The sequence below is a fragment of the Asterias rubens genome, chromosome 7 (genome assembly GCF_902459465.1).
Source record: "Asterias rubens chromosome 7, eAstRub1.3, whole genome shotgun sequence".
In the NCBI taxonomy this organism is placed as follows: domain Eukaryota; kingdom Metazoa; phylum Echinodermata; class Asteroidea; order Forcipulatida; family Asteriidae; genus Asterias; species Asterias rubens.
In genome coordinates, this window is record NC_047068.1 from 12,346,856 (window position 1) to 12,460,569 (window position 113,714).

Sequence of the window (113,714 nt, forward strand, 5' to 3'; positions counted from 1 at the left end):
CAATGTAGGAACAATTGGGAGGGAAATTTGTATCCATATTGACATCTATAACTGGATCGCCAGCTGGCTCAAGTCCAGAACCATACGATTCCAAAGGAGGTCATCAGGTCGTCATGGTATTAAGTAACAGTCACAATTGGATTCCCATGGGATGAAAATTTTGGGAATATTAAATTAGTTGATGAAGCCTGATGGATTTTTTTGGGGGTAAATTCACAGAACAGCTGAACAATTTCCCTCACAAAATTAATACAAATTTATGTGTACTTTTCCCTCAAGTGGCATTTTGTATGCTAACATTGTTATGTGTCCATTTTATAAACGGCAGTTTGAAAACAACTGATCAAGCAGTTGTCTCAACTTTATCAATCAACAACCGCTGTGTCAATAATGAATAAAAAGTGCTTGAGTTTGTCAAATACAAGATTTGCAAAGAGTTACTTGATATTATCTGTTGCTCATTATTTTGGTGTCTTAGTAACCAAAAATGCACCTATGATTGTGGCTGTGCACATGTACAAGTAACCCATTCCGACACTACCCGGGGTGGATTTCACAAAGAGTTAAGACTAGTCTTATCTTAAGTTTCTTAAGTTAGGACGAGTCACTCGTCCTAACTTAGGACTAGCCTTAAGTTTTGAGTATCTCCTAGGACTAGTCCTAAGTTAAGACTAGTCATAACCCTTTGTGAAAACCCACCCCGATCAATAACACTAACACCGTCTACTCAATAAGACCTACAGGTTTTAAATACCGTAGGGTATAATTTTTCAAAGTAATAGTCAAAGACCAGTATCCTCACTTGATGTATCCCTGGGAAAATTTTGACTCAAAACTTTTTTTTTCGAAGATGCAAGAAAATATTGAATGAAAAAAAAAAAAAAAAAACAATTAAATAGAATTGATGCTTTCAGATACCTTTCAAACGCTTTATGCCTGAAGGGCTTAGACATGATTTGTTATCTTGGGTGTATTCAGACATTTATTTGTGAATTTTTTCTCAATGTCATTCAAGAAGGTGGGGGGGGGGGGAGCAAGGATTCAGAGAGGGGGGTGGGTTATTGCAGTTTTGTCTCAACTGACACGACTGAAGGTTTTTCCCTCCACAATCGCAGTTAGATAATTTTTTACTGTAGAAATACATTGTAATCTCCATGGTTCATGCCTGTTGCATTTGAATGTAACTCAACAATAGGCGTTACATGTAGTTTTTATTTGAATATTTTGTTTGGTGAGGGTCAACTTTACAATTTATCATTGACCATGAAAATAGAAAGTATCCAATTACATCTTTTTCTACGGTGAATGCTTTTTGAGTAAATAATGGATCAACCTAGATTATTTTTCTGAATAACATTGAGCGTTCACAATCAATTTAACAAAACCACTACACGAGTGCTGTGGTAGTCCCTGTGTAAATAACCTGAACTGCGTGTTGAGTACTATACACATATGCCCGTACACTGTTATTGCGAATAACTACTGTGTGAATGAGTGCTTACCTGGATGACAGCGTAGTCGGTGTCATATCAATTCTAAAAAGCATTGATCATAGTGTTCACATGTACACACTGGGGTTTATAACTGATTTAGCGACTAGCATGCAGGACAAGGGCAAAATTTCATAGCGCTGCTTAACGGCCGATTTTGTGCTTACTGCACGATTTCCATTTCACAGCACTGCTTACCATAAAAACACGGAGGCATGCTAATGATTTAGCAATACAAAAAAACCTACATGGTGAATGCGCAAGATGGCCGCCTAATTTTCCTGCTAACCTGTGAAAGCTGTTTACACCTTAGCAAGTTATTCTGCTACAGTAAGCAAAAAATTTGCTTACCGTTAAGCAGCACTATGAAGTTGGGCCCAGTTATCTTGTTGTTTGAAAATGTTCACCAAAGAAATTTTAACAGTTTGTTTCAATGGTGTGTTTTCTCAAACGTGTAGTAATAAACCTATTTTAAAAAAACCACAGTGGTATCCTGTCCCAAAACACTTTACCCAGACACCACTAAAAGATGAGGTTTTTGATTTGAGAGAGCAAGGGAAGGAGGAAATAAATTCGGAAAAGGCAAAAGGCGATGTGGTTATAAAAAGAGGATGTGAACTATTACGCACTTCAGTAAATAGACAGAGTTCCCCCCCCCCCCTAGTTTCTCAAATGCGTCTGACCAGGCCCCTTTATAATAGAAAATAGATTGCATAAACAGAATCATGGGTGCATGAACGACCAATCGCTACAGTAGCTTGATTCGAGCACATCTGTGAGTCGAAAACAAGTAAGTTTGCATGGCTTTAAAAGGTTAAAGAAACCAGACAAGAAAGTGTGTAACGTAAAAATTAGCTACAAAACAACAACACCAGCAGCAGAAACAACAACAGCAGCAGCAATACCAGTAGCAGTAGCAGCAATAACAACAACAAATTAAACAACAACAACAGCAGAAGCAGAAACAACAACAGCAGCAGCAGCAGAAACAACAAATTAAACAACAGCAACAACAACAACAGCAGCAGCATCAGCAGTAGCAGAAACAACAACAGCAGCAGCAGCAGCAACAACAACAACAACAGCAGCAGCAGAAACAAAAAATTAAACAGCAGCAGCAGCAGCAGCAGCAGCAGCAGCAGAAACAACATCAGCAGCAGCAGCAGCAGAAACAACAACAGCAGCAGCAGCAGAAACAACAAATTAAACAGCAGCAGCAGCAGCAGCAGCAACAGCAGCAACAACAGCAACAGCAACAACAACAGCAACAGCAACAGCAACAACAACAACAACAGCAACAGCAACAGCAGCAACAACAACAACAACAACAAGCAATTACAACAAATCAAAGGTAACAAAAGGAGGACAATTATACATGTATGTTTCATTATTTCAAAACAATGGAGAGGTCAAAACTATTTGTTTTACTAATTTCTAAAAGTATTTTTAGAATTTCAGTACATGTAATTCACATCAGGTTTTGCCACCATGATCTGCTTTATACCCTGTAATTAATTTGAAAATCTGTGACAATTTATTTTGTTAACCTTACCAATATTGTGCACACCCTTTACAATGCTTTTTGGCTAACTTTAATCAAACGTGACTTTATCTTGCAAAAAAAGGGTGGAGCAGTATTATGAATTCTATACAGAATATTACAGAGTCTTGTTTAGTTTCCATGGGGCTGTAGCCTGTAGGCGTTGTTTGTTCTGTACTGCCCAGAAGTGTATCTGTACAAGCCTGACTACATTGCGATTTTAGAAGAAGATAAAAAACTGAGTAAAGATTTTTACGATAACTACTGACAATCCCTGCAGTAGCAAATCCAGTGCGTTGAGTTGACTACTACATCCAAATGAATCAATGTGCGTTAAATCACTCAGTCGTGAGATCATGGCCACGACGGAGGAAATAATTGGCTCGTAAGAGGAGGGGATGTAGACAAGAATGTTGGCCGGGAGGGGAATAGGATACGTACATTGATTGGGAGAGGAAGACTGAAGGCGGTGAAGGAGTCAAACCGATGAGATGATCATTAAAGGCACTGGACACTAGTTTGGTAATTACTCAAAATAATTGTTAGCAAAAAAAACATACTTAGCAATGGAGAGCTGCTGATAGTATAAAAGATTGTGGGAAACAGCTCCCTTTGAAGTACAATGTAACATAGTTTTTGAGAACGAGGTAATCTCTCACTTAATAATAATATACTTCAGGCCAGAAGCCTTTTTTTTCGCGTATAAATGCACACAAATTTGTGCAACAAGGGTGTTTTGTCTTTCCTTTTTCTCTTGCAACTTCGATTAACCAATTGAGTTCAAGTTTTCACAGGTTCGCTATTGTATGCATATGTTGAGATACACCAAGTGAGAATATACTGGTCTTTGACAATTTCCAAAGGTGTCTAGTGCCTTTAAAGCGATGATGTTGATGATGAAGATAAAAGAGGAGGAGGAGGAGGCAAGAGGAGGAGCAGAGGAGGAGATTGTTGCGGTTGAGCAAAGACAAATAAAACCAGGCAATCACTTGGCCAGAGACTGCAGGTTGTGAAGGGATTAATTTGATAAGTATCTATAAGATGATGATGATGATGATGATGATGAGCGGAGGATGGGGTGGGGAGGAGATTGATAATGGTCTTGTTGTGGCTGAAAGATTAAAAGGCACAATCACTAGGCCAGTGACAGAAGGTTTTGGAGGATCCAAGCAAATACAACTTTCTTAAAGAGAGTTAAAAACAAGAGATAGATGATGAAAGTGATAATGATGAGACGACAGAAGGGAAGATGGTGGGTGGAGGAAGGGGGGTAGTTGCCTCGTTGTGGCTGAGAGATTTAAGACTCAATCACTAGGCGAGAGACTAAAGGTTGTGAAGGATCCAAGCAAATCAACTATCATAAAGAGAGATTAAAACCATAGATATGTAGATAAAAGATGATGAAAGTGATAATGATGAGGAGACAGAGGGGAAGATGGGTGGGTAGAGGAATGGGGATAGTTGCCTTGTTCAGGTTGAAAGATTTAAGACTCAATCACTAGGCCAGAGACAGAAGATTGTGAAGGATCCAAGCAAATCAACGTTCATAAAGAGAGATTAAAACCATAGATATGTAGATAAAAGATGATGAAAGTGATAATGATGAGGAGACAGAGGGGAAGATGCAGCAGGAAGGAAATTGCCTCGTTGTGGTTGAGAGAAGAAAAGAAACAGCAAGGTTCATGTAATAGTCAGGCTAGAGACACAAGGTTGTGAAAGAGTCGTGTAAATTACATATATTTCTTTAAAGTGATGATATGGAAATTTATACATTGTTATCCTATTTATTGTTTGTTAATTGTAAAGTATTGTAACAGTTGAGGATGAAATCAATATTAACTGTTCCAAATCTCTTATCCACATTTTCTTAATACTTAACATATTTCTCACAATGTTCCCAACTTTCAAAAACAAAAATCAAATGAACTTTCTTTTAATTATCCAGAAATCTTGTCAAAAAAAATCCAACAATATTATTTTTCCGTTTCTTAAAGTGAACTTCCACTTCCTTAAAAAATTACAGAAAGAAATACATTTGATTTGACTGTCCCTGACTGTACATGGCTCTTTATTCTTTATCTTAGAGACACTTGTCCATAAACGGAGGTCAATCACATGCAACTGAAGCCGAGAGAGAGAGTACACTGGCCTGGCGACAGCAACACGATCAATAATGGAGGAGTAAAAATAGTCCTCATTTAAATGATACACGTACATGCAGCACAAACACTTAAAGGGACACGATGATCTCTGTATAAGCCTTTTTGAGATATTGCGGACACAATGTTACAACACTGTAAAATTGTGGTAAATTTGGGCGTATTGACCATAAAATAGAACGTATGTTATTCAGTGAAGTGCGCATTTTAGGCGACGCTGCGTTTACACGTAAACCTAATGACCACCAACATGGTGAGCGTGGCATCAGTCGCGGCGTGTGACGCGCGCGTATCACGTCCACCATACCTCAAAAAGGCTTATGGAGAAGCCTGTATTGAGGGCAAGAGGCCATCTTGTTTTTTTGGTATGTTCAAAATTATAATAAATGTAAGTTTTGTATTTTGTATTTTGTACTTTGTATTCTTCTTTACAGAATTCTGGAAAGGACCGAGTATTCAGTGCTTTTAAAAACACATCGGTGTTCAGAAAACAAACAAAACCCCAAACAAATAATATTCGTTATCCATAATGACAAACCAACATCTAATAAACTGTTGCATATTGCAGTACTCGCTGCTAAGATATAGGATAAGAACTGCCTCTAGCTACCTGGCAATCTTGGTGCTCTAGTGGTGAGGCATCTGTTCTAGCAATTCAAAGGTTGTGGGTTTGAATCCCACCCCTGTGATTTACCTGTGGATTTTTTTAAGCAACTCAATAGAAGATGTGACCTTTGTTTACATTCAAATCGCCCTCTGTTGACAAAACACTGTATACGTCATGTTTCGCCGAATCATGTTATGGTTTTCGTGTGACGTCAGAGGTCACATCGTCTATAAGGTATTTAGTATACAGTGCTTAATGCACATCAGTGCAAAAACCAAGTGTATGAACTCATCAACGGGAGGGCATCCCTTCACCCAAAATACATGTAGTATTCTGAATCCCTGATTCTGAATAAACATCTATTAAATCGTTGCAAAACCCGCTGCCAAAATATGGGATTCGAACTGCCTCTAGATAGCCAATGGGCAAATCACAGTGGTCTGGTTGGTAAGACAGCTGCTCTAACATGGCAAAGGTCCTGGGTTCTAATCACATCGGAGTGCAGTAGTGCCTAATACACATCAGTTCAAGTGCAAAAAAAACCCAAATGTATTTGCCACATCAGTGTAAGTGCAAAAAATGAATTCAGGTAAACGGGCACTTACGTTGTAGGTTCTTTGCTTTTCCATATAATACTGTTGGAACATACATGTATATGGGTTAATTTGACACATACATGGGTACTGAATCTTTCACTAATGGGAAACACTTGGAGTCATTAGAGAGCATCCTATACTTGTCCATTGTTTTTTTGTTGCTGAGAATAATGTAATAAGGACATGTAAATGGGGCGATGCCTGTTATTGTGTCAAAAGTCATTAATTAGGGCTCCAAATACAGTATTTGACCTTAAAGGCAGTGGACACTTTCTTGGGGACGAGTAATGGGGAGAGGTTGATGGTATAAAACATTGTGAGAAACGGCTCCCTCTGAAGTGCCATAGTTTTCAAGAAAGAAGTAATTTTCGAGACCTCAGATTTAGAACTTGAGGTCTCGAAATCAACCATCTTAACGCACACAACTTCGTGTGACTAGGGTGTTTTTTCTTTCATTATTATCTCGCAAGTTCGATGACCGATTGAGCTCATATTTTCACAGGTTTGTTATTTTATGCATATGTTGAGATACATCAACTGCGAGGGCTAGTCTTTGACAATTACCGACAGTGTCCACTGCTTTTAACCTAAATAAATTCTCGGTTTTAAAATGTGATGTTTAAACGTAATTTTGAGATGTGAACAAAGAAAAATTGACTAGAGCGGGACTTGAAATTTTGCACTCAACTATTTCTCAAGTTAATATTTAAAGAAAACATAGCTCCATGGATGTGTTTCTTATTTGTGCCTCATTATCTTTTGAGACATTCTAGGCCAAATACAGACAGGCACAATTCTACATTTTGGTCAATTAAGTAATTTTACTTTCTGTATGATCACAGTTACCACATGAATGAATACAGCAATTACAGACTTGATAAGACAAACCATGTACATTGAAAGAGCCGAACAAGTTTCTTCGCATCAAAAGTTGATCAAAAATCGTACTGTGTTATTTTCTTTAACTGAGCGGTGTAAAACATTTCCTACAAAAAGTGCTGGCTGTTTGACTCAGATTTTGTCGACACGTGATGACACAGGTCTGGTCTGTAATGGTGTGTAATAAAATAGACCAAATACATGTACCTCTCTGGGCTTAATTGATTGTGCACCACCTAAATTATTGCGGCATCCCCAATAAACGTGTACGTAACGTTCGTTCGTACGTACGTTAATGTCATCGGCAGAAGTTAAGTGCAGATTATTGATTTGTTTTTCTTTCTGTCTGTGGTGTGACACATGTCCAACGTAAAAATTTTCTCTGCTAATTTGACCCGACAGTACCAAAATATTTGTACAGTAGTCGTGTGTTAGTTTGTTTTTGCGCCGTAGTGTGAAACTGACTGGCAGCGAATTAAGTGCTTGAATGACAATCATCGCTCCGCAAGATTGTCTTGTGAAAAAAAGAAAATACAAAAACATTTAAGAACTGGTGTCAACACATGTCTATGAGCTGTCTCACAGAATGCTCAACTATGACAAACAAAATAACAAATTTTGTTTTGGAGCAAGTCCAATAATCAAATTCTACTTCTACATGTACGAGATTAATACACTGTAGATGAGGAGGGTTAGTGTTATTGCACTTTACTATTGCCCCTCCACCCCCTGTAAAAGTGTATGAAAACAATATTTGTTTTTTCCCCCACACAATTCAACAAGCCCTGTACATGAATATTACAAGCAAGGATTTAAGAAATATATCAAGAGCAGACACGTGTTAAACAGATTTAATGCCGTAATTTCCATCATTGAAGATGTAGCTTTCGAAAGGTAAAAATAATATAAAAAAAAACACTGCACAGCATATCTATCAGTGCAAAAAGCAATATGAAGCTCGACTTTTATAGTAAAAAAAAAAATCAGAAATGAAAGCATACTGCAGGCATTAACATAAAAATGTGACTAGCGACAGGTGAAACCTACGATGAAAATTATGGAGAAATTATAGTTTCCCATGCATAATTTTAGCAAGGTCTGAAGGTTGCAAAATTTTACAAAATACACCTCATGTGAAAGGATGACAACCTTGTGTACTGACCAAGGCCCCTTGGTAAATCCTGCTTTTGTTTAAATTGTTTAAGTGGTTCGAACTGAGGACAAAATCTTTCGCTAGCGAAAATTTCGACCAGGGTCATTTCCAAAATCATCATGGGAAGGGAACCTTCAAGGGGGGAGGAAAACCCCAAATACATGTAGGGGAAAAACCCAAGCAATCCATCCATATTACAAAGCTCCATCTTAGGTTGGATTCGAACCATAGTCTACAAAAGGTGAATTCGGCATGGCAAGGTACTCACTAAGGTAACATGATCAATGCAACACAATTTGTTTTTATTTTATGATTTCCGATTCAACAAGTATGAAAGGAACTTTAATATGACTATCATGGTGTTTTTAATTACAGATTAATTCTCCACTTCCCTGCTCATGTTTTGCACACCAGACTGTGTGTAACCACCACATCCCACTGCTTTCCACAGTTAAGAAACCACCGATTTCCTGACATTAGGCAAAGTGATTACGTGTTTTATTTTTTTGGGTGTAATAATGGTACATCAGAGATGAGTTTAACAGATTGGTTAACTTTTGGTATAATCTGATAACAAGCCAATGGGATATGAGTGTTCAATAAAAATTAATAATAGTGCAGTTGGTGTTAAAAGTTTGATCACAACACTATAAAACCAGTGTTGTTGACTTAAGTCACTATAAACTGGGCAAGCATCAGGAGACTCAAGTCGCATATTATTTAGTTGACTTGCCACTTGATTTTGACTTGGGAAAATGACTTGTGACTTAACTTGACTTGCGCAAAATTGATAATACGAGAGTTTAGAATTGATAAATTTGATTTGAAATATTTCCACATCTGTAATATTTCGACCGAAACTCTGGTCTTCATCAGCAGGTTTACCAAAGTACGCTAATACTAAAGGCTTCTTATAAAGCACTCAAATCTGTCACCCAGTGACGCTCATGGCTCTGTAACATTACTCTGGGCTCGATTTCACAAAGCACTCAGATTCATCTTTAAAAGGATGAGTTGTCAGTATTGCCATGGTAGTTTGCATTGCCACATCACTCTTTGCTTAGCAATTAAGATTGATACACAGTTGAGATCAATCTTGGCTCTTTGAGAAATTGGCCTGGGTCACTTGGCCATTTATTTAATTCCTTTAACCATCTCAGCTCCCTTGAGAGACGTTGTGTACAGCCTGTGCTGCCATGGTGGGCACCAAGCTAAATCAATCACAAAACCTGTCTCTACCCTCACAGGAACCCATTTACCCCCCCCCCCCCCCCCCCCCCCCCCCGAGTGAAGAGAAACAATTATAGTTATTAAATGTCTTGCTTAAGGACACAAGTGTCATGACCAGGATTTGAACCCTCCCTGATGACTTAAACACACAAAAGAACTAGAGTCTGATGCTGGGCCAAGACACGCCACAACTATTACAATGTACTAATAGGAATGGGCGAGTTATAACCAGAATTTTGTACATTCAATTTGACACCCAAATATAAAAGCGAGCAAACAGCAGCCCTCGGTGACCTTGCTCTATGTTTGCAAGGGGTCATACCTTTCCCCTAAGCTTCTTGGTTTTTTTTGTAATGTTTTTTTATTTATTTAACAAACCGCAAAACTCTCCCACCGACCCACTTTCCAGAAAACTGTACTCTTAATACAAACATTGCGCTTCCTTTGAAGGACACTGGAGTCAAGATCTGTCCAAAACATTTGTTGCTTAAGTTTCCTGTTGTAGATTCATGTCTCCTCAAGCCACCCGCTCCCCCACACATAAACACATGCACGCAAATATTCTCAAAAAATGCATATAAACAAGCTTGCATGCTAAGATTCTCAAAAATCTTCAAAAGGATTCTTTTGTTCCTACACTGAAAAGTTCCCCACATACTTTATACACAAATTTCCTTGTACTGTTTTTGTAGAGCACCTCAGTCATTAGAATCAGTCCTTTTCTTTTCACCCCCCCCCCCCCCCCAGTCTCCATTATGTACTGAAAATTAGCACAGGTATGTATACATGTACTTCAACATTGTGAATAACACTTTGTGGACGTGTGTATTAAAGTCCACAAAGTGTGTCAAGTCTCTGCATTATGTGCACTTCTTTTGTTCTTAGGTCCACACTTTGAATGTTTAAAACACGTGTGTAAACAATTACGGACCCTCTTTTGTTCAACTCTTTGTGATAGCAACTGTGGACCACAATGCTTTCCTTTGTGATGGCAACAATGGAACTATTGTCCCTTGTGTTACAGGTACATGGTTTTAATCTGGATACCTACCCCACACACACCCATCCTCCACCCACTTATCCTTGCTGATAAAAACCACAGACTAAAAAAAAAACACCTCGAAAACTAAAAATAGAAATCAGGAGGGTGGTTCTTTCCTTTCTACATGCTTGTAACAATGGATTTCAAGCATTTATAATAAATAACAAGATAATTAACTGCCTTTATTGTGATGTCTACTATCGGTAAACCTGATTGGAAACACCTTTTAGGTCTACAAAGACAGTTTAACCATTATAAATAACTCTTTCCTTTTATTTAGTTCTTGACGTGACGTCTTTGTACAGAGAGAAGACATCGAAACATTCTAACACTGGACTTAAGTTCAAGTGTTTTTCAGTATCTGGGTTCGAATCCAAAACCTGGCTTGTCACACCTTGGTGTCTACATGGACAAGACCAGGCGTAGAATTTTATTTTTGAGAGGGTAAGGCCATGTTCATTCGGCAAAGAGCCCTTCCTTTGGACAACTTGAAGTCAATGGGAAACTTTTGCAGGGGCACCAAGGACAAGACCAGGGGCAAGAGAGACCATGGCCTTCATAGCCTCTGTGCAATACCAGACCTGCAAACTTCTAGAAGTTGCAAATATTTTGTTTAATTTTCAACAGTTTTCAACATCCTGATATCAACTTCACCCCCAAAAATGTGTGTGTTTTAGTTAAAGGCAGTGGACACTGTTGGTAATTACTCAAAAATAATTATTAGCATAAAACCTAAACTTGGTAACGAGTAGTGGGTAGAGGTTAATAGTATAAAACATACTCTGAGAAACAGCTCCCTCTGAAGTAACGTAGTTTTTGAGAAAGAAGTATATTTCCACGAATATGATTATGGGACCTCAGATTTAGAATTTGAAGTCTCAAAATCAAGCATCTGAAAGCACATAACTTCGTGTGACAAGGGTGTTTTTTCTTTCATTATTATCTCGCAACTTTGACAACCAATTGAGCTCAAATTTTTACAGGTTTGTTATTTTATGCATATGTTGAGATACACCAAGTGAGAAGACTGGTCTTTGACAATTAGTCTCCAGTCTCTTTAAGGGACTCATAATTGTGACCTGCTCTGGCCCCTTCAAATGTGAATTTTAGATGGGGCAACAGAGGCCTCTGTGTTATGAACTATGTTTTGTCAAAAAAACAGTAGGTTCTAGGCATTCTCTTCTATGAGGAGAAACTAAAACACACCCAAAAACAAAGGTCAGAAAAACAGGGCACTTGTTGTGGAAAGAGGGTGATTTTTAATGGGTGTCTCAGCAGGGTTTGGCAGCCAAGAGCACCACCCATTGTCTTCTGACCCCAGTCAACAAGTTGCTTATTATAATGAATGGGAAGTCCCACTTACAACAGAATACCAACCATTCTAATAAGTCTCAACTGTGTTGAAAAATAAAACACATACAAAAATCCTTTTTAAAAGTTCGGAACGAATCTGACAAATAGGCTTGGATAATTGTTACTTTCTCTTGTTATTGTATGTGTTTTAATCATGTTCTTGACGTGTTTTTGTCTAAATAAATTAAAACCAAATCAAATCAAATCTATCCCGGTGAGCGCTAAATAGCTCCTTGTGTATACTATTTGGTTTTACCCAAACACATTTCAAAATTCACATGCAATTTTTGAACTTGGGTAAGCCAAGTATGTGACCAACCAACAGAAATAGGGCAATTGTATTAAACTATTGGGTCCTAAACTTATTTGTCACTTTTATGAAACCTACCTGCAGTCTACTGTGTCCCAAAAAATTCACATGCTGTACACGTCCCAGGATTTGCAAATTTGTACAACGTGAATCATGTACAACGTGAATGTGTGTACATTAAAGTAGGTCTTTGATACACTTTATTTCTTCCATTGATTTTGAGGAAATCTTGCTGGGAAAGGAAGTGGAAACTATTGTTGTTCCTGGAGGTTAATACCACACTGTAGTCAGAGATAGTGTAAGTATAGGGATAACTGTTTTAAGGAATATCAGATAACTGTGTTGGAAACAGTTTTAGCTTTTTTTGTTTCAAATATGTACAAACTTAAAGATTAATTCTGGTGGTTAGTTTAAGGGAAGAGTAAAACAATATTTCTTTGAAACATGTGTAAAATATATTATCTGGTACAAGGGCTTACCTACATGTACACATCGTGTTGACTTTAATACACTTTTCAGGCTATTTGATAACTGTTTCACAATTTTCGGGGTTTTTTTTCAAGGGCACAAAATCAGAAATCAGACGAATATTATGCCTGATCTGGTCATTTTAGTCCTGCAAGAGGCATCAACAACACAAATAAGAGAAGGGTTTGGCACTAGTTAAATCATCTGTTTCTTAAAAACAATTTAAAAATAAATCTTTTCAAAAAGGTATTTGAGTAAATGGTTTTTGTTTTGTTTTTTAAACCGCGATGTTTTCTAAGACATTGCACTTGTACTGTATTTCTATGCCACATCTTCTAGATTTCTTCTCGGCTTAGGCTTACATTTTATTTTTGGTTATTGTAGATATTTATGTTAATGTTTGTATTTAGCACTTTGTTGGATTTGTGCGCTTTGTAAGTTTTTATTATTATTTATTGTTTCTGACAGTGTTGCGAAACAAACTACCCACTACAAAACTAACATCTATTCAAACAGCCTTACTGAATTTATTAATTGGGCAAATGAATTGGACATCAGGGGCCAATTTCATGGAGCTGCTTAAGCAAAACATTTGCTTAAGCACGAAAATAGCTCGCTTATTTTTCACATGTTACTGGCCAAAATTTCATGGCATATACATTGCTTGTGACTGGTATTTAGCTGTTGTTTACTTAGCATAACAACTGATTTTATTTAGCCAGGATGTTTTTGCTTAAGCAAACCTTTGTGCTTAAGCAGCTCTATGAAATTGGGCCCAGATTGGAAAAGGCAAAGTGTATCATGGGCATGTATTCATCTGTAAAAATGTGTCTTAAGAAATTGCACAGTAGTCAGAATGTCTCCGACGTCAAGTTTCTTGACCATTTCTGGAACTATGGTATTTCAAACATTCCCCATCCCAGCCTAACGAGTAATTATTCCAGGGCATATCTCTGCAAATATGTCAACCATTCAGAAAAGATATTCAAAAATATTTGGGGGAAAAAAAACTATTGGAGGGGCTAAAAAAAAAAGGAAAACAAACCTAATATATGCCTGCACGTCTCATGTGAACATTGACGCATGTGAACATTGATGCACATGGTCATGTACATTTTTTGTTGTTGCCTTTTTGAAATCAGGGCTTTGGCTTTCAGGCTTTGTCAGTTCTTTTGAGAACATGTATGTTTTGGTACAGAGCTTCAAACCAGCTAGGAGAGCCTATGCCTGAGCCCAAGCTCAAGCCATAGTTTTGAAAAGGCCTACATCGGTACAAATTTATGTGAAAAAGTGTATTGTTTAAATTATTTGAACTAATTCTTTACAGAGCAATGTACATTCAGGCTGGTACTCTAACAATTTCATTTTATTGTAAATATTTTTCATTTTATTTTTAATTTATTATTATATTTGTTTTCAATTCCAAGAACCCCAAAAGATGTATCAATTTATTTGATAAATAATTGGTCTTTTATCTCTTTAGTTTATGAACATATTGTCCTGTGAAAACAAATGTTCCATTCAACGCTAGCTGTAGCGTTCAAGCAAATATTTTACCCTCAAGAATTGTCACATTTTTTAGAGGAGCTGACTGCCACAAACAGAAAACTTTAAACATCTAGTTGAGCAAGATAAGAACCACCCGTTAAATTACAGAAAAAAACACAGACCAGAAGGCGGCTCTGTAAACTGGAATAATTTTGAAAAAAAAAAAAAAAAACTTCCTTCTCTCAATTGGGTTCTTGGCTGGTTTAGTAATTAAGTTTGCTCAGTTCTGAGAGTCCTTGGCTTTACGACCAGAAACAAAAATGAAATGAAATGACACCCTAAAAAAGCATGTCAGACTATTTAGCTCTCACAGTCTCACTATGGTAACACTGATTCCAATCAGAAAAAAACAAAATGATTTTTGGGGTTGAACAAAAAAATTACCAGAGTGGGATTCGAATCAACAGCCTCCGAATTAATATGCCGGCGCTCTACCAACTGTGCTATCTAGCCTCTATGTTGGCGGTCTCCCTATTTCGTCAATATCTTTTTTCGAGGGTGCCAGTCAGAAGCCATACAAATGTTAACTGCTGTGTAGCCAGGGATCAAACCCAAATTACAATACAACCTGGGAAGCGGCAGCCAGGGGATCACCTTAAGGGGATGCGACTTACAATTTAAAAAACAAAATGGCTACAGCATCTCCTAAATATCTACCTTTTACTCTCATCCTCCAGTAAGTTTTCCTCCGAATCTTGAAGTGCATCATTCTCTCCCCTTACTGACCTCTCCTCCTCCTCCTCCTCCTCCTCCTCCCCCACCTCCTCACTAATCTTCCTCACGCCGTTATTCCCATTGCCGAAGATTTCTAATTCAACGTCCTGGAATGAAACTCGGTTCACTTTCTTTTGCTCCATGACCTTGGCCGAAATTGACATGATTTTGGAAGTGGGTGGTGTTTATTTTACACTCCTGTGTCAGTTACCCTCTCAACTGAACATCCTGTTTCTCTATATAAAAAAACTTGAGAATCTGTCCGAACCACTCTGGCTTAACTTACTCACTTAGTAGATGAGTAACCGCTCAAAGGGAGTTGTTGACACCCATGGGTTCAAGAATTTGAGACCTACAGAATACCTAAATCGGGAGAAGTGGGCCCTAAACAGGGTAAACATTTAGAAATATATATCCCGATGTATACCACAACCTGGCATCCACTTTGTGAGTACTTCATTTAGAATGGGTTTGTTTTCTTCCAGCGAGTGACGCTTCAAATTGTTTGGCTGAGAAAAGAGTTATATTTCCACCATAATGGGTTGCATTCTTCCACTGAAATGACACTTGGATAATTTTGTACTCTGTAATTGTCCGAGGCGATATGACAGCACAAGTTGTTTCTTTTCATCAACTCCCAGCGAGATGACAGCCAGAGTTCTTCCTTCTTTTCGTAAGTGACCTTTTCGCTAGGTCTTGTTTAAGTACTCCCCGCCGAATGCACTATCATGAACTATAAATGATTGGCGAGTAACATTGTTGTGTGTTCACACCCAGCGCTAGAAGTGTAACTTGTGTACAAAACAATCAATGTGTCATAATAGTACAATGTGATGACAGCTCCAATATAATCCAAAACAACTCTCCGGGAGAACATGTGAGTTTCATTTACAGTTTACAACTGTACATTGTACCTTAATATTGGTACCACCAACATACATGACAATCCACACACTAGGTTGACTGATGCGCCCAATGTGGTCCCCAACTCAGCAGGAACAACCATGATTCATGCGAATGTTTTTTTTATATTCCAAAATGATCACCTCCAATTGTTTCCAATCTTCTGGGAACGAGAGTCGGCTTTTTGTCATTCTTGCAGGGGAAGGACAGACAAAGTTGCACAGCTCCACAGTAGTGACATTTGTAACACCATTGTCACCTTGTGCCTGTGTTGAAAACATACATGAACTTCCACACCCCTGTACTATCCGGTTCAATGCTACACACAAAGTCTCCACTTCCACTGTCCGGTGACAAAACAATATGCCCCTAATAATCCACAGTCTCCGTCATTTCCACCTTCCACCTTGGCTTGACAGCATAAGTTGTCTGTCTCACAAAGAACATGTGTCCTTTATTCTAACGCCAATCACATCTTGTCCCAATAATAAACTCCAAGAAAGTCGTCTTGGACAAGGACTGGGTAGGCAGCAACACCAACGTGGCTCCACTCAAAACACAACTTTTATTTGGCAACTGGTCGTTTGTAGTGTGCAATAGAATGCATCAATTCTAATCATCCGGTGTATGTAATGACAACCTGAGTTGTTCTACTGGGGGGGGGGGGGGAACATGTGACCTTTTGGAGAGTACCACCACCAGTCAGTAGCTGTTCCTGGTGCCCTTGCAAACCATCTGCTGGGGTCATATACCACACTCCGCTCTCTCTAGCTCTCGATCTCCACTACTCCTGTCACATGAGAAGATCGAGCACCCTCTGACGAAATCAAAACAACTGCTGGGTCTCGCCCAGGGACAAATTGGTGTGAGTGAACATAACTGGCTTGTCGTAAAGCTCTAATTGTTTTTGCATGGGTATATATTTTTGTTTGTTAATGGATGTAACTGCTTCGGCCTCTGGGGAAAATTAATCACGGGGATGAAACAATTTATTTTATCTGAAGATGAAAGACATCCACATATCTTTTTTATTTTTTACCCCATCTTGGATAAAGTGAATATACAGACATCCTGATTTAATCTCCCCCCTAGAAATGAAATTGTAAAACATTGGAGTAAGTCCTTGCTCTATGAGTAAACCGAGCAATGCAGGCAATTTGTGCAACAAGGGCGTTTTTTCTTTCATTAATCTGTTGCAACTTTGATGACCAATTGAGTCTAAATTTTCACAGATTTGTTTTTGTATGTATGTTGGGATACACCAAGTGAGAAAACTGGTCTTTGGGTGTCCAGCGCCTTTAAATCATTTTTTTTTCAATGGCACTTGACGAATAGCACAATCCCAGACTTTTTGTGTGTAACGATTGTCAATGGACACATTTGGGGAAAATGTTTTAGCTACAGTTAGCTGTTTCCATGGATATGATCAAAAAGTTGTCACACTTCTCAAAATCCTGGTGAAACTTGTAAAACTGAAAGTAGTTTTTGATTTTCAAACCTAAAGGTCTCAATTTGGTACAGCCATTTTGTTTTACCTTCAATGAAATCAAAGCAGCCAAACCGAAGCTGGAACAGCATGCCTGGAATTTTAAAATTTGAGAGGGCAAGGCCAATGAAAAGGGCACTTCCATTGGAAAATCTTAAAGTCTGTAAGAAACTTTTGAAGGGGCAACAAGGCCAAAACCAGGACAATTGAGGCCAGGCCTGGAACAGTATATTGAACAGTTTTGCACATGGGACAAGAATACTTATACAAAAGTTGATGCAGCACTGGTGCTCAGGGATTACACATGAACAGTAAGTTTTCAGATTTAAAAGTTTGTGATTATTACCTAGTATGCATCTTTAATTTGAGCCATTTGGGCTGACACCCCAAGGTGATGAGTTTACAAAGCGTACCAGCTGACATAAGCACAGATGAACAATGACACAGTCAAGCTGTCAGACATAAGTTAGGAACTTAACAATTACAACAGACCTGGCATGCCTGGATGGTCAATTTCATATAAAGCTTACTAGAAGAACATGGTGCTTAGCAATGTTTTCTGCTCGGTAAAAATTTGCAGGGGAACCAGTTGCAAACAATATGTTTTATATTATATTTTGGCGAGGCCTTTGAAAAAATTACAAAAGGTGTCCAGTGCCTTTAAAGCAATTGGACACTTTCGGTACAGATTTTTTTTTTTAAGTTCACAGATTTACAAATAACTTGCAGGGTTTACATAAGGTAATGGTGAAAGACTTCTCTTGAAGTATTAATCCACGAAATGCTTTACTTTTTGAGAAAACATTAAAACAATATAAATTCTCGATATCGAGAATTACTGATTTATTTTGAACACATGTCATGACACGGCGAAACGTGCGGAAACAATGGTGGGTTTTCCCGTTATTTTCTCTCAACTCCGATGACAGATTGAAGTTTTTCATATTTTACATATAAGTTGTGATACACGAAGTGTGGGCCTTGGACAATAGTGTTTACCGAAAGTGTCCAATGGCTTTAATGCACGATACACTGTGTCATTAAGTTTTCGTTATTGTGATGCTGGTCTTGTAAAATCAATTCTGGGGTCGATTTCACAAAGAGTTAGGACTTAAAAATGTATCGCTAGTCCTAAGTTAGGACGAGTAACTTGTCCTAACTCGAGATAAGACTAGTTTTAACTCTTTGTGAAACCCACCCCTGGTCCAGTACACAATTTGACCTGAAGAGCTCTGTGTCTTTTCTCCCTACATCCTGACGTACATGCAATAATCCCCAATCACAGGCCACCATCCCTGATGTCCAACAACGGCATGTACCCTATACCGGCATGTACCCTACACCGGCATGTACCCTACACCGAAAACTCTCAGCCAATGATTCCTCAAGATTCCTCTAACCTCAGTGAGGGCGCTATTTGATTTTGTGGCATTATATGAGAGGGGTCTCTCCTTCGCAATTCCTGAACCCACTGTTGTTTGATAAAACTAAAAGATTTTATCCACCACGCCCGGTTTTGTCAACAAAACAACCCGACCATCCTGTTGACCATTACGACTTCCTTTGAAATTGGACAAGCTGCCAAAAGGGGGAGGGGGGGGGGGGGTGTTACCCCTTCCTTTTCCCTAGTTTGCAAAAAAATACAGGCGTCACAAATGTTATGTCTTGTACCCATACTACTCATATCCCGACAACCTCATCAAAACAGGTGCCCCTGGTACCTTTGACCAATAGGGACTTTTGGGAGTAAACAAGAAATGTGTCACATCTACTTACACTGGACATCTATCATCGCTGGACATCTATCATCGGTCCTTATTTATTTATTTTGGTCAGAGCAAATATTGAAAAAGAGGTTCTGAGAAAGGTTTACTTGAAATCACTCCGAGCCAAAGCTCTGTATAGAACTTTACAAGATAGGATGGACACTTCCAAGTGTGCAAGAGAAATGAAATGTGAATGAGAAAATAGTAAAATCCACTATCTAACCAGATAAAAAGAATGAATTTATACTTAATAATATTTATTGGTAATGACAGAAGCTATAATTTTTTAATTTTAGTCTGAAAGCTCACTGACTGTGATGTTCATACTCAAGCCATTTTATCTGTGAAAAGCTTCCCTCTGGATGAATCGACGTCTTATTAAAAGAAATTGTATCTGAAAACCTACAAAAAGCAGTTTTAATCTTATATTTTAGCAGTGCGTACCTACATGTACATCTATCTAGCTATCGGGCAATCTAGGTGGTCTAGTTTGTAAGACACCGCTTTAGAATTGCAAAGGTCATGGGTGTGAACCCCACCCAAGCAAACAAAATGCCAAGGTAAATTTTTCTCACAGAGCTCGGGAAAGTACCGAGTATACATTACAGTGCTGACACATATCGTTGTAAGGGTAAATAAATGAATACTCTTGATTCCCGATGCAAATTCAACATCTATTATTAAAACCAGGGGGTAAAGAACAAGTGAGCATAACCAAATTCAAGACTTCTGTGGAGCATTTCAGGATGCGAGTCAAAAAGGACTTAGAATTGACTTGACCTGTGCGATGTTTTGCATTGTATCAGAGTAAATTCAAACTGATCATTTATGAGCATTAGAGCAGGATGCAGAAGCTTCATCATGTGGCTGGTTTCCAAAATAACAGAAATCTTGTCTGCGGAAACGTTACAAAAACAAAGATTTATCTTCTTACAATATCCGAATAAAGTCACAACAAGATCTTTATCTGAGCTCTGGAAGTCAAATGTCATTAAAACAACTCTTTTCTATGGGAGTTTTTTTACAGAGCTGCTACCAATTGCATCTTGCAATCGGGGAGATTTTGTGCAACAATCAGGGAGAAATAAAACAGGAAAGTCTTTTCTAAAACAAACTAAACTTTCATTAAGCGAAGTAAACTTTCATTAAGCGAAGAACTCAAATCTAATCATAGGTGAGTGTGGCAATGATGGCAAAAAGGTCTGAAACTAGGATACATTTTTCTGGAGGAATGTTGAAAAGATTGCACTTCCACCTTTTGATTGCCCCTGGAGTTTTCAATTACAAGGAACTTCTGGGAACAGTACCCTCATCTATGATCTAGAGAAGCAGATCAAATAGCAGGATTTCTTATTTTCTAAAGAAAATATAACAGCTACATGTATTTCTTCCAGCAGGCAGACTATTAAAACATCTGAAATTTCTCAACCTGCATTCTTTGCAAGAATAGGGCCTACTACCTTTTCCCCACCGTGACAAACCAATAATAAAATCAAGGATAAGACAAGGCATTGACAAAAACAATTGTTGATCTCTGCCGCTCAGCTAAAAGTTTGGAATCCTTGGCAAACTGCTAGAAACAGATGAGAAGTTTATCAAAGAGGAGATTTCACTTTATCTGAAGAAAACAACAAATAATTTCTTCCAGTAGCAAGCATCTGATAGTTCTCAACCTGCATTCTATGCAAATGAAAAATAACTACCTTTTCCCACTGTGACAAGAACCGAAACCAAGGCTAAAACAAAACTTTCTAGACAAAAGGAATTGTTGATCTCCGCTTCGACTCAGCTGAAAAGTTTTGAAATCCTTGGCACGCTGCTGGAATCAGCCCTAGGAGATGAATGACCAGCAGCTGCAAATATGCAAATTATGCCCAGCTACAGAATGCCTTGGTTAAATATTTTCACATGATAAGAAAGAAAAAAATTGTTTTCCAGCCAAGATATCAGTACCATATGGGTTTTGGCCGAGGAGGAGGAAAGATGGTGGATGTCTGGCCATGGAGTTGTAGCTTTATGGTCTGGCTTAGGATGGGAAGTTCTAGAGAGACTTCGGGACAGGGGAAAGGGGTGGCCGTGAAGAGTGTGTCTGTAAAGAGTTTCTCCATGCCTCCGTGAATTAAATAACTAACAAGGGCTGATACTTCTGGTTGTCCTACAAAAACTCCTTGACTGGCTTTGGTAATGTTCAATGTTGATAGCGTTTGCAGGGATTCCGGTTTTGAAGGTAAGGATACAACAGCTGTGTTGCAGTATGATTTGAGTTAAAGGCATTGGACACTATTGGTAATTACTCAAAATAATTATTAGAATAAAACCTTTCTTGAGAAATGGCTCCCTCTGAAGTAATGTAATTTTGAGAAAGAAGTAATTTTCCACAAAAGTCAAATTTGATTTCGAGACCTCAGGTTAAGAACTTGAGGTCTCGAAATCAACCTAAATCAATCTAAACGCACACAAGTTTGTGTGACAAGGGTGTTTTTTTCTTTCATTATTATCTCGTAAGTTCGATGACCAATTGAGCTCAAATTTTCACAGGTTTCTTATTTTATGCATGTTGAGATACACGAACTGTGAATGCTAGACTTTGACAATTACCAATAAGGTCCACTGCCTTTAAAGCCATTGGACCCTTTCGGTTCAGAAAAAAAAGAAAAAAGTTCACAGATTTACAAAGAACTTACAGGGTTTACAGAAGGCAATGGTGAAAGACTTCTCTTGAAATATTATTCCATGAAGTGCTTTACTTTTTGAGAAAACAGCAAAACAATATAAATTCTCGTTAACGAGAATTACGGTTTTATTTTAAACACATGTCATGACACGGCTAAACGCGCGGAAACAAGGGTGGGTTTTTCCGTTGTTTTCTCCCGACTCCGATGACCGATTTAGCCTAAATTTTCACAGGTTTGTTATTTGATATAGAAGTTGTGGTACACGAAAGTGTGGGCCTTGGACAACACTGTTTACCGAAAGGGTCCAATGGCTTTAACAAACTAAAAAAAAATAAAAAATTAAATCAAGAATTGGAGTTGGAGGGTAAAAACAAAAATTTATACTTTAAAATTGCCCTTTCAGAAAGCAGCTTGTAAAAAACAAATTGCCAGGATTTTGTTTTTAACATTTCAAACTCATTCCTATTTTTAAAAGTCTGTACATATTTAACTGTTCAACTTCTGGAAATGGCAAAAAAGATTCAAGCTGGTTAAATGGGACGGCGTACCAATATGGTGCTGTTTTATGCTCTTTCAGGAAGTAAGCAAGTCTAGTCTAAAAATAAATTCACAACCGATGACTAGGACAAGTTCTAAGACCTGTTCAGACAAACTGGCTACAAGGGGCATTCATAAAGATGAATCTATTTTTAGACAAATCCATGTCTAAGTCATGTCGGCAGATTCTATTTTTTAGGAGAACTATCACATCTGTTAATTGGTTGGTAAATTTCTACTAATAGCATTTGTAATAGATGAATTAACCCTAGCCCTAACCTCAACCCCCCTGTAACCACTAGCCATAATTTGAGCAAGAAATTTGATACAAATGTTTCACAATTTGTAAAAATCGCAAACAGAATGTCCAATCTGTTTACTAGGGCTGTGTCCAAATTGGCAGCTACAGGTGGTGGCAAGTGTGTACCATTCTGTTCATTTTGTGCGCCCTTGAAAATCTGACCCTGGTTCTACTAGATCCTTTTTGTCAGTGATGACTATCACCCCCGGTGTCAATCATCTTTTACCATTAATTATAATTGTTTTAAAGGCAGTGGTCACTATTGGTAATTTCTCAAAATAATTATTAGCATAAAATTGGGGAGTTATTGACAGTAAAAAAACATTGTGAGAAACGCATCCCTCTGAAGTAACGTAGTTTTTGAGAAAGAAGTAATTTTCCACAAATATGATTTCGAGACCTCAGATTTAGAATTTGAGGTCTCGTTTGTTATTTTATGCATATGTTGAGATACATTGAGTGAGAAGACTGGTCTTAGACAATTACCAATCATGTCCACTGTCTTTAAAGAAATCATGTGCTTTGGTGTGGAGATAAAAATGAATTGAATCAGATTCAATGGCATTCTGAATTTAATGCTAGAAAAGAAGCTCAGTACATAGATCTCAGACGGTGTGTCAAAGTTTAGTACAGGCCTTGAGTTTCAATCTTGAAGGAGCAGTGGAGCACAAGGTGTTTTTCTATGAGGAAAATTCAAATTTGTATTGGAACTTTGCAAAGGGCAACAAAGCAATTAGCACAGGGCACCAAGGCAATTGCTTTGGGTGCCATGGGTTGTTTTGAGGCCTGTCAGTAACACCCGCACGCCCATACATGTCCAACCTTTTTGTTTACTCGCATGACGTGTCTGTACTACTGCAGTCCAGTGTGCCGATGCGTTGAACGCGTGTCCTGTCTTTACTCGCATGTCCTGTATGTACTACTGCAGTCCAGTGTGCCGATGCGTTGAACGCGTGTCCTGTCTTTACTCGCATGTCCTGTCTGTACTACTGCAGTCCAGCATGCCGATGCGTTGATCGCGTGAGCGGTGGAATGTATATGTCTGACAGCCGAGTATTTTGAGCGAAAGTGACGCCATCAGTGCTGAGTGCTATTGAACTTTGCAAAATATGCTCTAATTTATTCGTTCAATGAAGACCACGGGATACAGCAGGATATTACTAGTGGCAAGAATTAATTCAAGGGTGGAAGGTGAATTTGACAACCGTCATTCTCAACACACTGAGACCTTTCCATGACCTTATATCAAGTTTCAAATAAAAAAACTTCACTATTTAGGGGGCCTATATCATTCCGAGCAAGAATCACTGCTAGCGTTACAAATGTAGTGAGCCTGAAAGTTTCTAAAAATAAAGATAAGTTGCGACTGAGTATGCACGCTAAACACTTCGTGCCTGCGTGTCCGAGCATGTAAAAAGAGAATTACATCGGAGACAACAAACCACCAAATTCGTCTGCATCGATAATCCCCATGACATTATGGCAAAATAGAGCTGCTGGCATTTTAAAGGAACAGTACGTTCAGGTACATTATTGGTTTTGCAGGCCCGATACTTCACAGAGGCAACAAAGGCGATTGCTGCCATGCCCCCCTGGTCATTGACTTGGTGCCCTTCAAATGATCCAGTAGAATTATACAATTTCCTCAAAGGGTGCCCTTCATCAAGGAGAAAATGCCTTGGTGCCCTTGCCCTATCAAAAACGAAGCATACTGTGTGTAGGCCCTACATCATTGGTTTTGGTTAGAGGAAACATTTTGATAGTTTGAGAAGGGGACTTCTATTTTTCTTCTTCTCAATTTTACAGTACACATGAATTTCTCTGACGGATTGGCAATGGTGTAAATTTTACCCATGCTCGGAATTCAGATTGAAAGGAATAAACTTTGTTATGGTTACAAATCCTATACTTTGTCATTCGCGGAAGAAGAGTATAAAGCAAAGGGCGTAATGTGAAACACAATTTAGCGTATTAATGCATATTTATGCATATTTTTGCTTGTTTGCTTACATTTTTTTTTCCTTTACCTCTCCTACTGGGCACAAAACAACTTTAACTTTAAAGTTAAATATAAAAGGCCTCATAGTTTGGCATGATTTTATGTACTATAACAGTATTTACTACTCATTGATAACGTGTTCTATTAGCAGAAGTGTTGCCAATGAACAGATGCTGTACTGTACTGAATTCCACTTGCAAAGATCAGTTACATGTAAACTGTACGTTAGAGTTAAATTAAAGGCAGGGTATACTTTTGGCAATTGTAAAAGACCATCCTACCTTGGACATGTTGCTGTATCCCAACCTTATGCACAAAATAACAAACCTGTGGAAAGTTGGGCACAATTGGTCATCAAAGTTGAAAAAATACCACTTTCTTAAAAACTACGTTACTTTAAGGGGGCTGTTTCTAATACCAACAACAGCTCTCCGCTGCTCTTTATCAAGTAATTTTTGGTGTAATTACCGAAGGTAAACACTACCTTTAAAGGCAGTGGACACTATTGGTAATTACTCAAAATAATTGTTAGCATAAAAACTTACTTGCTAACGATCAATGGAGAACTGTTGATAGTATAAAACATTGTGAGAAATGGCTCCATCTGAAGTAAGGTAGTTTTCGCGAACGAAGTAATTTTCCAATAAAACATTTGAATTTGATTTTGAGACCTCAGAATAAGATTTTGAGGTCTTGAAATCAATCACCTGAAAGCACACAACTTTGTGTGAACAGGGTGTTCTTTCTTCCATTATTATCTCGCAACTTCGACGACCAATTGAGTTCAAATTTTCACAAGTTTGTTATTTTTTGCATATGTTGAGATACACCAAGTGAGAAGACAGGTCTTTGACAATTACCAATAGTGTCCAGTGTCTTTAAGACACCTGGAATACATACATTGTAGGCCAGCATGTAGCTAAAAGTCTCAACAACAACAATAAAAAATAAAAATAAAAAACAACAAATTGTCAAAATAACATTACCAGCAACCAAGCAAGATTATAACAGTTGGATGTTTAAAATTTGAATAACTTTGTATTAATAAGTTTGAATAAGGATTTGAATTCAGAAGTCTGACACACTTTTTCCTTTAAAGGGCTTATGTTCGGCACAGAAAAAAAAGTGCACCTACATGTATGGGTTGGCTGCTTGTGAGCGTTTGGGCGTGTCATGACATCAATTCCTTCGGATCATTCTAGTCACAGAAGGCTAGCCAAGAGCAAAAAGGGTTGACATTAATGTGGTTGTTTATAAGAACTTGGCCCCATGCTTTGCGGTCAGTCTTATGCACACTTGGTAAATTTTTATAAGCATAAATTCTTGTTTGGTACAAATTATTCGACCTGGCACAGAAAATTCTTGCTTAGCAGAAACAGGTTTTCAGCCCCAAAATACCATGTAACGTGTCTGGTTCCCTGCTAATACTTGTTCAGCAGAAATAATTGGCTAAGCACCATTTCCTGTAAACTCTATGAAAATGGGCTCTGGGACTGTTTTTTGAGAAGAATAGAGTCTGATGTGTAATATCTGATAGGAAAGGGCCATCTTGAGTTCTTTCTCTGATGCCGTTCATTTTTGGAGCAGTGTGTATTTTGCACGCTGAGGTTCACAGCGTGTATTTTGCACGCTGAGGTCCGAGCGTGTATTTTGCACGCTGAGGTTTGCAGCGTGTATTTTGCACGCTGAGGTTCGAACATCAGCAGACGGAGCCGGTAGCCGGAGCCCACATGGGGGTTTGAGAAAGACCCCTCGTCTAAAAACAGAAACCAAGGCATGCACGCCATTTTTACTTAAAAAGGAATTTCAAATTAATAACAAAACCTCATTCATGGCAGACGTATTAAATTGAGCACAAAGAAAGCAAATTGATCATTGAATTACGTAAAAATTATGTGATTGTAAAATGTGTAGACTTTTCAAATGATTGGATTGGATTGGTCAACGCAAAATGGCAGAAATGAATTCAGGTACAAACAAAGTATTTGTTCAGCTGCAAAAATCTTTTGCAAGAGTATAGTTAAAAATATCTTGGGACGGACAAAACATTATTAGATAACGATCCACCAATCCAGACAGCTGTGAACATCGAGAGCCAGTCATGCAAAAATCACACGATTTAGGAAAGAAGAAAAAAATCAGCCCGCATTTCGGCTCGGAATTCAAGGTAAATGGGCAGTGCATCGGGAGATTGTATAGCACTTAAATGTCATATGGGCTGGAACTGAATTAACGCCTTGTGTTCGTTCGTCTCCTGGCAAGCACTGTAAGTTAACCTGCGGGGACCATTATGCACATACCTGGAATTGTTGTATAGCGGACACTTGGTGTGTAATGCTAGCAGTGTCTGTGTGCTCTTCGTACCATTATAGAACAATTGTTGGGGGGGGGGGGGTAGCTAACAGGTTGGCAGTGCTATCAGATACTCCCCGTATAACATTAGTATATCAATACAAATATTTCTTACGCATAATGGGGCCAGACTACTATATTATAGTACATACTTTCCCTTCCGAATCTGTGCACATAATTTATAAAAAAAAATAAAAAAAAAAAAATCTTCATATGTGCATTAAAGGGGCATATTTGATTGGGCACTTTGGGCTATAAAAGCGTTGGAAAGGTATTTTAAAAGTAGAATATAATGATTCACATTTAATAACCCTCAAAACTGTCTTGGTTTTGCTTAATTACAGGACATATGGTCTTCTATTTGGTAGGACCATAGAGCAAGGGTTCTACTGGTTGAATTGCAAGCGGCAAATTTTGTATTTTTGTATCACTAACTTGCCAAGTACGTGTACAATACACTTTACATGTAGGTGTTTTAGTGCTAAAAGAACTCTTTAAAATGATATGGAGCAATTCTAAACATTTCAAAGCATAGTGCCCCTTTAAGTAAATGCAGTGTGCTGCATTTATTGACAAAATTACCATTAGAGTTCAGCCACAGCATAAATAAACATTCGTAGGTATATAAAAAGGCCCTACAGTAATAAGGCTCTACAGTACTAGCAACAATAACCGTAGTATGGCCATACAAATGAACATGTATAATGTAGGGTCCTACTAAATAGCAATTTGAGCTTGGAGGCAAATGATGGCCAAAAGATCACCATGCCCAAATTAGAATTGTGTGGAATGTTAAATATACATGATGGACAGTACAATACAACAAAGTATGAAGCCAAATGAGAATGTGTACTTGTAAACAGGCAACTGAAAGGCTGGTTTACAGGCAAAATGATTACCGAGCCCAATTGAGAATACACCACACATTTTTATAAGGATGTAGCGTACACTGCATGTCTATCAGTAGTGATGTCTATGCGCGCAAACATTATCAAGGCCATTAAGAAAAATTAGCAGGAAACTATTTTTGCACCCATCATCACAATGCATCATTGTCCCCTGTGTTTACATAATTACATCAAATGTTTTGAGCAACCTGTTTGTAAATAAAATATGACTCAAAATTATTCTATATAAAAACAAACATCTTGATGCTTGGGACCCATGCACCTCACATGGCTGTGCATCATGTATACAGTACGAGGGTCTAATTGAAGGCTAATTGACCCAAGCAAGGTCAAATCATTCCCACCACAACACTTCAGCTAAAATATAAAGCAACATTTATGCACATTATCATATTAATGGCTCTTTCAATGTCCAATCTTAAAGGAAGTACTATTTTGTATTCTCCAGTTTCAATATGGGAGATTCGCATTACATTGCGCCCTCAAGCGGTTTGCGTGCAGCTGAGACGCCAAATTTTTGCAGTGCACCTTGGGAAAAGGTAGACAAGTTTTAAGTTGTCTCGCAGCACCCACCACATGGTCCAAATCATATGTGCTTACTTCAATTTGGCAATAGAAATAAGAACCCAGTATGGAAGACAGAAACATGTCTCAGGTGCAGTCGGCAATACATACAAATTAATCAGCAATAAAACAATTTAAGATGAAGAGATTGCATGGTAAAACACCAGCCTTTTGCCTAGTACATGAACAACCACCATGACCAGTGACAACCTGTAATGTACAGTTGAACCAATAAACTTCTCCAGATCTTTCATAAAAGAATGTGGGGCGATTATTGCAACATTTCAAAGTCCCTTCTGAAACAATTAAACCCCAAAGAATTAAATATTTAAGCTGATCTCCCCAGCTGCACATTCCCATGATTGAAATAAGATTGTGTCTGTTGCAACATAACGTGCAGTGTATTAAAGGCAGTGGACACTATTGGTATTACTCAAAATAATTATTAGCATAAAACCTAATGGGGATAGATTGATGGTATAACACATTGTGAGAAACGGCTCCCTCTGAAGTGTCATAGTTTTTGAGAAAGAAGAAATTTTCAAGAATTTGATTTTGAGACCTCAGATTTAGAACTTGAGGTCTCGAAATCAACCATCTAAACGCACACAACTTTGTGTGACAAGGGTGTTTTCTTCTTTCATTATTATCTCGCAACTTTGATGACCGATTGAGCTCAAATTTTCACAGGTTAGTTATTTTATGCATATGTTGAGATACACCAACTGTGAAGGCTAGTCTTTGACAATTACCGCTGGTCCCCTTCAAATTTTCCCTTAGTAAAAAGATTTGCTTAGCACCCTGAAAATGGGCCCATTTTCACAGATAGTTTACGTTTTTAAGCTGACTTACTTAGCAAAATTAGCAGGCAACCAGTCATGCGTAGTGTAGATTGTACAAGGTTTTAGCTGGTAACCTATTTAGTTTAAAAGATGAAATATGTAAGACTTACTTCCTCCATGTGCCAGCTTGTATAATAGCCGACTGCGCTGGTGACAGTGCCCCGTCCACTTCCATGCCGTCATCTGTCTCCGGGTCCGTCATCTGGGAGTAGCGAGCCCAGTCCGGTGACCCAGACATGACCCTTGACCCTCTGTGTCACCCGTCAAAAAAGAATATTGCACGGCAAGTATCTCCCTGGTATCGGTGAGGTCTAGGGTTGCATATGACATGCAGAACAATCCCTTTTGCTTCCGCTAAGGACCAAAGCAAAATCTGTAGAGAGAGATATGAACAAAAACAAACACATGGTTATTCATATAGTATTAAGTTTTATACTGTTGGAAGGCCAATGATATGTAATAATAATAATAATGGACACTTAATAAAGCGTCGGCATCCGCCGCAAGTGGCGCGCATGGCGCTACTCTACAAAAGAACTTCTATTATAAAGCAATGAAAGTAGCAAAAACAAAATAAGAAAATAAACTTAACAAAAAGATTCTCTATGAAAATGAGTTTTTAAACTGTTCTTGAATATGTTGAGTGATTTGGAGAGTTTCACAGTGTCCGGGAGGGCGTTCCAAAGCTTTGGTGCTCTGAAAACTTCTCTCCCCCCATAGTTGTTTTTTCCTGGAGTAGTTTGTGTTTTGTAGATCATAAGCCACGATGTCCTGGGGTGTATATCTGCACAAGTACATTTACATTTTTTAAACTGTTAAACAAATAACTTGGCTGGTTCTTCTACTACCCTAAGACAATTCGTCTAATATAGGATTATGTTACGTATTGAAAGCTTGGGAAACTTGACAGTGATGCTTTTCAGTGGCGTTTCAAAATAATCGTTCCAGCCAGTTAATCCCAACCAAACAAAGTTTTCTCACGGTGGACAAAGTTCAAGTTGTTGTCTACATGTAGGGGTTTTGAGAATTTTCAGAATGTGAGGTTTGATGAGTTTCCTGTTGTGTTTAATTTGAACAAAAAATTCAAATTACAAGGATCAATAGGTATGTGTGTGTTATTCAAAAAAAAAAAAAAAAAAAATGGAATGCATTTCATTTTTGCACTGTAGCAGAATAGGTTTACTCGGTGCAATCCGGCTTTTCCATTTCATTCTGCCGGGCATCCTGAAATGGAACAGTCCAGATATCACCCCGTGATTAAATTCTGCAACAGTGAATTCACATGCATCAAATTATTAATTTGTTTAACATGAGCCTTCCTTCCTAATTATTATAATTCTTCAAAAAACAGCTCTAAGTAAAAAAAAACAATTTCTTTTTAACATTCTCCTCAGAATCAGGAAGAACTTTTCTACTATCAAGTACTATGAATCTTTTTGAGGTTCAACAAGGGAACATACCTTTGGTTTTTGGAACTGTTCGACTGTTTTAATCCTATACTAATGTATACAATAAAACTAACCTGTGAAAAATATCAAAAAAATAGTTAACTGTCTGACGTTTTGATCCTAGCAGTAGTGGTTACCAAATGTATACGTTCCCTTTAAATCTTTTCAAACCAAAACAACAATCCTTTACTCAAAGTTAGTTGTCTAGTAAAAACCCCACATACTCAAAGTTAGTTAACTAGTAAAAACCCCACATTATTTGTTTACTCCCACCTTTCAATCAGCAAACAGGAAGCTTAATTTAATTTCAAAAAGTGGTAGCATTTTTGAGATATCGCCGAAGATCCAGAGTGGTTTAGTCCATGCGGGATGAATAATTTGTAATTGGAATACTTGAGAATCTGAGAAACAACTCTGAAAGGATAATTTTTTCTCTTTTTCTTCAAAGTGAAATTATTCTCAAAATGCTTAATACTATCCAAATCTACTGTACTTCTAACCAAACGTTGGAATAGTAATTTTTCTAAAGAGTGATTACCAAACGTATACCTTCCCTTTAATTCTTTCCAAAACCACACCGACAACTCCCTTCCTCATAATATATTTGTCAAGTAATTAACCACTATAATGATTTGTTTACTTCCATCTTCCAAACGGTAAACAGGAAATAACAGCCAATAAATACAAAGGCGTGTCTGGGTACCGATTCAACCTGCGTACACACTGAACTAAGATGTGCGTTTACGCACGGTGCCTTCCACAGGTCATTACTTCAAGATGTTCATGCGTAATGCGTAACCTTGAGGAGATAATTTTGTCCGACCCCATGGGGGATGCCGAGGGTTGGACTGTGAAGTCATAAGAAGAAATCCATTTCGAAAAATGATCACGGTTAAAGTGGCAGTACATTAAGTCAAATGTGTGTGGTTAGGCTTACATGTGATATAAGAAACTATAGTTTTCTGTTGGTTGGCCAACGTCAAAAAGTCAAATTGCGCCTCATCAAATTTTAGGAATGAACTGAAAATTCTTAGTGAAAAAATGTATACCATTGAAATGTGATAATATCAAATTTTTGAATTTTGAAAACAAAAAAATGCGCTTGAAGGGTATTTTAAAAACACGGTGGCATTTTCATCAATTTTGACATGACTTTGAGAATTGTAATTTTTGTACTCCATTTTTATAAGGACTCTTCTATTGTAAAATAAGTGGATCACAAAACTCACATTTGGCCTTGGAGACAGTTTCTCTTTAATTACATACATGTACCATGGACATGTATTGTACAGTGCATCTCAGATGAACACATGTGTCCCTCTTACTGTGTCCAAGCACTCTTCAATCCAAACATGGAGGATTTTCCAATGCAGGGAGGATCTAAACCATTCAAGTGGGTCTTACAAAACAGGGCTTCAATTTGAGTGAAATACCACAAAACAGCAGGGCTTTGTTTTGGCATTTTGAGCGAACCTGAATTCTTTCTACAGGTTCCGAATCAAAATAAGATTCTAATTCGGCCTTTATTTGAGTATAAGCACTAATAGAAGGTCGGTCTCATTTGTCATATGGGTAGGTAGGATTCAATACAGAAGAGATATATTTAATCAGACTAAAAGTCAACATTTGACAAAAGTCAACTTTTTGTCTAATATTTTTATAAACATCTATTAAATCTTTTTTAATAAAAAGTTATTTTGTTGTGAGGAATAATTGTTCAATTGTAAAAGTGAACAAAATTGTCCAATCAAGCCTGACTCAAGTCCAAGTCAGTTACTGCAAGTAGCTGACTATACAAAACACACTGATGCTACATGTAGGCCTACTAGTCTTCTCAAAACTGAGCAATATTCAAATTAACAAACAATCCCCAACTGAACTCTGCTAGCAGTGCTAGACATGAAAGTGACTCAAGGGGAGTGTATTTTTAGCCCCCACCCCCTCAAATAAACAAATAAAAACAGTCACAAAAGTTACACGCATTAAAACTTGTCTCATTAGCAATGAGTCATGTAACACATAAACAGTACATAATACAAAAAGACAAAACAACTGTATTAATGTAACTTTTAATGTAGTGCTGAACTCCAGATTACTGCCAAGGTAGTGCTTTTTCCCTTCCGTGTAGTTCAGAACAAAAAAACAGAACAAAAAAACAAAACCCCTAAGGGTCGAGAAAAAGTGACGCAGTTTATGTGTGTGCTATGAGACATTTCCTTCTGATACTCTCCCTATTTATAAATAGCATGTTAAACTAGTTTTAGACTCGAGGTTGGGAGGGGGGTGGGAATGAGTAACAAACAGATTGCTAGGAGAGGCATCTTTTGTCCTGTTGAAGATTTCCCTGTAGGTGCTGAATACCGCATCGATTGGAAAATCCACGATGAGTGTAGGTTTTGAGTTTCTCAGTTGAGGAAAGTGATTCCATTTATACTTGGTTTCATACAATCTAATGTTCAATCCTAGGTTTGTCACTTAAAAGAGGAACTGCCCCAAATCGTGAAGTGAAGATATCGCCGAAAATCCGGAGCGATTATATCCATGTTGAATATTCCCTAATAATAATACACGATCTGAGAAACATTACGCAGTATCTAAATGGCAGATGCACATTTTGCAGTGTGATCTGCATAGCCCCTGCAAGTGGTCAATACTAAGCTTGGGCGATATCACGATATTATCGAATATCGCGATACCAATTTGGAAACAATTTCGATATTGGATCGATTTGGTTTTAATCGAAATATCGATATATCGCGATATATCGCGATATAGCGTGATATTAATTAAATATCGCAATATCGCGATGTATTTCCTAGCTGAGACATCTTGCACCCCATAGGTTTGGAGTGAAACCAAAAGAATAGGTCATAAGAACACCCCTCTTGTGCTATGACTGTCTCTTCTACAACTTTCACTGGGAGTTTGAAGACTGATGATGTCAAATTTAATTAATCGCGATTATATCGAATATCGTGATATATTGTCGGCAATATATCGTGAATAAAATAAATCGATATCGCCCAAGCTTAGTCAATACATTTAGTACATCTTATGAGCCCTGGCAAATATTTACATCACACAAAATATTAGAATTTGAAACCTATGGGAGACTTTTGAGATGCTTGCCACAGTCAGCAGACATACTGGTCTTTTTTGGCGGCTCTGAGCGTGCGCGCACATGCTCAGTGGTGCGCACGTATGGTCTGAGCACGCGCACTACTGGTGAGAACTGTGAAAAAGGACCGTCCTACAGTCTCCAATTGGACCAAAGTCCCCTAGAAAAATAGCAGTGCACACAAACAAACTGTGCCCCCCTCCCCCTTAAATGATAACTTAGTTTTGGCAATGCATGATCCATGCAGTTTTAATTGAATTGATTATTACTATTTATGCGACAAAGAAAGCAATGTATAGGCAGTGAACAATGAGCGTTGTAACTTGAAACGAAGAAAGTCGTACCTGAGGGAAATAGGTCAAAGGGTACACAAATATGTTATAATGGAAAGTTTTTTGCTTTTTCTAAAACAAACAACACAGAGTTTCGTGACTGACTGAATGTGATGTGTTTCACAGTTTCTGTTTCATATTAAAACAGCAGGGCAAAACTAAGCGGGATATGAGTAACATTTTGTATGTAAAATGGTACTTGATCAAGTAACTTACTATACTGGTGGTAAGCGTCATCTTGTAGTTATTTTTTGTAGCAACATTTTATGCTTTAAAAGCAGACTCCTTTGTTAAAATCCGTGGCATCAATACCTCCTTCCCGAAGGTGATCTTTTCTGCTTGACTTCCCATTAAAACTTGGTTTGTATACATGTCACAGGCGGAAACGCACAAAGTGCAAACAATAAAAATGTAACAGACAATCAAATTACTCATTATAAGATTGATACTTTTTACAACTTCAAACTTACAACTGCCTACTTATTAATCAAAAGTTTACTCACATATTAATAAGCAGAAGAGCTTCATAAAATTGTCAAAATGCACAACCTCAGACGTCACTTTGTATCAAGTACACAGTAAAACTTACCCGTACTTGGTCAACGACGTACAATCTTCACGATTTTACTAACAAACTATGTACTCATTGTCTGTCAGACTTTGCCCACTAAATATTTGCCACTGCCTGGCACACGTATCAGACGTAGACTGTAATGCCGGGTTGTCAGGAGTAGTGTATCCTAAACTAAGGTCATAGGGCCTAGTATCATTACCGGGACCTATATAGATCCAGGAGATTCCTTCAACTTGCAGGTTTGTAACGTCCTGTGCTTTACGCAGGATGATGACGACACGGAACAATTGATAATAAGTTACAGGGCAGTTTCCCCCCTTGTTGGCCTAGTGCCCTTACATTACAAGTACGGATGAAGCAAACAATAATTGTGATTCACTGAACGTGGCTTGCACACACCCTTGCCAATGCCAGTCAGTACCTGTAAGGTTAAGTTAACTGTCTGGTCTGCAAGACCGATGAGTGTGCGTAGAGTTTGACTTGAAAAAACAACAACAACAAAAACCGCCGTACACGATGATAATCAGTACTTTTAGATTGGAGAAATTGAATACACTAAATATCAATTGCCCAGAATTTGTTTTCGAATGATAAAATGATGTCGTGTTCTAGACCTTATTTTAACCTTCCTACTAAGCTTGGGCAATACCAAGATATTATCGAATATCGCGATACTAATTTGGAAACGATTTCGATATCGGATTGATTTGGTTTTAATCGAAATATTGATATATCGCGATATATCGCAATATGTCGATTAAGTATTGCAATATCGCGATGTATTTCCTAGCTGAGACATCTTGCACCCCATAGGTTTGGAGTAAAACCAGAAGAATAGGTCATTAGAACACCTCTCTTATGCCATTGCCTGTCTCTTCTACAACATTCACTAGGAGTTTGAAGACTGATGATGTCAAATTTAATTAATCGCGATTATATCGAATATCGCGATATATTGTCGCCGATATATCGTGAATAAAATAAATCGATATCGCCCAAGCTTACTTCCTACTGCAGGCCTTGAACTTCGCTCTTGAAAGGAAACAGCAATTTTCCTCATGTAAGAAGCACTTCTATGAGGAAAGTTTAAAAAGCACCATAGCAAAAGAGCTTTGGGTGTTTTGGGTTATTTCGAAGCCTGCTAACTGTATGATCATTTTGATAAATATCCTGTGGTTTTGAAATGACATTAGTGTACTGTGTAGTTTTAAACTGAGTCAGCCTGCCCTGCAATATGATATCATGTGGTGGTGAATGCATACTGACAAATTGCACAGTCAACCCTCCTACTGCCTGAGTCACAATTAAATACTGTGGTTTTGAATGATAGATTAAGCTATGCAGAATGATCTACACAGTACACAGTCAACCCTCTTACTATGTGACCATTAAGTAAGTTCTCATGCCGAGTTGGCACAATCCATATCTTGAAACTAGGTTTAAAAGAATGAATCAAGAGATGGTAATTCTATGACTAATGTCACCACATTGAAGTTTGCGTCAGTGTGTCTCACTCAAAATTTGACGTCACAATTTAAAACGCGGTGAGCCAAACTAGAGTTTTCCAGTCACATAGTATTTTTGATTTCAAACATCACTTCATGCCAAGATTCAACCAGCCCCTCTTTTCTAGGTCAAATGAAATCTCCGTCCGCTCTTAGGTACTTGAACTCTGCACCCTGATTTTAAAAATCCTTGAGCATTTACACATGAGATTGAAGTGTCGTCTATGATACACATCTAGTTATGTCTGGTACTTCTTTCAACCTTGACTTGCCAAGAGCTTTCCGAAGCTCAAAAGCACTACAACTGAACTCATTGTCTGTGTTACGTAGATTGGAACGATAGATACATTGTACACTATGCTTCTGATGACACAGAACACGTTAAAAGTTTCAGTTCTCATGCCAAGTTGGCACAGTCCACATCTTGGAACTAGATTCAAAAGAATGAACCAAGAGATAGTGGTTCTATGTGTATGACTAATGTAACAACATTGAAGTCTGGTCAGTGGGTCTCAATCAAAGGTTTGACGTCACAAGTTAAAACGCGGCGAGCCAAACTTTTAATATATCGAACATCACTTCATAAAAAGATTGAACAAGCCCCCTTTTTTTCTAGGTCGAATGAAATCTCCGTTAATTCAAAGGAACTTGAACTATGCACCTTGAACTAACAAAATCCTTGAGCATTTAAACATGAGACTGAAGTGTCATCAATGATACACACCTTAGCTACGATGTCTCGTACTTCCTACAACCTTGACTTGCCAAGAGCTTACCGAAGCTCAAAAGCACTACAACTGAACTCATTGTAATACTCATCCAAACCCTGAGGAAGTCTTGAATTAACGTTGCTTTTGACTTTCGCTGAAAACAAAACAACTGTTTCTTTGCAATTCGATTTGTGATAACAGCCATACAGTTTGTCACAAATTATACAAACAAGATGTTGTCAATGGAAGCAAAGGAAAGATTTATGAATGAAGCTGGATAAAAACAATTGAAATTTCACGGTTCAGTTTTACTACAATGTGATTCAAATTTGGATAACAGTCAAACATTGACGGCTATTCTAATTATGAATTGACTTTTAAAGGGAAGGTACATGTTTGGTAATTACTGAAAACAAATATTAACTTAAAAACTGACTTGGTAATGAGCATTGAAGAGCTGTTGATAGTATAAAACATTGTGAGAAACGGCTCCCTCTGAAGTAGCATAGACTTTGAGAAAGAGGTAATTTTTCACTAAAATAATAAAAGACTAGCCAGAGTCTTTTATTCCTATCTGAAAGCACACAAATTCGTCCAACAAGGGTGTTTTTTCTCTCATCATTTTCTCGCAACTTCGATGACCAATTTAGCTCAAATTTGTCACAGACTTGTTATTTTATGCTTTTGTTGGGATACACCAAGTGAGAAGACTGGTCTTTGACAACTACTAAACGTGTACCTTCCCTTTAAACTGAAATTATGACATCGACTATATAATTACTTCACTAAACAAATGACAAGCAAACATCCATTGAACTCTCCTACATGGATGTAGTTTCTCATCAAGCGTAACCTCAAGCCATTTAATACCTAACATATTTTTATTTTAAGGTTCCTGTTTGATATAATGTACCTCTCTGGAATTACTGCCCTCATCGCATTGCAACCATTGGGAAAATATGCTTTGTAAATTCTATTATTAGGTATTAATAAAAAGTAACCCTCACAAGAAATATTTTATTTAGCAAAAATTAAAACACGTTCTTGGTAGGGGACCACTTTTGATGTCAAGGGATCTTAGTGAATCAGACCGTAATGGAATCGGCAGCTACAGCTATGGCTCTGACTGTAGCTAAAAAGGGTGTTGCTAAGGACATCCTATAGGGCCTACTTCAATGCATGATGATACACAGCAATCCAGTTGTTGTAGCCAAAACCATAGCCACCAATTAAATAGGGGGTTAAATTGTGAAACTTTGAAAACACTGAGCATGTACAAAGTATTTCAGTGCACCTGTACGTAATTCGTTTTTCAAGACTTTGAATTGAACCAAAATTCATGTTTCTACAGACCAATGTTGAACTATATTCTTTCAAAGGGTTGAACAGAATTAAACTGAAAGTGGCTTTTACTGACTGCATTTAAAGTGACAAATAAGCCAAACCAAGCCTCTTTTTATTCCCGATATCCTGTTTTTAAAGGAAATTATGTGAATTTCTACACCATGGAAGTCTACTTCAACCAGCAGCTGAGCGGCTGAGTTGATCCATGATGATCGAGAATACACAGTTAATAACAAAGTGCATCCTATGTTGAGGGGGGGGGGGGGGGGGGGGGGCAGGCCAGCATGCTTCATTTTTGAAAGGGCAAGGGCATCAAGGCATTTTCTCCTTTGAAAAGGGCACCCTAGAGCATTTCAAGAGCATCTAGAACATTTCAAGGGCAACAAGGCCATGACCAAAGGGTATGGAGGCAATATCTTCTGTTGCCTCCTTTAAGTATCCTGGTGGGAGGGGGTTGTCTGAAATTCAATAGCAATATGATTGATGTGGATAGAACCTATGGCCGCAAAAGTATAGAACACATCCTAATTCATAGTAAATGTTGTTGTTATTTTCAATTTTGTATGATTTTAGAAAACATTTTAGGAGTGATGGAGGGTTCTGTTTAAAAGCTTTCTTTTTTTTTTTTTTGGGGGGGGGGGGGTTTGGAAGGGGCGGGGGGTCAAGTTTTCTACAGATTCTTATTAAGGTAAAGCTCTGAGAATGTTACACACTCATTAAGGTGATAGCTGAAAAAGGTAGAAAGAATACAGTCCGCTGTGTGGGTTTAATACCACTGCATCTACCCAACAAAAAGCACACATTGTACCTAAACAAAATGTGAGAATAAACAGCGATATATAAGAACATTCCAGTGATCAGAAAAGAAAATGTAATCGACAACAATCTATGATCGTACATGCACGAACGCAGACGTCTTAGTTTAACACACAAAAAAGTACAGCAATGCTCTAGGTACTAGGTCTAGTTATCCAATTACTTGAGACGAAACATTTATTATTTATTTACACTGTTATTTTGTTTATTCATTAACCGTTACAATTGTTGTGGTCAGGGGTGGTCATTACTCCTAGATAGAACTATGAGAAACATTGACCGTCCAAAATTTGGTCGAAATTAAAGAATCTATTAAAAAAAATAACAACAAACAAACAACTAACCAACCAAAGAACCAAACAAAAGACAACAAAAAACAAGATCAACAAATAAGAAGGATAAAACACTATTAAAATGAAGTGCTTTATTATAGTGTAGTGCAACAATCGACATTCTCCTACTACTACTTCTACTACTAGTACTACTCCTAGAACTATGAGGTTCGTTCAGCTATCGTCTCCTGTTGAACTATGAGGTTTGTGCGACTATCGTCTCCCGTAGTTACGGGAGACGATAGCTGAACGAACCTCATAGTTCTAGGAGTACACTAGGTCTAGAACTAGTAATGAATGGACGTTCGTTCCACTATCGCCACTACATGGAGACGTTATCGGAACGTACTTCTAGAAACTATAATAAGGCTCCCCCCATGAGCTCACGGGGGAGCATTATAGTTTCTAGAAGTAATTGGAACGAACCTCATACAGTTCCAAAGTGCCAATTTGTCTTCTATTCCATATTAAATTATTGGGAAAAGTTTCCGTATGGCGCCACCACTTTTTCATCCGATATGAAATAGTATAGTATCTTATTTACCTCAATGATAAATCCCTTTTTGTAAAAATGAGTGAAAAAGTGGTGTCGCCATACGGAAAGTTATCCAATTATTGTTACAAATCATTAAAAAATAAGGAAAAGTTTCTGTATGGCGCCACCACTTTTTCATTCGAAATGAAATAATTATAGTATCTAATTTACCTGATTGATATATCCCTTTTTGTAAAAATGAGTGTAAAAGTGGTGGCGCCATACGGAAAGTTATCCAAAAATAACCTTTAAATTACAACTTGCCCAACTTCTGTGCTGTGTGGCAAGCTGAATCCCTCAGCATGTTTTGTCAAACATATTGGGGGGGGGGGGGACAATATGATGGGGAACTACTCTGCTGCCCTAGCCTTATGTTTGTGATGAGCAAGGGGAGATTTGAGTTACCTCAATGGGGCTACACACAAATCGTGCACAACAAATTTCCTCTCCTTCAGTCAAAATTTAGCGGCCGTTTTGTTACCAACCACTGAGAATCATCAAAATGTCATCAATTCTGAAATCCAATTCAAATTTTCCTCAACTCAAACTGTCACAGCAATAAATTCATCAACTCACCGATTTTTATAGCATCTTCACATTACAATCCCTGCTCAAAATGTGCGCTAACCAGCAGCCAAGCTTGTCCGGACTTGCAACCGCAGCAGCAGCTAGGTCGGCGAACGACATGAACGAGGGGACGGACGAAGTAATTTTAGTGCTCAATCAATCTTTCGTGAAAAAAAAAATAAAGTGTCAAAAAGCATGTATGATAACGCCCTCAACGACAGTCAACAAGAATTTTTATTTTTTTCCGAAGCTGGTACCCAGGAACACGTGTGGTTTTGTTGTTTGGTATGTTTACCAATGAATTTGGCATCTGTTTTGGTGTTGTCCCGGAAGTAATGGGTTGATGTGTGGTTGAAAGCGTCGTCTGCTTCGGTTTTATTTTAGAAGGCGGAACATAGCGAAAAGGCTGCAGAAAGATCGTGTAAGATTGCAAAACAGAACTGGGTCTTGTTCTCCTGTTCGTGGTACCGTATTGAAAAAGCAGCAGTACTGTAAAATCTGCACTTACTTTGTCAAATTTTGTTAACTTCTTGAGTGAAACAATTCTCAGTAATGTATAATTTAATTAATGTAAGTTAAAGTTGTAAACTCATTGTAAGTAACAAATAATGACTGATTTATAATTCTAGATGATGTATTGTCTTAGTTCCTACTGTTTAAATGTTTGTCAGTGTTGTGTTTTGTTTATTGAAGTGTCTTCTGTCCGTAGGTACGGGAACAAAAGTAAAGTTGCTTCACCCGGGCCATGTTCTGTTTTTGTGATTATTTGTCCCGCCTTTGTGTACATTTCTCATAACCTAAATAAATACGTTATCTATCGATCTATCATTGGCAAAGTATCCATCAGGAAACATCATGTCAACTTTGTTGGTTAGTTGTGCGCGTTGAAAAAGTTTGTTTTTGTTGAGCTGCAGAATTGAAGGCCTGATCGACTCTGGTGGTGTTAATTGCACTTGCAGGGGATTTGGGTTTTGTTTTGATTGTAGAAAATGACTGTTTTTTCTTATTTTCTTTTCTACCAAATACTTGTATACCTCTGCATACTATTACTATTAGCAACAAACAAGTGTGGGTAGAAGCCGGAATTTCCTTGGGCCACCAAGTCCTTGAATGGTCGCTAAGCTCATTGACCAATGATTTTTTAAATTATCTCACACACAACATGTTTTAGGAAGACTGCCAAAAAAAGTCCCCCTCCAGTAAATTTGTTTTTGTCAACCCTAAATGTACGCTTACAGTTTTCTTTCATTTCATCTAAAGGGGACAAATCTGCCGGAACTGGGACTTTTAATTTTGTGCAATTGGATGATGGCCCCTCCTCCTAAAAGTCGCAAAAGAAAATCCGCTGACAATATCGGAGACAAAGCAGCAAGCACAAGCAGCAATGTGGTCAAGAGCCCATACTTCTCAACTACAAAAGCTGATTCTAGTACCACGGAAACTGGTGAGACACTGGATGAAATCGTACTTGTTACTTGACTCAAAGAACGAACAAACAAACAAGCAACCAAACAAACAAACTGAAACAATAGTGACGAGCCTAGGGTAAATAGAACACTGGTGCTAAGGTTCTATGGAACACTGGTGGTAATTAGGGCCTAACACCATGCAGGGCCTGAGACAAACAGAGCACTGGTTTATAGGACCATGGAACACCGGGACCTAAAAGCCTGCAGAACACTGGTATGTAGGGCCTATGGAACACAGATGCTTATAGGGCCTTATAATAATAATAAACTAAACTTATCCTGTGGAACACTGGCACCTAGGGTCTATGGAACACTAGGTTCTAAGGCCTAAGGAACACTGGAGTATAAGGCCTACCTTGGCAATTTTTCAACAGTGTATCCTGAGCAATGAACTGTTTTTTTCAAATACAAAATCAATAGCTAGGCAGAGGATTATATTTTAGACTCCTTTTGATGCATTGTAATAAATCAAATAAAAAACCTTAAGATTAAAATTGTAGTGTTTTTCTCACAACTACAATTTATGTAATTGTTTCTTATTCAGGGGGTAGCAAGAGACTATCGGCATCATTCTTTGACCAGCCGTGTGAAGCCTTGGCTAAGGCACTCTTGGGTCAGAGGTTAATACGCAAGGTTAACGATGATGAGCATATCGCTGGTGACATCGTCGAGACAGAAGCGTATCTAGGGAAGGAGGATTCAGCTTGCCACAGTTATGAAGGGCGGAGAACCAACCGTAACAAAGCCATGTACATGAAGCCAGGTGTATGTTACGTCTACCTCATCTATGGAATGTACGACTGTTTGAATATTTCGAGCAGGGGTGAGTCATAAGGGATTTCCAGTGATTAAAAATCTCATCTCAGGCGTGATAATTGGTCCTTGGCAAAAAAAGTAGGAACATTAATTTTATAAAGTACAAGGGCTGCCCTACATGTACACATGGTATGTGCTTTAACAGACTTTTCAATCTATTTAATCACAGTTTTTCTGAATTTTGCAAGGGCAAAAACATCGGAAATCAAACTAACCCTAATTTATTTGAAACAATCAACTATATGGGTTACGTTTGGTGGCACAACAGTGTACTGTGTTAAGCGAATTCACCATCTGATATCATATGGCATACAGTGGATGATAAGTTGTCAGTCAGTAGAAGGGTTGACTGTGTACTGTTTATCATTCAAACCCACAGTAGATAATCTTAAATGGTCAGATAGTAGCAGGGTTTAACTACAAGTGATGTACAATATATACCTAAGTTTTTACACTATTTTGTCGCTAAGGTGATGGGCAAGCAGTTCTCATCCGAGCCTTGGAGCCCAAGGAAGGCATCCCAACGATGCAAAGACACCGAAGCAGACGGCGCAAGACACCCGCCAAGGAACTCAAGATGAAAGATCTCTGTAACGGTCCGGGGAAACTCACTGAAGCCCTGTGCATCAAAACCTCTGAGATGAACCAGGCAAACCTGGCGGCAGATTCCTCCATTTGGATGGAGAGGGGGGATCTTGAGGTTAAGGAGGCGGACATCGTGGGGTGTCCTAGGGTCGGGATTGACTACGCGACTAAAGAATGGGTCAAGAAACCCTTGAGGTTTTACATCAGAGGAAACGGATGTGTTAGTAAGAGAGATAAGGAAGCTGAACAATCTTGAAGACTATCATATATGTATTCAAAATGAATCAATGTATATTTGGTTCAGTTAAACAGTTCAAAGTTTAAAAACATTTGTATATCTACCAGCTGCACAAAAACAACTCTGTAATGTTTTCAAAAATCTGTGTTCCTTGAGTTTACTTATGAGAATTTTAATAGCCGCGCGTATTCAAATATTTTTTACAACCTTTGTTGCCACTTAAATTTTATATTGTGAAGAAACTAAATCATACACTTCAACAAACAAAAATGTAATAAAAATGACCGAAAAGTAATCATAATTCAAATTCATTCATAGTCAAATAGATTGATATTTTTATTTACAGAAAATATACAATATAATATAAGCAATAATTATTAGAAAATATAAGATGAACATAAACCACTTGGGCAAATTGATTCCATCAGTGCACACTTCCTGCAAATGCCAATGTAAAACGAATTTTGACGTCACAGGTGTTTTTTTTTTGCAGTGAATGTTTTGGAGGAGTTGAGCACAAGTCAACTGAAGCAAACTATATGTTGTGAATTTGCTACGTCAAAATTTGTAAAGCATTCGCAGGAAGTATGACCTGGGCTTTACTGTACTACCTTACAAGAATATGTTCGTGTACATGTATAATACTTGATGGCCTGTGTGTGCAGTTTTAATTAAACCATGAAATCTTTGTCTGTGATTTGGTTGTTCAAATTAACATCACTTAGTTTTTTTATTGCCAAACCATTGAGTCGAAGCCCCTTACACACAAGTTTATTTTTGACAGTCGGCCTTGAACTAACTTCCATTGAAGTGACAAAATTTGAGCTTCACCACCTGCCCTGCTTGCTGTGACATCTTCTGTTTGAAAACCAGTTTGTGTCAGCTAAAACAAGCTGTAAAAATTAAGCAATGATGAAGCAAAATGAGCAACAAACCTTTATTGAAAAATCTCTGGGAAGCATTTGGAGGGGCACCAAGGCTAAGACAAGGGAAACAGAGGCCATGGCCTCCGTGTAATAGACCGATCCAGTAGGCTCCGCCTACGACGCACGTGTGAGCAAGAACACATGGGGCTCTCCATGCCTTTCTGCACGACTCTGCCGCGCGCGCCAAGATACGCGCACGCATGTCGGACCTTAGTGTCGGACCTTAGTGTCGGACCTTTGTTGCATTGTGATTGGCCAATATGTAATGGGGCGGAGCTTAATGGATCGGTCTATTCCAGGCCTGAAGGTATCCCAGGTAAAGTTCTCATAGCACTTAGCAGACGAGTTGTGAATAATATTGTCAGTTTGTATTGTAGCATTGAAATGTTCAGAATTTTGCTTTTGAAAATTAATATCAATGCATTGGTAACTCATGCTTGGTCATGCAGTCTGGCAGGGTGGTCTTGCAGCAGCAGTGCTTGATGGAACCCCACTTGGACACCATCGTGCAGTTGGAAGACCAAAACCCCGCTGGATCGATGGACTCACCAGATGGTGTGGCCTCAGCGTAGCTGAACTAACTGCGGCTGCCCTACAGCGACACAAAATCACCACTGCTCCAGCCACACAACCAGGAGAAGTGGACGGTTGTTGCGTCAACGAGCAGCAGCCTACGATGATTGATGATGGTAACTCATCTCTAGATAAACCATAGCATTTTATGAAATCCAGCCCAATCTGTTCTTCTTTCCATGGTATGTCAACTAGAACTTCCATTGTCACTCTTGCATACAGGGTACCTGACATAGAATTGACCCATAGGTCTTGTCATCTCACTGTTGTCATAAGAACTGTTTATACGCAACTGTAGCAGCATCTTGATGTGTACAAATGACCAACACTTGCTTGAACTTCTCAAGGAGCATGTAGACCTGAGAACGATTGACATTCTCATAGTACATGATTTCCTCAAGATGATGTCGACCGCGGAAATACTGGCAAAGTCTGCAAGAAAAAATATCAAAGTAATTAAGAAATTCCAAGCATAAAGTTATGGAGTGCACAGATTTGTCAACTAAAGGCCCGGTCCCACTGCAGCGATAACTAAAACGATAACGATCACGACGCAAAGAAAACACGATCTATTGGTCGAATTGCTCCACGCAGAATATGCACACGCTCATTCAACCAATGGAATGCGTTCTCTTTGCGTCGTTATCGTTATCGTTATCGCTGCAGTGGGACCGGGCCTTAAGGCTCAATTACATAGAGCTGCTTCAGCAATGTAGGTATGCACACGCTTACTAGAATAGGGTTACCAGCCAAATTTTTATTGCAATTGCCAACATATGCATAAAGTAATAAATCAAGGAAAATTTGGGCTTACATGGTCATCGAAGTTGCAAACAAAACAATGAAGAAAAAAATACCCTTGTTGCATAGAATTGTGTGCTTTCAGATACCAGAGAAAGGCTTCATGCCTGAAGCCTATTAACATGTAGCCCTAGATGGGGATGATCATTAAGCCTGGGCGACTAGTGAGATTTACTACTCAACTAGTCGCGCCTCAAATAGTCTGACTTCGACACTATAGTCACAACTATATACATGCGTATATTAAAATTTATGCTGAACAGATTGAAGGATTGTATCACTGATTGTGTTTCGTAAGTTAATTATGCTGTTGTGAATAGTTGTGAGTGACACAATTGGTTCACCAAGCAGGAAGTTGCAACCATTAATTTTTTGTAATAGTTGTGGCAGCTTGATTAACTGAGTAGTTGAGAGACGGTAGTGGCGACTCAACTAAGCAATCAAATTAATTAACGATCATCATGCTCGGTACCTCACCTTGCAAACAGTTTAAGATCCTCTGGGTTCCTAGCAGCAGGCACATTCATGACGCAGTGTCGCTCCGTCTCATTCAGATTCTCCTTCAGCATGTCCATGACTTTCTGTCTGCTGTGACTGTGTCCCTCGTTGTCAAGAGACAGGGTAGAGTAGGAATCTAGACTGGTGCTCAGCTCGTCGGAGTCCACTAGAGTAAATAGTAGATGAAAAGAAATTACTTATTATCGTATATCAAAAAATTTGGTAAAGCAAAGAAGTTTGCTAAGCAGTATTTTTCTGCTTGACAGCCTTATGATATTGGACTAAACGACATAAAGCTTCTTAAGCAGAAAATTTTGCTGAACTATTTTCGAAAATTTGCTGGATACCAGTTACATTATGGAACAAAAGACATCACATTTTGGCAGGTAACCTTATTCTTATAAAAAATTATTATCATTTTGTTTGTTAGTAATTACCGTTTATGAGCAATATAGAGGATGCCCTATTCCACTGACATCATGGTTTATTGTTACATTGGCCAGGGCCCAATTTCATTGATCTGCTTAAAGCACAAAAATAGCTAAGCAAAACAAAATTATGCTTAACAGAATATGGTTTCCAGCCACATTACTACATGTAATTCAATATATAAAATCTGTGACTGCTATCCTGCCTTATTTTGACTAAAAAAACAATTTCAAACAGCGCCTCTATAAATTTGGGGCCAGACCACTGCACAAGGTAGGGAAACTTACTGGACATATTTAACACCCCTGTGGCACTGAGCTTATCCAGTGAGGCTGCAGACATTGGTGACGAACCTGACGCCTTGTTTGGCTGATCGAGAAGCTTGACTGGTTGGTCAGTCGGAATCATGAGGAAGACATACGTGTGGAGCTGAAATCAAGACGGTAAGTGCGTGGAAGGAGGACATAACAAATTACAAGAGAGGCATAAGCAATTGAATTAGTATATAAGAATGGGTTTTGAGATAACTGAGTGTGAAAGAAAAGATGACGCTGTCCTCCTTCTAAGGTTCAAAGGAAGAAAGTCCTAATATCAACGCATGTGAGGTGCACTTTGATTAGCTGCATTTTCATTGTGGGGTGCAGACCGTATTGAACATACCATGTATCAGGCGCACAATGTACACAGTAATGGAGACCTTCAGCTTGTTTTATGCTAATCTGAACTTACTTTTTCTTTTTTCCCCGAGTACCATTATTTAAAGGAAACGTTGCCTTGGATCGGTCGAGTTGGTCTTTGAAAGGCGTTTGTAACCGTTTGTTATCAAATGCATATGGGTAGAAAGATGTTGTAAAAGTAGAATACAATGATCTACACAAATTTTTGACTCCCATAAATGGCCGACCGTGTTAGTTCGCAAAGTAAAAGGAAAACCACGCAATTTCAAGTCAAATTCGTGTGGATCATTATATCCTACTTTTAAATTATCTATCTAACCATTTGCATTTTATAACAACCTGATTTCAAACCCTTTTCAACGACCAACTCGTCCGATCCAAGGCAACGTGTTCCTTTAAAAGGATTTTACAAAGGGTTTTAGGTACAGAAGTTTTTTTGTTGGTAACAGAGCTTTGGGATCACATCGATCAGATATCAGACCTAGCATCTTGAACACAGAAACAATAATTTCAAGATGGCTGACCTGTATTAAGAGCCTCTTCTGTAGCAGCCACATTAGAATCTTCACCTTCTCTGCCTCGTTCTATCAAAGTGAAAAGAATCAATCATCAAACGAAAAACATCTTCAAGGAGCACTATGCTTTTCGATAGGGCGCTTTGAGCTATAAAAACCTTTTGTTATAATAGTAATATACAACATTTATATAGCATATCATACATAGTGTTTCTAAGCGCTTAACAATAAAACAATTGGAATAAACAGAATAAAGAGCAATTCCCTGAAGCAAAATTTTGAGAGGTAATTACAAAAAGTCCTTTTTACAAGACCACACCAATTCCAAGGAAATAAAGTTGCTCTCCAACGACCCATCCCCAACCCTAACTGGAACCCAGAGCCACTCAGTCACCTGTTTTTCTCCGATGTTGACAACGTCGCTGAAAAGATTCGGCTGGGAAAATGCAGAGAGTGCCTCCGTTAAATTCCCACCGCCAGTCAACTCGTGGAACTCCTCGTGGTAGGGTGAAGTTCTGTTAAAGGGAAGGTAAAAATTTGGTAATCAATGACATTAAGGGCAACAAAAACTTACTTTGTCAGAAGTACAGCAGATTTTAGTTGTATAAAGCATTTTGAGAATCATTTCACTTCGAAGTAAGGTGGTTGTGGAAAAAAGATATCAGTCCAATTTTTTTTGGTTCAATGGTACAAAATTTCCAAATTTTCTTTCAGTGGAGATGAATTTAATAGATGATTGACTTTAGATATGAAATAAGAACAAATCTAGTATTGGCGATTGGGTAAATCAAATTTGTAATCTGTTTATTTTGTTGTTGATACCCTCGGGCAAAATGAGTTTCAAACAGTTAAGACCTCTTAACTGTTTGAAACTCATTTTGCCGTTTGTTTGTCTTTTTATGTTTGTTTATGCATATTGAACAAAAACAATAGTCAATAGAAACAACAAATTAACTCTTACACTGATGTGGGAGCTCTTGGTGATAGAATGTACACATTGCTGCCGCAGATGGGGTAAAATATGGTGGCTTTACCCCAGTAAACCAGATGACCTACGATCTGAAACACCTTGGGGAAATAAGAAAAACAAATTTGTAAAATGTAATTCTAAAGTCCAGCTAAACAAGGAATGATATTTGCTTCATTGTAAATAGAAGGAACATTTGATACATCCTGCCTCAATATAAATCAGAGCCAAACATTTATTGTTATCGCTGGTTAGATTTGTTTAAACAAAAAAAAGGCTGAAAATAGCTTCCTTTTTTGTTCAAAATCTGCAAATGAATTCTTCCATCAAATGTAACAACACATTCCAAAATGGTAAAACCAAAATTAATATCATGCCTGTTTTATTCTGCACCTTTTCTCACCTAATTTATTCCAATACTGGCAAATATAAACAAATGTAACATAACATGTGACAAATTTAACATACTTAAACTGTTAACAAAAAGTAACTATTAATAAATAGTAAACTTGCGGGTACAACCGTGTATGTATCTCTTTTGAGGGAGTGTTGGCTCAGAAAAGAGCCAGTGTGGTCTCGATGTTTCAAACAGCATTTATACTCTTATAGATACTTCTTATTCTTCACACCATGCTAAGCTCCAAACACCATTTAGACTGTTAACATTATTACTAATATGCTGGGGGAACAAAAATGAAGCATAGTGTTTTTTGACCTATCGGACAAAATAAAAAAAGAAATAAAATAAAAATGTTTTTAAATTCTTTGTACCTGAGAGAGAGCAAGATCTGTGTCTTGGCTGAGTTGCTGAAGGCTCTTGAGGGGGGAAGACATCGTTATGGCACGGCGAATCGATGGGGAGCAGTCCCTAGGCAAGGAGGCGAGGAGTTCTTTGTCATCTTCAAGGAGGAGGATGGCGTGGTAGGGTCGGATCGCAAGGAGGCTCTGCTCAATGATCTTTGGCTGCTCAAGAATGAACGACAATTCAATTCATAGATGTTTGGCATTTTGGATAATTCCACTCCAATTTAAAGGGATTGCATAACAGCATCCTTATTTCTTGTTTAGGTGGGTTCAAGTCCCCGTCTTGACACTTGGGTCCTTAACCAAGGCATATAATCATTATGCTTCGTCCTTCAGATGGGATGTTAAGCTGGAGGTCCCTCGTAATGTGTAATGCAAATAAAAGAACACAGTGCACTTATCATAAAGAGAGGGGGTTCACTTAGAATTTGCTGGTAGGGGCTGCTAAATGCACTGCTGCACCTTAGTGCACCGTAGGGCTACATAAATGAGTCTCATAATTCACGAACTTTAAAACCTGTCTTAAAAAGAGTCTATCTTTGTTCAAGCGCCGTAAGCACCTGTATAAAGCCTAGTTTATACTTCCTGCGGTTGCAAATTTTGAGGTCACATATTCGCTTGACTCAGTGCTTGACTTCTGCGAATCATTGCAGCGAAAACAGAGCTGTGACGTCAAAACTCGCTTCTCATTCGCAGAAAGTATGAACCAGGCTTTAGACTCCAATAGTGTTTTTATTATCATTCTTACCTCAATGGTAAACATTTGATCCACATTGTGTACTTTGTGCGGGAGACAAAAACTGACTTCAATCCAGTGGTTGATAAAGACATGACATACTCCTTTTTCGCATAACCTTCCGATGAAAAAATAAACTTGTAACATTTATAGAACGGTCAAGGTTCGTCCTGTACATGGGGGAAGTTTTTCAAATCTTTTCATTTCTGTGCAGTTGGGGTTGTTGTATTGGTTTCTTGCCTCACCTTCTACCTCTAGGACCCCGGTTCAAATCCCGCCAAGCCACTATGTGGATTGGGTTTTCAGTCACTAACAGACTGCGATGAAAGTGGTTTCTTTCCCCATTTTCTACCTCTAGGCGACCCAGCCAAATCCCGCTGAGGATTGGGTTTTTTGAGAACCCTACTTGACTACGTAGGGTTCTCCTGGAATAACTCTCTGGGGTTTTCCTACTCCAACATGCTCAAACTAAAACTTCCTTCCTTTTCTTCTCTCTGCTTATTCTTTCCAGCAGCACCCTCAGTGTGAGACAAATTATTTTTACAAACTTGCTGTACAGTGTTTTTGCACTGTTGCAACATTATTCCACTTACCCCATGAAAACTTCTCTGAGATCTGTACAAAGCTTGCTCTTCATCAGCATAATGTAGAATGGAGATTCTTCAGCATCTTGGGACAACATGAAAAAAACAACATGTTGTCATGTTCCCTGACTATAAAAGCACACATGTGTACACTTATGCTAGTTATCCCAAGGAATTTTGATCAAGTTCCATGCTTTTCCTCATTGAACCCAAGTCTCAACACTCCTGGGGTGACAGGTCTTTTTTCTTCAGCTGTGTGCGACGAATCTGGAACTCTCTACCACAGATCTTGTCTTTGTACCACAAAATTCAAATCGCTTCTCACAATGAATCTTATGTCCCAGGTTTTCAAGGACTAATTTAGTTGTGTCTGTTTTCTTTCGTTTTGTTTTGGTTTTACTGCTCCTTGAACACCCAGCAGGGTGGATATGTGCACATTACAAGTCTTTAATATTATTATAAAGAAGAAATAAGAAGAGATCAAGAGGAAGTAACTAAACAACAATCCAACCTTCGGGCATAGCAGCCACCTCATCATGAGCGGACATCATTATAACTGCTTGATGGCTGAGATATCCGCATCGTCTCTCTTCGTGCTTCAGGGCCACGACCAGACGTTTGCTGAGATCATGATAGCAGCCAACGACGGAGGGATCGGCGCTTGCCTGCAATCAAATTATCAGTATTAATGATCACTTTTTACTTTTACAAATCTTTTGTCAGAATCATTTCAAACCATTCAACTGCACAGTCAAGTAGTATGTAATTTGTCAGTACTTTTTATCCCTTGCTTTTAATACTTCTTGATGTAATGCAGGGTTGACCATTATTCTCATTTGAGGTATCCCAACATATGCATTGAAAACCGCTTGTTGCGCAAATTTGTGTGCTTTCACTTGCATAAAAAAGGCTTCAGGCCTGAAGTCTTTTAATATTTAAGTGAGAAATTACATCTTTCTCAAAAACTATGTTACTCCAGAGGGAGCCGTTTCTCACAATGTGTTATACTATCCATCTGTTTAACTCTCCGTTGCTCATTAACAAGTAAGATTTTAAGCTAACAATTATTTTGAGTAATTACCAAATGTCCAGTGCCTTTAAGTAGGAACAATAGCATGTTGTAATTTACTATTTGTGGTTGGTTTCCAGTTTGTTTTTCCCGAACCTTGTTAAACACTATATTGTTCGCTTAAGCCACTCTTTGAAAATTGGTCCAAGGTACTTACATGAAGTACAAAGACCACATTAAACATGGCCATAGTCCGACCCTCTCGTCTCGATGAGCCATCCTGTCCCTTCTGCCAAACAAAAACAAGTAAAACTTATTTTAGAAAATTAATTCAAAACTTAAATAGTGTTTGTTACTTTTTGGTTGACTGTGAAAAACTGGACTACAACCTGTCCCTTTCAGCAGCTACTTCATCTGCTTTTCATTTGAAGACGTTAGAGCAAACTGATTGAAACGTAGAGCTGTTACACCGCCTGTTCTTTTCAAAATATTCCCACCTACATACATTTTTGTTACAAGTTTTTTGAACCTCTCACTTTAGATTTGTCAATGAGTTGACCCACCACTTGAAACCATTTGATTATATTGGTTGAATATAGTTGAGCAAGTGCACAGAACTAACTGTGTACATGTGTGTACTTTGTAGATCTGCGTTTACTATATGATATCATATTGCAGGCTGGCATACAGTTTATCTATCATTCAAAACCACATTGGATGGTATTGAATGGTCAAACAGTAGGAGGGTTGACTGTGTTTTCTTGTGTGGATGCATTTACCACATGATGTCATATTACAGAGTGGCATAGTTTACCTATCATTCAAAACCACAGTGGATGATATTGAATGGTCAGACAGTAGGAGGGTTAAAGAAATCTACAAAAGGGTGGACTCTTACAATTTTTCTGCCTCCAGCGACAATGGGAGTTGGATGACCAACAAATTTGACATCATCGATGGTCAGTTCAAAGCGATGGTCACACAGGCCGGTCCCAGTGGTCAATATGTGAGCCAAGATTTCATCAGAGTAACTGTCAAATGGAAACAACAAGTAATTTAAACAAGTTTTTCATAACAAATTATTTGTCCCACCATGACAATGACTAGTTACAAATGTGACTGTGTGTCGAGGAAGTGCTTTATTAGCACTTGTGAAACTGAGTACAGGGAAGGTATAGGCTTGGTAATCAATCTAAAAATTAATGGTAATTAAACCTTAGTAGTGCTCAGCTTTCGAAGCATTTTTCGAATCATTTCAGTAATGTGGTTATATGGAAAATATCAGTTTTTATCCCCCGAAATTTAAATTTCAGAAACATTACTGTCAGAAGCAACAAATGTGTCAACCCATTTTAAAAATGAAAATTTGCACAGTCTGAACATACCCGACCAACTTCCCATGTTTGATACTCGACGTTGGTCTACAGTCATTAGGATTGTCCTCTGGCACCTGCTGGGCAAACACATTATGCTTTCTGTCTGCAAAACAAATATAAGCAAAATAAAAACGTCTTAATTTTGATAATTGTTGGAATAACTCTCCTTCGCAGATGCACATTTTGTGGGCTCATACAATAATTGCTACCAGAAAGTTTCAGAAATCCAGCGATCAATCCTTCTCAATAAGAGTTTTCAAGCGAACAATGTGTAGGTTGGATGTCTGTGTTGGATGTCTGTCGTTATTCAGCAGAGTACATATAGAACAGTACTACATCTGGAAAAGTTTCCGTATGGCGCCACCACTTTTTCATTCGATATGAAATAAAATAGTATCTAATTTACCTCAATGAGATATCCCTTTTAGTTTACTTAGTAAAAATGAGTGAAAAAGTGGTGGCGCCATACGGAAAGTTACCCCAGGCAAATCTGGTTACTGAATCATATGAAAGGTATGGGTAACAAAGTTTTAAAAAAGGAACCAACAAATACCCCCCCCCCCCCCCCACTACCTGTAATTAGTAATAAAAAATTAAAAAACATAAAAACACAAAATTCACAACATAGCGAGGGCGCCACCACCTGTTCAAAACACGCCATGCAAGTTCCCAGACACTCATCATGTGCTAAAATCATGTGACACCGACAGGAGGACCGCCGCTGTTTTATTTACTTGACTAAAGACCGCCATACTTACTCTTCTGCACAACTTCTTTCTCTGATTCTTCTTGGTAAGGATACCTGAATAATAATCGATTTCCTTTAGACCCTGCAGAGACTAATATAACGCTTAGGGGAACCGATCTTCCAGACATTTTAAGGGCGATGAAACTTTGCTAAATTTCCACCACTTACCTTGCCTGGTACCTAAACTTAGTATTCTCCGTTTACATACGTAACATTGGCGACCTGGATCAAGGAACCCGACTAAGGCGGCGTTGACAGCTAGTTTCAAATAAAAACAAAAAGAAGTGTGGGTGTGGCCATGGGATGGGAGGGGGGGGATTTCTTCTTGAATCTTGGTGCCACTCCCCCCTTTTTAAACCTAAAAAATATGTCTTTGATTGTTACTTTTTAACAAATTTAATTTAAAAGTAGCTGTGGACACTGGTTCACACTTCAATCAACCAGATTCAATCTACATAAAAATAATAATATGAATCATGATTGATAATAAAGACAGGATGTAATTTTTTTTAGTTTTGGCTACCACTTCCCGGTCCCATGATCATATGATCATGATGATGAGTGCCAGCAGAATTATCCTCGGCCTATCCTCACTTTATGTTTCCCATTCCCAACATATGCATAAAATAAAAAGGATAACTTTCCGTATGGCGCCACCACTTTTTCACTCATTTTGACAAAAAGGGATATATCAATCAGGTAAATTAGATACTATATTATTTTATTTCGAATGAAAAAGTGGTGGCGCCATACGGAAACTTTTCCAATAAAAAACCTGTGAACATTTGCGGAAATATTTTCAGATCCGGAAAACTTTCCGTATCCGGAAAACTTTCCGTATCCGGAAAACTTTCCGTATATCCATAATCCTGCCACATTTTTTTCACACATTTTTTACCAAAAGGTAGCTCATTTGAGTAAATAGTTAGATACCTTTGAATTATTTCATAGGCAGGACACATAAACTTATATCCACTAATTAAAAAAGCCTGAAGTCTTTCTCAGATTAATTTTTTGGGGTGACAAAAAATTATCTCCTTTTGTGGTCTAAATAAAGTACATTGACATTACTTCAAAGGGTATCAATAATACCGACAGCTCTCCAGTGCAGCTCTTAACCAGGTTTTATGGTAATTAATTAATATTTTGAGTAATTTCCAAAGGTATACCCTCCATTTAAAAATGTTTAGATTGAGAAAATACTGCATAGTATTACCCTGTTTTTTCTTTTATTTATCAGAATACTTCCCTTTCCCCCCTCTCTTTCTCAAGAATACTTGAAATGATTTCAACGTTATGGTTTTAGCTGCTATTGAATAGTGTTGTTATTTTTTTCAGTAGTACGTTTTGGCTGGCCCAAGATGGAAGCGATCAGGTTGAAGATAGCTGGTTTTAGCTGCTATTAAATAGTGTTGTTATTTTTTCAGTAGTACGTTTTGGCTGGCCCAAGATGGAAGCGATCAGGTTGAAGATAGCTGTTTTTAGCTGCTATTAAATAGTGTTGTTATTTTTTCAGTAGTACGTTTTGGCTGGCCCAAGATGGAAGCGATCAGGTTGAAGATAGCTGGTTTTAGCTGCTATTAAATAGTGTTGTTATTTTTTTCAGTAGTACGTTTTGGCTGGCCCAAGATGGAAGCGATCAGGTTGAAGATAGCTGTTTTTAGCTGCTATTAAATAGTGTTGTTATTTTTTTCAGTAGTACGTTTTGGCTGGCCCAAGATGGAAGCGATCAGGTTGAAGATAGCTGGTTTTAGCTGCTATTGAATAGTGTTGTTATTTTTTCAGTAGTACGTTTTGGCTGGCCCAAGATGGAAGCGATCAGGTTGAAGATAGCTGGTTTTAGCTGCTATTGAATAGTGTTGTTATTTTTTTCAGTAGTACGTTTTGGCTGGCCCAAGATGGAAGCGATCAGGTTGAAGATAGCCGCTCGGAATTACTGCAGTAAAGAGAGTTGGAAGAAACGCTTTCCAATCAGTCTATGGTTGCCCAGATACAGACTGCCGTTTCTTCTTCATGATGTCATAGCTGGTCTCACTGTAGCGCTAACCGTTATACCTCAGAGTCTGGCTTACGCCAGTATAGCCAAGTTACCTGTGCAGGTAAGATGCAAGGGTATGGGTGGAAAGGGTTGGGGCCTAGACAGACTTGAGTCCTTTTCACACTACTCTATTTCCTGGGGTTGCCTCCCGGGGTTAACGACCACCCCTGCTCCGGGGCTGTAAATACCCTTGGGTGTCATTGAAACGGCAACCGGAACCCTGTGGAATAGGGTCACAGTGTAAATTGCGCTGGGGGGTAACCATGGGATTAAACAAATCCTTGATCATCCCCAGGACTATATTCCATGCAGATAAGAGATACAGTGTGAAAGGTGTTATGGCTTATTATTATAACTCTTGGCTTTGTTTGTTGCGAGTCTTTATTTGTGCAAAAAAATACTGAGTGGCCTGACTTTCTGATCCCAGCACAGAGGGTTGAAACAACAGGCGACTAACTTTTTTTGCTTTGATATCATAGGTCCTTTTGGTTGGTAAAGCTTCTTCCATTTTCTCTGTATATCTGTGAATAATGAAGACATATAATTTTGCAGGGGAGGGTGATTGGTCAGTTGAATTGCAATTAAATAACCTTACATTTACTTATAAAGTATAAAACCATCTTGATCTGTTTCTACAGTACGGTCTCTACTCGGCGTACATTGGCTGTTTTGTCTACTGTTTTCTTGGCACCTGTAAAGACATCAGTGTTGGACCCACCGCCATCATGTCTCTCCTTGTGGCTAGCTTCGGCAAAAAGGACCCCTTGAATCCCTTACTCCATGACCCTGTCTATGCTATCGCCTTAGCCTTTCTCTCTGGAATAGTTCAGTTCATACTTGGTGTTCTTCATTTAGGTGAGTATGGAAAAATGGTTTTGCTGTGGTATTTATACAGGGCTTGGTACTTTTTCATGTTTAAAGACCAATGTGTGAACCCAGAGAACTATTGTGGAAAGTTTTTTTTTTTTAAATGTTGCATTACTTGTTCACAGAAGGCACTCATTATGGGTTTCCTCAAACTTCTGAACTTAACAGTGACTATTATAGTAGAGTAGGTGGTTTATCCTGGTGTTTCTGGTTGATGTGAAGCAGTGGTTACAGGAGTGTGTTTTGGCGACCCCCAACCAAAAACTGTTTCTGACGTCATAACCAAAACGGTAACCGAGCTCACAAACAACTCGGTTATCGTTCAGTCTGAACAGCAGAACCAACGACCAACAACCGAAACAGTTTTTGGTTGGGGTCGCCAAAACGCACTCCTGGTTTCCTTCCGATACAGTGACTATTATGGAAGCGGTAGGTGGGTTTATCTCTGTGTTTCTGATTCATTGGAAGCTCTGATTACAGATTTGCTTTGGATTATTATGAAAGTTTATCCTCTGGCATTGGTATTTCTGCCTCATAGCAAGGACCTTTGTTTTCAGGTTTCCTTCTCAGGCTTCCAAGCTGTAGTGATAAACAAAGAATAGGAGAGATTTACTCCATTGTTTCTAGTTCACATAGCAGACGTCCCCCCTTTTCCATTTTCAGGCATGAGAAATTTCAGACTTTTATCTGATGTCAGACTTGTTGTATGTCTGTCTGGTGAAAAAAAATTTTTTTTGTTTTGTTCAGATTGAAAGAAATCTTACTTTTTGATCTTCTTCTCTGCTGCTGGCTGAGGATATTGCCCACAGAAGCTCCTTTGAACCTATAACTCCAGGGGTTACCAAAAGGTGGAATTGACATCATTTCGAACTACCTACTTACTTTTGTTATGATCGTAGCTTCAGACTTTTTTGTCCGCATTGAATCTCAACCCAGCATTTTGTAACAAATAAATTAACAGGTGTTTTCCATTATTGTTACAGGAGCTCTAACTGGTTTTATCTCGGCCGGTGTCTTAGCTGGCTTCACTTCCATATCTGCCATCACTATCGCATTCGGACAAGTCAGACACGTTCTTGGCATTAAGTTTGAGTCGGACTCATTTTATACCGGCTTACTTCTCACATTCGAGCATATAAAAGAAACGAAGTAAGTTATATACAGCCACATCTCTTGTGAGATTTATATTTTAAGGTTGATCTTTTTGGCCCAAATTCAGACTTTTTTACGGCAGGGCTGATAAAAAATGGCCCTTTTACTTATCAGGCATGTGATTGGTTAGGATTTGTCCTGATTTTAGGATTTTTCACTGATGTCCCGGTACCTTCGAATTTTCTTGACAGAGTCAAACTTGCCATCTCAGAGACTTGATAATGTATAACTCGGGGCTGATTTCATAGAGTTGCTTATGTATATATAAATGTTGGTGATATTAATATTATTGATATTGCACTTTGTATCCATGGGAAAGGGCTCTTTAGCAAATTCCGCATTATTATTATTATTATGGCGTGGTGTGTCATGGCTGAGCGGTTAAGACCACCGGATTCAATCTCTGGTGTTTGATCAGCAGAGTGTGGGTTCGAGTCCCGGTTGTGACACTTGCTACGTAAAATTGGGGAGGTAGTGCTTTCTGCTCTACCGGCCTGACGATAACCAAGCTAACATCCGTATGGACTGTTAAGGGGGTAACCCTGTTTCAGCCCTAGGAGTAGGTGGCAACGGCCTCTGGAATAAAATAATTGTAGCCCACACCTTGAAGTGGCCTTCCGGCCTTGTGTGTCTGGCGACATAAAAAACAAATTTAAAAATAAATACAAAAATTATAAAATCCATACTTCTTTTGTATCAAGAACATTGCAACATAAAAATCTAAAACATATTTTTGTAACCAGTTGTTTCCAACTTTGTTTTCAGTCCTTGGGATGTTATCATTGGCTTAGGGAGTATGGTCATTCTGCTGATTTTTCAGGTGAGAAGGGGCAACCATCTTGTTTTTCTTGCATTCAAAATCGATGCAATGTTTTATACTGATATGAAATGTGCCATTAGTGTGTCTGACCTGGTTCTTCTGCTGCATTCTTCTCACCCATACACCCTCACCCTTCTCCTGCTTTGGTGAGATGTAGAACAAAGAGCTATTCCAACAGCTTTAGCCAAGTACTGCAGCTCTTTGGAACTTGCCTGTTGCATGTTTCCCTCCATCCTACAATCTGGACTAACTAGACTAGTTCTTATTAAGTGCCTTTTACAACAACCGTATCGCTGCCCTGGTCATTGGGCCAATAACATTCCTTTAAAGGCAGTGGACACTATTGGTAATTACTCAAAATAATTGGTATCATAAAATCTTACTTGATTACGAGTAATGGGGAGAGGTTGATAGTATAAAACATTGTGAGAAGTGGCTCCCTCTGAAGTAATGTAGTTTTCGAGAAAGAAATAATTTTCCAAGGATTTGGTTTCGAGACCTCAGGTTTAGAGTTTGAGGTCACGAAATCAAGCATCTGAAAGCACACACTATTGTGTGACAAGGGTGTTTTTTTATTTCATTATTTTCTTGCAACTTCGACGACCGATTGAGCTCAAATTTTCACAGGTTGGATTATGCATATGTTGAGATACAGCAAGTAAGAAGACTGGTCTTTGACAACTACCAATAGTGTCCACTGCTTTAATCATTCTCAGCTTCCTGGGGAGTAGGCCCAATACAGCCCCTGGCTGCCGTGGCGCTCAAAAAGCTTTTACAAACACAATATTAGCAACATCTGCCATCGCAGGTACCCATGTACACCCCTGGGTGGAGAGAAGCAATTAAAGTAAAGCATCTTGCTAAGGACACAAATGTCATGATCAGGATTCGAACCCCAATAACTTTAACCACCAGAATTTGAATTTGATGCCCTAAACAGCTCAACCATGGCACCCCACAGAAATAAGAGACAAGAAATAACTAAATAAATATTATGTCATTCCACTCTTTTTTTTACTACTGATTGATGGGTTGTTTGTGGTTTGCTAACAGTGGTTAAAAGGTCGTGCAACGAGATGGGAAGAAGATGATTCCTACACACCACCCACCTGGCAGCTGTGTACATGGAAGTTCTTATGGCTCATAGCAACAGGTGGTTATTATACTAACTATTTTGGATTTGGGGTTGAACAAAGTAAAATTTGAACCAACGACTTGCGTATTAATTTGACTACCCTCTTCTAAGTGAGCTATCTAGCCCTAAGTTGGTGGTCTCCCTGCTTTGTTTTTGTGAACAAATACAGTAGGAAGAGTAAACGTTGGGATATTTTAGAGGATTTTGGTGGCGCGGGAACTCTTGATTTTAGATTTGATAACACAGAGATATAACCTAGAATAAGTTTGGAAGATGTAATGGTCAACAAGTCAGTGTACTGAGGGATCTTGAGGTCACAGCCTAGCTGCAGGCCTGATACTTCACGGAGGCAACGGAGGCGATTGCCTCCGTTGCCCCTTGCCATTGCCTTGGTGCCCTTGAAATGCTCCAGTAGAAATTTACAATTTCCTCATAGGGTGCCCTTTGCCAAAGAGAAAACGCCTTGGTGCCCTTGCCCTTTCAAAAACGAAGCATACAGGCCTGTAGGAATGTGTGTTTTACAGGAGTGAGCCTTGGAATGGCAGAAGATATGGGCCACCTGTTGGTCGCACAGCAGTTTTTTCTCACAGTAGTACGAGGACATACCCATACTAATTTTTTCACGGATAGAATCTTCTTTTGTTTTTGGTATCTAGGTCGTAACGCCATCGTTGTCCTCGTCACATCGCTCATTGCGTTTGCGCTAGAGACTCAGGGATTAGGAGATAAGATTTCAGTGACTGGAAACGTCAAGGAAGGATTGCCGCCATTTCAACCTCCAGATTTTAGCAAGCCGGATCTATTCAGTGTATGTTTGTATGATAACAGCGTTATCATGTGTTTTTTTTCTCTTCGTGGTAAACGATGATAATATTATCACCATCTCTGAGTTGACTTAATATCGGAATGGTTCTGTACAGGAACCATAAGCGGAAGGTTCTCACAAGTTACGAACATATAAATAACAAAAACAGGAAGAAGAAAAAACACACAGCCGACCAAGATTGTCAATTTCATTCCTCATTAAACAAAATATTTGTTTGATTAAACTAAAAACTTGGGTTTTTTAAGCCAGGAAAAACCATTAGAAACTTATGATGGTGGAGATCTTTGACATTAAATATCTGGTCCATTTGTTCTTGACTGATATGTTGTATTATACAACCATTCAATATTTAAAAACCAAAACTAGTGGATTCTTAAATTAAATGTATTTGTTTAAATTTTCACTAAGCTGAATTCCCCTAAACAAAACTGGTGCAGGTTTTGAAAGATTAGTCTACACAGACTTGCATGGAATTGTTGCCAAAAATAAGAATGGCTCACATAATTTGTGAAAGTCGTCTTACCAACTAACTCCTTGATTGGTTGATTCTTCGCAGGTGATTGGCTTAGGAATAGCGATGGTTCCACTGATTGGCTTCCTAGAAACCATAGCAATCGGAAAAGCATTCGGTAAGAATACTTTTCAATTGACCTCGGTTCAGCCATCTTGTTTTTTCTTTCATTCAAACCAATGTTACCAAAATGAGTCTGGAAGAGAAATAGTCTGGTTCCTTTTAGTGTTATGGGAATTGGTATTGGAGAATGATAGTGGGTTCAGGGAACTAACATGGCAATTAAAATTTATATACTTTGTGACCAGTGACATCACATGTTCACAAAAGACCCACCAAGCCTGGACTAGGCACAATTTGTACAGAGCCCAACGGAAGAAAACATAATGGAGATTGCATTGCCTAATTTTTATCATTTGTTTATATGATGAAAGGGGGCATAAACTTTTATAACTCTTGAATTTTTGTGGAAATTTTGAAATAAAATGTAAACTCTCCCGTATTACCAGTGTAGTTGCCTGGTAGAAAGTCCCATAAATGTACATTTAAGGTCACACTTATTGTAAACATATTCAAGTGAGTTATGTCAATTGTGGACTGAAGAAAATGTTGAGGGTTGAATCTGTTCTCTTGTCGGTAGCCAATGAAGTTTCCTAAGTGATGGGGTAATATGTTCTCTCAAAGGTGTGGAACATATTAAACGAGCTGCACTATTATGTAATCTTTGAACTCTGTCCAATAAAAAAAAAGTTGCATCTCTGAGAGTGCTGGCTGCAAAATAATAAGATTCAATTTCAAACCAGCTGTATATTTTATCCAAGAATTTACTTCCAGAGTCTTCCAACTAATTTGAAATTTCTTTTTCTTCATTTGACAGCCCGGCAGAATGAGTATAGAATTGATGCTAATCAGGAATTCATCGCATTAGGTAGGTACAGTCCGAACTGAACATGTTTCCTTCCAGTTATCCAGCTACCAATGGACAACTTTTGAATTAAAACTTGCTCAAGTCATGCCTATTTTCATCTTAAAGTCACTGGACACTATTGGTAAAAGTCAAAGACTAGTCTTCTCACTTGGTGTATCTCAACATATGCAAAAAATAACAAACGTGTGAAAATTTGGTTGTCGAATTTGCGAGATAATAATGGAAGAATAAACACCCTTGTCATACGAGGTTGTGTGATTTCAGATGCTTGATTTCGGGAACCTAAAAAAATCAAATTCTCGGAAGATTACTTCTTTCTCAAAAAGTATGTTACTTCAGAGGGAGCCGTTTCTCATGTTGTTTTATACTATCAACAGCGGATTTATGTTGCCTTGCCCTTTTTTTGGGGGGGGGGCTTAGACGATTGAAAATGTGATTTTAAAAGTTTTTGAAAGCTTAAGTTAAGCATAATTTATTGCCTTTGTATTAATTTGCTTGTTTTGGGTTGGTTTGTTTTTACCAGGTGTGTGCAATATAGCAGGTTCGTTTTTATCTGCATACCCAGTTACTGGTAGCTTCTCCAGGTAATGTGCAAGGGACATGTCTGCTTCAATTGTAATAGGGAAAGCTTTGTCACAACAGTTCTAGATTCCATAAGATAGAGGTTTATAAGATCCAACTTGTTGATAGAACCAAGATCAAGAACATCACTCAAAAGGGAACTGAAGACACACTTGTTGGTTTACATAGACTTACATTCGTTTTAGTTTAACTACATGTTTACAATATTGTTGGTTGTTTATAAATTTCCACTCAAGTAAACAACAAGTCATAAAACATTGGTGTTGATGAAAATAATATATATTGAGCGGAGGGCCATCTAGAAAACCATAAGGCTTGTAGCGGTGCAAATAGTTTACTAATGGGAAAATGGGTGTATTCATGCAAACTTGGAACTAATATATATATATTTTTTTCATTTTCATTTTGTGTATTGTTTTCATTTTGCGCCTTGATTTGTTTTCTTGAGAGGTACGCATTATATATCAATTATAACTATTATTATAAACCATCTTGTTTGTGACTTTTACAGGACGGCCATCAACTCCCAGTCTGGAGTCCGGACTCCCGGAGCTGGAGTCATCACCGGTGCAGTGGTCATCCTGGCTCTGAGCTTCCTAACACCAGGGTTCTACTACATTCCTAAGGCAGCCCTGGCTGCTATCATCATTGTTGCAGTGCTCAAGATGGTCAACTATAAAATCGTTATCGCTCTCTGGAGGTTAAGAAGTAAGTCATGGGTGTTTTGTTTATAGATCAGGTCATGGGGTTGGTGTAGTACAAAATACTCCTAAAAATTGTATGAAAATCTTATAAGAAACTTATAAGAATCTTATAAGGAACTTATAAGGAACTTATAAGAATCTTATAAGGTACTTATAAGAATCTTATAAGAATTGTACAAGAATCTTATAAGAATCTTTCAAAATTCTGAGAGCATTCTTATAAGATTCTTAAAAGTACTTATAAGCAAAATAGTAAGATCTTATAAGAATTAATACGAATCTAAATTTTCTGACAATATCTTTCCTCTCCTTCCACCTCTAGTACCCTGGTTTGAATCATGTCGGGAGGGCACTTTTTGGATTAAGTTTTGACTGCTTGGGTTTTCCCTGGAAAAATCTTTTGTGGTTGGGTTGTGAAGTGTTTATTCTGAAAAGAATCTGTGGTTGACAACTCGTTGTTTCGATCAGTATGCTCTTATCGTCTGCAGGAGAAAGCTGGACTCTGTTGCTAAATGATGCTTAACATGCATGGATTATTGTTGACTCAAACTGGCCTAGAAAACCATATATTTATTTATTGTTATTATTGCAGAGATTGAGCTGTTGGGATTCTTTGCAACCTGCATCTCATCAATGTTTATAGGCGTTGCTTATGGAACCGGAGTTGGCATGGTGTTGGATTTATTCATCTTAATGTATTCGATGGCAAGACCCGGCATCAAGGTGGTGGAGCCACTAACTTCGGAACAGATGACTCAAGATATGCATTCAACTTCTCAAATTCAGGTAATAATAATAATAATAATAACAATAGTAACTACTTCTTACATAGGGCATTTCACAATACGTATCGATGGGCTTTACATTCGTGCCCTGGTCATTGGGCCAATAACATTCCTCTGTCAACAGCCTGGTCGTGGTTTCCCTCTTAGTTTTTGATTTCATTCCCATTAATGTTGTTTTGTCCTTGTCTTTCTCTGGGCGCTTTGCAACCTTAGTAAAAGGGCTTTACAAATGTTATCAATAGTAGCTTCTTTATATATAGCGCTCAGGTCGGTCACCATGGCGTATTATTATTAATATTATGATTATTAATTGATACTTTTGTTTCCCCAGATACGATCCAACTCAGCGGTGATTATCCAAGTCGATCGTAGCATTCATTACCCAGCCGCTGAGTATATCTTTGATACACTCAGTGAACACATGCAGAAGAAGGACTACGCTAGACCGGTTATCTTAGATCTCAGCTTCGTGTCTGAATTGGACTTTACTGTCATTGAGGTAGGCTGGATTCCAGACCATTATCATGGTGCAGCAGTAGTGTTTTTTTCCCTATTCATTCCTGTGTAATCATATCGAGGCTGGAAGGGGAAATGGTCTTGTACCTTTATATAATTTTAAGGACAAAAGGAAGACTCAAGAAGGTCTGAAAACAAGACCAAAATTGATGGAAGAATGCTGAAATCATGGCATTCCACCTCTGGAGCTATTTACTTCAAGGAGCTTTTAGTAACTCAGTTGGAGACAAATAGATCAAAGAATATGATTCTTATTATCTGAAGAAAGTAAATGTTATTGTTTTTTTCAGCAGGAAGACTTAAGTTTGAATTAAGGTTGTATGTCAGTTTTGTAATGATGTTGTGTCTCACATGAGAGTGTTCATGCAGAAACTTTTTGTAATGATGTTGTATATAAAAAAAACACACGATATATCTCATATGACTATGTCCGTGCAAAAATGTTTTCAATGATTATTTATCTTTATGAAAATAGTCCGTGCAAAAACATTGCATCTCAATTTTTTTAATGCTTTTCTGGAAGATACTTCTTGCTCTGACAAGATGTTCTCAAATTTAATTCTGATATCAGGGTTTTCATGATGCTGCGAATGACTTTAAAAAGGCCGATGTTGAACTCTTCTTTGCTTGCTCAAAGGTAAGATTTTTTTTACTTTTGAGGGAAATGAGGAACGTTAATGCAAAATTTTACTTTTTCCCCTTTTTGCATATAGTTAGAATTTGTGCTCTTGATTGTTATTGGATACAGGGTGCATGACAAGGAAAGCCTGATGGGCGAGTGTTCCAAGACTTTTTCCAAACCTCAGCTTTATAAGGCTCCGTCTCTGGGTACCATCTTATACATGAAACACCAACATAAATGTACACACTGCTCCATAACGGATGGCTGACCCAAAGCCAGAGTACAAGCCAAGGTTCCGATTAAAGTGGTTCACAAAGAAAACCAACAAAATGAATTTGAAACAAGAAACACTGACATTCTATACGGGACCTTGACAAACTTAGTACTGGACAAGGTTTTTAACCAACCGTTAACCAACAGTGTGTTTGAAATTGGTTGATTAAAAAAATATGGGAGACAATCACGGTGCATGAGTTACATTGTTGACAAACCGAGACTACGATCGCTATCTTTAATTTCCCTAGTGTGGGATAATAAAGTTCTTATCTCATCTTGTATTTTCTTATTCTTATCTTATCTACTGGAAAACAAGCAGGGGGGTCGATTTTTTACGTGTCTCTCTAAAAAATTCACCGTGCTTTTAACAAAATTGAACATTTTACATTTCATCCACCTTCCCAACAGTTTTTAAACAATCACTCAGGGCCAGTGCAGCCATGAGCAATCTTTTTATAATATTAATTTAATAAATATTTGGTTTGTTGTAACACCATGTGTGTATTTACTTGCCAGGTAGAGTTTGTTCTAAAGCCGTGTTCGCATTGGACTAACGTTTAGACAGTGGTTAACATTCCAAAAGGGGAAACTTACCAGCGTCCGCACTTGGATTATTGACGTGGGTAAACTAACCGACACGATCAGTAAAACACATATCGTCTAACTTCAGAAAAACGCAGTGACCTTTGACAGGGGTGCATGACAGCGAGTTTGCATTGAGTGCAACCGAGCTTCCGTCCGTGTACACAATGCACGATGTACGATATGCCATCACACAATCACGTGGCGCTGCAGGTAGCTCGGGGATCGGATGTGGCTTTTTACCGGGACGGCTTTTACCCTGATCGCGTTCGCATTGGACTTTTCGGCTCGGTTAAACTAACCTGGTCAATTTAACCGGGCACCTTTGGCTCGGTTAAACTACCCATGCGGGTCGGGTAATTTACCTGGGAGGAAAACTTCCTGGGCTGTTCGCATTGGACTTAAAATGGGTAAGTTACCCATTGGCTCGGTTGGTTTACCCAAATTAAGTCCAATGCAAACATGGCTTTAGAGAACTGTCTTTCTTTATTCTACTACCATGGAGTAGATTTATCGGATGTTTGGGAGACTTCTCAGTTCTGAAAAGAACTGTCCTGCTTTTTAACTACTACCCGGGCGGAAGGTATAGAAAATTGGCTGGGACTAACTACTTTTAATATACGATCGTAATTAACTGCACTACCGCGGAGTCAGTTCTTGAAATTGGTCTCAACGTTTTGACTAGCTTGCTCTAGTCATAGCAATATTCATTTATTTTTCCATACACTCTTTCAGCCAAACATTACAGCGCTTCTTCTGAAAGCCGACATAGACAGCATGTCTATATATAGCACCGTAAAAGACGCCCTAGAAAAAATTGAGGAAAAACAAGGTAAGAGTGAAAGATGCAAATCATAGGCTTTAGTAGAGACTTTTAATTTATGGCGGGCAGAGGGCCCGGGTTGATTCGCCTCAAATAAAAAAAAGCAAAAAAAAAAAAAAACGGTTTCTAACATGGTCTGTTTGCTTTTGGGGTCCTTTTTCCTCTTCTTTCTGTTCCCAAATTTCCCCCACTGTTTGGCCTGAATTTTGCCGAGCATTCTCCCGTCCCCCACCTCCCAGGTTGTACGCCAATGATGCAAAACAAGAAATGTATAACTTTAACACAAATATTTTAGCCTTTAAGATAGACTCTGCTAGGGTCAAATAGTCAATAACTCTCTTACAAATGTTTTTATGCCATGTCATGCTTTTGTTGTTTTCTCATAAACATTATTTTTATTGTCTTTTGTTTTTACAGTTTAAGAGCATCTACTGCCCTGACTTTCTGCCATTGATCGCTTCTGCCCTTCGTACACCATCTCTAAACCTTTGCCTGCCTAGCCACAGTCCATAAATGCTGTTCCTGCCTCTAGCGTATAGAGTGCTCGTTGCTGCATTCAAAATAAAACAAACGTTGGATGCATAATCATGGGCCGATTTCACAAAGAGCTAAGATTGATCTGAACTGCAAATCAATCAAAGTTGCTTAGTAAAGTGTGATGTCACAATACAAATCACCATGGTAATACTGACAATTTGTCTTACGATGGATTTTGATGCTTTGTGAAATCAAGCCCTGGACTATTATTCCATTTCAGGAGGTGAGGTCCAGTGAAATGGAAAAGCCAGACATGGATCTGTGCATGCAGTGTATAATAATAAACATTAGGTCTTTTCACACTTTCAAGCTATGGTCTTTGCCAAAAGTGACATGATTCCAATCCTACTTGACTTCATAAAATTTCACAACGGTTCAAATCCACACTGCTTTCATAGCTTAGGACTTGTCCTAGGAGATATACAAAAACATGTGGCTAGGGGGAATAGACGTACACTAGTTACAGAATTATGCCAGTCAGCATGTGTTTTATAACACAGCTCGGTCTTAAATGTCAAATAAGAACAGAAAATGAACTTTGTAGTTGTTGTTCACGGTTCAAGACAAGAGAGGGCGCTGTTACCGCGGGCACTATATTCAAAGACTATTGCCCGCTCTGGTACTGTTCCCGCAATACACGCACGCGTGATCACTAGCCTATATAAGTTCATCCCACGTGACTGTGTTTCATCCAACCAGAATACAGAAGAAGCAATAGGTGTGTTATAATCACCTCTATTCATCATTTTCTGCCTTGCAAAATGGAGTCTTTCCTTCTGAAACATTTATCAGATCAAAAGTAACAATGGGTAATATGGTATTTTAAATTATTTATCCAAGCACTGGTAAAGTAAATTATTGAAACATGATTTATGACAATTCAAATTGAATCATGAATTCTTTGTTGGATCAAAATATCAATGTGTTTTGCCCCTTTGCACCATTCCAATGTCACTCGCAGCTACTTTTTGAGCAAATTTTTCTTCAGGTGAGATGATTGATTGTTTTTAAAGAAGTGAAAATTTGGAATATGGATAATAGTCTAATCTTTCTATTGAAAGAACTTCTCTCCCGAAGTTTACAGTATCTTTCATAATTGCAAATAGAAATCTGGAGGGTTTGGTCGTAACAAGGAGCTATTTCTTTCTTGCCTCTTTTTAGAAAATTTAAGGCTAAGGGGTTGTTAATTTATAAAAATTATTTAATCACGAAAAACATGAACAAATAACCTTTTTTTATATTATTTTTCAGTATTAATAAGTTTAAGATGTATTTCTACAGGTTTTGTACTATTTGTACCAGATGGAAATTCAATAAATATTTTTTGTGTAAGATTGAAAATGCAATTTCACAAGTTTTTTCTTGATTTTAAAGTGGTGTATTTTGTGCAAGCTCATTCTGCCACACATTGGACACATTGTGGTATAAAGTGTACATTTATAAAATGTAAGATTAAAGGCACTGGCCACATTTGGTAATCGTCAAAGAACAGTGTTCTCACTTGGTGTACCCAACATATTAAGTCTGTAAACATTTTGACTCCATTGGTCATCAAAGTTGTAAGAGAATAATGAAAGAAAAAACACCCTTGTTGCACAAATGTGTGTGCTTTTAGATGGCTTAAAAAGACTTCAGACCTGAAGGCCTTATTATTTGAGTGAGAAATTACTCAAAAACCTTGTACTTAGAGGGGGCTGTTTTTCACACTGACTTATAATATCCAATGCTTTCCATTGCTCGTTACCAAGTAAGTTTTTATACTATTAAACAATTTATTTACCATAGTGTCCAGTGCCTTTGAACTTTAAATGGCCTGCAGAAAGTCAAGGCTCTGTGGCTTTTCAGTAGAAAAAAATGTGTGATGTCGAATTCCACATCATCTATGCACAAATATGACTTAACCCTGATAAGCAAGTTTGTCTGGATTAATGATTAACAGTAGTCTAGTTAATTATTTGCACAAAGTAAATATTGAAGCAATGGGCGCCATATCTTAACAGTCACAACAGTGTTTACATGGCCCATGCTTAAAATACTTGTGTATCAAAGAACACTGGAGTCTACCTGCGTATCAAGGAACACTGGAGTTTACTTGTGTATCAAAGGACACCTGGAGTCATACTGTAGGCTTGCCAAAAGGTTCTATGTTTTGAATTCAAGATGGCAGCTTTTTAGGTCACACTCCTTTAGGTTGAATGAAGGCTCGAGATTTCACTTAGGTAAGAACAACTTTTTGATTACTCTTTTAAGATATGTAGCTTTGCATGGAGGGGAAGGTAAAACGAAACTGGTTGTATCTTCAGTTAAAAAAATTCAAACCTGTTAAAGTGGTGCTCTTAAGCAAATATCTTTCCTTTTTTTTTTTGGGGGGGGGGGGGAGGTAACTTTTAATGGCCGAGTCTTTTTTTCTTTTTTGTTGTTGTGTTGGGGGCAAAGAAATGGTTTGAGGGAAATCAAGTATGATTTCCAATGTATGCAAATCTGTGATTTCATATTCACTATCTTATGAAGACCAATAACAAAACAGAAAAGTGAACACAAGAAGTCTCCTCAGGGGAACTCAAATACTAGGGTACTCGATGGAAATTTTGTGTACAAAGTCTATGTGAAGTTCTGAACTACAGGGACAATGGAAAGAACAAAAGATGTCTCCACAGGGATGCACAAAATAGAAAGTGAACTTTTTTACTTTCAAGTTCTTGCCATAATGTGCTCACCCTTTAATGAAAAGGAAACAGCCTTTTAAAGATAACCATTCTCCGCGCACCCCCCTTCTTTTTCCCCCCAGTTGGCGCCATGGTGGAGAAAAAAATGCGGCTGACACTAAAGAAAGCTCTAAGGATAGCATTGGTATTCACAGCAGTTCTTGTTGTCTACATGATCACATTTGGCATCAATACTGAAATAGATTGCTTTCAGTTTTGTGTTGGGTAAGTATGAAGTTTCTAGTGACATTTGACCTAGAGGTAAAATAAAAAACCAAGGATCCCAATAAACTAATCAACACACAAAATTTTAAGTTGATATGCCAATTCTTTCTCAAGAAAATTTTTTTTGTTTGTTTGGACTGTGACCTGGACTTTTGACATGAAGGTCCAGAAGAAATAGTCTGCAGTGACTTCGCCGACCAAGGAGCATAATATAACACCAATGTGTTGTAGTCGAGACCTTGAAGTCCAAGACAGAGACCCAAGACCAGTCTTATCAAGACCAAGGACCAAGTTATTTGTGTCCGTTTTCTTTTGTTTCTTTTTTGGTAATGCTACGCCTTGAACACCCAGGGTGGATATGTGCAGATCACAATTCTTTATTATTACTTTTATAATTTTAAATTGGACCAAGACCAAGGCTTTTGCAAACTGAGACTGATAAAGGACCGCAAAAAGGTCTTGAGATGGTCTTGAGACCTAAAACTCTGAATCATAAATTATGCAATCATTATTCTAACACCACCAACACAACTAACCCTTAGGATTTGTGTTTATTGTTTTCAGAAAGACATGCTTCAGCTCTCGTCTCACAATACTAGTCTACAAAGATGACGTTGAGCCTAAGGATATGAAATTCCTCCAGAGCTTCCGGCCACAGCTGGGTTTAAAAAAATACGCCATGGACTCCATGACGGGACAACTTGACAGAGAGATATGCCCAATGGAAGAACACTTTCCGCAATTCACAACGATTCCCACCCAAAACAACTGCGCTATTGTCGGAAACAGCGGAGTTCTCCTTCACAGCAACTGCGGGAATGAGATAAACTCCTATGATTATGTAATACGTATGAACTTAGCACCTGTGCGAGATTTCGCAGACGATGTCGGCGTCAGGACAAATTTGACGCTGATGAACTTCGAGTCGCTGGTTTACTTGCACAGCAATCTCACGCAGAAAGAACCTGGGGATAAGTTCCTTGATATGTACGTGAACAGGGTGTGGTTTCTTAATGACACAGTGATTTGGTACGCCAAGTCCATGGCACCTAGAGAAACCAGAAAACGACTCCAACAGTCTGTGGAGGTGCTCAAGAATAAATATCAACTGCCGATTAGGTTTGGGTATAGCTGGAGAACTCTGCATGCTGAAAGGTACACTAGCATTGGTATTATAATTAAAAACTTTCGAAACCATGTCTTTGATTCGTACCAACTCTATCTACCTGGCAATCTCTGTGGTCTAGTTGGTAAAGAAACTGCTCTAGAATTGCAAAGGTTGTGGGTTTCGAACTCAACCTGAGTAATATGCCTGTGATTTATTTACACAGACCTCGGGGAAAGTACCCAGTATGCAGTCTCCAAACACACATCTGTGTAAGGGTACACCAAAATAATATTTGTGTCTTAAATGTTTCTCTTTCTTCAAACACCTTATTGGTGGATACAGGCACTATCAAGAATTTTTTATTTATTGTGCTGTACTCTGAAAGATTACTTGGTAGTAGCTTAGATTCAAATAAGTTCAACTTGTCCCCTATTTTCTTCTAGTAATCCATGCTTTCCTAACTACAGATATCTCAGCATGAAGCGACTAGCCACAACGGGGTTCAATGCTTACTACGTAGCTAAATCATTCTGCAAGCACATCACCCTCTACGGTTTCTATCCGTTCAGCAAAGACGCACGAGGCTACCATGTACCCCATCACTACTACGAGGACGTCCGGTACGAGTACAGCAACCCCGTGCACAATTTCAATTGGGAATTCAACAAATTGCAAGAGTATGAGAAGGAGGATGAGCCTTTGAAAGTGAAGACTGGGAAGTGTATCGGTGCCGCTGTGAGGAGGAGGGGTGAAGGTGTGGAGAAACCAATTGGGGATTTATTATGGTTTAAAGTGAAGCCATGACGAACATTTGAGTTCAGCTTAGACCAGGGCCCAGAACAAATTGCAAAACAAATTGTCAGCATTACCATCATGGTTTGTGTTAAGACATCACACTTTACTTGGCAACTTCAATTGATTTGCATTACCGGTAACTCTTTGTGAAATGGGCCCCAGGGCCCAATCTCATGAAGCCTATAAGCCTAAAAACTTGCTCAGCACAAGAAATATTGTTGACAGAGACTGCTTACCAGCAAAAATTCAATAAATTTTACATTATTGCAACTGATGGTGCCCCACTCATTTGTAAGACAACTGCTGAGCAATATTTTCTGCTTTTAAGCAGAAAATGTTCCTTTAAAAAGGAACACGTTTGCCTTGGATCGGTCGAGTTGGTCTTTGAAAAGCGTTTGTAACTGTTTGTTATAAAATGCATATGGTTAGAAAGATGTTTTAAAAGTAGAATACAATGATCCACACACATTTGCCTCAAATTTGCATGGTTTTCCTTTTACTTTGCAAACGAACCAATCGGCCATTTATGGGGGTCAAAAATTTGACTCCCATAAATGGCCGACCGTGTTTGTAGACGAGGTAAAAGGAAAACCACACAATTTCGAGTGATACTTGCAGTGATACAGACAGTTGCAGTGCTTCTCACTGAGTAAGTTTTGATGGTCATAAATGTTTGCAGTATTTACCAATCTATGAGCCAACCTTAGAAATATTTCAAGGTAATTTTTCTATCACGACCATCTCTTTACCATTTTATGTTATGTGAATATGTATATTTTAAGTCTTATCAGTATGATGCATACACTACGAAAATTATAAAGATAATATGAAAACAATTAAATTACAAATAAAATAAAGTTATACATTTTGTTTGCATCTGATTGTTATGTCTCAAAACATTTTATTAAACATAATACAAAATAATTTGTATCAACTTTAATTCAGTGCTAGCGAAGTTTGCCCCAATAAAAAGATGAATAGGAAACGACAATTTCCAATTTCAAATGTGGGAGGAAAACGCAAAATGGGAAAATCCCATGCAATCAGTAGGGACTGAAAACCCAATCCACATACAAGCTTTAGACTGAGGTAAGATTTGAACCAGGGTCCACAGAGGTGAAAGGCAGAGAACCACCACAAAATAATGATAAAATCTAGAAATTATTTTGTTTCCAGTTGTGTTTAATGTAGTTGTTCAACCAACTTCAGCTTTTATCACAAAAGATCAATCTTCCCTCACACAGGAGAGGGAGTATGAAATATTCAGTAATCATATTTTTTAAAATTGTAAACCCTACCAGGAATTTCATTCTTCATAAAGTAAAGGCCACATGTCCCCACTTTAAAAAAAAAAGGATATTCATTCAAAAAATCAAAATGGCTTTAGTGATTATTTAAAAAACGCACTAAATAGCTGGAGCAGGACTTGAATCAAAGACCTCCAGATTAACATGTCGGTGCTCTACCAACTGAGCTATATGTTGGCGGTCTCCCTACTAATATTAGTCAATAGCTTTGTCTAGGGGTGCCAGTCAAAAGCCATTCAATCTGTAACTGCAAAGTGTAGCCAGGGATCACACTCAAGCTTGCGATACAACCTTGGAAGCTTTAGCCAGGGGATCACCTCAAGGGGATGCAGCTTTTTATGATAAAATGTCAAGTAAATAACCACCAGGGAAACTGACTGGAAAAGTTTCAAATGACTTTGGGTTGAACAAAGACAAGTTTACTGGAGCGGGGCTTAAACCAAAGACCTTGTGATGAATGTAACTGCTCTCTTCAACTGAGCTTTCCAGCCTTAAACCTGGAAACAGATCGGAAAGGTTGCGATCATTATGGGTAGGCCTTGGGAATTTAGATCAATAGTGAGAAGGGCTACTATTGTGTAAAAAGATACTTTTAAAAGAAGCAGAAAAAAGAAACAAAAAGTCTCACAGAGCAGGGAGGGGTCCTGAACTAACATCAGTCCCCCCAAAAATGAATCAAGTACTCTTTGCAAAGAATTTTTCAAAATTATACGCGCTCCTAAAAAACCCAGAGTCCTTCTGAAGCAAAATGAAGACGTCCATTCCTGAGAAATGACGGAATCCTCCTCTGAGATGATATTTAACGACTCTTTCCCTTCTTCGACTTTCCTCCCGATTTCCTCTTCTTGACGGTAGGCAGAGCCTTTTTGGATCCCTTCGCCTTCTTGGTCGATCGGCCCGGCTTTTTCCTCTCCCCTTTCTGGGCTCGTTGGTAGTCTTGATCCTCCTGAATCTCTTTGTTGACAGCCTGAGAAAATTATTTGAAGGAAAAAAAAAAGAATAATAATAATAGTGGCATCTCATAGGCAAGCATATTCATCGCTCAGTGACGCTCAAGGCGCTTTAACATACAGTATTTACCTGCAAGGTATGTGGGGCTACGTTTGAATTATGAGACCTACTGTTTTACATAGCACCATGGGTTTATTATTTACTACAGTAAAAATAGTAATAACTAGTTTTGAATATAGCGCATTAATTTAACAATAGCCGTATGAATGTACTTTACATGAGTGCCCTGGACATTAGGCTAATTACATTCCTGTAATATTTCTCAGCTCCCTGGGGAGTAGACAACCCTGGGCTACCATAGCACTCCAAAGGCGTTTTCACACATAATATCAACCTCTACCCGCGCAGGTACCCATTTATACCCCTGGGTGGAGAGAAGCAATTATAGTAAAGTGACTTGCTCAGGGACACAAGTGTGAAGACCGGGATTAAAACCCACATCCGGTGACTTAACCCCCAGATCTTGAATTGATGCCCTAAACCACTCGGCCATGACACCCAATTGATAATACTAATAATAATAATAAAAATAATAATACCAACATTTATAAAGCAGGCCTAATCATGGAGGCATGCTCTTAGGCCCTGAACACAGTTATACAAAGTGGCACTAGTTAAAAGCATAATGGTTTAAGTGTAAAAATTGAAATAAATTAAGATAACTGAAATAAATGAAATATAAATAAGGAGTAAACAAATTAATTTAGATTTAAACCTGCAGCAATAAGAGGTTAAAAATGAACTACTGAAAAGTAAAAATTACAATTAAATTTATTCAAGGATTATATAACATAACATCATAAACTGGTTTATTATAGGCAGGGTATACTTTTGGTAATGGTCAGGATGTGATATCACCAAACTCAAAGCAGTAGTACTGAAAATCAAGCTGAGATGGGAGTGGTATCAGTGATTCAATCAGGGTAAAGTTTGAGGAGGAGACTACGGGCAATTGCACCTACGCTTAAAAGATACAAAATAGTCATCGTTTATATTCTGGAATCCCTCCTTTCTTCTTCAGAGACACAAATATAAACACAAGAATCAAAACAGAGCAGGACTGACTTCACAGAGGCAAGGAAGGCGATTGCCACCATGCCCCCTGGTAATTGCCTTAGTGCCCTAGAAATGCTCCAGTAGAAATTTACAATTTCCTCATAGGGTGTCCTCTACCATGGAGTAAATGCCTTGGTGCCCTTGCCCTTTCAAAAACAAAGCATTAAGGTCGGACAGAGAAACGAATTGAGCCTAATCTCACCTTTGTGACATCAATCTGTGGTTTCTTTCTATTCATGCTGTTGAGTATCGCGGTTTCTCGACTCCGCTCGTCGGCCATGTTACCACAGACTGGATCGAACTGGTCAAATACAAACAAAAGAAATCAAGTGAGCAACAGCCTGTTCACAAAACCACAGAAAAAAATTGCTTTAAAAGTTTTATGCACATTTGTCCAAAACGAGGCTTAAAAGCGATTCTTGGTATGGGGCTACAAGAAGAAGTATTATTTATTGTGAAAAGTATGTTCTAACAATGTTTATAAAAACAAATTCAGAAATACCTCAGACAGTTTCGCTATTCCTATTGGTGGAGAGCACGTCATGTGGGGGTGTTTAAATGGTTGATAATTACCAGCTGGAGCTGTTTATAACCGGTTATTTTCGGATACCTCAGTTTCGCTATTCCTATTGGTGGAGAGCGTGTCATGTGGGGATGTTTAAACGGTTAATAATTACCAGCTGGAGCTGTTTGAAACCGGTTATTTTTGGATACGTTTTTTCTGTCTCAGTCATAAAAATGCAACCCACTACAAAGCTCAAGGACGTGGGAAAACGGATAAGTTTTACAGAGTTTCATACTTTATTACGCATTAAACAAAAAAGGCATTTATGAATGGGAATAAAAGAGTAGCGACTCGTTCTTAAACTGCTGTTTAAAACCTTGCAGGGTTATGGCCGTGCGATAAAGGCCCTTGTGTTAAAAAAATTTTCTTGACACTTACCTTTCTCTTCTTTCCCATTTGTCTCGTCGGCTTTTCCTTGGGCTGCATAAAATCAAAGAAAGCAATAATTTAGGTCAAAATCGCTTATATTATCTCAAATGGTTTGTTAGGAAAAACTTTTGACAACAAAAACGCATAATAAACAAGAAATAATTTGATGTGAGAAAATTATTCACAATGCTTTTTCATGTTAGTTACCAATTATAATAACAGGAATTCTATAGCACCGTTCCATCTAGATCATGGCACTAAGCAACAAGAGGCAAGGAAAAGCAAATATATTTAAAGAGTAACTGGAAACAGGTGAGTTCTTAAGTTGTTTTTGAATCACACATATCAAAGTAAACTTAAGGGGTTTTTGGGCACTTACAAGTTTCCTTTCGAACTTTCCGATGGAAGCAGTAGACTGCTTGGCAGCTTGGATGGCCATGCTGACCTCTGGTTCTTCGTCAAGGTTTTGGGCTTCACACCTTGTCCGGGAACTTCATAGAAATAATGTTAAAAATAAGAACACGTTTGTAAAAATCAGTCCTACATAGGTCATTTACAAATCAGTGGCTCAGGCAGAATCACCTTTAGCAACAGCCGCAGCCAGAGTGAGGCCGCAAACTCAGATACAGCCTTACTACCTTGACCCAGAGTTGCTCACGCACAAGAAAAGCTAAGCAAACCAACATTATAAGGTTACCAGCCGAGATACCATGTCACATGTACAATTTGTGACTGGTATCCCGCTCATTATTGCTAAGCAGTATTTTCTGGTTAAGCAGCTGAAATGAAACTGGGCCATGTTTCATAAAGCTGCTGAGCACAACCAAAATTTATACTTTCTCCGGAAGCTCGCAAAAGTTCCCCCAAAATAATACTGTTGCTTGGCAGAAGAGAAAATTTTGAACAAAAACAACGTGAAGTGGTTACGTTACAGGACTATGGGCCAGTTGTTGTCCAGGGATTATTTTAATCACTGGGGGTAAAGTGTGACAAACTCACTTTTCAATTTCTGCGCTCTGGCGATGTTCCTGAGACGTTGAAACTCATTCTTGGCAACTCTCTCTTTCTTATCCTTCCTCTTCTTCATGAACTGGTCCTCGTAAGGATCTGGCGTGATAATAACAAAAATACAATCATGACAGAAAAATAGATTGCAGTATTGTTTGTCTTAAAACCAAAAAGGCATGAGGAGAGAAAAGAAAAAAAATTAATGGGAGAAAAAAAACCTCTAGGAACTTTCGAATTAGCAACAACCAAAATGAGTATCAAATATTTTAAAGATAATAATGGACTAAACTAAATTGTTAAAACCTTCCTATACTGATTGTGTATAAAGTTTGTGTATTTATTGTATTGTATTTGAGGATAAACCCCTAGCCTATAATTTTTTTATTTATTATGTGAGACCAACGCTTCAAATTCCTGTGATTGTTTTCAATCCCTGGCTAATAATAAACCATTTTAATTCTCTACTTGACATTGATTCAAGATCAATCATCTACTGTGGTTTTAAATGATAGCTAATTATGCCAGCCTGCAACATGATATCATGCGGTGAATGCATCTGAGAGCAAGGGAGAGCTGTGTATAGTACATAATATTTTGAGAAACATTTCGTTCTGAAGTAACATAGTTTTTGAAAAAGAGGTAATTTCTCACTGAAATATAAAAACACTTCAGACCTGAAGCCTTTTTTAGGCTTAAGAAAGCACACACATTTGTGCAACAACGGCGATTTTCTTTCACTGTTCTCTTGCAAATATCGATGACCAATTGAGTCCAAACTTTCACAAATTGGTTATTTTATGCATATGTTGGGATACACCAAGTGAGAAAACTGGTCTTAGACAATTAACAAAGGTGTCCAGTGCCTTTAAACAAAACTACCAATAAAGGTTCACGGAATCCTAAGCAGTAAAAGGTGAGTTTCTCAACGTGACTTACCTGCATTTGCAGGAACTTCCAAGACCCAATCTTTCTCCTCATCATTCTTACTTCCATAACCCCAACGAGGAACCCATTTCTGAAACAAGAAACAAATTAAAATCAAGTCAGTCCATAAATGTTACTTTGGGCAGGGATAACATTAACACAATAGCATGTTACATACAAATACAACTAAATACATGAGAATTGAGTGACTTAAACATACCTTCTCTTCCTCGTCCCATACTTTTCGGCTCTTTTTCCTTTTGTGAATTCCTTTGACTTTAGAATACTGCTCCCATCTTGTCAAGGGATTTGATTTTGGTACCTAGAACAAACAACAACAAATTAAATGTGATAACAATACAAAGTTTTTACTGTCAGAACATATTCACCTGATTTCTATTGTGGGAATCTATGACCTTTTGTGTTAGACAGCATTGCGCAAATTTTAGTTTGACATTGCTCAACTGTGTCAAGATTGTAATGACGATTTAGTTTTTGTTTTTTTAATACTTACATGTTTTTCTCTGGGTAAATTTGTTGTCGCATCAGGAATCTGCCGAAAGCACAAAAGATAAAAAGGAGACAAATAAACATCTTAGCCAAAGTGACCACTACCATGGTTCCTCTATGGACTTCATGCGTTTGTAGGAAAAAAAACATGGAAATATATTATGTGCAGTTTCAAAAGTTGAAATATCAAAAATAAATATAATATTATAGAAAATGTACACATAAATTATTTTAACTAAATTACCAAAACAAATTGTTTGAATTAAAATCTGACCTGTACTAAGATGACTTCATCTACTCTTTCAACGGGAAGCTGAAAAAAACCAACAACAATTTGTTAGGATGTGAAAAGACTTGATCAAGGAGTTTTATTTAAAGAAAATAAATACCCTTGGTCTTTTTAAACTTTGTTTTTGTTTCATTCATTCCTATAAATGTACACAATAAAACTAACCTGTGAAAATTTCATTTCAAAAGGTGGTAGGAGATATCGCTGAAAATCTGGAGCGATTGTTTCTAAGCAGGAAGAATAACCCCCAATGAGACACTTTGGAACGCTGGGTGGCAGCAGACTTACCAGGTAAATTTCCATTGTTTACGTAGTTCTGAGCACGCAACATTACCAAGAACAATGGATTTTTCCTGGTAAGTCTGCTGCCACCAAGGGTCCCAAAAGTCTCCCATTGGAACACACAATCTTATAAATATTTCTAACAGAAACACTTCTCAGATTCAAATTTGTGTGGGGATAAAAACTGGTATCTTTAACCATAACCCTGTTGCTTCAAAGTAAAGGGATTCTCAAAATGCTTTATTCTATCGAAAGTTGCTGCACTTTTAACCAAGTTTAAATAGGCATTAACTTTTAGAGTGATTACCAAGCAAATACCTTCCCTTCAAGGACAAAGTCGCTTACTGATCACATTATCTAAATAGCTTATTCCATGCAAAAGCATAAATCTTATGTTTCCCTTGCATGGATCACATAATCCCTATCTTATCTAATTCATACTAACCTTCCATATGTTATTAAATAAAAGCTGTGTGTTATCTCTTGCCAAAGATTTGAGAAACGCCTCCCTGTTTTGTCTGTAAGAGAGTAACAAATTGGAAGTTTGCATAATTAATATCCACAAACTCAGACGATAGGCAACATTCTTGGTACAATAACTACTTTTTGTACTTCTTTGGTTAATGTTGATGGGCACAATCTTTGAAAATGTCCTTTTTTAAGCTTGCAGGGTGTGCCATTTTTGTGACAATCTTACAATTGTTGACACCGCGTGATCTTTGTCGCTCAACCATAATTCTCATCACTTGTCGTGAAACATACGCTGTGTGAAAGGAAGTACATCTTCGTGGTTCCCAGACGCGTGTCCATATGTTTTGTACACAAAGCACGGATTGGGTATTTTTTCTTTCCAGGACGAACGTGTGCAGATAATTCTCCATGTTTGTCCTGGGAAATAAATACGCGCACGGTCGGGGACAATTGGCATTACTAGTGTAGTGGTAAAACGGAGTAGTTGGGGACTGAATTACAGTAAGAATTTATCATTTTTAACAATTTTTGAGATTGCGGAGTGGATTTTCTGTTGTCCCTGGTAACAATGAGAGTTCAAAGGACACATAGAGCCTAATTTTGGCGAGAAAAAAAGAAAAAAAAGAGAGAGATTTGTGATTCCAAAATTCATTGAACCATCATCGTTATTGGCGTGAGAGACATACATGTACATGTACCCCTATGAGATTACGGGAGACGGTAGCGGACAAAACCGAAATAGTTCTAGGAGAAGCGATGACCTAGTCTGGCAATGACAACAACGGTGCCAACCAGGCAACAATAATATTATAAAAGGCAGCCGATCACAGACACATTCAGCTAGCTGTCAAGAGTCCATGTGGTTGTTGTCAACTCATGAAATATTAGACTTCAAATCAAGTCAAACCGAGTTTAGTTGCCGCTAGCTTCAACAGCGTTCCGCACTTGTACGTATACGGCGGCGCGTACTGAGAACACGACTGTCTAACCGACTTGTCCGAGTTTAGTATTAAATACGCAATAGTCATGACAAACGAGTCTGTACCCCGACTTTACATGTAGCAACGACGATAAAAAAAATGGACGTATCCGGTCCTCGTGAAAAAGACAAACGTTTATTACTTGTTAGTGCTACTAGAGTACAGCTAGTAATACCAAAGGATTGCGGGAAAAAAATACCCGAATGGATCGTACGTACTTGGAGTGGAGATTGGGTCAACTGGACCGATAACAATCTATAAATTGGAATTTCTGACTTGCAAGTATTTTATTTTCCGATGGCTCGGCTGACATTTTACGATTTTTAAAATCTCATTTTGAATTGGTAAAAATAAAAATAAAATCCATGCGGTCCCCAAAAAGGAAGCGGGCGGGGACGCTAAACATAAGTTTTTTTTACTTCGCCTAATATGAATAACACTAATCCGGTAAAGTTCCAAAGTCCAAACCACCTACAACCAAATGTTGTCTGGTTGTGGTGGCAGACTTAAATTGTGCGATTTAAAAAAAATGCCATCTTCAAACATCACCCGCCCATAAATGATATTGATAATATTACAATCAAAATTAAGAAATTAATGTCTACAGGGACAGGTACAAACTAAATTAAAAATGATAAAATATAAATTTATAATAATAAATTAATAAGTAAGTAATTTTTTAACTCTATTTTAGTAGGGCCTAATAGTAATACTATAGTCTATATATTATGTTATTTGTTATATATAGTCTATTTAATTTACATTTTAAATTAATTAAAATAAATTTATTATTTAAATTTTTAATAAAATTGGAGACGAAGACATTTGATGATATCTCATTAACTTAACTATCAAATTCCATGTCATGTTTATTGACAATCAATTTGTAAAGAATGATATGTTTTCATGTGAAAAGAAGACTGCCAAGTGCCAGTGCTACATATATATAATAATAATATTATTGATGCATTGACGTGTGTGCATGCATTGCCGTACGTATCCGCAAAACACAAACAAATTCAGTCATGCCGCTTGTTTAAAATCAAAAACCGACAACTCGAACTCACCTAAATTCTTTCACGTTTATTGGGTTAGGATCAACAGACAGGAGATTGCCAGGATCTAGCTCAACATCTATGTCTTTAGTAACCTCGGTAGTTTTGAGTTTCTTCTCAAGGAGTGCAGTTTGTTTGAGAACATTTTCAACCACATGTTGTGAATTTGACGCCATCTTTAAAAGAATGACCTTTTCATGTATAACCCATACACTTGAAGGAGGCGCGCTGAACGCACATTTCAACTTGTCCAAGTCTCTCCTTTTGAAAATGGATATCGCAAATTTTTATCAAAATAAATTTGGTTATGAAGAGAGTGTATTTTTATGAAGGAATATTTAAAATATTATTTAGAAACGCAAAATAAGCAAAAACAAATATCGAATTTTTGTGGCGAGTAATTTCCAGTAGGAAAAAAAAAATTTCATGGCCTAATTTTCGCTCAAGAAAATCTTTTCGTTTGTAGAGTTTTTCACAAACTGCGATGCTGCTCAAAATGAAAAACATTTGGAAAAACCGTTTGCGCAAAACTGTTTGTACTTATATGGACATTGGATAGTGTTGGGATCCTGTACACCTGTTATCATTGCTTTTTAAGAGCAATACCAAAAGTTTATGCTTTTTCTCAAATCCATTTAAAATTTCTCAACATTTTCTGGTCAAATCGGTTTAAAATCAGCATCTTTTAAAAAGCGCTTTATTCCTAAAGCTGTTCTATGCTCTCCTGAACACTGTATAATACTCAAATTTTGATGTTTATTTTTGTTTATGAGAGCCCCAGTTTCATGGATTGTGCCCCTAGCTAGCAGTGTTGCAAACTTCTTATCAACGAGACGAAAGACCTACGTTTAAAGGCCTGAGGTTTTGACCCTTATTCAAATGCTAGAATATAACTGTAACAGAAGCAGTGAAGTGAAACTACATGGATAGAAAAGAGACTGAAGAGGGCAGAAAAACACACAGAAAAGCTAGGAGTAGACAATGAATAGATCATGACAAGGGAGACGGGGCTGAAATAAAGAAATGTTAAACACTTGAATCATCATTGCTTGGGGTACTTTTTAGTTGGAACTTGACATGAACAATAATTTCAACTAAAGCAAAGTAAATTGAGTTAGCACTGTCAAATGTAATCTACATTTTGTGATTCTGTTCTGCCTATAAGAGTACATCAACCCACACGCAATATGCTTTAACCACGCCCACAAGTAGTGGGTATGCCTTATTAATACAAAACTCACAGTTGACTAACAACAAGTTTAATGAGTGACGTATAAGGGATTTCTCCCTGTAATGGATGTGGTCTAAATTTATATCCCACAATGCATTTCTCGACCTTTTTCAGCCGATCTCCAAAATGGTGAGGAACACGTCAGAAATGTTACAATAAAGATCGTTAAATATCTTCCCCATCTTTGTTTAATATCCTTAAATTTTACATCATATAGTTAAATTAATTATTGCTGTATTCCTTTTTGTTATTTTGATATATAGGGTATCGATTTGGACCACTCAACACAGCGACGGGTTCACAGGACTGAGCCCAAGAGTCAGGATATTTATCTTAGACTCTTGGTGAAGGTATGTACATGAAATGATCGTGATTAGACGTTGATTTCGGAGGCTTACTTTTCAACACTGACCATATAAGTTACTATAATTATTACACGGAGGCCATAGCCCCTGTTGCCTTGGTTTTGGAGTGTGTGTCCCGACAAACATTTTCGGTAGCCTATAAAAAAGTGTTTTGAGTTTTTCAAATACAATCTATCCAATTTGAGAAGTGTTCTTTTCTGGAAAACAAAATCAAAATGGGTTTTCTAAAATTGAAAAAGTCACTGTGCAACTGTATTCTAATTCTTAGGTTTTGTAATATGGCAGTGCACCAAAGACGAACGTTCTAGGCTAGCTTGCATTTATGTATAAAAACTTAAATTAAAGTGCCATTAAGGCATTAAATATAGATATTTTTTGCTTTTTTAATTTTATAAATAATTTTTTAAATATAAATATTAACTTTGTTTCAGTTGTACCGTTTCCTCGCTCGCCGAACGAATTCCAAGTTCAACAAGGTGGTGCTCAGACGTCTGTTCATGAGCAGAGCCAACCGTCAGCCTGTCTCATTAGCCAGACTCGTAAGTTTCTATTCCTGGGCCCTACAACAAGGCTAACTGATAATCATCACCTTGCCGGCCTCGACTTGTCACGTCCCTCAGACCTACGGACGGTAGTCAAGATGGTTGAATGGTTATGATTATCGCAATTGGCCTCTACATTGATGCAACAAATTTAGTAAATGTTCAATTTTTCCAGTTGTTTACTGTATGCTTTCTTGTTGTTTAGCGTAACTTAGGAACCTGCTGAACAAGGTGACGCTGGTTTCTACTTTGTGCTCAACACGCAATGTAATAACAAATCACAACCATGAACTAAAAGAAATCCTTGCACTCAAACTTCAAAGCGATTAAGTGCAGGATGCAGAAGGACTGATAGTTGCGATAATCGTAACCCTCCATCCTCCCGACGGTCGGAGACCGGAGGGTTACGACACAAGACTGATATTATCGGTGTAACTAGCAGTTTTGACCAGTTTTTGCCAGACTCGTGATCAGATTCGTCCTTTTTTTCCACTTTCCAAAATCATGACAGACATTCTAAACACATGGAGTTGATCTTTATTGTATGACAACGTCATCTGGAACCCTTAAAACTACACCATGAAAATATTTGGCAGAAAAAACGACAAAAACTTACCAAAAGACTGACCGAATATATCCATAATCCATAGCGGGACCAACTAGTGATTTTGAACGTCGCACTTGCTTGGCAACAACCAATCAGCGTGACCCAACCATCGATGTCGTATGCGTATCGGCCATTCCAGCTTGCAAACTCACCGCACTGTGTGTGTAAGCACCGATCCCCCGCACCGAGTGCGCAGCATGCAGGCATGTACATGTACATGTATTGTGTACACTTGCACACACACACACAACGTCAGGGTGTGTTTGGCCATGTGGGGGTATGGAGCAGCACACGGTACTTACGAGCTGTATAGTTTGTGCACGCACGATGTTCATACAGTACATGTACATGTACATGTACATGCCTGCATGCTGCGCACTCGGTGCGGGGGATCAGTGCTTACACACACAGGCGGTGAGTTTGCAAGCTGGAATGGCCGATACGCATACGACATCGATGGTTGGGTCACGCTGATTGGTTGTTGCCAAGCAAGTGCGACGTTCAAAATCACTAGGTGGTCCCGCTATGGATTATGGATATATTCGGTCAGTCTTTTGGTAAGTTTTTGTCGTTTTTTCTGCCAAATATTTTCATGATGTAGTTTTAAGGGTTCCAGATGACGTTGTCATACAATAAAGATCAACTCCATGTGTTTAGAATGTCTGTCATGATTTTGGAAAGTGGAAAAAAAGGACGAATCTGATCACGAGTCTGGCAAAAACTGGTCAAAACTGCTAGTTACACCGATAATATCAGTCTTGTGTCGTAACCCTCCGGTCTCCGACCGTCGGGAGGATGGAGGGTTACGATTATCGCAACTAAAGGACTGACTGAGTGACAAAGCATTGGCCCAAGCTCAACCTGTGGTTTTGAAAGGGGCAAATAAAAGAGAAAGGGAGTTGAGGTTTGAAGTTTATGTAGTGTTATTCACATATTTCTCGACGTTGAGTTCATTCCGTTGCTTTTTTGTGTTTCTCTGTAGATCCGTAAGATGAAGACCGAGGGACGTGAGGGAAAGACAGCTGTCATTATTGGAGCAGTCACCGATGATCTTCGCATCTTTGAAATCCCTAAGCTCAAGGTGTGCCTCTCAGCTTGCATTATTAGTTTGTTAATCACTTTCTTTTCTACTATTGCCATAGTTTTTTTGACGGTTTTCCTGTCTGTTTTTTTTAACCTGTCTCCTTGTCGCACTTGTTTGTATGCGAGGCATGGAATTTGAAATAAACAAAAACAATTATTCTGGAAATATTTGAGGGGGTCTTTGAACAGAACTGTGGATTGGCTGATAAATGTTTTCCACTGTTCATTTTGCTCCAAAAATCCACTTCAGCCCTCGACCACACTTTCTTGTTTTCAAGAGGATCATATTTGTCCAAGAGTCAACAGTTTATTTATTTAGCAAACCTTCTGCAGGTATCAGACTCTGATTTGTGATACTTATCATTTACAAGAAATTAATTTGACTGACTTTTTTCTTCTTCTAATCAGTTGTGTGCTCTTCATGTGACTGCCGGGGCACGATCCAGAATCCTGAAAGCCGGTGGAGAAATCTTGACCTTGGACCAGCTTGCCCTGAAGGCACCCAAAGGACAGAACACCGTCCTCCTTCAAGGTATTCACACAGGCGAAACTAATTAATGTGACACTCAAAGGCGCTACCGAGCACTTCCTTGTGAAATTCAAAACTGGATTTGTTAGCTCATCAAATAGATGAGAAGAAGAGCTTAATAAAAACCACCTTGTTATGTATGGCCATTAAGTAGAGAATGTTTTAAAGACATCACATCCCGCTGATATTATGGTTACTCCTGAGAAGTCCCTGCTTATGATATTAGGTGTCGCCAATATTATCTTTAACTAGACACAGGTACCACAGACTGCAACAATGTACCTTCTGGGCTAGCATTAGGTACATGTGTTTCGTCTGTTTGTACAGTCGACACTGGTACCACAGACTGCCACAAACTAGCATTGGTTAATTCTGTTCTGATGGGTTATTTCTGTTGTACACTGGTATTATCAGGAAACCCCATGACTTGTGCACTGTAGACACCAACCGTAATATGGTCTTAAAGTTTCCCTTGCATGGTCTTTGAAGACTACTTGACATTAGGATGTAGGTCAGATTGGTACAGCCATGCAAAATCTTCATCACATTTCAATATTTCCCTGTTTCTCTCTGTTCAGGAATAACAACTGAATTATTAATGTATTTCTCTTGCAGGACCCCGTAAAGCACGTGGTGTGTACAGACACTTTGGCAAGGCTCCAGGAACTCCACACTCTCACACCAAGTAAGTTTTTGGTTCTAACTTCACCAGACTTGGCATACAATTTAAATTTTTAAGAAGAAACGGTTGCAGGCTAGTAAACAATAACACCACTTCTCAAGTTGCCCCGTGAGCTAGTTTAAACTGTGCAACCAAAGTGTGTGAAAGTAACTTCATTTGACCATCAATTGGTTTTGATTGAGAGCATTAATTCTTCAGAAAGATACATTAATATAGTATGACAAATCATTTTAAATCTCTTTTTATCATTGGGCTATGATAATCATCACTGGCCTTTATCTTTTTTTATTTTAATGGGAAAAATTTGTTCCTGTATTTTTCAATTTGACAACATTCAAAACCTATCAAAAGAAGTCAAGGCAGTCTTGAGTACTGAAAGGAGGACTTGAGTTTTCTGAGTGTTGTATCTTTTAAAAGTTTGGTCCATTTTCAGGAAAGGAGGAAAATTGGCAATGAAGTGGCAGTCGAGACTTCCAAATCTTTACTAAATTTGTTGGTTCATTTGATAAAATTTTAACTATTTCATATTATTTTATTTCACCAGGCCATACGTTCGCTCCAAGGGAAGGAAGTTCGAGAGAGCTCGTGGACGACGTGCCAGCAGAGGTTTCAAGAACTAAACACCCCCAACTGCGGGAAACAACACGACAATTGTTATCTTTGGATTGTCCACCACAAAAGATTACTCGAGAAATATATATCTTTATTGGATTTGGAGCTTACCAAGATATCTCTAAGCCCATTTTTGGATTAAGAAGTACATTCAAATCAATGCTTACTCAAATTCAGCAAATACGTTTTGTACAAATTGACTGCAAAGGAAGATACAACAGTGTTCCTATATTTGTCAACATACAAAGGCATTTTTAAGAGAATGCTTTCTACCAGTACCAACACTAATGCTAGTATGTTGATTTATATTGAGTGATATTGGCAGTCATATACATTGACCCTGGCCATTCTTTCGGTTGTGTTAAAGTTATCAGTGTCTAACGAAAAAAGAGAAAAATAAAATAAATCGTTGGCAAAGAAATAAATGTATCTTGGTGGTGAGATTATTTATGTTGATGTAGAATTTGTTATGGTGAATTTAAGTGTTTGGGGGATGGGGTAGGTACCTCATTGTATGAGAGGCAGTGGGCAAGTAGATAGATCATTGTTAGAGTTGAGTATTATTGGGATGGCCGTTGAGAAAGATGTACAGCTTTTTCAAATCCTCAACTTGGGCCGGTAATCTGTCTGCCATGCATTGTGTGTACTGTAGTTTAGTAGTGTGATACTTGAAGTGGGAATATTGTCCCCTTGCACTACTAGGTGCTGTGCACTAAATATCACTGATCCAGTCTCCCATTATAAGAGTACACCGAAGGAATTTAATCCCAAAATGTTAGAAATGGTAATGCAAAATTGTGGAATTGCGTTCCATGTTGTGCAAGGGGACATACACGTTGCAGAAAACTCGGTAGGATACATTTTACGCACTACACATGAGGCATAAAGGCCAAATGGATTTCTAGCCTTCGGCTCTGGCCCTGGCTGTTTCATTTAGTGTCGGAAATAAGTTAAATTCAATCATTCATGGTTTTAAATGGTAACAGCAGTGTCCAAATTAAAGACATCACAGTGGCTATGTTTGGAAATTGAAACGGCAATAAGTCCCAATCGTCAATGGTTATTAATTGTAACTGTTGCTAAAATCAGTCCATACAAAGCCTTTTGAATGGATTAAATGGTTCGACCCCATGGGAAATTGTATCAGAACGTAATATTGGTTATTCAACAGGTAGTTGAAGTATACCTCAAATTACTGTTTCGATGAGAAGGAAACAGTTCGACAACAGGCAGGCAATGAAAAGGTGTTCTTTAACTTTTCAGTACACTATTTACACAAGATGTGTTTATGTTTATCTGGTTTAAAGTTCACACTTGCTTAAATTTCCACTAAAAAATGTAAAAATGTGCCCAAATTATTTGGTGTACTTGGTACAAGCATAGAGTAAGGAACAGAGTGTGTTTTTTTACAACTCTTCAACGTGCGAGGGCGCTATACAGCACGTGCAGTCCCGATACCACGGCGTACAAGGAAATAAAGCGGAAATGTTGGTCTCTGTTTACATTGAGTGTGTGCAAAAGTTGTTCACACACACAGGAAGCGAAGGGGGAAAGATGGACTCTTAATTTGGTACATATCCCGTGAATTCTTTCGAGAGTAACGTCTTTATTTTACACCATGACGAAAAATGGCAAGAGCCACTCTGTGGGGAACGGAAAAGGTAAAGAAGATGCACGACAAAATCTGATTGACGAGATCTGCAAATTGAGAAGTAAGTCTGTGAAAAGTGGACTCACACATGCAAAAGTTGATGCAGCACTGGCCGCCCACCACAACGGGGTGTCAGCAGCAAGTGGTTGTTGCAATGGTAAAATCAGAGCGAATTTTCGATGGTTCTTTCTGACATGTATTCCAATTGCACTTGGACTTGTTGTGTTTGCCTGCCGTGAAGAGATTTTCATGTGGTTTGACGATCCGTGCATTATCGGCAGTAACTTTATATTTGCGGAGATCGGCCGGCCAAACGCTCCGTGCGACCTGTGCCGCAACCTCACCGAGGTACCGACGTACGAGACGATCACCCCGGCGGAGTTCGTCGCAAAACACGCTTACAACATCCGTCCCGCTCTCGTGACTGGAGCAACTGCGAACTGGACCGCAATGGGAACATTTAATTACGATTTCTTTAAGGAACTTTATGGAAGTCATCCAGAGGCTTTGGATGCTGTAGAGAAGGAATGTCAGTTCTTTCCATATAATACGGAATTTGGTTCTTTGAAAGATGCATTTGAGATGCCGGCAGATAGAGCGGCGTTGAAGGATGGGGAGAAGCACTGGTATTTCGGCTGGTAAGGTTACAAAGTTTTTAAAAGTTTTTTTTACAACTATTTTGCTATAGTAATAGTAGAATATAAAGACGCTTACAAAAAGAGGAAAGAAGAGCTATTTTACACCTGTCACTTTTATGTTTGTATTAATTACAGCAATATACGTTCAATTTCAACCACAAATTATTTAAAATTTACAGTAGTTTAATTTGATTGTGGTTCATTTCTTGAGATGAAAAAATAAGTAAAAATTGTGATAAAGAATATTTTGCTCTAGTGAGGACAGGTGGTAGATATTTTGTTAAAAATTTTCAGGGCCTATTATAATTGATTTTTTGTATTACATTAGTTTTGTGTTTGTATAAAACTTTGTAGAAATATAAAACTATAGTTACACAAATTCAATATTATAATAGACCCTAAAAAATATAATTAAAAAAATCTGTAAATGCAATGTTCCCTAAATATTATTTATAATTCTCTGTCTCCTGTACACATTCGAGCCAGATCTTCATTTAACAATCTTTTTTAATATAAGTAAAAACTGAGTAATAAACTGGCTCTTTTTAATTATTCATCTGAACATCATTAAGAATATGAGTTTTAACATCAAACGACAATGATAAAAAGCTTTTTGATTTGTTCTCTTAAATCTTGTTTATTTCGATGACACATTGATTTGTAATAAATTTGGCAATATTTTTAAAAATGGCTTTTATAAACAAGGCCACAGGAATCCATTAAAAATTTTGAGTTTTTAAATCTTACAAGAAACAATTTGTCAAATAAAGTTAAAGCAGAATTAAAAAATGAAAATACCATACCAAATTGTCACATTGAAATGTTGTTAAACAAAACAATGTTTGTTGCACTGAATATCTTTTGCTAGCTTCCATTATGCCTTAACAAATAATTCCTTTAACCTAATTTCCAATACAAAGAAGTACAATGTCGTCACCATAAATAAATTACAATCCTATTGTGCTCGACATAATTCATAACAATAATCGCTTCGCCGGTAATTGAAGCCTTTGTTGACGTTTGAAAAAATAGCTACATGAGATCGAATGTAATAAGGTTGAAATTAAATTATGCTCTTTTTACTACATCTGCAGGAGTAACTGTGACCCAGTTGTGGCGGTCAAATTACGGAAGCATTACCAGAGGCCTTATTTCTTGCCGGAGAGCTCTGAGTCCAGTGCGTTGGACTGGATATTCATGGGTGGACCGGGGGTTGGAGCAGGCATACATGTAAGAAATCACTTAGAGCGTCCTTTAATCCTAAATGCATTGTCATAGCCTGGGGAGAGGGGGAATGCATTGTCATAGCCTGGGGAGAGGGGGGGGGGAGGATCAGGGAGGGATAAGGGTGAAAATTGCAACTCTCATGACCCTAAATCCCCTTTTGTGTGGCATGGCAGAGTGGTTTAGAGCATCAAACTTTGTGAGGGATTCAAAAGCGTCCTTGTGAGAATGTATTTTGAAATGTAAGCGTAGCTGCAAATCTTGAAACGTAAGCCTAGCTTGACTCGGGATTGAAAGCGTAATTTTTGATTTTAGCGTAACAAACCTAAATGATGTATATGAATTGTATGGATATGGAGTAGCTGCGTAGCTTGGAACGTAACCATATCTTTTGGAACGTAAGCATATCTTGGAACGTAAGCATAGTTGGGTATCTTGGAACGTAAACGTAGCTGCGTATGGATCGTAAGCATAGCTGAGAAGCTGTGTAGCTTAGAACGTAATCTTATCTTTTGGAACGTAAGCATATCTTGGAACGTAAGCGTAGCTGCGTATCTTGGAACGTAAACGGCATGTGCAGTACGTGATATGCCCCGAGGCTTACGTTCCGATTGCTCCACGCTGTGAGGCCATATAACAAGCTTCCGTTACACGGACTCTGAATGCGAATCTTACGTTTGATTTTTTACCATTATTTACATTTTGTAGAGATAATTTGAATACATGATCTTTTTCGTCAATTACTCATTAATAATTTAAAAAAAAAAGATTTAAATTTGGTTTGGTAAGTTCCTTTTAGACGGCTGGAAGTAAAACTAGCCAAGAAGGTCATTAGCTTGTTTGTACCACTTTTTGGTTAGAACAATCACGCGACCTTCGTTTTTGTTTTAAAATGCTAAAAACGGCAAAATTTGATGATTTTTTTTAAGGACTATTCTTCTTCATTCCTGGAAACCCATTGAATACATTTCTTAGTCTATTTTGTAGCCCAAATAGCCCAATTCGGCCGGTGTGTCCCTTTAATATTATTAATATGATGCATTTTTGTATGAATGATGCTGAAGGCTTTCTTTTATAAGTAGCCCAAACCCCAAAGAAAACATTAATCTTGTGGTTCCTCCCCCTCCCCATCAAAAAACTGAAATCCCTCACAAAATTGGCAAAACAAAACAAAAATGAAGGAAAATGTGAGTCAGGGTGACAAGAACCCGGCCTATTTACTTTTCAAAATTATTATTTTTCATCCGTGGTAATATTTTTAACTAACCAGTTGATGTTCCGCATTTTACCGCCCTTCTCATTAACAATTAAGAGCTCTCATTAATGAAACACCTACAGGTAGAGTAAAAAAGCCACATGTGGTACGTAAGATATGTGACCTGCCGCCTCAATCCGAAATACCCCGCATACACTCTACGAACTGACGCGTCAGATGTCGCGCCAGCAAAAACATTGCTTCTTGAAAATGCTCATCAAAATTTGATGCTCTGGGTGTTCCACATACTGAGCAATCGATTTTTTTACTCCCATGGAGACAAAATTCTCTTAAAGGGACAGCACTGCATTGATTTTTTTTGCAGGGTAAGAGTTTCGCAGTTTGTCCAGTTTTGAAGAAAACACTTTTTTTAGGACTGCCAGGGAAAATGTCATGCAAATTAAGGTTGATATTTTTGAAAGGGTAAAACACTTAAAAGTGTGGTGTTGGGTTTCGTTGAAATTGAGCAGTCTTGTTTTTTCTCTATGAGGTAGGATTGTCAGTTTGTTTTTGTCAACGCAATGCTGATATATTGGCAAAAAAAGAACTATATAATAAAAGTCATTTGTGAAAGTTTCAATTGTATTGGTCCAGACCTGTATGATTCATTTTTGAAAGGGCAAGGGCACCAAGGCCTTTTCTCTTTGTTAAAGGGCACTCTAATGAGGAAACTATAAAATTCTACTCAGCCATTTCAAGGGCACCAACCTGGGGGCATGGAGGCAATAACCCTAGGCCTAGCCTACAGGGTCTACTTGTAAAAAAAAAAAACAGGACAAAACTGTCACGGTATTTTCCCAACCATGTTACGTGGGGGTGATTGCGGGTACAAACCGCATCTCTAGCAGCTTATTCGTAAGCAGACACCAAGGAAATTTGAATGTCCAAAAGTCGCCTTCGGGCATTCTTTAGGGATTCAAATTGGTTGACGCGCTTTCATCAACTTCTGATCAATGGGGGCACTTCAGATGAAATCGTTTTGTAGGGTGCTTTTACTACCACCTTTGTAACAAGTAGGGTTTCAGATAGAGTGTTTTTGCTTATCATTATGATACTACCTTTAATATGTATATTATACATATTAAACGCAATTTTCAGGAATATTGTTTTGATCATATTGTTGTATAGAATACGAACAAGATGTGACAGTATCATTCAATCTATCACAAAGTTATCTCCTGGTTTAAAAATCATCTAATTTTAAGGAATTAATTACATCATTAGTCAGGCATGGAGAAACAATCCAAGCACCTGTAGTAGTACGCTTTTAATTTAAGCAAAAAAATGTACTTCAATAAAAAACACTCTTCAATCAACAATACAAAAGGAATGAGAAAAAGGCATTCTAATTTTTATTTTACCCTTGCACACCGATGTGTGTTACAAGCACTGAATACTAGTTTGACCAACCAAACCACCACGCCCAGTAGCAAGAGGCAGTTAGAATCCTATATTTCACGATTTTATAGATGTTTAATTTGCATGGGGGATTATGATTATTTAAAAGGACCAATAGGAATGAAGAAACTGTCTTATAAGAACAGGTGCAAGCTTGCGTGTCACACCCATGTTTTTCAACACTTATTACTGGTCATAAACAAAGGTTTATACACACCCACATGACGCGCTCTCCACCAATAGGAATAGCGAAACTGTCTGAGGTATTTATGAATTTTGGTTTAAGCCTTACACCAATGTGTGAAGTAAAGAAAGATTGATGAAAAATAACAATATGTCCTGAATTTTTCCCTATGTTAAATATTTTTTAATTTACAGTTAGATAATGTAGAGAAACCATCTTGGCAGGCCCAGCTTTCCGGCAAAAAAACCTGGACACTTCTCCCCCTGCCTGAATGTGAAAATATCTGTCACGAACTCCAGGTTACTGTCAACACGGGAGACATAAGTAAGTACATTGCCCAATTTGGCGAGAGATCTATGTGTAAAAGGGGGAACCCGAGGGCAATATTTTATAAAATTGGACGAGAGGTTCAAGGATTTGTGGTTTGTGGCTCGTGATTTCATGTCTCTTAGTTTAATCATGGAGGAAGGAAACTTAATTGGAATCAAGAGGAGGAATTGAGGCGAGCTACAAAGGACAGGAAGTGCAGAAGTGGGGAACATCTGTACTTTGCGTTGTGGATACATTCAGGCCCAATTTTATGAATCTGCTTACTAAGCAGGGAGTTTTGGCTTGTGCACACGTGCGTACTCCATGTTACTAGGCATTCTTTGCCTATACAGTTAGCACAGAAATTCAGCGCTTGCATAGAAGCGGAGAGCAATGATCGTAAGCACAGAATTTGATGGTAAGCAGAGCCATGAAATTGGGCCCCGTTTAGAGGGTAGGAGTCTGCATTGAAATTGGAGCCTAATTTCATAAAGCTTCAACTGGCAGAGAACATTATCGAACACATTTCTGCTAGGTAAAATTAAGCAGGAAACCAGTCACTATTGCATGGTAATTTGACTGGTACCCTATTTCTATGAAAGTTGGCACGGTGGACATAAATATCATTAAGCCAATATGCAGAAAAAAATTGCTTAGCAGAAACAAATCTTGCTCAGCAAAAACCAGTTTATTAGCCTGTATCTAAATGTTTGTTGATTATAACTGGGTTCCTTGCTTATATTTGCAGAATAAATTGCTAAGCTTCATTTCTGCCCAGAGGTATGATCATAAATTGGGTTTTGTCAATTAAAAGGCAGTGGACACTATTGGTAATTGTCAAAGACTAGTCTTCACAGTTGGTGTATCTCAACATATGCAAAAAATAACAAACCAGTGAAAATTTGAGCTCAATCGGTCGTCCAATTTGCGAGATAATAATGAAAAAAAAACCACCCTTGTTACACAAAGTTGTGTGCTTTCAGATGCTTGATTTTCGAGACCTCAAATTCTAAACTTGAGGTCTCGAAATCAAATTCGTGGAAAATTACTTCTTTCTCGAAAACTATGTCACTTCAGAGAGAGCGGTTTCTCATAATGTTTTATATTATCAACCTCTCCCCATTACTAGTAATCAAGAAAGGTTTCATGGTGACAATTATTTTGAGTAATTACCAATAGTGTTCACAGCCTTTAAAGGCATAACTATCAAGAAAGATACAATGAAATTCAGTTTGAGAAAGTTTTTCCTAATACAGGTGTGTCTACTTGTTGAGCACCAAAACAAAGTAATTATAATGCTAAATAACTCCCCAAACAACAAAAAAACAAACTAACAAGCAAACGTTATTATACAAATCTCCTTAAGCGTAGTTGCATAATTAAGTCAAGCAAGTAGACTGACTGCTCTGCCTGTTTCTGAAATTCTTTGTCTTTTTGTGTTACTTAAGGGTTTCTCACTCCTTGATTAGGTAGCCTATTATTAGGCCATACAACAAAAATACATGTTTTTCGTCTTGTCTTGAAAGATTTCAGAAAGGGGGGTAGAAACATCAGTACAGAGTGTATTCTGTTAGCCACATCTCAAAATAGCTTATTGGGGTTTCCCTCCCAAATCTACAACTGAACTTCTTTCTTCTTGTTTCGTATTCATCCTTGACATTGTTTGCGCTTATTGAGCTGTTGGATGTACGTGTAATCAAATAAATCAATTTAAAATGACCATGAAGTAATGGTACAACACAAGAATTTGGAGCAACCTCATATTAGACCATGCATTAGGAGCATTTTATTTGGTTTGAGACAAAAGCAAAGGACCAATTATTTGCCACTTTAGCAGAAAAAGAACAAATTAGTATGGTTTTAATATTCATATTCTTAAAATTTAGAATCAAGCATACAGCCACTTAAAAAAAAACCTCCTAATGTGATTTAAAGACAATTCAATAGAAAGTGTTTTGGAAAAACTGGTCTAATTCTAATTAATATTTCTCAAAGACAGGTTTGGGGGGAGCCTCTCAGATTTGTTATTATTTTGTGATGAATAACTGCAATATAATCAGACTTTTAGACAGTCAATTTGTGGTGATTTAGTTCTGATTTTAGATTTAAACATTTTTGTCAAAATGCCCTTCAGCAGGGGAAAAACAGCATTGTTAAAAACCCTCTAAAGTGATTGGCCCTCATACACAACCTCAAGAAATTGCAACTTTCCTGGCTGAACTTTAAATTGTAATCGCCATTCTTGAAATCGGAGTAGTCGAATGAAGTTGACATTCATGCTTTTACATTTGTCTCGGTTGATTTATAGCCCTCTCACAAATAAAACAAACAATGAGTGCGCCTATGAAAGCATTTACACAGCAAAGAAAATACTTCCCCTTTTCAAAAACAAAACAAAACAAAACCCCAACCCGAAACGTAGAATTTAATTTGACTTTATTGCACACAGTAACTTGATACTTGTATAAATAAAGTCCTCTAGTGGCTAACCTTTTGAGAACAAAGGCAGGTGATATACCTTTTTCCCGAAAGGCGTCTGTCTGCGACACAGTGAGCTAGTCTTCAAATAAAGCGAACGTGACAACCCCTCGCTCTTCCCAATAACTCTCGCAACGTCAGGATCAAGCAGAGAAGACAATCTGAGACAAAGAGGGACAATTGCAACTAGGCACTTGGCTATTATCTACTGACAAGATGATGGGAGAAAAAAAATCCAATCTGGAGAAGCACCGAAATGGTCGGGGGTTTTCTGAAATCTCTTGACGACTTTAATTGAAGTGTAAAATGTTCCAAACTTGCCCCATGGTTGTTTTTTTCTAGTGATGTTGGCTCATGCACCTGCATTCATATTGCTCAAATATATTCGCAGTGTGTTTCCTTATATACTCTGGGCATAATACATTATTCATCGAGAAGAAAGGCTTTTCCTTCTGACGATCTGTCCAGTATTTAGTTCAATTTGTCAAAGGAAAAATATATTGATTGAGGTTCTTTTTTTAGCTGCGCCAACTTGAAGGCCATGTTTAGGTCAGGCAATAAGAGGATCAGAAATCACGCCACTTTGCAGGTTTTTTTATTTTACTTGGGGAAGCAAGAATTGTGATGAAAGGTACTATTTATTGGATTATTATTATGACATTTTTTTTTTTTTTTGGGGGGGGGATTCTGAGTAAATCCTCTAGTATTTAAAAGAAACAGTTGTAAGTAATGAAATGTTTAAAGGTATTTTAGGGTCATATTATGGTGTAAAAATTTAAAACTGCTGAGCTTGTGACCATAGAAACGTACTTGGAGAGAAGCAATTCACCTAATGATAGTATTTCACTATTTTTTCACTTCAAAGGAAGAGGGTTTTCTAAGCAAGTACATACTGTATTCAACGTTTCGACTGCTTGCTCTATAGTCATCATCAGGAGACTGTTATAACAACTGTGAATTTAAGGCAAATCGTGCGATTGTCAAGTTTTTTTAAAGCCAGTTTAAATTATGCAATTGACCCAATTCGCATGGCGTCATCATCGATGATAAATTGTGGTTGCGCCGTTTGGGGAGTACAATCTCCATGGGTTAATTTGTATTGCAAACTGTAATATAGCAATGTGTGCACGGATAGACACACATCATATATTTACTCGCAATTTGACTCTCAAAATGACAGACAATGGGCAGACAGTAGGCATGGTGTGACGTATTAACTGCAATGGGTCAATATGCAATGCCTAATTACCTTGAATCAAAACAATTATAAGTTATCATTATTGACTGCCTTTAACAAAAATCACGATCTGGATCTTTAATGATTTACATCATGGGCCAAATTTCTTAGAGCTGTTTTAAAGCCATTATACACTTTCGGCACAGAAAAAAAGTTCACAGATTTACAAACAACTTACAGGGTTTACAGAAGGTAATGGTGAAAGACTTCTCTTGAAATATTATTCCATGAAATGCTTTACTTTTCGAGAAAACATTAAAACAATTATCAATTCTCGTTGTTGAGAAATACGGATTTATTTTAAACACATGTCATGACATGTGAAACGTGCGGAAACAAGGGTTTTGTTATTTTTTTATATCAGTTGTGATACACAAAGTGTGGGTCTTTGGACAATACTGTTTACCGAAAGTGTCAAATGGCTTTAAAACGGTAAATATTGCATATAACACATAAACAGTGCAAATAACACATAAACAACATATAACAGAAGCAGTAAGAGGATTAAATGAACACAGAGAGAGAGAGAGAGGCAGAATGCACTGCCAAAAAGCATGGACTCTTGGAAGATTTTGTCTCACAATTTCTGGCTCAAAGGCCCCCCCCCCCATGAAAAACCCCAAACCAACCCTCTGTTTTGCTTTAAGGGGGTGTTTTCACCAAAGTTGTTTTCTAATATATTTCCCCCTTCAGCCTAACTAACTCAAATGACTTTTTGTGGACACAAATTAACATTGTATGATTTACTCCTTTGCCTGTCTTTCTTACAGTTGTGCTGGATACCAACCAGTGGTATCATACAACACGCATTCATCCAGGCAAGATCAGCATCACGATTGGTTCAGAGTTTGACTGAGTGGATAGATCAGCACCCAATTTCATAAAGCTGTTAAGCAGAAAATTCCTTTGCTAAGCAAGACACTAGTGGGACACCAGATACATGTAGTAGTGACAAGTACAGTATTTTGGCAGGTTTTTGCTAAGCAAGCATTTTCTGTGCTTAGCAAGTTTTTGTGATTACATGCTTAATCTGCTTTGCAAGTGCCTTTGCTGAGCAAGAAATGAGTTAGGTACCAATCACAGGAAAGGTAAATCTACCATATTTTGGCTGGTAACCTATTTTTGCTTAGGCAAAAGTTTTCTGAGTTTGGCACAATTTTGTGCTTACTTGCTTTATGAAATCGGTCATCGGTGTTATGCCTTTAATCCACTATGTACTGCCGGGTACCGACCAACTTGAGCTTGAGTGTGTATACAGCTGCTGCTTTCTGGTAACTTTTTTTTTTTTTTTTTACCCATTCAACTTGAAAACATCACATGGTTCGATGTGGGGAAGAATTCAAGTGGACCACACCCACATTCGATGTGACCTGATATTTGAGTCAGACTGACCTGGAATCTGGCTCAGAGTATTTTGGACTCAGATTTACAAACTTTTTTTGACCCTAAAACATATCCATGGTGCTATATTTAGAGGTTGACAGCCTCTCTACATCACCGCAAATAGAACTCTAGAGGATTGGTCATAGCAAGTGTCTTTGACTTTCTCAACTGCAAAGGAGATTATTATTCTAAGTACTATACATTGATGGACATACTTAAAAGTGACATATTTTCTCATTTCATGATTTTTAATAATAACTGGCATTTTCCCTCTTGTAAAGAGACAATGAAAGTTCATTCATGTCCTTTCTTGAAAATTGAATAGAGTTATTCAAATATATTTGTTTAATGTTAAAAAAAAATCAGTGGATTGCTGTTTCATTTTTAAATTTTGGTTTTGGATCCATCTTTTGATTTCAGTTTCAGTATTCTTTGTTTGTACAGTGTATTTATCTGGAAAGTACTTTGAAGAAGTGTTCTAAGTAGAATGAAAAGATCAATGAAATAACCTTTTTGAAATTCCTTACTCAACAGTCTAAGAAATGTTACATGCAGAAATGTTTCTCAGATTGAAATGTTTATGAATCCCTCTCTCTAAAATCACATTCCTTAGAAGGGAAGCGTTTCTCAAAATGTTATACGTCATCAACAGCTGCAGTGCTTCTCGTGAAAGTTTTTATGGTCATTATTTTTTTCCGTAATTACCAAAGGTATACTCTCCCTTTAAACTCATATTTAATCCAAATATAACCAGGATGAATTTGTTTTTTGGGCATTTTTCTTGGGGGTTTTCATCCCACACCTGAAATTGAACACTTCTTCTTGTTTCTTTCTCATCCTGTTATTTGTGCTTTTTGTGCTTTTTGATGTGTTATCAAATAAATACAGACAACTCAATTTAGGAATGTTACTCTATTTTTACACAACTCACTTTTAGTCCAAGCAAGTCTCCTGTGCAATATACTTCACCTAACCCTCTCAAGAAAAAAAAAGAAAGAAAAAAAAAATGATTTAAAATTCCCAACTATTGATGATGCACCTTGGGACAAACACAAATGCACGGGTCGGTTGACATCCGTTTTTAGAGATATAAAAGCATTTGAATCTCATGAATAACTTATAAACCCTGACGCTAAGGGCAAGTCATGCAAAAGTCAAAATGAGTGAGACTTGTCGCTAATCTCACTTTCCTTCAATCCCTGACGGACGGTTCATAGGAAGGTATTGACACTTGGGACCGGGGGAACCAGGGACCCAGCTGCCACTACCTCTAGTATAATTACAACCCCCGCTCAAGTTTTTCGCAGTTTCGCGTTGCGGAACTGTCAGATCAAAGATTTTGAGATTGTGTTAGAAAAACATGTTTGATGCTTGCTCGAGCTGGGATAGAGTTAAGTGGAGGTGTTTGGGTTGATTGACTTATAGTATTGAATGGCTGTTTCTTCTTTAATTTAATATATTTGATTTTTCTTGTTTTTATTTTTCTAAACGACAAGTGTGCACACTGTTTACTCTTCTATGATGTTTTCACAAAATTGTTTGACCAATGTGGTGATGAAATTCTAGTCATGGTAAATTCCTGAAAATTAGAGGAATTACAAATCCTCTGCTTTCCCAAACCAATATTTTCCTTTCTGTCATGCGGATTTAAAATATCCTACAATTATCAGAACCAATATTTTCCTCTTTCATGATAATTCCAATCAGATTGCTCAAATATTTAACCCAATCACAAGATATTACCTACAAATAATTGGCTTTCATCACCAGGTCTTTCCCACAAGCTGTTGTTTTTATAATATTTCTATTCAGACCCCATTAATTGTTGTTTGCTTAGGTGTTATAAATGACTTCAGGAGTGAAGTTAATATTACATTGTTTGGGTGCTTGGGTTGTGTTTGGTAAATATTGGCTGTAATATTATATACACACCTTGAAAATTGCATTAAAAGCCATTGAGCTTTGCCTTTGTACAAGAGGGCATGCAGATGAGGAAAAGGTTGTCAAAGTTCCTCTAGGGAATCTTCAGAAGACCATTAAGAACAGGAGTAAAGTTATTACATTGTTTGGGTGCTAGGGTTGTGTTTGGTAATTAAACACACCTTGAAATTGCATTAAAGCCATTTATCTTTACCTTGCAGCTGAATTGGGGAAAAGGTAGTCAAATTTCCTCTACACGGAATTTTCAGGAGTCCATAGAACATGAGTAAAGTTACTACATTGTTTGGATGCAAGGGTTGTGTTTGGTCATTATTGGCTTTAACACACCTTGAAAATTGCATCAAAAGCCATTGATCTTTACCTTTGTACAAGGGCAAGGCAGCTGAATTGGGGGAAAAAGGTAGTTAAATTTCATCTACGGAATCTTCAGGAGACCGTTCAGTACAGGATTGAAGTTATTATACATTGTTTGGATTCTAGGGTTGTGTTTGGTAAATATTGTCCATAATATGTACACACCTTGAAAATTGCATCAAAAGCCATTGACCTTTACGTTTGAAGGTGCGGGGGAATTGAGGAAAAGGCAGTTTAATTTCCTCTCTGTCCATTATCCGTGCACTTAAATCTAAACCACTTTTGACACGCTTCCAGATAGACAAGTGTGACTTAATTTGCCATTGCCATTACAGGTAGGGCCATAGAATGAGGCCATTTTCATAGTGCTGTTTAACAGTAAACAAACTTTTGTGATAACTGTAGCAGAAAATTTGCTTAAGCAGAAGCGTATTTCAAAGGTTATCATGAAAATTTGGCAGCTATCTTGCGCATTCACTGTGGATTTACATTGTTATGTCATTGATGTTGTGCGCTTACGGGTAGCAGTGCTATGAAATGGAAATTGTACAGTAAGCACAAAATCGGTCGTTAACCAGCGCTATGAAATTGGGCCCCGGTCAAGTACTGAAACAAAGGACCATAAAAACTGAGAAGCACTGCAGCTGTTGATAGTATAAACTATTTTGAGAAAGAATTTCCCTCGGAAGGTAATTATGGTTTGGATAGTTTTTCATCTCAAATCGTTAAATCATTTATTAATAATTTCTCATATTTCTGAGGGTTGGTGTCCATTTTCATGCTGCTCGTGTTCAGGAGAATGAGAGTAGAGTATCTGTTCGAAACACACTGGCTCTTTTCAGAGCCATCACTCCTCCCAATTAATGAGAGTCTACACATTGGACCAATTTCAAAAAGCAGAAAATACTGCTTGACAAATATAGCTGGACACCATCCACAACAATGCAAACTCAATGTAATTTTGGGCTGATAATCTGGTTCTGCTAAGCAAAACTATTTTGTGTTTAGTGAGTTTTTGTGCTTACAGGCTTTATGAAATTTGGCCATGGTTGTACCCACTTGGTTATTTCTTATTTTCCACAATTTAAAGATTCAGAAATCATACAGGTAAAAGCAGTCTGGTATTAAAAGGGCTATTATGACTTAATTTAAATAATCATATAGTAACGCGTACAATATACTGTAAATATAAAAGTTTATCACTTATAAAGGAAATGTATTGAACAAATGTTTTTATTTTGTGTATGTATTGAAAAAAATGTTTTATTTTGTGTGTGTGCAACATACATGTTTATATTGTTCAATGTATATAAGAGCAGTACTCAAGTTAGTACTCAGTTGTCAGTTGTTAACAACAATAAATGCTTGAAATTTTCATTGAAAACAAAGATGTAGCCATTGATCCTTTCATCAGTGTGCTGTTTTTCTATCCTGCAACAATTATAAACAAATCTAATTTTCCATAGAATTATTTGGTATACATTTGTTGTTGTTGTGGTGTATATGTAAATAAAAGGTGGAGAAGAGATGCATCAAAACAAAATATAAATTATATGGAAAGGTTTGTGGCAACACCATGTAATGACTATCTCTAATGAGTTGGGGTGGTTTCAACTTGGTTTCAATTCGACAAAATATGAATGGCATTGGCCAATCCATTGTGACTTATTTACAATCAAAACAGTTACAAATCTTTCATTTCATCTTATCTTGCTAAGAATCCTTTCAAGGTTTCAGCCTCCCACAATCTTGTTATTTTGAAAGCATCTATTTTCCTGGCACAGGGTTTCCTGTGCTGTATGCTTCTTCTTATCTAATATTTAGACCCTCACTTTGTTAGCAAAATTGGTTTTAAAATGTGGGAGTCCTGGCTGAGTGGTCTATAAGCACATCGGACTCGAGTTCTGCATCCATTGCTCTGCCTCGCTGTTGTTTTCAACAAAAGGCTAAGATTCATTTCCCTTTTTTTGTTAAAGACACTGGACACTATTGGTAATTGTCAAAGACAAAGTCTTCTCACTTGGTGTATCTCAACATATGCATAAGATAACAAAACTGTGAAAAATTGAGATCAATTGGTCATCTGAGTTGCGAGATAATAATGAAAGAAAAAAACACCCTAAATTTGAGGTTTCAAAATCAAATTTGTGGAAAATTACTTCTTTCTCGAAAACTGCGTCACTTCAGAGGGAGCCGTTTCTCACAATGTTTTATACTATCAACGTCTCCCCATTACTCATTACAAAGTAAGGTTTTATGCTAATAATTATTTTGAGTAACTACCAATAGTGTCCACTGCCTTTATACAAAAGCTGTTTTACTCTTCAATGAAATGTAACTACACATAAAACCACGAGATATATATTTGGTCCTTGGGTTAAACGCAAGAAATATTTAGCCGAGTACAAGGGCTGACCTACATGTAGGGCTTACACATGGTGTAGTGTTTATATGAGACCTTATTAATAACATTTTTTTCCTGATTTTTCCAAGGGCAAACAACCGAAACAGACAAAAGAAGGAAGAATATCCTGCCAGTAAAAGGACATTTTGTCTTCTGTTTTTCTTGTTTTTTTGTTCTTTGAAATGCTGTAACAAAAGTAGGCTTTCATTTGTTTGTCCCATAAATCCAACCTTGCATGTCTAATGCGTTTTACTAATGACACAAAAATCCATTAATAACTTCACATGGCTTTTGTGCTCAACTTGCATTTCAGACCATTCTTCTCACTTTGGTCGATCTCATGGTCACTTTGTCAAATAGTGGTCAGAACAATCATTATGAATCCCACGTGGGATTTCGTGACAACCTTCAGCCCAACACTACAGATTAAAAACAATGGCCGAAAATGCATTTATATCCCGAGAGGGCAGCGAATTTGCTACATATGGATATTTAGCAGATGGAATCATACTGATGGGGTTTGAGGCATTGCATGGTGAGGTGATGGGGAATAAAGGATAGCTCGGGCTGTGGGAGGAATTTTACTTGTACAGTTTTTAAGTGTCGTGATTTGAGAAATCTGGTAAAAAAAAACACCTTTCTTTATTGCACATACAGACATTTAGTCTTAGCACTGAATGAGTAAACACAAGGGGAAAACAAAAACACTTATTAGCAAGTTTTTTTATATGTATATAAACTTTATCAAGCCTTTGTGGTTTGAGTGTGCTGGTCAAAACAGGGATGTCTAAGTTGCTTTTTTTAATTTTGAGTCAGAGCACTGATTATAAAAAAAAACACCTAGTATTTAACAGGGAAGCAACTTTGCAAGATGTGGATGAATTATTTAAGGAGGAATATTACTCCTGTTGGAATTGGTGCCCCCCCCCCCCAACACCTAGTGGAAAGCAATGCTGGCAATTAAACTTATCGCTAGAAAAGGAATAACTGCCCCAATGTTTTCTGTTAGTGGCTGCTAAATGCACCAAGCAGCACCCTTGCGCTGCATAAATCAGTCTTACATTTAAAGAATCTGTAAAAAAAAACTGTCTATAATTGTTTCTCTAAATCTAATTCTGAGGTCTGAAATCAAAGTAAGGGAAAATTACTTCTTTCTCGAAAAAAAAATACGTTACTTCAGAGGGAGCCGTTTCTCACAATGTATATACTATTAACAGCTCCCCATTACTCGTTACTAAATACGGTTTTATGCTAGTAATTATATTGAGTAATTACCAATAGTGTCCACTGCCTTTAACAGTTGTACATTTTGTCAAGTGGTGTGTAAAAGGCTAAGCATGACTAAGCATATAATGATCTGTGGCTGTATGGTACAATCTTATCTTTGATCTGAGAAGGCATTACGGCAAAAGACCACGCTGATTCCTCTCTCTCTCTGCGTTGAATGCACTCACAAAGTTCAATTTGTTGGATAAACACAAACGCTGTGTAAGGAATAAATCGTACAGTCAAATAAAAGACACTCTACGGCATCGGTTATATGTGGGGTTGTTTAAAAGAAAATTTACACTACCAGGCCTAAGTAGCCCCTATTCTTGGTCTCTGTTACCCATGGTCTTGGCCTTGATGCCCCTGGTCTTGGCCCCTGTTACCCCTGGTCTTGGCCCCTGTTACCCCTGGTCTTGGCCTCTGTTACCCCTGGTCTTTGCCTTGGTGCCCCCGGTATTGGTCTCTGTTACCCCTGGTCTTGGCCTTGGTGCCCCTGGTCTTGGCCTTGGTGCCCCTGGTATTGGTCTCTGTTACCCCTGGTCTTGGCCTTGGTGCCCCCGGTATTGGTCTCTGTTACCCCTGGTCTTGGCCTTGGTGCCCCTGGTCTTGGCCTCTGTTACCCCTGGTCTTGGCCTTGGTGCCCCTGGTCTTGGCCCCTGTTACCCCTGGTCTTGGCCTTGGTGCCCCTGGTCTTTGTCTCGGTTACCCCTAGTCTTGGCCTTGGTGCCCCTGGTCTTGGCCTCTGTTACCCCTGGTCTTGGCCTCTGTTACCCCTGGTCTTGGCCTCTGTTACCCCTGGTCTTGGCCTTGGTGCGCCCCTGGTCTTGGCCTCTGTTACCCTGGTCTTGGCCTTGGTGCCCCTGGTCTTGGCCTCTGTTACCCCTGGTCTTGGCCTTGGTGCCCCTGGTCATGGCCTCTGTTACCCCTGGTCTTGGCCCCTGTTACCCCTGGTCTTGGCCCCTGTTACCCCTGGTCTTGGCCTTGGTGCCCCTGGTCTTGTCCTTGGTGCCCCTGGTCTTGGCCTCTGTTACCCCTGGTCTTGGCCTTTGTGCCCCATGTCATGGCCTCTGTTACCCCTGGTCTTGGCCCCTGTTACCCCTGGTCTTGGCCTTGGTGCCCCTGGTATTTGTCTCTGTTACCCCTGGTCTTGGCCTCTGTTACACCCGGTCTTGGCCTTGGTGCCCCTGGTATTGGTCTCTGTTACCCCTGGTCTTGGCCTTGGTGCCCCTGGTCTTGGTCTCTGTTGCCCCTGGTCTTAGCCCCTTCAAAAACTTCCCATAGACTTAGATTGTTCAATGGAAGTGACACCTTTTGTGAAGTGAAAATGGCTTGCCCTCTCAAAGATGAAACTCTAGGCCTGCATCCATTTTTAACAAGAATTTCTTGATAACAGTTCAATTAACAAATTGGTATATCTGTGTAAAATTCATCAAATTCTAGGACCACGCTTTAGAAGGAAATAAAGAAAAATAGGTTGAGTCTACAGATGTTATTTCCTCAACGTTGCCAAGTATTTCAGAAAGAAAGGTTTATCTTGAAGAGTGGTTCTGCTGAAGTTGATCTTAAACAGATCAACAGTGATCTTTCTGTTTTATTTTATTTTATTTCAATAATTAAATGTGCAAAATGGTTCAGTATCTAGTGTTGGTTACACCCCTGTCAGAACTGCTAACATTTGCATCTTGCCATCATGATGATTTTTTACAGTATTCAGAGAGATATTTAAAGTTACGTTCAACATAACAGGGGAAAAGTTTCCATAATCAGGGATATTGTCAAATTTGTCCATCAGAAAATAGAAAGATTTATTTATTTTCAGGAAAATTTCTGCAGAATCAGGGAGTTATGGTAGATCTGCTGTGCGGAGTCAAACACCCCTAGGTTGCTACACCCCAAGGTACCAACGCCCCTAGGTTCCGTCAACTTAAACCCATTAAGGCTCTGACACCTTTAGGTTATGACACCCCAAGGTACCGACACCCTTAGGTACTGACCCCCTAGCTTCCGACACCCCAACATGTTCCTAGAATTACAACCAACCATTGAGGAAGAAATCCATGCTCTAACCATAGCATCATGAGGGGTTTTGGAAACATACGATTCTCAGAACATAGGAGTTTTGGAACATAGGGTGTTGAAACTGAGAGCAGACACCCTATTCTTAGGGACAACACCTTTCTCATTATCTGAGATTTATTTTAATTTTCAGTGAAAAATTCGGGGACAAAGATTACAATAGAATTAAAATCAACACAGGGAGCAACAAGCTTTAAGTTTCCCTTTCAACATAAAAGAGAACCTGAGCCGTTTGAAATTTGTATCCTTCGTGGTTTTATAATTGCTGGTTTGATAGTACACCACTATATGAGTTAGAATAAAAGCCAAGGTTTAATAATATTAATAATGATAAGCAGTTCTTATAGAGTGCTTTATCACCCCCAAGGGAGTCTCAAAGATCGCTTTAGTAACACTTGATATATCGAGTGTCAAATTACAGCGGAACTAGATAAAAATTAGACTTGAACAAATCCATCAAATTTCACCAATCTTCTGGGTCCCTCGTTAATGTTCATCAATCATTAGAAAGGGAATGATGTTTAATTCGCTAAAGCTAAATTACTTGACACTTGACAAGGTTTTTTGATACAACCCACGCATCCTTCAATGTAGGCAATCCTTTATGAAACATGTTATCTCTTCTCACATACTTTTTATGTTTGCGAAAGCTTCCAAGTGGGAAGCCTGCTTAATCTTTGGTTTTGAAAGCCCTACTTTGCAATATGGTTTTATCTTTATTTTCTTTTGAATTTGATCTTGTTTACAATTTTTTTTTTATAATAAACGTATTTTCCCGAGAAATCACATCCCTGTTCAATGTAAGCAACCCTTTATGAAAATTGTTATATCCTCTCACATTATTATGGGAATCAATGTGTGCTGACGAGGTTTTCAACTATTGGTTTAATCCCAACGAGGCCTGGTTCTTGATAATTTTACCGAGGCGTGTCACGCCCATGTTTCAACACTGTTTACTGGTCATAAACAAAGGTTTATACACACCCATGTGACGCGCTCTCCACCAATGGAAATAGTGAAACTGTCTAAACGTATTTATGAATATTTGTTTTTGCTCGCTGGGTGGAGGTAAGAAATGAAGGGGGAGGGGCCGTCAACCCCCCATGTTCTGAAAAACAAGTCCACTAAAAAGACATTTCGCTATCATAAACCGATGATTTGTCCCCTGTAAAGATAGGGTCATTTGTTATTTAGAGGCAAAACTATAGAGAAAGAAACAATCAAATTCACATGTGGGAGTTTCAGCTGAAACTTTGAGTAATTCAAAATAGTGTCCAGTGCCTTTAAGACATGCCTCCATCCTCCAGGGTAAGACTGCTTTTAAACCCCTCAACTCAAACTGTTCTGTGCATCAAATCAAAAAGGGGCTTTAGATCCTGTTTGGCCAACACCAGAAATATTTACTCAACTACACGTACAAATACGACATGCATGGGCATTTGCAGCCAGTCGAGTAGAGTGCACAAATATCACCTGCACATTCTAGAACATACATTGGGTATTTGCTTACAGGGCCCAAGTTAAAACAGGCTACCCCTGGTTAACTTTGAGGCGAGTGATTTATGCGAGTCGGGGATGTAACTGTTCTTTTCTGTTCTGAAAAAAGGGTTAAGGAACAAACATAGTTGATTTCAGACCGTCTGGTGATCCTTAAAAGATGATTTTTTTTATTCTATAGAAAAAAAATGAAAGATTTCTGGAAAGGTGTTACCATTAGATGAAAATGATGGACAAACACTGTCTTAATTCAGCAAATGTTTGAAATATTTTTGGTTCAATTGCATGGTTTGTCCCCAAACAAGGCTGAACATCACTCTTGGTAAGGGGCTAAAAAAAGAATAAATTTAAGATGAAAATAACTCAGGTGAGGAATTGATCTTAAATCTGTCTAGATTGTAGGATGGATCAAAAGTGCACTATGCAAGGAGTTCCAGAGAGATGCAGTAAGAATATTAGTGGTTTCTCATATAGCACTCAATCCATCACTCAGTGACTGCCATATTCCATTCTAAAACCATCTCAGCTCCCTGGGGAGTATATATAGCCTGTGCTGACAAAGTATGAGGCGCACCAAGCTAAATCAATCACAAGAACCAAGTTTACGCTCTCATGAACCTATTTACCTGGGTGAAGAGAAGCAACTATAGCCAAGATTTCTAGCTCAAGGGTGCAAGTGCAATGACCGGGATTCAAACCCATACCATGATTGTTTCACCATAAGCACTCGACTTCAGTGCACTAGACCACATGGCCAGGCTACAAATACATCCATATGGACTGTAAAGGGGTAACCCTGCTTCAGCTCCAGTAGTAGGTGAAAACAGCCCCTGGAAAAATCGTTGATTTTTGCCCACACCTTGAAGGCCTTGTGTGTCGGGCGACTAGAAAAGCAGTTGGAATGACTCTTTGTTCTACCATTGGTCCTTCCTCTATGGTTCTACATCTCAGCAAAGCAAGAATGAATTGTATTGTAGTTTAAAGTTGTGTGATTTGTTTTGGCAGCGCATGCAATGTATCCAGGGAGAATTTTTTTTTTTAAATAACTGATGGGGTCATCACCCTGGTAATTCAAGACAAAATATATAAATAAACGAATAAACAAATGAATATTTTTTCAAACCAGTCGAAAAAAGTAATCTGCGAGCGAGGGCAGAGAATGACATTAAAGTTTGTTTGATTTTGGACATTGGGCACTCACATTATGTTTGTACAGTGAATGTCTACTTTATGTTTCAATATTGGACATTCACATAGGGTATGTGTAGAAAATTGAATGTGAATATATGCGAATGTCCAATGTCCAATGTTGAAATAGAAAGTATAGACATCCACTGTACAAACCTATTTGAATATCCAATGTCCACCATCAAACTAACCTAATAGGCAGAGATGTTTCTTGTAATTGATTTAGCTTGATGCACAACACACTTGGCAGCACAGACTGTATACTCCCAAGGGAGCTGGGATGGTTTAAGGATTGAAATAAATGCCCCAGTGACCAGGGGTAACAACGTTCATGTGCCGAAAGCATCAAAACAGACCAATATAGGGAATTGCTGTAAAAAAAAAATCCATTATTAGAAATATTCTATCAACCTCGGCAAAAGTGATTAACCACATGTCAAGGAGTTCCTCCCTTCTCCATGGTCTACCTCAACTGGATGACCCATGGCTTTTGGAGGCAGCAAGGCGGTAAACAATTTCTGTTGGCGTATCAGGAAGAAAAAACCATGGCAAATACGCACAATATGTAAGGAACAGCAATGAATGGTTTGCCATGCATGTACATCTACTACTACTAGTATAACTAGTTGAAAATAGCGCATTTTACAATAACCGTATCAATGCGCTTTACTGATGTCAACAAAAAGCCTTGAATCACATAAAATTACACTTGTGTTGACAATCTCAGTGTAAAGAACAAACTAATAAGGACTAATAATTCAAATATTTACAGCACTTATAAAGTATCTGACATAAAAAACGTCATTCAAGCGCATCGGTACAGGAAGTTAAAAGTCCAGATTTTAAATTGCTAGTTTGAAGAGGGGAGTCTTGAGCTCTGGTTTGAAGATTGAATGAATCTGGAAAACCTTAGTTTACAGTGCTTATCATTTAAACAAATATTCATATCCCTCATGCTATTAGCACATCAACTAAGAACAAGGTTCGTTAGAACACAGATGACATGGTTCTTAAGGATGATAGAAAATAACAAACACTAATGGCACCGGGGGGTGGATAGAGTATCTGACCAAAAAACCCATTCAAGGGCGCTGTTTTGCAAAGACAAAAGTCCAGATTTTAAATTGCTAATTTGAAGAGGGTTGTCTTGAGCTGTAATAAAGCCTTAGAATACAGAGATTCATCACAAAGCAGTGTTAGATTAAAATGAATATTCACATCCCTCATGCTATTAGCACATCAATTAAGAACAGGCTCATTAGAACACAGATGACATGGTTCTTAAGGATCATAGCAAATAGTAATCAATGACAGTGAGATTAGCAACAAGGCCACGTGATCTCCTCTCTCGTCCAATGAATATACTGTCCCGGTAATGAATAAGAATTCAATCGCAAAAAAATACACTCAAGTTAAAAATTTCAGTTTTAACTCTTTTAACCAACAGCACTTTATAAAATGCTAGTTTGAAGAGGGGAGTCTTGAGCCGTTCTTTAGGATCATAGGAAATAACACTCAATGATAGTGAGATTAGCCACAAGCTGTTCATTTAGACTTAAGACGCTGGACACTATTGGCAGTTGTCAAAGACCGGCCTTCTCACTTGCTGTATCTCAACGTATTCATAAAATAACAAACCTGTGAAAATTTGAGCTTAATCGGTCATCGAAGTTGCGAGATAACATTGAAAGAAAAAACACCCATGTCACACAAAGTTGTGTGCTTTCCGGTGCTTGATTTCAAGACCTCAAATACTAAATCGGAGGTCTTGAAATCAAATTCGTGGAAAGTTACTTCTTTCTTGAAAACTACGTCACTTCAGAGGGTGCCGTTTCTCACAAAGTTTTATGCCATCAACCTCTCCCCATTGCTCGTTACCAAGTAGGGTTTTATGCTAATAATTATTTTGAGTAATTACCAATAGTGTCCACTGCCTTTAACTCAATATCAATACTCCACTAAAGCCAGCCTCAACTTTTTTTTCTTCTAACAACACTGCTCTCTTCTTTCCATAAAAAAGACTCAAATCTTTCACTACAAAATAAATCTCCTTATTTTCTAAGAACACTGCTCTGCCCTCTCCGCAAAGACTTATTGTTCGCTTTGATTTGTTGTACTGTACACAAGAATACAAACTAACGGGATGCAGAGGAGGCAACTGCCATCCCAAATTCAGGCGAAATAGGGTGAATTTCGGGCACAGTAAGGTGAAGAACAAAATTTGACAGAGGAAACAAAACAGACCTTTTAACTGGTATTAGAAAACAATATTTTATGTTTTGATCTGTGTAACATTTTATGCATATCAACCAAGAGTCCTCCATACACCCACAAATACAAAGACAAATAAAGCATAGAAAAGTTGAAGTCATTACTAATCGTTTATTTGTTATGCAATATACAGTTAATAGCAAATACACCCAATTTCATTGAGCAGCTTAGCAGCAAATACTGCCTAACCATTTTCTGCTAAGCAAAACTACAAAGCAGGAAACCACTCTGGTACAACTGGTACAACACAAATACCACTTCGGCTGGTAACCTTATTCTGGTAAGCAAAATTTGGTTCTTTTGCGCTTAAGCAGCTCTATGAAACTGCCCGCTGTTCATGAACTGGACGCAATTCCACATCAGCCATTTCAGTGTTCACACAAACTGGCTCCACTTTTTACGCGAGTCAAACTTTATGGAGCTGCCTAAGCAGAAAATATTGCTTAAATCGTTTTCGCTAAGCAACAATTAGAAGCATACCTGTCGCG

At 38.1% G+C, this 113,714-nt stretch overlaps 7 protein-coding genes across 9 annotated transcripts; 5 read left to right on the plus strand and 2 right to left on the minus strand.

Moving 5' to 3' along the window:
• The first annotated feature begins 21,217 nt into the window (after nt 1-21,217).
• Nucleotides 21,218-44,013, plus strand: LOC117293133 (DNA-3-methyladenine glycosylase-like). 2 transcript variants are annotated; one of them, XM_033775355.1, is made up of 4 exons: nt 21,218-21,471; nt 41,964-42,147; nt 42,717-42,995; nt 43,459-44,013. In XM_033775355.1, the coding sequence occupies exons 1-4, from the start codon at nt 21,436-21,438 to the stop codon at nt 43,827-43,829; spliced, it is 870 nt and encodes a 289-aa protein (XP_033631246.1). In that variant the 5' UTR covers nt 21,218-21,435; the 3' UTR covers nt 43,830-44,013. The 2 variants fall into 2 exon arrangements, with proteins under 2 accessions (XP_033631246.1, XP_033631247.1); XM_033775356.1 differs by lacking the exon at nt 21,218-21,471 and adding an exon at nt 41,037-41,124.
• A 99-nt stretch (nt 44,014-44,112) lies between these two features.
• On the minus strand, nt 44,113-54,622 carry LOC117293132 (GATOR complex protein NPRL3-like). Its single transcript, XM_033775354.1, has 14 exons — nt 54,465-54,622; nt 53,716-53,809; nt 53,229-53,361; nt 52,548-52,619; nt 51,833-51,986; nt 51,331-51,406; nt 50,750-50,855; nt 49,969-50,160; nt 49,192-49,298; nt 48,625-48,745; nt 48,240-48,299; nt 47,326-47,467; nt 46,589-46,775; nt 44,113-45,742 (listed from the first exon to the last, which is right to left on the minus strand). The coding sequence occupies exons 1-14, from the start codon at nt 54,580-54,582 to the stop codon at nt 45,580-45,582; spliced, it is 1,725 nt and encodes a 574-aa protein (XP_033631245.1). The 5' UTR covers nt 54,583-54,622; the 3' UTR covers nt 44,113-45,579.
• Nucleotides 54,389-68,247, plus strand: LOC117293131 (sodium-independent sulfate anion transporter-like). Of its 2 annotated transcripts, none has more exons than XM_033775353.1 (16): nt 54,389-54,498; nt 56,330-56,553; nt 57,131-57,347; nt 58,343-58,508; nt 59,277-59,331; nt 60,385-60,484; nt 61,123-61,274; nt 61,849-61,921; nt 62,681-62,731; nt 63,255-63,315; nt 63,825-64,021; nt 64,610-64,803; nt 65,134-65,301; nt 65,890-65,955; nt 67,534-67,630; nt 68,039-68,247. In XM_033775353.1, exons 2-16 carry the CDS (start codon nt 56,353-56,355, stop codon nt 68,041-68,043), a joined length of 1,803 nt encoding a protein of 600 aa, XP_033631244.1. In that variant the 5' UTR covers nt 54,389-54,498; nt 56,330-56,352; the 3' UTR covers nt 68,044-68,247. The 2 variants fall into 2 exon arrangements, with proteins under 2 accessions (XP_033631244.1, XP_033631243.1); XM_033775352.1 differs by having other exon boundaries at nt 56,333-56,553.
• Nucleotides 68,248-69,805: 1,558 nt separating this feature from the next.
• On the plus strand, nt 69,806-73,313 carry LOC117292744 (CMP-N-acetylneuraminate-poly-alpha-2,8-sialyltransferase-like). The gene is made up of 4 exons (XM_033774894.1): nt 69,806-70,377; nt 70,947-71,088; nt 71,653-72,243; nt 72,664-73,313. The coding sequence occupies exons 1-4, from the start codon at nt 70,182-70,184 to the stop codon at nt 72,998-73,000; spliced, it is 1,266 nt and encodes a 421-aa protein (XP_033630785.1). The 5' UTR covers nt 69,806-70,181; the 3' UTR covers nt 73,001-73,313.
• Nucleotides 73,314-74,410: 1,097 nt separating this feature from the next.
• Nucleotides 74,411-82,994, minus strand: LOC117293115 (ribosome biogenesis regulatory protein homolog). Its single transcript, XM_033775333.1, is given in 12 exon segments — nt 74,411-75,265; nt 76,568-76,666; nt 77,309-77,350; nt 77,679-77,755; nt 77,758-77,790; nt 78,299-78,406; nt 79,244-79,322; nt 79,452-79,553; nt 79,746-79,784; nt 80,016-80,054; nt 80,758-80,830; nt 82,831-82,994. Coding segments are annotated over 12 exon segments (1,023 nt in total). The 3' UTR covers nt 74,411-75,097.
• A 1,129-nt stretch (nt 82,995-84,123) lies between these two features.
• On the plus strand, nt 84,124-88,898 carry LOC117293097 (60S ribosomal protein L18-like). The gene is made up of 7 exons (XM_033775316.1): nt 84,124-84,178; nt 84,313-84,399; nt 84,846-84,953; nt 86,546-86,644; nt 87,055-87,178; nt 87,791-87,860; nt 88,402-88,898. The coding sequence occupies exons 1-7, from the start codon at nt 84,176-84,178 to the stop codon at nt 88,475-88,477; spliced, it is 567 nt and encodes a 188-aa protein (XP_033631207.1). The 5' UTR covers nt 84,124-84,175; the 3' UTR covers nt 88,478-88,898.
• Nucleotides 88,899-89,955: 1,057 nt separating this feature from the next.
• LOC117292562 lies at nt 89,956-101,879 on the plus strand. The gene is made up of 4 exons (XM_033774666.1): nt 89,956-90,758; nt 91,853-91,988; nt 95,014-95,143; nt 99,614-101,879. Exons 1-4 carry the CDS (start codon nt 90,088-90,090, stop codon nt 99,697-99,699), a joined length of 1,023 nt encoding a protein of 340 aa, XP_033630557.1. The 5' UTR covers nt 89,956-90,087; the 3' UTR covers nt 99,700-101,879.
• The last annotated feature ends 11,835 nt before the right edge of the window (nt 101,880-113,714 follow it).

Coding starts and splice junctions, on each gene's coding strand:
- LOC117292562 (XM_033774666.1), top strand. CDS start 90,088: ATGACGAAAAATGGCAAGAGCCACTCTGTGGGGAACGGAAAAGGTAAA. Junction 90,759..91,852: donor AAGCACTGGTATTTCGGCTG/GTAAGGTTACAA, acceptor CTACATCTGCAG/GAGTAACTGTGACCCAGTTG. Junction 95,144..99,613: donor TGTCAACACGGGAGACATAA/GTAAGTACATTG, acceptor TCTTTCTTACAG/TTGTGCTGGATACCAACCAG.
- LOC117292744 (XM_033774894.1), top strand. CDS start 70,182: ATGCTTAAAATACTTGTGTATCAAAGAACACTGGAGTCTACCTGCGTA. Junction 70,378..70,946: donor AGGCTCGAGATTTCACTTAG/GTAAGAACAACT, acceptor TTTTCCCCCCAG/TTGGCGCCATGGTGGAGAAA. Junction 72,244..72,663: donor AGAACTCTGCATGCTGAAAG/GTACACTAGCAT, acceptor TCCTAACTACAG/ATATCTCAGCATGAAGCGAC.
- LOC117293133 (XM_033775355.1), top strand. CDS start 21,436: ATGTTGATAGCGTTTGCAGGGATTCCGGTTTTGAAG. Junction 42,148..42,716: donor TTCTAGTACCACGGAAACTG/GTGAGACACTGG, acceptor TTTCTTATTCAG/GGGGTAGCAAGAGACTATCG. Junction 42,996..43,458: donor TTTGAATATTTCGAGCAGGG/GTGAGTCATAAG, acceptor TTTGTCGCTAAG/GTGATGGGCAAGCAGTTCTC.
- LOC117293131 (XM_033775353.1), top strand. CDS start 56,353: ATGGAAGCGATCAGGTTGAAGATAGCCGCTCGGAATTACTGCAGTAAA. Junction 60,485..61,122: donor CTTATGGCTCATAGCAACAG/GTGGTTATTATA, acceptor TTTGGTATCTAG/GTCGTAACGCCATCGTTGTC. Junction 61,275..61,848: donor GCAAGCCGGATCTATTCAGT/GTATGTTTGTAT, acceptor GATTCTTCGCAG/GTGATTGGCTTAGGAATAGC.
- LOC117293097 (XM_033775316.1), top strand. Junction 84,400..84,845: donor ATCTTAGACTCTTGGTGAAG/GTATGTACATGA, acceptor ACTTTGTTTCAG/TTGTACCGTTTCCTCGCTCG. Junction 87,861..88,401: donor ACTCCACACTCTCACACCAA/GTAAGTTTTTGG, acceptor TTATTTCACCAG/GCCATACGTTCGCTCCAAGG.
- LOC117293132 (XM_033775354.1), bottom strand. CDS start 54,582: ATGTCTGGAAGATCGGTTCCCCTAAGCGTTATATTAGTCTCTGCAGGG. Junction 51,987..52,547: donor ATGTGGTCTTTGTACTTCAT/GTAAGTACCTTG, acceptor ATTTGATTGCAG/GCAAGCGCCGATCCCTCCGT. Junction 51,407..51,832: donor GGTGGCTGCTATGCCCGAAG/GTTGGATTGTTG, acceptor TGTTGTCCCAAG/ATGCTGAAGAATCTCCATTC.